This window comes from Salvelinus alpinus, chromosome 10, assembly GCF_045679555.1.
Source record: "Salvelinus alpinus chromosome 10, SLU_Salpinus.1, whole genome shotgun sequence".
Lineage (NCBI taxonomy): Eukaryota > Metazoa > Chordata > Actinopteri > Salmoniformes > Salmonidae > Salvelinus > Salvelinus alpinus.
In genome coordinates, this window is record NC_092095.1 from 54,615,275 (window position 1) to 54,716,279 (window position 101,005).

At 43.4% G+C, this 101,005-nt stretch overlaps 4 protein-coding genes, 1 non-coding gene and 2 pseudogenes across 9 annotated transcripts; 4 read left to right on the plus strand and 3 right to left on the minus strand.

The window, feature by feature from the left end:
- Positions 1-948: 948 nt before the first annotated feature.
- On the plus strand, positions 949-11,984 carry LOC139532261 (26S proteasome non-ATPase regulatory subunit 14). Its single transcript, XM_071329655.1, has 11 exons — positions 949-1,212; positions 1,941-1,990; positions 5,474-5,545; positions 5,647-5,766; positions 5,882-5,952; positions 6,182-6,332; positions 10,353-10,460; positions 10,558-10,632; positions 10,916-11,041; positions 11,628-11,690; positions 11,808-11,984. The coding sequence occupies exons 2-11, from the start codon at positions 1,943-1,945 to the stop codon at positions 11,904-11,906; spliced, it is 933 nt and encodes a 310-aa protein (XP_071185756.1). The 5' UTR covers positions 949-1,212; positions 1,941-1,942; the 3' UTR covers positions 11,907-11,984.
- A 147-nt stretch (positions 11,985-12,131) lies between these two features.
- LOC139532260 (T-box brain protein 1-like) lies at positions 12,132-19,169 on the plus strand. 2 transcript variants are annotated; one of them, XR_011666528.1, is made up of 7 exons: positions 12,132-13,382; positions 13,640-13,794; positions 13,890-14,011; positions 14,314-14,466; positions 14,601-14,662; positions 15,251-18,147; positions 18,271-19,169. XR_011666528.1 is itself a non-coding variant. In XM_071329654.1 (6 exons), exons 1-6 carry the CDS (start codon positions 12,859-12,861, stop codon positions 15,858-15,860), a joined length of 1,626 nt encoding a protein of 541 aa, XP_071185755.1. In that variant the 5' UTR covers positions 12,132-12,858; the 3' UTR covers positions 15,861-19,169. The 2 variants fall into 2 exon arrangements, 1 of the variants encoding a protein (XP_071185755.1); XM_071329654.1 differs by having other exon boundaries at positions 15,251-19,169.
- A 1,256-nt stretch (positions 19,170-20,425) lies between these two features.
- On the plus strand, positions 20,426-66,320 carry LOC139532258 (sodium-driven chloride bicarbonate exchanger-like). Of its 4 annotated transcripts, XM_071329648.1 has the most exons (26): positions 20,427-20,831; positions 22,646-22,693; positions 35,777-35,858; positions 37,266-37,421; positions 45,524-45,665; positions 45,750-45,910; positions 46,109-46,297; positions 49,310-49,398; positions 49,841-49,998; positions 50,192-50,279; positions 50,410-50,556; positions 50,979-51,073; positions 52,414-52,588; positions 52,943-53,076; positions 55,965-56,210; positions 58,088-58,193; positions 60,109-60,270; positions 60,807-60,920; positions 61,048-61,209; positions 61,591-61,842; positions 61,992-62,234; positions 62,491-62,616; positions 62,756-62,823; positions 63,121-63,234; positions 63,515-63,552; positions 64,154-66,320. In XM_071329648.1, exons 1-25 carry the CDS (start codon positions 20,784-20,786, stop codon positions 63,525-63,527), a joined length of 3,318 nt encoding a protein of 1,105 aa, XP_071185749.1. In that variant the 5' UTR covers positions 20,427-20,783; the 3' UTR covers positions 63,528-63,552; positions 64,154-66,320. The 4 variants fall into 4 exon arrangements, with proteins under 4 accessions (XP_071185748.1, XP_071185749.1, XP_071185747.1 ...); XM_071329647.1 differs by lacking the exon at positions 63,515-63,552 and having other exon boundaries at positions 20,426-20,831; positions 45,527-45,665; XM_071329646.1 differs by lacking the exon at positions 63,515-63,552.
- LOC139533104 (U2 spliceosomal RNA) lies at positions 41,465-41,656 on the plus strand. Its single transcript, XR_011666702.1, has one exon. It is a non-coding gene; the product is annotated as a U2 spliceosomal RNA (small nuclear RNA).
- A 192-nt stretch (positions 66,321-66,512) lies between the features above and the next one.
- On the minus strand, positions 66,513-77,837 carry LOC139532942 (adenylate cyclase type 10-like; annotated as a pseudogene).
- On the minus strand, positions 77,706-80,680 carry LOC139531371 (glucagon-1). The gene is made up of 6 exons (XM_071327831.1): positions 80,577-80,680; positions 80,280-80,380; positions 79,866-80,021; positions 79,179-79,295; positions 78,399-78,542; positions 77,706-78,142 (listed from the first exon to the last, which is right to left on the minus strand). The coding sequence occupies exons 2-6, from the start codon at positions 80,372-80,374 to the stop codon at positions 78,118-78,120; spliced, it is 537 nt and encodes a 178-aa protein (XP_071183932.1). The 5' UTR covers positions 80,375-80,380; positions 80,577-80,680; the 3' UTR covers positions 77,706-78,117.
- Positions 80,681-83,478: 2,798 nt separating this feature from the next.
- LOC139532943 (dipeptidyl peptidase 4-like) lies at positions 83,479-93,320 on the minus strand (annotated as a pseudogene).
- Positions 93,321-101,005: the final 7,685 nt, after the last annotated feature.

Below are 101,005 nucleotides of genomic sequence, written 5' to 3' on the forward strand. Positions count from 1 at the left end.
GCTGGGGTGACCTTTCACCTCCGCTGATGTGACAGGCGTTCTGGAGGGAGGTGTAGATGGAGAGAGAAACAAACGTTCTCTTCCCAACACCTCCACTGATTAGCTGGGGACATGGTGGCTAGGTGATACACCTCAGACAGAGATAGACAATTTAATGGCTGACACGCATTCCGACCGACAGATGTGATCACTAGGTGTTTTTTTTCTCTCCCTGGTAGTTTGCTTGTGTAATTATCTTGACTGTTATTATACTAATTGAGTGTGATTCACTATTTGACTCCCTCTTTGATGCTGAGGTACAGCCTTCCAAGAATAGATGTAGATAGATGTACAGCAACTGGCACATTAGATAAAGTATGTGTGATTGTTAAGTGGTGATCATATTGTCCCCATCTTCTTTGTAATTGTTGACAATGGTTCTGTAGCCTAAACCAATTTCTTATTACATCTATTGGACACTTTGGTAATATCTGTAATATCAGCTATTGGTCGGTCTTGACTTGATACCAAAGAACATGTTCCACAACTGTGGATCATCCTTGACTGTTTTGGGACGTGTCCTCATTCTGTGGAGGCTACGTCTGCCTGCCACCCAAATGTTGGTTATACTAGAAATCCATAAAGAGAAGAGAATGGGAGCCATTGTGGGGGTGTAGTAAGAAGCTAATTACAAGGTGTCAAATCCCCAGGGATGCCCCATCCCCAGTTATATATTATGTGAGACGGGAAGCAGAACAAAAACAGCTTTTAGTCATTGCACGACAAACAAGCTACAGATCTCATGGGAATATAATCGTATGATGTGACAATTATAGCAGGCTGCACTAGGATGCCCACATTGGTAGCTAGGGACAATGGTAATAATGCATTCTCCTAAAGGTTGGAACAGGTTTGTTAGCCTAGTTTGTATCACACTAATATTTGGGGCTTTGAGCATCAATTTGGGTCTGTACTAAATGCATAAACTGCTTTACTGGCTGGTGCAGCTTAAGGGACAGTGATTCAGCTGCATTCAGCTCCCCCTTGCTTCTAGAAAGCGACCTACAGCAGAATGTAGCGGAGAGAGGAAGTGGTCATCAAGGCGCCGGAAGTACCCAATGGTCCGACGAATTTGTTTTGAATGAGGAATTCTGGCTGATTCATTGTAGCAAGCGAGACTTGAATAGTTAGCACACACGACTATTCTTTTCAACATTTGTACATCTTGAACAGGTAAGATCCCACTCCCACAAATGTTTGTATCACTACCCTAGCAAAAATATATCCATGCCGAAGAAGTTGCTATGTAGTCAGTTTGGTTTTTCGACTGTCGCGTGTAATGAAAGAGCTAACGTTAGCTAGCTAACTGTCGCTAACGTTACCGCTAGCAAGCGAGCTAAGGCAGTTTATCTGGTTAACGTTAACAAACTTAGTCAAACATGTTGGTTAGTTGACAGAGACCACTTTTTATTAAGAATTTGATGTTATCCTGCGTTTAACATTATTTTCTTTGTTCTGGCGGATAACATTAACTAAGACAGCTAGATGATTAACGTTAGCCCACTACCTATAATATGTAGCTAACTGTCAACGTCGTTAGTTAGCGTAGTCACTTTACTGTCATTATCAATCATTTGTGATGAGACAATTTAATATATCTAGTTATATAATAGTCAGGAAAAATAGCTAGATGATACTGTATGAAAGCAGACATTCCAGATTAATCATGAAAATCAGCTAACTACATGTGAAACAGATGGTCACAATCATATCGTCTGACAGTTAACGTTAACTGGCAAATTATGCCATGTCATTCCATCCTGCTCTTTTGACTGCCTTTTGGTTAAAGGGATTAACAGCTGTTTTGTAGTTTACTATCTAACAACAATGCATATTGTTAAGAAAGTAATAGGGTTGAAGATGATAGAGTTGACATTCATTGCTGTGTTTTCCCTCAACAGAAATGGATAGGCTGCTGAGGCTTGGAGGAGGAATGCCCGGACTGGGTCAGGTGTGTTTTCAGCAATGCCTTATCTCGCACGCTGTTGCTATGGAATGCCTTTAGACCTTGTCTCATTAACTCATTAATGAATCAGAGCCCTAATATTGGGCTGTAACTATCCTAGCTATATATCTACAACACCTATCTTATCCCTGATCACCAAACAGGGAGTGATTCTGACTTGAGTTGGGTGGAATAGACAGAAGCCACTGAAAATTAAAAGTGAGTGGCTGTAGCCAGGGTAGACCTCGTTGCTCTTATCCACAGACTGAAAAGGACCTGGCACAGCTCAGCTGTCTTAAATATCGTGCATTTTAGTATGTTGTGTGTTCTATAGTCTGTATACTTCTGGCCCTTCTTTGGACACTGTGTTAACAACCCTCCAGACAAGCTTCAATGCCATACAACTCTCCTTCCGTGGCCTCCAATTGCTCTTAAATACAAGTAAAACTAAATGCATGCTCTTCAACCGATCGCTACCTGCCCGCCCGTCCAACATCACTACTCTGGACGTTTCTGATTTAGAATATGTGGACAACTACAAATACCTAGGTGTCTGGTTAGACTGTGAACTCTCCTTCCAGACTCGCATCAAACATCTCCAATCCAAAGTTAAATCTAGAATTGGCTTCCTATTTCGCAACAAAGCATCTTTCACTCATGCTGCCAAACATACTCTTGTAAAACAGACCATCCTACCGATCCTCGACTTCAGCGATGTCATTTACAAAATAGCCTCAAATACCCTACTCAATAAATTGGATGCAGTCTATCACAGTGCCATCCGTTTTGTCACCAAAGCCCCATATACTACCCACCACTGCGACCTGTACACTCTCGTTGGCTGGCCCTCGCTTCATACTCACCAAACCCACTGGCTCCAGGTCATCTACAAGACCCTGCTAGGTAAAGTCCCCCCTTATCTCAGCTCGCTGGTCACCATAGCAGCACCCACCTGTAGCACGCGCTCCAGCAGGTATATCTCTCTGGTCACCCCCAAAACCAATTCTTCCTTTGGCCGCCTCTCCTTCCAGTTCTCTGCTGCCAATGACTGGAATGAACTACAAAAATCTCTGAAACTGGAAACACTTATCTCCCTCACTAGCTTTAAGCACCAGCTGTCAGAGCAGCTCACAGATTACTGCACCTGTACATAGCCCATCTATAATTTAGCCCAAACAACTACCTCTCCCCCACTGTATTTATTTATTTATTTATTATTATTTATATTTTTTGTTTGTTTTTTTTATCCCATTTTCTCCCCCCTTTTTGTGGTATCCAATCGCTAGTAATTACTATCTTGTCTCATCGCTACAACTCCCGTACGGGCTCGGGAGAGACGAAGGTCGAAAGCCATGCGTCCTCCGAAGCACAACCCAACCAAGCCGCACTGCTTCTTAACACAGCGCGCCTCCAACCCGGAAGCCAGCCGCACCAATGTGTCGGAGGAAACACCGTGTACCTGGCCCCCTTGGTTAGCGCGCACTGCGCCCGGCCCGCCACAGGAGTCGCTGGAGCGCGATGAGACAAGGATATCCCTACCGGCCAAACCCTCCCTAACCCGGACGACGCTAGCCCAATTGTGCGTCGCCCCACGGACCTCCCGGTCGCGGCCGGCTGCGACAGAGCCTGGGCACGAACCCAGAGACTCTGGTTGCGCAGTTAGCACTGCGATGCAGTGCCCTAGACCACTGCGCCACCCGGGAGGCCCGTATTTATTTATTTATTTTGCTCCTTTGCACCCCATTATTTCGATCTCTACTTTGCACATTCTTCCACTGCAAATCTACCATTCCAGTGTTTTACTTGCTATATTGTATTTACTTCGCCACCATGGCCTTTTTTTTTTTTTTTACCTCCCTTATCTCACCTCATTTGCTCACATTGTATATACTTATTTTTCTACTGTATTATTGACTGTATGTTTGTTTTACTCCATGTGTAACTCTGTGTTGTTGTATGTGTCGAACTGCTTTGCTTTATCTTGGCCAGGTCGCAATTGTAAATGAGAACTTGTTCTCAACTTGCCTACCTGGTTAAATAAAGGTGAAAAAAATAGTCCACACAATCAGGTTAAGGGTTATTGTTATAAAAATGTATTTTTTTTAATTGAACCTTTATTGAACTAGGCAAGTCAGTTAAGAACAAAATCTTATTTACAATGACGGCCAACTCTGAACGACCCTGGGTCAATTGTGCGCCGCCCTATGGGACTCCCAATCATGGCCGGCTGTGATACAGCCTGGATTCGAACCAGGTGCTGTAGTGACACCTCTTGCACTGAGATGCAGAGAGGTTGCCTCCCTCAATAACCTCTCTGCAAAGTTGAATAGTTTTCTTAGCTATAGCCTATTTGCTCTCCAGTCTTTGTCATGTGAAATGGATAATGAGAATAGATTAAGGCATTCTGTTCAATATGTATTAACAAATTCTAAGTAGCCTAATCGAAAGTAAAGAATTATGGTGTAGGCCACCTAACCACTGTAGTGTCTCCCTTGCGCTATTATCGAGCATGCTTTGTTAGAACATGTTTTTAGTGTAGCCCTGCCCAATCACAAGGACCCGGGGCGCTCTTTGGTGAGAGAAATGAAAAGAGCCCACGTTGTTGTGTTCGTAGTGGCCAGGCCTTGCAAGGCGAGGCCAATGAGGAGCTTGCTCCCGACTGGCGTTGGATTTGCCAATTAACACCTCCAGTAAGTGGCTGCCTTGGCACCCTACAGAGGTGTTAAAAAGAGGGGGGTGTCTACTTTTAACTTCTCCCTCTCTGACATGCAGGGCTTCAGAGCACCATTTAAATTACAATATTACTTTCGGGATATTGAACATACACTGAGTGTACAAAACATTAGAAACACCTGCCCTTTCCATGACAGACTGACCAGGTGAAAGCTATGATCCCTTATTGATGTGACTTGCTAAATCCACTTCAATCAGTGTAGATGAAGGAGATGAGACAGGTTAAAGAAGGATTTTTAAGTCTTGAGACATGGATTGTGAATGTGTGCCATTGAGGGTGTAGTGCTTTTGAATGGGGTATAGTAGTAGGTGCCAGATGCAGTTCTTGACACTCAAACTGGTGTGATGCTGCTGGGTTTTTCACTGGCTAGTGGCTAGGCTAATGTCAAATTGCAGGTGGTGTTTATTGTCCACAAAATGTTAAAGGTAGACTCAACGATATGACGTAGAAGCAGAAAGTAAACAGCATACTGGCTCAATTTCCGCAACAACTAAGAGCATTGAAGCACAAGGCTCAACATCTCCGTGGACATGCGCAGACACTGAGAGCGCCGTCTTGCATCTCGCTCATCTCAATATCTGCGGTGCCGCTCGTGGCAACGTTATTTTGCTGAGTCTCCCTTTAAACAACGATCATCAGTTTGTCAATAATATAATACTAATATATTATAAACTGCAGTGAAGCTGTATTTTGTCATCCCAATCAGCTCTGTGTGATAGTAAACTATAGCCTAAAATCTGTTATTTCCCCCCCAGGGCCCACCTACAGACGCCCCCGCCGTAGACACTGCAGAGCAGGTGTACATCTCCTCACTGGCACTGCTCAAGGTAAGAAGGAAATCAACAGTTGCCATTTTATACCGACTAGTTACATGATGTGTGTCCATGGCAGTCGTCTACGTCGCACCATGTATTTCCATCTCCTTCAGATGCTGAAGCACGGGCGTGCCGGTGTGCCCATGGAGGTCATGGGTTTGATGCTGGGCGAGTTTGTGGACGACTACACTGTGCGAGTGATTGATGTGTTCGCCATGCCGCAGTCCGGAACTGTACGTTTTCCCAGTCATTTCCCCTAACAGACCTCGCAGGACAGTGTTGAGTAACTCTATGCGTGTGATGTTTTCTCCACCCGTGTTTGCGTAATAGCACTTCTCTCTCCGACAGGGTGTCAGTGTGGAGGCTGTGGACCCCGTCTTCCAAGCTAAAATGTTGGATATGCTTAAGCAGACTGGCAGGTAAATACATATGGACGACTTACTAATATAAAATATATTTGTTAGAACACCACTGTCGATTTGGCATAGCTTCTCCAGGACAAAGTCACACTGTAAATGCTCTACACTCCAGGATACACTAAAAACAGAAACATTTCATTTGTAACAATAAAATAAAAAATAAATGTGTAAAATAGACACAAAGAAAGGCATCTGTGCAGTAATAGTGTTGAACTATTCCTCCAACTAGACCAGAGATGGTGGTTGGCTGGTACCACAGTCACCCCGGGTTTGGCTGCTGGCTGTCCGGAGTTGACATCAACACCCAGCAGAGTTTCGAGGCTCTGTCGGAGAGAGCCGTGGCTGTGGTGGTGGACCCCATCCAGAGCGTCAAAGGAAAGGTATGTCCAACAACCATAGGGATGCAAACTTGTCACTTTTGGGCGATATTCGCCGCTGTTTCTTCTCAAAATAGGTCATCCACGTGAACTGTGTAGATACATTTTAAAAAACTGTCTGTGTGGGGGTGGTCCTGACTGGGCAATTTGGAATGCAACATGGCTGCAAAATAATGCTGTGATTAACGTTGATAAGAAGGATGTATGTTTCAATGGCTCAAATTATTACACAGTTGTTAATGTTAGCTAGCTAGCATCTAAGTTGGCAAGCTAACATTACCACCCGCTTGCCTGGCTAACTTCGTGTTGCTTGGCTTACTTCACTTTAGTGTCTGTGTGTAATAACCTACTGGAACACGTATATGCATTGGAGGAAGCGAGGGAGTAACTTGGATGCTTTATTACTAAACCCAGCATGGTAGCGCAGGCAGGTAGCTGCACAACAGTGTATATTGGAGGCGTGATTTCCCAATACTCTTAACAATGAATAATGGTGTATGCTTCGCTTATGAAATGAATAACTGAGAACAGAATGCATCCATACACGTCCTACAAATAGACTTTCAGTTCAGAGCGTGATGTCAGATATGTCATATCAGAATGAGTGTTTCATGCAATATCACATGTGACTGTTGTGAGCAGCCGGCTTACATTAGCCTACTCAGCTGCTTTTCTCCCGCCATACTTTCTGCGCATCTCCGTCAGTTTTAAAATGTAATTTAGCCGTGATGGAGAGCTGGTGTGTGCAGACAGTGATGGGGTTTCTGTTACATTTGCTTAATTATTGGAGTGGCTCACAGCGTGAGCGAAGTGGATAGTATCTTTTCATTTCACCTATAAGAGCAAGCAGGCCAGTCTGACTAGGCTTCGCTGTCACGCAGCCTCTGAGTGCCACTGCCATAGAGGAAAAAAGAACAGTGACAGCAATGATGCCAACTTCGCAATTTTGTTGCTAGATTTAGCAACTTTTCAGACTACCCTGGCAACTTTTCTTTCAAACAACACCTTGCAACAAATGTAGCTACCTAAAAAAATGTATTTGGAACTTTTAGCAACTTTTGAAAAGTGACTCAAACGCTAAAATGCACGCATTTTCCCTCTAAATGACACAAAAACGATTTTCTCGGTCACAACACACGTGCCTGGCTGCAAAAGTGCATTGTGAGTGACGTCAGCAGCAGGCGCTCAGCTCGTGCACAGGCAGCAGCAATTTCCGCAAATTATTGTCGTACACGTCGATTCAGAGCATCCCAAACATGCTCAATGAATGAAATGTCTGGTGAGTATGCAGACCATGGAAGAACTGGGACATTTTCAGCTTCCAGGAATTGTGTACAGATCCTTGCGACATGGGGATGTGTATTATTATGCTGAAACATGTGATGTTGGAGGATGAATGGCGTGACAGTATAGTTTGATTGTATTGACATTCCCAGCCTTAGTTAGTCGTCTGTTTTTTGTTGAAAGTATTCACTCATTGAAACTGAAACAGTGCATCCCGAATGGGTGGAGGTAACAAACGATGTACCAGGCCAGCTTTGCTTTACAACCTGATAGCAATATTTTCTGGACCACCAAGAAATGTATTATATGAATAATCCATTGAACTGCATCCATCTATTCTGCCAATAATGCCTTACTGTACATCATGGAGTCAAGTATAACCTATTTTTAAAACCTCTTATAAAGTTGGATTTCTAGCATGAACTGGGAATTTTATATTTTTCATATTATGGTTGTCTGTCTGTTTCATATCTGCAAAGTAACTCAAGCACTGTCAGTTTCACTTTAAATTCTGTTTGGTGCATAACATTTGGGAGGGTGTGTGTGTGTGGCAGGTAAGGAGAGTGTGTTGGCTATGCATGTAAAGTTGTCTGAAGAGTAGGCTAAAGATGGTTTCATATAGGCCTAGTGTGTTTTCCTCTTACTGCCACAATGAAAAGGCAGATCATTATGCAGTTTTATTCCTAACTACATTCCTCCTGCCCGATCACAGGTAGGCCTTTGGATATGAGCAAATCAGCTATTTTCTGCAGTAGCCTTATTTATTATACAGTAAAAAAGTGTGAAGCTAAATTCAATGTGTTGTATTGAGTAGAGTGTTGTATTGAGTAGAGGTGTGACTATCAGGTTTCTGTGCAGCACACGTATAGAAAATGGGAACAGGCGTTTACACAGATTTTTTTTCTCAGCGTGTTTCTGCGCGAAAAATATTTCTCACCTTTTTGGGCCTTCATCAGTTTGCGTCTCTGAACCACCATGATTGTGATGGCACCTGCCAATGCTGTGAATGGACTGGTGATTTGATTATCTTTTTTATTTAGCAATGTTCTAATTTAATTTGTATGCTAATTGTGTGACAGGTTGACTTTCTTGTGGGTGCAAACTTCAATCAATCCAATCATAAAATCAGTGGTTGACTGACTGGGTGGAAGCTAAAATCTCTAACGATTTGAGTTAACAGCGCTCTGCCTGTGTAGTCATCTAAGGTTGTTTACTCATAGATCTCCTGGGATTGAGATGTCTTCATCTAGAACTGATCATACACCCCCCCTCCCCATCCCCATCCCCACCACCCTCCCTCCCTTCCTTGTTATGTTTCTTTCTCTCTCTTCCACCCTCACGGGCCCCATATGGCACTTCCTCCATCTGCTCCTGCCTCTGTGCTGCAGGGAGCTGTCTATTATCACCTCCACAGAGCTGTCTGTGAATGTGAGAGCCAATTCCATCTCAATGTGTGATCTCCGCTCAGAGGATAGTGCACCACTAGAAATGAAAGTTAGCTCCCCAATGTTTTACATTAGAAATGGTTCCGAAGCACAGGCGATCTCATAAAGATATTTAATTAGATTGCTATTAAGAGTAGTGTGTTGATGACCGAGGGGATGGTTTAAAACCTTTTTAGTCTTAATAATATTTTGCCGCCCATGCGTGTGAGAGAATATAAAAATATATAAATTACATTTTTACAACCCTACAAATACCAGGGCACGTTTGCCCATCTTCATTTTGACATTTGTGTTTTTAGCAGGTTTCATGCCTCTGCCTTCGAGGAAAAGGTGTCTCTCAGCCAAGTCTTGCTTGTGAAAGATGTAGCCTACTCTTGATGTGCTCAGAACATGGCAGTGTCCTGCTTCCCTGTCACGTTCACTGTCTCTCGTCACTCTGTCTGCCACTCGGAATATTATTGTACACAATCCATTATGGTCCATTCAATGAGCAGCCAATATAACCACAGAACATAACAATAATGCCAGTCGTTTCACGGTGCTCGGCACCTTTCCTTCGTGTGACCAATTTCCATGCAAGACACGATAACCTAGAGTTAATTTGGAGCGACACGGGTATTAAAAGTTGAGTACTTTATCCTTGGCTAACGCAGCCGGGACCAGTGAAAGAAAACAGCTAAATGTGTTTCAACACACTCATTTCCTATGCTTTGTAGTAAAGTGTATGGATGCAGGTCTCAGGGTGACATCCTAGTAAACAAGGCATAAGTCAGGTCCACCATAAATCCATCAATGTTTTAACATGAGTGTAACTGTGAGCTACTCACCTGTCATGCTTTCACACACAACCGCAGTCGGCAGAGCCTCTCCTAGCATGGTTGCATATCTTTGCCTTGCTATGGCTATGCAATGTCTACTCACCTGAAAGGATGCAATGTAGGGCCTAGTAATAGGATGTGACTAGGGACATGTACTGCACTCAGGCAAGGCTGTGGTTTACACACATCTGGAGTGACAGCCTGCTTACAGCAGTTGGTACCGTCCCTGATCTGCTGTTCACTATCTCCCTCCCTCCCCAGTCATCTACTCTCCCTTTCACAGTATTCTCACACACAACGTTACCCTCATGGCTTAGATCCAAAGCAGAGTGTGGTACTTACTTGGCATTCTTTAAAAAATAATAATAATACTTTCTTCTTCTGCTCTGGAATTTAATTGAAATGGAATCGGTACGGACGTCGTTTCTCTGCTCTCTGAGAGATAACACGTGGTTCCTTTTTGTTATTTCGGGCAGGTTGTTATCGATGCGTTCCGGCTGATCAATGCCAACATGATGGTTCTGGGACACGAGCCCAGGCAAACCACCTCCAACCTGGGCCATCTGAACAAGCCATCCATCCAGGTAAGACCATGGAGCCTCTGACCAGCTCTGTGTTTTAACATGGATGTGAATGTAGAGTTTCTGTTCTTATTTGAATCATCTGTTGTCCTCCTCCAAGGCTCTGATCCATGGACTGAACAGGCATTACTACTCCATCACCATCAACTACAGGAAAAATGAACTCGAGCAAAAGGTGTGAAACATTTCTGAAAATCTATTATGACATCTGTTTTAAGGGGAGTATAGAATGATATCAGAAAAAGATGACTGTTGACTGTCGTAGTTTAATGAGTTAATTATGATTTCGCCACAGACTGACATTTCATAATATGCTTACTGTATGTTCTCCTGAATGACAGGTGATGTCATCTTCTGTGCGCCATAACAATACGTACACGGTGCCTCCATCCTCTCTTGGTTGCATGTGATACATTAACATATGATCCTTGAGTGACTTTTGATCCTTGACCTCCCAGATGCTGTTGAACCTGCACAAGAAGAGCTGGATGGAGGGCCTGACCCTGCAGGACTACAGCGAGCACTGCAAGCTCAACGAGAACATCGTCAAGGAGATGCTGGAGCTGGCCAAGAACTACAACAAGGTGAGCAGGCAGGGATCAGAAGGGGAAAGTGGGAGGGCCTGGAAGTATTGAGACTAGGGGTCTGCGTGGGCAAACCGCATGAGTTATCCCGGGTGGTGTTCATTAGTATTCAAATTGAAGAAAATGGACTGAAACAGGGAGGGACTACCTGGACTTGTCCAATCAGAAACACTAATTTCCAAGACATGGGCATGGCGTATGGGGGTGTAGTGAGATACCTGATGGGTTGGACGATTCTATTCTCATCACTCATCTTGAAAAAACGTGTAAATCAATCAATCAATTGAATGATTTATTATTTAAATATTGAAAGTGAGCGGGCTAGGGAGAGAAACAAAATGTTGCAGTTTCAGGCCAAGTTGCGGAAAGTGATGTGGCCGCTGGAGATGTGTGATAGTGTTCTGGGCAAGTGTGATGCAACTGATGTTTGTATGATTTGTGTTGTTTATAAAAGGTCAAATAAAATAAACACACTTTTTCGTATTCTGTTGCAAAATGTTTTTTCCTTTACATGCCATAATGAACAAAACCCAGCTTTAAATGTTAACGTCTGAGTGAGAATCAATGTCTCTGTGTTCTACCCCAGGCGGTCGAAGAAGAGGATAAGATGACCCCTGAGCAGCTGGCCATCAAGAACGTCGGAAAGCAGGTATCCGTCCTCGCTGTAACCTGAACACAACCTCTGTTTTGCGAGCTACATCATAAATGCCCATGTATAATCTTTGCAATGACCCTCCTTGACCTGTTTACCGTGTTCTTCTCGCAGGATCCCAAGAGGCACCTGGAGGAGCACGTTGACGTCCTCATGACGTCCAACATCGTTCAGTGCCTAGCCGCCATGTTGGATACTGTGGTCTTTCAGTGAAGCCCCCCCTCTTGCATTTAACTGTTCATATTTTAACTTTGTTTTGTTTTATAAAAAATAAATGTGTATGAAAGGTGAGCCGTGGACTTGTATCCTTAAAATACAGAACAGCAGCATGGGTGATGTGTTGCGGTTTGACTGGTTGGTCTCAGATGTGTGTCTGAGAGAACGTTTTGGTCCATACATACAGAATGGCTGCATCTGAAATGGCACACTAATCCTTATGTAGTTCCCTGGTCAAATCTAGTACACATATATTGTGAATAGGGTGCCATTTCTGACACACACTGTGCATCTTGCCTAGCTGCCAGCTGTCACTAGCTGTAATTTTTCAATTAGTTATGCCATGGTTGATGGCACTTCTGATACTCCTTGAAGCCTTGTTTTCCAATCACGTTAAAATGACCCTCCCCATTTGATGAGGCATTCAAGATTGAGTAATACTTCCTGATTAAAAAAACGAAATATATGAATGTTGTCATATTTAAACACGTTTATAGTTAATATCTACCTGCCACATGGTACTAGAGGTATAACATTAGCAGTATTTTGTTCCAGTCTAGCAAAACGAACATGATCAGAGAAATGTCTATAACTGTTATAAATATAACTGTTTATATAGGCTACTTATAAACCTTATCCCTATACTGTAATGTAAAGTGTAACAATTATAGACGTTTCATTAGGTTCGTTTCAAGAGTATTTAGAGTTCATATTCCCTACATGTGATACGCGTAACCTTAACCAAATTGGTTTTTGTGTTGCGCGTAATGCTACTTGCGCAGCTCCAGTATCTTCACATCTCAACATCCAACGCCCAATAATATGGATAGCGACTACCACAGCTCAGACAGGTCTGAACTCGCTACCCAGTACCACCCTATGCTCTCCTCCAGTGAGGGGCTGAACTGAATAGGGGAACCTAACACGTTCTAATAAAGAAACCACAGGGATGACAAATCTGTCAGAAGCAGACGACTTTATCGACTCGGAGGACTCATTTGGTGACGGCGACAAGGGAAGCAGTAGGCAGTCTGCTCAAGAGACCGTCTGTGACATTCGTCATACCTTCCATGGATCTACAGAGGGACGGTATCCCTCGTCTCAGCCCAGCCAAGCTCAGCCCGCGTCTGCTACCTCGCCTGGTACCATGTTCCCACACCGGACACTGCACGGAGCCACCTACCCGGCCCTTGCCATCACCAGTTCGGGTCACTACATGGCACACCATCCTGTGGTCACGCAAGGCTCATATAATAGCCTCTTGACCACCACGTCACCTCAAGGCTTCCCAGCGCCCGGATACTTTTACGCCCAGCCATATGGGCATGGCCACCAAGGAGGTGCTTTCCACAAGAGCTCAGCAATGCAAACTGGGATGGTTTTTGGTAAAGCGCAAGTTTATCTCTGCAATAGGGCTCTGTGGCTCACGTTTCACAGGCACCAAACAGAGATGATCATCACTAAACAGGGGCGGTGAGTATTGACCCGTTCCCTTTCTCGCCGCCCTTGCCGTTATGTTGGCTTATGTCAACATAGTGGGCAAACTGCTGTACTTATTTGGACGAAGTAGATTGACGTGTTTATTGAAAGCGCGTGGGGTTTATTAACAAATTATGGCAACAGGAATTGTTCAAATTAGAATTAATTTCGTTCTCTAAGTAAAATTTTAGCGCGATTTGGGAATTTGTAAAGGAAATAAAACTCCTATGAATCTTTTTTTCTACTTCCAGACGAATGTTTCCATTCCTGAGCTTTAATATATCAGGGCTTGATCCGACGGCAAATTACAATATTTTTGTGGACGTCAGTCTCGCGGACCCTAATCACTGGCGGTTCCAAGGAGGACAGTGGGTACCCTGCGGCAAAGCTGACTCAAATGGGACAGGCAAGTGATTTTACTTTTCTTTTCCCCCTTCTATTCTCTCCAAGTGAGGTTTTCTGACAAAAAAGTGAGTAATGTCTTCAATAATTAATTTATAGGGAATAAGGCCTACATGCACCCAGACTCTCCGAACACCGGCGCGCACTGGATGCGTCAAGAAATTTCTTTTGGAAAACTGAAGTTGGCAAATAATAAAGGGGCATTGGAAAGTGCAGGGCAGGTAAGTTTTTAATATGGTCCTAATTTCGCACAGTCCCAAATACATATGTGTATATATATAAGGTGAAAGAGGTCTTGAAAAGATGCTATATTCAAGTCTGGAGACGTTGCATTGAGAGATTTTCTTTACAAAATAATGTTTTATGCATTTATCAACCATATTGTATGAAATAATTCAGTATTTATTGTCATACATTTTTTGTATTTAGTGTAAAAAAAAAACAATCTTCAAGTTGTTATTTTGTCTCTAGAGATGATCACAGATGTCCCAATTAACACCTGTTTTTCATGTCCTCTGTTCAGATGGTTGTCGTTCAGTCCCTCCATAGGTACCAACCCCGTCTTAATGTGGTCGAGGTGCACGAGGATGGGGCCGAGAACGCAAGTCAACCCAGACAATCATTTACGTTCCCCGAGACGCAATTCGTTGCAGTCACAGCATACCAGAACACAGACGTAAGGAAATTCGTTCTTTCAAATATTGATTTGTTTTTTTAATTGGGGCTAGGCAACATTTTTCCTATTGGGGTAAAAGTGGTTCACAGATTTTCAGTAGGCTAGGTCTTTTTAATGTTATTTTCCTCTTTCAGATAACACAGCTGAAAATAGACCACAATCCTTTCGCAAAAGGTTTTCGGGACAATTATGACAAGTAAGTAAAAATATATTAGCCTAGCTCATGTTTTATTTTGTAATAGCCTTACATATTTAAATATTATTCTATTGGAATTATTCGAATCTCAAATTGTGACTCAAATATGAACACATTTAAAGTGGTTTGTTTCGAGATTAGACTGCTTTACGCACGATTTTGCCCCATTTTATTAGTGACGATACTGTCACTCCTAAAACAACCATCGTTAAAAAAAGAGAAAGATTTCTTCATTACCAGCTAAGGACTACATTCTGATGTAAACGATCTTGAAAAGTATTACGGATTTGGATACACGCATGTTTTTGTTCCATTGGAAATTTGAGTTTACGTGTCAGAATTCCTGTGGACAGACATGTTCGATTTTTTTGCAAATATTCTCTTCAAATAGTTCGTTTTTTAAATCGAATGTAAGAAACTATTGGAGATGAATTAGGCTTAATGGTGTAAGACCTCCGGAGTGCTTTATACATGTGTTTAATAATTGCATGCCATTGTTACTTCATACTTGTGGAAACGTTTTATTTTAGGTCTTTCTCATTTGTATTATTTTCCAATTTCCTAATTGATTGTTTTGGATATGTCTAGAATCTACACAGGCTACGATAGTGACCGGTTGACGCCATCACCGAGTGACTCGACCTACGCTCAGTTTGTGCCCGGTGCCAGATATGCACTTGCTAATTCTTTCCTTCAGCACCAATTCGTCAGCACTTATGCCAAGTCATGTTTCCGCCCTAGCGCAGGAGCTACGTCTGGACTAGACTATAACGTCCCCTTAACTAACAGCATGCTGTCACCGCAAACCAGCGAGGAGGACACGATGGCGGCATCCCCGAGATGGTTTGTGACACCGACCAACAACAGACTGGACTATGCCTCCCGCACAAATGACGCGACTGGAAACACGGCCACTTTGCTGTCGTATGCAGCAGCTGGAAAGGCACTACAGCTGTCCGCAACGGACAGTTCGGGCAGAGCCCTTGCTTATTACGCAGAACCAACGGATTTTGCGCGTACCTCACCCCAGTATTGCGGTGCGTCTAGCCCGGCTCTGTCCTGCTGGACTAATGGACACGCTATTGGTACTGCGAACTTTGACGAGGTCCTCTCACTTTCAAAGGAGAGTTTGCCAACGGGTGTCTCTGAAGACGCAAAACCACAAGATATCTCGGAGTCTAGTTGGATAGAGACATAAACTGAATTGAAGAGATATTCCATCCTAGGTTATTGGCATCAACGAGAACAGTCTAAATACCCACCTGGACATCGTTCATTCGTTTTTTCATTAGACTGCATTTTTGGATTAGCCTACAGTGGGCTGTGGATATGACTGAAGTATTCAAATGTTAACGACAAAATAGTCTATTTAAGCTATAATAATGTATATATTTAACATTAGCTGTAGTCCTACTCTAGATGTTTTAATTGAATCCTGTTTTCTAATTTGACTGATTTGATTGGTTGATTTTTGATTTGTTGAATACATTTCTGGAAAGTGTTCATGTCTTAGCCTGCATTGAGTTTCATTGGCATTATGTTTTATTGTGCTGGCTTTAGTAGGCTATATAGGATCCACAATGTCTTTACTAGTGCAAAAAAACAAGGTTCTGAGTTATAACAACTGTACTTAAAGTAAGTAGCCCAATGCTTCAAAACACAAAGGACATATTCATAAATCAATGCCCAACGCAAAAAGGTCAAGAGGGAATTTGTTGTAGTCTTTGATAGGATGTACACTAATTCATTATCTAAAAATATAAATTCGATTAAAAGCAGATGGACAATTCCTTTTCTCTTATACCTGGTATGAAGGTTTATTAGTGCTGTTGCTGCTTTGCTTGCAGATGCGTGAGCAATGGAGCAAACTCAAGATGAAAGATATTCATAAGAGGACCACAATGGATATAAGTAATCTGAACTTGTTTTTTAATCCTTGATAATGTTTAATGTGTGTATTGTTGTACTCACATAGCTGATTCAACATATGTATTTTAAATTTGTCAAATAACTCATTTATTTGGCGACTCTTGAAGTCTTCTTTAAAAAGAAAATATTTAAGTGTTAAAGTAACTGTCCAGTGTTTCCAGATTTCTATGAAATATGACCTATAATTGACAATATGGGTGAAATACTTTTCCTTCCAAAAGATGATAATTAAATATGTTGAAAATAAGCTTTTCGGTGTTTGAATGGTGTGGGCATACCCCAATAACACAATGGTGGGGGCATATTAGTGGGGGTGTATACAGGTCATAAAAAATATTAATAACAAGTCAACCGCTGATTGTCCAACTCCACCAATGAGCCAACTTGACGTCACATTATATGCGGAAATAGTAAGCATTTTTTAAATGTTTTTTTCTCTCAAATGTATGCTTTGGCGTCAAATACGAGTATAGGACGAGTCAACAACATTATTTGAGTATGAGCCAACAAAAACCTTTAAAAGTGACATTTTCACTGGACAGTTACTTTAACCGTCATTGAGGTATTTACACAAAATTAATCTCGGTTAGCCCAGAACAAAAATCTTGCGCAATTTGCTCAACTGTGTTTACATATTTAAATATAACGTACATTATTTGCATAGAGCTTCCTATTGGTTGTTTATGATAATTTCCAAGTGGGAAACTCGGCCAAACTGGAAGTTTACGAGTTGTTTTTCCAGTAGTCTTTCTATGAGAGATTAACAGAAAGTAGTCGTGGCCCAATCCCAAACCAGGGACTGTTTACATAGCAGGTTAGGATAATTAACGTGGCAGGTTAGAATTAAAATAACAGGCTAGGAGAATGAGGTTAAGGTTAGGAAAAGAGAGGTTTAGGCTTAACTACAATGCTACAGTTGTCAACAACTGTTTTCCCCGGACGCTGACCATTAGATGGAGCTGTAGTAGACCTACTCAATCTAGTTACAACGTTAGAAACGTAAACAGACCATCAGTCCTGACATACCATCAATGACAACACGTCAGACATTTTTTTAACTTGAGAAATACTGCACCAAACACACACAACTGGCCGACTAAAACCTGCAAAAACGTCCAAATTAATTACAGATTTAAAAATATATATATATTCTCACTATTTTGAGGAAGTATTGACTTTGTTCCTATGGTGACCCATGGGGGACAAACATCATGAACTGCCACATCGAACCACACCCCCAAGAATGAAATGTATTTATTTATTTATTAATGAGCAGCAGAAACACATTCGGAATCTGAGCGTTCACTTGCTTTTTAGCCTTATCAAAAAGGGGTGAGTATCCAAAAATGTAATGGTATGCTGTCAAACCAGGCTCCAAAAAAAGCTAAAGGGGATCTATAAAGATTTGCTATGTATTCTCCTAAGGCCCATTGCTACTAGAGCAGCCCTTCCCCAAGACCAGCCTTCTGACTGACTTCCTGAAGCAAGGCCGCTGGAGAGGCCCATTGGAAACATCAATCTACCATCCACTGCTCAACCTGTTGTGAAGATATCAGGTGTGAATCAAAACTTGACTGGTTTAGGCTACACTTATACTGTTTAATTGCCTATACAAATAACAAACCATTTTTTGGGAATCATCTTTAATTGCATATCCTACCTTTTGGATTTCTTACCAGGTTATGGCGTAAGTTGTTCAGACATCTTCATATACACATTGTGGCTTCGTTGGAAGAGCATGACGCATACAACGCCAGAGTTGTGGGTTCGATTCCCATGGGGGACCAGTACGAAAATGTATGTACTCACTACTGTTAGTCGCTCTGGATTAGAGCGTCTGCTAAAATGTAAATGTATAAATACTTATCATATACTCATCTTGGTTCCTCTGGCGCTGGACCAAGAGCAGTTTATAGTGCTGGAAGGAGACTATATATGGACTTGATCCTGCCCTTCAAAGGGCTTCTTTATACACTTTTTGTTGACATTCTAGAATGTATCCATGTCAAAAAAATTATTAGTTTCCCCTTCACTGTCTGTCATCTTGAATTTAAATGAATGAGTGCATTTGAATCAGGAAATCTAGATTTCTGGATAGAAAGACAGTACAGTGCATTGTCATCATGGTTATGCGTGTGCCTCTTGGCACAGCAGTCCCCCCAGGGTGTCAGGCATAAGCATCAGACCTCCGAATAAGATTAGATCTGAAGGTACCAGCTCATACATACCTTGAACCCTCTCACTTTGAAGAACTGAAATGGCTCAAGATGGAAACAGGAGTCACTCAGATTAAATTGGGGTTTACCAACAAAATTGTCCATAACTCTGCCTCCAAATATCTAGGGTTGGACTAATATCCACTGTAAGCACTTTGACATGCAAATACAGGCCCAGCCTTACTCAAGACATTTTAAGACCTTTGCACTATCCTGCCGACTTTTTGTAAATATTCTGTAAATATCCGTTGCTTTTTTTTCTGATGTTGTGTTTCACATTTTAAAATGTGATCTTGTCATATTAACTATGACTGCTGCAAAATGGAATTGCTTCTTGAGGACATTAAAGTAGTCTGAATCTGTGTAATTATTTCAGCTCTATAAATGACACATCAGTACTTCACCAGAAGGAGCTCTTACTAACTTTGTTCCCTGCAGATTTAAGCTCTCCATGGGGAAAAACGAATGTGTGTAGTCTGCTGCAGTTCTGTGGAACAGTTTACCAAGCTACCTGAAAACTCATCAGAGAATAGCTTTAAGGTGTCCCAAACAAACCAGAAAATATTTGAGAAATACCATGGTGGTTTGATTAGGGGTATTCTCCCACGAGGTGACTCGTAAACGGCCACCTCTGTGCTGTAGATGATGTTGTTGTAAATGGATTGCTGTAAATTGCATTTGTTGTTTTTAATTGCATTGGGTGCATGTGAAGTGGTGTTGGTCTTTCCCACCTGTCACCTTGCTGAAAAAAGAGGACCACAATGGAAATAAGCCATCGGGGTTTATTTTTGTTTTTATCCTCGATTATTTTTGATGTATGTAATGTTGTTTCCGGCTGGAGCAGCCTACTGCGTTTAATTATCCAACACATTCTATCAATCAATCGATCAACAACTTTATCCTGAGTTGTACCATAGAATTGACCTGAAACGGGTATTCATTGGTTTTAATGGGCATTCATTTAAATCTAATATCTCGATGTGATTGGAGATATATTCGGTTTCTCTGTTGATATTTGTTTTTATTTCTAATATATTCCTGCTTGATTAATGTTGATCATTGAATTTGGAAAGAAATTAGCTGACTACTGAAAATTACGCCAATTTATTCATCAAATATTTCAGTTTGATTTGACAGATCCCATTGAACACCAGGTGGCACCAATGTAACGTTTTTCAAAGGATTTCAGTCAACGACTTCATAAATGGGTGAATGAATCAATGTGCTCTATCTCACTGCGCACACATGTGGGCCATGATAGAAATTGTTCATGGTTATCTTCATGTATTTTACGGTCCCAATTTTCCCTCATGGATTGCAATAGAGCAAATGAATTGCTTTATAGGCTAATTTCATGGGTCAGGCAGCAATCCTAGGATCCTTTGTTAAGGAACAGAACCCGAAATAGGCAACATTAAAATATAGTAGCCTACTTTTGTTTTTTGTGTGTGGTTAATTTAATAACAATAGGTCCTTGGTAGCGTATAATACCCTGCCTAATACCTAATTAAATATTGTCCCAAATGAACATAAATATCTGTCAAGATAGCTACTAGAGCCTACCTCTTGTATCCTGAGCTTATCCGGTGTCGTGCATTCATATCCTGTTCTATTGAGTGCAACCTGTCCTAAACCAATATTCTGTGGGTAATTTTTAAGAATAGGTCCACATGTGTGCAAATTTGGAGCAACGCGCGCCACGGTAGACGCAATCTATATCGTGCTGCGCTTCATTGCCTCACGTGTGCTCCACCTCGTCATGTAGCGCAAATTGCACTCTCCAAGCTTGAGCGAGTGAATGGGAAATCTCTACCCCATGCCTAAATGATGTAGGACTGGACGAGGAGGATGCTTATCTTAATTTGAGAAAATCAACCCAGTTTATATAAGGGTTCACCCTGATTTAGCCCGGCAACACTAGACAGAAGACAGTAGGAGCGTATCAAATCTACAGAGAAAGCGAGGCAAAGGAAAATATGGACATAACGGACCAAGGAGCACAAATGGAGCCGCTACTACCCTTGGTAAGGATGTCCCATAGGCAACATACAATAGGCAACCATTGTGTTTTCACTGAAAAATTGATTTCATATCGTTGATTGAGAATGTCTTGATGTGGGGATTGAACACACCACCATAGATCAGCCTGTGTGTGCAATACATTTGAAATGAATCATAGTATTTGTATGATATTACATTCGAAAATGACAAAACTGTAGTAGGCCTAATATAGGTAAGTAGGTTATAACCTAGTTTTATAGACCGATTTGCCAAGACAACGGTTTTATCCCAAATATCGAGACATCGTAATGTTTGTGACGATTTTTTTAGTCTGGACCATCCTGGATCTTTTTTGTTTGTTGTGCTGGACCAATAGACCTACATTAAATTAATTGTGTCATCAAAGTGGGCTAATAAAATTCCAGAATTTTTGTTGCTTAGTCTGCTACAACATCAAGTACCTCTAGAATACTGTAATTAACCTGATTTTGAAAGATATGGTCATCTTTATTTACCTATTACTAATGCATCATTTTCTTTATATCCACTAATTTCTCCTCTAATGCCACACCGGACACATTTTGTTATTAATAAAGGATGATGTAGGGCCATGTCTTGTTGAGTCTGCAGTTGATGTGTCTGTGGTATGCACTGTGGTTCCAGTTCATTTGGTCTCCTGCTGGATTACCTTATGGTGGAGCTGATTTAGAATGTCTGTCATCTTGTGAACATTCATCAGGACTCCGAGTCAGACACAACCTAAAATCACCACTGATCACCAACGTCTTCATAGGTAGAAGAACTATGGTGAAGTCCTATTCAGTCTGTCAATCACTGGTTATGATGCAAATAAAATAAGCCATTTAAGAGTTTCTGGACAGAGCCAGCTCCTATAATTAAGGACAGCTGTAAATTCACGGCCCCATGCTGTTATGGTAGTTTACTACTAGACATCGGGCTCATCTGATATCTGATTGGACCCATTAGGATCTATAGGTGTATTACTAAGGCAAGCCACAGACAGACACCACTCATCCATAAGAACCAGAGTTTTTTTTCTCTCTCTCACCCTGTAGGACACACTCTTTCTATGGTCAATCCTCGGTCATAGACAAGATTGATGAACCGTAATCTATACATGCTTCTGCATGTTGGACAGAGACCGTATGTTATTAAACGGGTGACGGCACTCAGTGGTGTCCAAAGACTGTGCCTGTTTCAGTGGTCAGGTCCTGTTTAGCATTCCGGTGATGGCGTGTTGAGGGATGGCCGCCGTGCTGGATTCTCGCCTCAAAGCCAGGGAGAGGAGAAATATGACTTTTGTTCAAACGCTGTTGAAAACATTGTTTCCCTTTTTCTGAATAGGTCATTATAAAACAACATTGATAAAGAAAAAGAAAAAAAAACATTGATAAATTACATTGATAAATCAGGCGTCTGTGTGAGCCTACTTAACCAGTGCTGTAGATTGCCCCCAGGTTGACTATGACATGGGATGCTTTTGTTCACTGACTCAATGCAGAGTGCAGTGCCCTGTCATCATAACTCTTGGCTGCCTAGCTGTAGCGTGTTTCCTGAATCCCAATGCGTTGCCATAGTTGCTAAGAGTCGTGTGTGGGTGCGTGAGGTGATAGTATGAGTGAGTGTTCTGTGGAAATCCTCACCGTATGACAAACAAAAAATGTCATGTAACTTGTATTAGAAACCTGGTGACTGGCAGTGATTGCATAGCACTCAATGACTTCCAGTGTGAAGATGCGTAACTAAGCAAGACTGGATTATGCATGGAAACAATGTCCTGTGGATTGATGTTGTACTTTGACCTTGTTATCTACAGGAACCAGGCCCCCAGAGCCCTCAGATACCTCAAGGAGACAAGAATGTGGTGAGTACTTCTGCTTTCATACCAAGCCAAGCATGCAGGATAAGTCCTACTACTTTTGCTCAGTGATACATGAGTCCTTTTGATTTCAACTACAGATAAGCCACTTCATGCAGCAAATGTGCAGGTATCCATTTAAAACTGTCTTGGTTATGAATATCACTGAACATCCATCTGGCATACTTCCAAAGACCTGAGTCAGAGTTGAGATAAGAGCTCCCCAACCACGACTTTCACAGAAATCAGTCATTGACATCAACGGGAGACTAAAGCAAAAACTTGAGTCAAGCGCTCTGATTCCACATCAGAAATATATATGCTGGCATATATTGGGCAGAGAGAGGGTGTTGGGAGTTAGGGCTGGAGACAGGAGATGGAGAGTGTGTGATGTAGTAAAGATGGGACGGATTGTTGAGTCCTAATCCTAGACACAGTCAGCCTGGCTGGTCTTCTGGCTGGAGTGGATCCAGTGTGGACAGACGGGGGAGGTCTGTAGAGCAGGGTGGGTATAGCAGACAGAGGTAGGCCTGTTCTCTTGGACATAATGTTCTTGGATCAGTGGGGCATCTCTGTCTGACTGGGTGATCCGACTGTGCAGAGCCAGCCCCACTGTAGCGAGCTAAGTGCCTAGACCGGCTGTGCGCCCTTGGATGTTTAATTATAGCGGATAGAGGGAGCAAGATGAAGAGAGAGGGGGAGAGAGAGAGAGGGGGGGGGAAGAGAGAGAGAGAGAGGGGGGAGGAAGAGCGAGAGAGAGAGAGAGGGGGGATGAAGAGAGGGAGCGAGAGGGGGGGAGGAAGAGAGAGAGAGCGAGAGGGGGGGAGGAAGAGAGAGAGAGCGAGAGGGGGGGAGGAAGAGAGAGAGAGAGAGAGGGGGGAGGAAGAGAGAGAGAGAGAGGGGGGATGAAGAGAGAGAGAGAGGGGGGATGAAGAGAGAGAGCGAGAGGGGGGGAGGAAGAGAGAGAGAGAGGGGGAGGAAGAGAGAGAGAGGAGCAGGAAGAGAGAGAGAGAGAGAGAAAGGGGGAGGAAGAGAGAGAGGGGGAGAGAAGACACAGCTAAGAGAGATGCTAGTGGTTTTTCGGCACATTTCTGATCGTTTCCCCAACAATCTTATTTATCATACGTGCCTAAATTGTTATTGATCCAGTACTACTACCACTGGGAATGTATGTCATTAGGTAGTGTAGCAGAAGAATTGCTTGAAGCGCTGGATCCATTTCCATTGCAGCATGTTTCTGCCACAGTGTTCCGCTGACCATGCAGCACAGACAGAGTACAGTAATGTCATAGGCAGGACACACACACACACACACACACACACACACACACACACACACACACACGCACACACACACACGCAGGATGACTGCAGAGTAGAACCACCTCATAACATGTCCCTGTGGAGGTGGGATGGATCAGATGTGGCAGGTGCAGCGGTGAGAAGTCCTAGGGATTTTCAGTTCGAACCCCACAGAAGAAGGGTCTGTGTGTGTGTGTGTTTTGCTTACCGTGACTTAGCTACAAGCCTCTCTTAGATAAGAGGGCCACAACACCACACAGCCCAGCATCGGTGATGTCAGAAGCTCGCTAATCTCACAGTGGATTGGTGGATGGATGCTTGTCAGAAAACATCGGAGCCCGTCTGGATCAGAGCTGGGCAGTCTGAGCACTTGTTTGTGTTGCGAAGCTGCTGTCAGGAGGAGGGTGGCTGGCATGGGGAAGAGGAACCGGTGAGAAGAGCCTGGCTCGACCTTACCGCCAATACCTCCAGCCGACAAGCACAGGTTCTGTCCGGGGCTTGGATTCTGAGCTTCCCTCTTGCGGTCTCTCGACCACTGTAAAACCAAGAAGAAATCTCGGGCATCCTTGCCCACACTGACGCGCCATGTTATCGGGGAGCTTGGACCCCAACTCCAATGGATTTAACTGCCAGGTACGCCTCTGGGTTTAGCCTGTGCCACCTGAGGGAGGTTGGCACATAGGGGGTGGCACAAAGAATGGGATGGAAATGCTGATGATGTTGAGGTGGCCTAAACTATTAGTTGTTGTGTCACAACATTGCTTGTGTTCATGTGAGAATATATCCTGATTGGCGTTTTAGCTCATATTTGGGGTTATGAAAATATACCACCGCAGACTTATCATGCACACATTCACGTCATCATTTCTCGACAGTGACATTGGACAGAATCCATATACAACGTTTTTGATGGATCGCAAACGGGCCATTTTACGCTTTCCTGAACGCTTTGGCAGATTAACATTGAAGTCACTACAGGGCAGAGTGAATGGCCTTCAGTTCAGTATTATAGTGTTGGTTAATGCGATGCCTGATCACTGCTGTTGTTCTGCAGTAGAGGCTAGCTGTGCTGCAGATCTCCTGGCATAGGAAAAGGTCCCGAGGAGCTACTGACAGATGGGTCTTGAGCACTCTCATTTTGCGAGTGGTGGGAGATCGAGCTAGAGATTATACCCACTGTCATGAACCCGATTGATCTTTGAGAGAAGCAAATGACCTAAACTGTTTGTGTTTGTCTCTGTCTTTGTCCGTTTATGGCGACTTCAGAAGCCTTGCTGTTTGTTGATGTCTTTTAGGTTTTGGATTAAACTGTGTTGATGTCACTAAGTGAACAGGGAAGCCTGTGATAGAGAGGTATGGCTTCGAGAAGCTCTGCTGTGATGCTGATGCTGAGCACACTGCCGTTGCCACGGTAACCACGGCCATCTGTAGGGATCAGACCTGTGACGACGTCTGCCCTTATCCAATCAGATGTCTCTGGTGTAAGGGGCGCCGCCCATGCTAATCCACTAGCTGTAGCTATATAGAATCCCCTCGGCTTGAAACACATGTACAGTACTCTCATCCACATTAGACTGATCTACAGTCAGTAATCCTCTATCCCGTAGATGAGGCTTTGTGAAAAGTCACATGCTATATATGCTTCTGATTCACATAGGGGTTGTTGGTCAAAATAATGAGTAGAGATGTTCTTTAATGTATACCTCATGGCCTAGATATCCTATGAAGGTAAATGTTGATCATCTCTGCAGGTTCCGTGCGTCACAGAACTCCCTGAGAGACACATGAGGAATGTGGAAATTGGGTCACAAGGCTGGTGTGTGTGTCCTGGAAAGCTGTATTCTAACCTACTTCCTGGAAACGGCTCGTGTGAAAGCTCCGGGGTGAAGTTTCCCCTAGGTACAGATTTAGGATCAGCATCCCCTCCCCCAATCCTAGACTTAACCATTAGTGGGGAAAAAGCATAGCTGACCTCAGGTCAGCGTTGAGGGGCAACTTCACCCTACACCCGTGTGAACAGATAGGTCTGTGATTTTTACTGGCAAGGATATGGGTACATAACCCAGGCACACCTTTTGGTCAACATTAGGAGACATCCTCTGTGTTTATTGTTTCTTAATGAGTTCCATAATAGTTCCCCCTGAAAGATAACATCAGCAGACCACCTCCTCTAGTGCAGCAGTCAATCATATTGTTCTCTCTGCCAGAGGTCAACCTGAAGTCCCAGGATGTAATTTTGATTTGTAGGTGGTTTACATTTTAAACAAAGACTTTGTTCACAACCGGGATGTGCAATCCTGGCCCTGTGGTTGCAGACTGTGTGTTAGCAGGCTTTTGTTCCAGGCCCGGATTAACAGTTCTGATTCAACTGGTTACATTTAGTGCATTATCAAACCAGTTCTTGTTCCAACTCAAAAAAAAAGAATGTATTTCCTGTCTTGAAAATCATAATCTCCTTGAATACGGTCATTCGAAAATAAATGCTCAAGGAAAAGGAAATCGCAAGCGAGGTTCTAGAGTGGTTATCGAAGAAAGGAATGACGTCCAACAGCGTGTTTCTGGGAGTTAAAGACGAGAAAGGAAGTCATTTTAAGCTGACAGTCATTTTTAAGGGAACTGGAAGTGTTGAGTGCAGTTTATTTCGGAACACATCAGTCGCTGGTTGAGAGACCTCGACACGCCATGCTCTGTGTTGAAAGCCATCTGACCATTTGTCTGTTTGATGAGAGCATGTCGTTATCACAAAATTGGACATGAAGAGATTGCTACGGTTCGTACTGGCCTAACATGTGAGGGGAACGCAGGTGCAATCGCTACACACACCGGGACCAGCTGGTGTGTGTGTGTGTGTGTGTGTGTGTGTGTGTGTGTGTGTGTGTGTGTGTGTGTGTGCTCACTCAGGTTCTATACTGAATAAAAATATAAACGAAACATGCAACAATTTCAATTTTTTTACTGAGTTACAGTTCATATAAGGAAATATATTCATTAGGCACTAATCTATAGGTTTCACATGACTGGGCAGGGGTGCAGCCATGAGTGGGCCTGGGAGGGCATAGGCCTAACCAATCAGAATTATTCCCCCCCACGCCTCCTCAGACGATCCCGCAGGTGAAGAAGCCGAATGTGGAGGTCCTGGGCTGGCGTGGTTACACGTGGTCTGCGGTTGTGAAGCCGGTTGGACGTACTGCCAAATTCTCTAAAACGACATTGGAGTCAGATTATTTGTAGAGAAATTAACATTCAATTCTCTGGCAAAAGCTCTGGTGGACATTCCTGCAGTCAGCATGCCAGTTGCACTCTCCCTCCAAACTTGAGACATTTGTGCTGTTGTGTGACAAAACTGTACATTTTAGAGTGGCCTTTTATTGTCCCCAGCACAAGGTGCACCTGTGTAATGATCATGCTGTTTAATCAGCTTCTTGATATGCCACACCTGTCAGGTGGATGTATTATCTTGGCAAAGGATACATCTTCACTAACAGGAATGTAAACAAATGTGTGCCAAAATTTGAGAGAAATAAGCTTTTTGTGCGTATGGAAGATTTCTGGGATTTTTTATATCAGTTTATGAAACATAGGACCAGTGTATATTACCTCATTTGTCATCACCTCCAAGCCTCCAGTGCTCCTTCGTGGGTCGTCCTTGTTACCAGTATCAGTTAGTACAGCTTATCTAGAGTTTTGATTAGATGGTATATACTGTAGCTACGCAGTGAGTTTTTCATAGCAGGTTAGAATTTACGCAGCAGGTTAAGAGAATTACCCTAACCTTAACCCTTATCCTAACCCTAAACTTAACCCTTACTCTAACCATTACGCTAACCCTTATTCTAAACCTAACCATAACCTAAGCAAGCAGTTGCTTATCAACAGATAGTTTGTTGATAGTATGATGCTCTACAGATAGAAAATCTGGATTATCCAAATCTGGACTGAATTAGGTTAGGAAAAGGGTTAAGGTTAGCTAAAATGCTCTCCTAACCTGCTACAAAAAGTAACTTTCGGTGGTAGCTGTACTCCATCTAGTCACAAGCCTTATCTAAGTCAATTAGCTTCCTGGTGGTCTGACCTCTCTCAGGTCTCAGGAAATACTGACTGACTTTGTTGATTCCTAAGGTCACAGTCACACCCACTCCATAATAGTGCATTGATGTCAGAACTCATTAGAGTGAGTGGTGGCTAGTGGGGATACAGACTACTAGGTTTGGCGGCTGATTTGGGTCAGTGGTGTATTGTATTGATAGGCTAGCTGGCTGGGGGAATGAAAGCGCCACCTGTGAAACTGTAATTCTATTCCGGGCCACCTGCTGTTTGTAATCCGTAGAGGGATTTTGGTTTTGGAGGCTTTCGGCTTGATTCTTGTTTTTTGTTGCTTGGTCACTGTCACGGAAAAAAGCGACAAAAAGTACAATTTGACAGACAAAACCGGTAATCAAGTTGCTGGAGTAAATGAAACGATTGTGTTAATATTCACTTTTGTACCTTTTCACTTTATAAAGAACGTGTGTCCTTGATGTTTTTGGATTCAACGCAGGAAACCTGTTCACAGGGTTGTTTATATGAGATGTTTTATTGTCACATACGCCGGATATGCCCTGCAATAGACTAGCGCCCTGTCCAGCGGGAGTACTTGTACATCAATCTGCCTCACGCTACAGAAACAGGAGATAGCCTCCTGCGCTATGGGCCATTCTGGCTCGGACAAAGCTTACTTACTAAATAGACAACCGATACCCCTCCCATCCCACCTCTACCGCCAAATCTGTATATCAGCAAATATAAGTGTATTGGATGCAGTCCAGATTAAAGGGGGACTGTTGTAAACTTCAATTAAATCGTTTGATGAAGCTCTTCCTTGTCCCTGTTCTGTTCAGGGCTCTATTTTCAAGGCTGTGTCCCAAATGGCCCTGTGGACCTACACTGCACAGATGATACATACAGTTAGTCAGCTTGACAGGAAGGAGCAGAGTGCATCAGTGAGCAACACGTGTAGGGAGATGGGGGAGGCTGCTGTAGCTCTGAACTGAATACCAAGCAACTGTACGTGTTTCTCCTCCTCTGTCTCTTTCTGTCTCCCAGAGAGACGCTTTAGGATAAGAATAAGACTACGCTTTCAGTAAATAGTCAAATGACACATAATAAATCATGGATAATTGCTGATGGGAAATGCAGAAAATGCAGCTACATGCCATTTCTAATACATCTATGTGGAGTGCATAGAGTACAGGAGAATGCGCCTTGGAATGGCCTTGGTGTCTAGTAAACAGAGAGGAGAGAAGCCAATGGCAGGCATATTTCCAAGGTCAACCCTGAACTCGCCAAATGTGGAAATCACATAGATGCCAACCTCTTCGTCCTCCTTTGGTTTTCAGTCCAGGGCTACAGCAGCTTCCCCTTCCCCCTACATGATGTCAACTTCCTCGTCCTCCTTTGGTTTTCAGTCCAGGGCTACAGCAGCTTCCCCTTCCACCTACATGATGTCAACTTCCTCGTCCTCCTTTGGTTTTCAGTCCAGGGCTACAGCAGCTTCCCCTTCCCCCTACATGATGTCAACTTCCTCGTCCTCCTTTGGTTTTCAGTCCAGGGCTACAGCAGCTTCCCCTTCCCCCTACATGATGTCAACTTCCTCGTCCTCCTTTGGTTTTCAGTCCAGGGCTACAGCAGCTTCCCCTTCCCCCTACATGATGTCAACTTCCTCGTCCTCCTTTGGTTTTCAGTCTAGGGCTACAGCAACTTCCCCCTACATGTGTTGCTCCGCTCATTCCTATCAAGCTGACTAACTGCCTGCAGAACTAGGCCTGGATATGCGTTTGTTAGCGTGCTCATTTCTCTGTGCATTTATGTGTGTGTGTGTGTGTGTGTGTGTGTGCGCGCACGTCCGGGCATGGAGAGCAACTCCCACCTCACACTGGCTGCTCTGATGTCGTCACCAAGTAGAGAGCATGATAGGAGCGGATTTAATCAGTGCTGTGTATATCTCATCCAGGGTTAGATCCTGGGATTTACACACCTATGGCAAAAGGTTAGCATTTGTGGGGAGATGAAATCTGTGGCGGGGGGGACGCTCTCTCTGCCGCTCTTCCGTCAGTGTTCTGCAGCCTGCAGGAGATCCCGTCCCCAACACCATGCTATTAAGAGATAGAGACAGAAACCTGCTGCAGGCCGGAGATGCTGTCTCGTTTGTCAAACTGAACAGAAGACACGGAGCACCACTCCGTCCTCCTATAGTGGTCCCGGCACAGAGAAAGACAGTTGGCGTTCTAGACGGATTTATTGACCTCTTTTCTCAACGTGTTGATCTAACGAGACTTCAGCATGAGTTCATGAGCAAAGTCTCTGTTAAGATTGTGTTGTGAGCCTCCCGGGTGGCGCAGTGGTCTAAGGCACTGTGCCACCAGAGATTCTGGGTTCGAGTCCAGGCTCTGTCGCAGCCGGCCGCGACCGGGAGGCCCATGGGGCGGCGCACAATTGGCCCAGCATCATCCGGGTTAGGAAGGGTTTAGCCGGCAGGGATATCCTGATATCCTTGTCTCATCACGCACTAGCGACTCCTGTGGCGGGCCGGGCGCAGTGCACGCTGACCGGGTCGCCAGGTGTACGGTGTTTCCCCCGACACATTGGTGCGGCTGGCTTCCGGGTTGGATGGGCATTGTGTCATGATGCATTGGGCTTGGTTGGGTTGTGTTTCGGAGGATGCATGGCTCTCGACCTTCGCCTCTCCCGAGTCCGTACGGGAGTTGCAGCGATGAGACAAGACTGTAACTACTACCAATTGGATACCACGAAATTGGGGAGAAAAAAGGGGTAAAAAAAAAAGAAAAAAGATTGTGTGGTCAGTGGTGGAGTCCTTTCCATTCCAACTCCCTCAGATTAGGAGGTGAATTGAAATTTGATTCATTAATAGAATTAGTATCATGTAAGATGAATGAATTGAACCTACTTATGAATTGAACCGAGATTTATCTCCTGAATTCACTGAATTGAAATTGAATTGGCACTCAATATTTGATCAGACCCAGACTTTATAATAAGACATTCTCATAGGTTATTTCATTGTTGTTATATCAGACCAAACATTTTTCTAATGGGCTAGCAGCCAGGGAGCAGGAGGTGGGGGATTTCATTATGATGTCACTGAGAACGAGGGGATTTCCCAGGGTGCCATGTGTCCTTCTGGGGATAGCAGCAGCAGGGTCTGCCCCTGGTCACCCTTCACATTTCTCCAAGGGTGGTCTCTCGCGCTCCACTCTCTGCTATGACAGCCATGCTGCCTGATAAATCTAATGACATGACAGTTTTGCCCTACATCATTGAATAAACAAAAGCATGCATTTGTGACTTTTTAAATTCCGTGCCCTACACCAAAGGGACTCTGATTATAACATGGCTGATTAGGACCTCTGTCTGTCTTTCTTTCTTTCTTTCTTTCTTTCTTTCTTTCTTTCTTTCTTCCATTCCTCTTTTAATGCTTCTTCCCACAGCCTCTATACTAGAGATCTCAGTCGGACAGTTTCAGCTGTACTTGTGTCCGACTTCTCAGATAATCAGTGAGCACACTGACACTGCCCACATGATGGGTCAGTGGACCATTCCTTGAAGAAAGACGTAAATTAATTGACATCCAATATCACATTCACAAACAAACCAGCCCTGAAAACGTCTGTGTACTTTCTTTTGATAATTCCTTGATCTTCTTCTGAGAAATCACTCTCCTCATTTGAGACGGTCTAATGTGATCCAATTTGTAAGTCGCTCTGGATAAGAGCGTCTGCTAAATGACTTAAATGTAATGTAAATGTGATGTCTAAGCCCACCCGGCCACAACCCACCCAACCCCACCAACATCTGTCCAGAACATTCCCATGATCCTCTAGGCTCAGTCACATGGGCGCCCATGTGTGGGTGCCTCCTCTCTCCAGCAACCTGGCCTGGGTTAGCCTAATCTTCTTCAGCATCCAGGACTGGCTGTGTAGGACCATCTTTGATTGGTCTGTAGCCACAGTCATTCAGTCACCAGATGCGTATGTAATGGATTTTTATTCCCTGTATAGTGCACTGCTTTTGACCAGCATTCTAAATGGAATGCAGAAAATACACAAGCATTTGTAATACTGTCCAGATTGATCTGAACTGCAAAGATGCTTCATATATAATTTCTGTAGTATATTTTTGTTATGTTAATAAGGGGGGGGGGGTAGTAGAGTCCAGGGCCAGAGTCATGGCCAGGGTTACTTCCAGCTGTGGGGTAGAGCCAGTCTAAGCACAGGGTTACTTCCAGCTCTGGGGTAGAGCCAGGGACAGGGCCAGGGTTGCTGTGGGGTAAAGCCAGGGTCAGGGCCAGGGTTAAGGCTAGGGTTGCTCCAGCTGTGGGGTAAAGTTAAGGCCAGGGGGGCTTCCACCTTAACAACCTCTGCCTGGAGCTTAGCAGGCTATAAACAGACAGAGCAGTGTAACAGCAGGACAACAACACATATAGCCAAACTAAACAATAATTTGGGACACAGCTCATTTTGGTCCAAGTATAATGCACCTAAACTGCTTCACATTTGACTTCTGTGGTATAATTTTGTTATGTTAATAGGCTCTGGTGTCTTACAGTTGAAGTCGGAAGTTTACATACACCTTAGCCAAATACATTTAAACTCAGTTTTTCACAATTCCTGACATTTAATCCTAGTAAAAATTCCCTGTCTTAGGTCAGTTAGGATTGCCACTTTATTTTAAGAATGTGAAATGACAGAATAATAGTAGAGAGAATGATTTATTTCAGCTTCTATTTCCTTCATCACATTCCCAGTGGGTCAGAAGTTTACAAACACTCAATTAGTATTTGTTAGCATTGCCTTTAAATTGTTTAACTTGGGTCAAACGTTTCAGGTAGCCTTCCACAAGCTTCCCACAATAAGTTGGGTGAATTTTGTCCCATCCCTCCTGACAGAGTTGGTGTAACTGAGTCAGGTTTGTAGGCCTCCTTGCTTGCAAACACTTCTTCAGTTCTGCCCACAAATGATCTATAGGATTGAAGTCGGGGCTTTGTGATGGCCACTCCAATACGCGTTATGTTCACTAGTTCCAAAACATCCGGTGATTTTGCAGAGAGCCACATCAATTTACAGAAATACTCATAATCAACATTGCTAAAAGATACAACTGTTATGCATGGAATTTTAGATCCACTTCTCCTTAATGCAACTGCTGTGTCAGATTTCAAAAAAACTTCACGGAAAAAGCACACCATGCAATAATCTGAGTACCACGCTCAGAGACCAACTCAAAGAGATATCCGCCATGTTGTGTAGTCAGCAGATGTCAGAATAACATTATAAATATTCACTTACCTTTGATGATCTTCATCAGAATGCACTCCCAGGAATCCCAGTTCCACAATAAATGTTTGTTTTGTTCAATGAAGTCCATCATTTATGTACAAATATATCCTTTTTGTTAGCGCGTTTAGCCCAGTAATTACAATTCATGACGCGCGATCACTAGGTGCAGACGAAAAGTCAAAAAGTTCCGTTACAGTCCGTAGAAACATGTCAAACGATGTATAGAATCAATCTTTAGGATGTTTTTAATGTAAATCTTCAATAATGTTCCAACCGGAGAATTCCTTTGTCTTTGTGAACGCACCTGGTCAGCTCGTGGCTCTCTGGCAGACCTCTGACTCATTCCCCTCTCATTCGCCCCCACTTCACAGTAGAAGCCTCAAACAAGGTTCTAAAGACTGTTGACATCTAGTGGAAGCCTTAGGAAGTGCAATATGACCCCATTTCCACTTTATCTTGGATAAGCAAAGAGTTGAAAAACTACAAACCTCAGATTTCCCACTTCCTGGTTGGATTTTTTCTCAGGTTTTTGCCTGCCATATGAGTTCTGTTATACTCACAGACATCATTCAAACAGTTGTAGAAACTTCAGAGTGTTTTCTATCCAAATCACTAATACTATGCATATCCTAGCATCTGGGCCTGAGTAGCAGGCAGTTTACTCTGGGCACGCTTTTCATCCGGACGTGAAAATACTGCCCCCTACCCAAGAGAGGTTAAAGGCACAGTCAACTTAGTGTATGTGAACTTCTGACCCACTGGAATTGTGATACAGTGAATTATAAGTGAAATAATCTGTCTGTAAACAATTGTTGGAAAATTGACTTGTGTCATGCACAAAGTAGATGTCCTAACCGACTTGCCAAAACTATAGTTTGTTAACAAGAAATTTGTGGATGATTGAAAAACTAGTTTTAATGACTCCAACCTAAGTGTATGTAAACCTCCGACTTCAACTGTACCTTTTGGAAGCTGTGGGGTAGAGCCAGTGTCAGGTTCTGAGGTGCTTCCACCAGCTGCAGGCCTGAACACATCAGAGTTCTATAATTAAGCGACATGATAGGAATAATACAACCACTGTTATCTGTAGCTCATTTCCATGTCTGTTGTATTACTAATACACTGTTGTTATATGGTTCTACACCGTCTAACCAAAGTGCTGGAGATTCACTGTTTACGTTTTCCAATCGCATTAAGTGCTGATTACAATCTAGTCTGATTAGATTGTCAAATGATGCAATATGGAAAAGCTCAGTGGTGTCCAGAGATTATTTGAGTGTAGCATTGACTTGTGCTTAGAGATGATTGTGAATGAAGTGTGGCTGATTACCAAAGGGAATTAACTAGCATTACGCGGCATCTGTGAGTATAGCCCTGACTCTCATGTTTTACCAGCTTTCCACTGGCACCCAGCACCTCCTATGTCACTTCATGGTATTTGGCAAAAAGATTAAGCCTACAACCCCCTGGACAGAAACATGTTATTTTGGGGACACTCACTAGCGAATAGTACGCAGACACACACATATATATATATATATATATATAGATATATATATATATACACACCCCATCAACCCTCTGAGACTCTCGACCCCACAACCAGTATTTCTCCTACAACAATCCTAGCCATTATCAGGATAGTCTTTTGGGTCAAAAACAGTGTTCCTCTCGGCAGCTGTGTGAGAGTCAGTATATATCTGACCACGCGCATGAGGAAGCATCCTTGTAAAAAAAAAAAAATAAAATGTGACTAAAACAATAAAACTATCTGGGTAGTCAGGGAAGGTGAATTCATAAAAATTGTGATTGGCCACATTAGTTGCCATGGTGACTGTCTGATGAAGTTAGCCTCATGAAGCTGCTGTGTGTTTATTTAAGGACTCATCCTCTTACAGCAGGAGGATGGCAGGACGCCAGAGGCCTCTTATATAAGCGTTTTGGCTTTTTTTTAAATTCAAATGTGGCTCCGTGTACTGAATGGTCATTTTGACATGGTGGAATGGTCACTGGGCCAAATTCACCACTCGTGTGCTAGGCCCATTAAAAAAACAGCACTCTGAGCTTTTTCTGTGAAAATCTCTTTATGTGCAAAGGAATGGTTCTCTTTATACTGTACATACTGTAAATATATGTGCGTATTAAGTCGTTTGGACCATGATGTGGACTCCAAGGAACTTGAAACTCTCGACCCGCTCCACTACAGCCCTGTCGATGTTAATGGGGGCCTGTTCGGCCCACCTTCATCTCTCTCTCTCTTTATCTTTATCTATCTCTCTCTCTTTCTTTATCTCTCTCTCTCTCTTTCTCTCTCTCTCCCCTCTCTCTTTATCTCTCTCTCTCTCTTTCTTTATCTCTCTCTCTCTTTCTTTATCTCTCTCTCTTTCTCTTTATCTCTCTCTCTCTTTCTCTTTCCCTATATCTTTCTCTCTCTCTCTCTCTGTGTCTCCTATAGAGGACTGATGAGGAGGCGGTCCTGGACAGAGGGGGCACTCGCTCCATGCTCAACACCAACTTTGAGAAGGAGGAGCTGGAAGGTGAGTCAACATTAACAGTTTAAGGGATGCATCTCAATTAGTCTAAACTGGCTTCCTCCCCTTGTCTCCACCTCTACCTAACCCTATTCTGCTTTTACATAGTCTGTGACTTCATATCACTTATGGGTGGAAGGAGAGGACGCAAGTAGACAAGGACCGGGAGCAGGTTAAGAAAACTGGAATGCACCCAGTGACCTTTCTCAGACACTCTGTGTCGCTGTGACACTGTATTTGCTCAGGAGTAGTATTCCCTGCTACCCCATAAGGAGACCCTATGGATTTGTGAGAGAGGACACTGTAGTGAAGACGAGATACACACACACACACACACACACACACACACACACACACACACACACACACACACACACACACACACACACACACGAATGTCTTAATACGTGTGTCACTTTCATGCCACAGAGAGCAGGATGGGAGAGAACAGACGTTCCATCACATCAGCAAGTTCACAGGCCTGAGAGATGTTGTGATCATTTTATAGAAAACCTCCTGTCTTGACTCACAGACTGTAAGCGGCAGCCAGGGTCCTCAGTGTTTCAACCAGGCATCTCCTAGGCTGCCCTATTGTCTTTCATAATAGTCTCTACGACACATTCAAAGGGAGATATACTCTATTGTACTGTGATATACCATGTTGGATGTTTTGTTGATGTCAGTGTGTTGCCGGCTGACTCAGAGATGCATGTTGTGGTTGTTGTGACTGTAACAGGCCACACGCTAAGGCTGTCACACATGACGTTTCAGGGAGACATATTGCTAGAATCATCCTGTCCTTGACTTACTGCCTTAGTTTCTGGGCATGGTTGTTTTTGTTAAACAGTACTTCCACTGAGTAGTGCTGTTAAAGCAGGCCTGGAGGTGGGGACAGAGATATGACAGAGATATGACAGAGATATGAGTGGCCAGGGTCTTGTCCATGTCACCCTGTGTACCCTGGCTCTCCCACAGCTGGTTTGAGACCTAAAGGGCAGGCCATTTTGGCTGTTTTAGCTCAGCATTGGAGTCAGCATAGATTATGCTCACCCTGGTAGAGAGAGAGAGAGAGAGAGAGAGAGAGTGAGGAACAGGGAAGAGAGTGTGGCATATAACGAGGGAGGGAGAAAGATGGAGGGGGAGTGAGAAAGAGAGAGAGTGAGAAAGTATGTGATATCATTGCAGTGCTTCAGTATTTCATTTCCAGCTGACACCAAATTGTCATTTGTTTTGTATGAATCTGACCCAAGTGATTTTTTCTTCTTCATCAGGGCCTTGCGTTTTAATGAATGCATCACATTTCAAAAGTACATTTTTGTAAATGCACGAATGGTAGGCCCTGTGGTTGTAGGCCCTACATTTCTGGGGTTATAGTGATTGTAGTTTGATGCCACGTTTTCATTGTGTCCCCAGGCCACCGGACCCTTTACATCGGGGTCCACGTTCCCCTGGGGAGGAAGTCCCACCGACGTCACCGTCACCATGGCGGCCACAACAAAAACAGCAGGAAGAGATCCAAAGAGAGGGAATCTGGGGTGGACGGCGATGGCAGAGAATCACCCTCCCACAGTAAGTCTATGGGGGGAGTGTGCTGCAAAGAAGGTTCCCTGTGAAAATGTGACCAAACCACACTATTTGAAAAAAGGGTTCCAAAAGGGTTCTTCAGCTGTCCCCATAGGAATACCCTTTTTGGTTCCATGTAGAACCATTTTGGCTTCCATGCAGAACACACTGTGGAAAGGGTTCTACATGGAACCCAAACAGTTCTATTTGGAACTGAAAGGGTTCTACCTGGAACCAACAAGTGTTCTTCAAAGTAGTTTTTCTTTCTAAGAGTGTAAGTCTATAGGGGCAGTGTACTGACAAAATGTTCCCTGTGAAAATGTGTGACATGTCATTTGTTCTTGTTTCTCTGTCATTGACACTAGTCAGGTCTCAGATCTCTTTGTGGTCTTGCCAACTATCATTAATGAGCCAAAAGAGAACAGAAGTTGTGATCCTGATTCAATAACGCAATGGTAATGCAAATATTGGGTTATGCAAATATTGGAATTCTATCACTTTTTTTGTACCACAGATCCTTTTTTCTCAAGTTGCTAAGCAACCGCTATTTGTCTGTCCTGACGAATAGTTGCTAGCTCATGTCGAATTTCTCAAACTAAATCAGTGACCCCGCACAAAATCTGTCTGCATAGTGAAAGTTGAGATTGCCGTGAGGCCAGACCGTTGGTAAGAGTGCAGAACAGACTGGCACCAAGGCTACATTGATTGACGTCTCTTCACACCTCTTCTCGCTCTCCTGCTCTATCCTTTTTTATCCCTCTCTTTCTTCTTTCTCTCTCTCTCTCTCTCTCTCTCTCTCTCTCTCTCTCTCTCTCTCTCTCTCTCTCTCTCTCTCTCTCTCTCTCTCTCTCTCTCTCTCTCTCTCTCTCTCTCTCTCTCTCTCTCTCTCTCTCTCTCTCTCTCTCTCTCTCTCTCTCTCTCTCTCTCTCTCTCTCTCTCTCTCTGTCTCTCTCTCTCTCTCTCTCTCTCTCACACCATGCTCTCTCTCTCTCTCTCTCGCTCACCATGCTCTCTCTCTCTCTCTGTCTATCTGTCTCTCTTTCAATTCAAGGGGCTTTATTGGCATGGGAACATATGTTAACATTGCCAAAGCAAGTGAAGTAGATAATATACAAAAGTGAAATAAACAATAAAAATGAACAGTAAACATTACACTCACAGAAGTTCAAAAATAATAATCTTGCTGCTGTGATGGCACGCTGCGGTTTGTCACCCAGTAGATATGGGAGTTTATCAAAATCGGATTTGTTTTCGAATTCTTTGTGGATCTGTGTAATCTGAGGGAAATATGTGTCTCTAATATGGTCATACATTGGGCAGGAGGTTAGGAAGTGCAGCTCAGTTTCCACCTCATTTTGTGGGCACATAGCCTGTCTTCTCTTGAGAGCCAGGTCTGCCTACAGCGGCCTTTCTCAATAGCAAGGCTATGCTCACTGAGTCTGTACATAGTCAAAGCTTTCCTTAAGTTTGGGTCAGTCACTGTGGTTAGTTATTCTGCCACTGTGTACTCTCTGTTTAGGGAAAAATAGCATTCTAGTTTGCGCTGTTTTTTTGTTAATTCTTTCCAATGTGTCAAGTAATTATCTTTTTGTTTGGGTCTAATTGTGTTGCTGTTCTGGGCCTCTGTGGGGTGTGTTTGTGTTTGTGAATCGAGGCCCAGGACCAGCTTGCTTAGGGGACTCTTCTCCAGGTTCATCTCTCTGTAGGTGATGGCTTTGTTATGGAAGGTTTGGGAATCGCTTCCTTTTAGGTGGTTGTAGAATATAACGTCTCTTTTCTGGATTTTGATAATTAGCGGGTATCGGCCTAATTCTGCTCCACATGCATTATTTGGTGTTCTACGTTGTACACGGAGGATATTTTTGCAGAATTCTGCATGCAGAGTCTCAATTTGATGTGTGTCCCATTTTGTGAATTCTTGGTTGGTGAGCGGACCCCAGACTTAACAACCATGAAGGGCAATGGGTTCTATAACTGATTCAAGTATTTTTAGCCAGATCATAATTGGTATGTCGAATGTTATGTTCCTTTTGATGGCATAGAATGCCCTTCTTGCCTTGTCTCTCAGATCGTTCACAGCTTTGTGGAAGTTACCTGTGGCACTGATGTTTAGCCCAAGCGGTGTCTAGATGGACTTTGTATTTGTGGTCCTGGTGACTGGACCTTTTTTGGAATACTATTATTATAGTATAGTCCCCGAGATATGCAACTTTTCAGGGAAGTCAGGAACCAATACACACAGTCAGTAAGGAAAGCAAAGGCTAGCTTTTTCAAACAGAAATTTGCATCCTGTAGCTCTAACTCCAAAAAGTTTTGGGACACTGTAAAGTTCATGGAGAATAAGAGCACCTCCTCCCAGCTGCCCACCGCACTGAGGCTAGGAAACACTGTCACCACCGATAAATCCACGATAATCGAGAATTTCAAGAAGCATTTCTCTACGGCTGGCCATGCTTTCCTCCTGGCTACCCCAACCCCGGCCAACAGCTCTGCACCCCCCACAGCTACTTGCCCAAGCCTCCCCAGCGTCTCCTTCACCCAAATCCAGATAGCAGATGTTCTGAAAGAGCTGCAAAACCTGGACCCGTACAAATCAGCTGGGCTAGACAATCTGGACCCTCTCTTTCTAAAATTATCCGCCGCCATGTCGCAACCCCTATTACTAGTCTGTTCATATCATCCGAGATTCCTAAAGATTGAAAAGCTGCCGCGGTCATTCCCCTCTTCAAAGGGGGAGGCACTCTAGACCCAAACTGTTACAGACCTATATCCATCCTGCCCTGCCTTTCTAAAGTCTTCGAAAGCCAAGTTAACAAACAGATCACTGACCATTTCGAATCCCACCGTACCTTCTCCGCTATGCAATCCGGTTTCTGAGCTGGTCACGGGTAAACCTCAGCCACGCTCAAGGTACTAAATTATATCATAACCGCCATCGATAAAAGACAGTACTGTGCAGCCGTATTCATCGATCTGGCCAAGGCTTTCGACTCTGACAATCACCATATTCTTATCGGCAGACTCAACAGCCTTGGTTTCTCAAATGACTGCCTCGCCTGGTTCACCAACTACTTCTCAGATAGAGTTCAGTGTGTCAAATCAGAAGGCCTGTTGTCCGGACCTCTGGCAGTCTCTATGGGGTTACCACAGGGTTCAATTCTTGGGCTGACACCATTCTGTATACATCTGGCCCTTCTTTGGACACTGTGTTAACAAACCTCCAAACGAGCTTCAATGCCATACAACACTCCTTCCATGGCCTCCAACTGCTCTTAAACGCTAGTAAAACTAAATGCATGCTTTTCAACCGATCGTTGCCCGCACCCGCCCGCCCGACTAGCATCACTACTCTGGACGGTTCTGACTTAGAATATGTGGACAACTACAAATACCTAGGTGTCTGGCAAGACTGTAAACTCTCCTTCCAGACTCATATTAAGCATCTCCAATCCAAAATTAAATCTAGAATCGGCTTTCTATTTCGCAACAAAGCCTCCTTCACTCACGCTGCCAAACATACCCTCGTAAAACTGACTATCCTACTGATCCTTCGACTTCGGTGATGTCATTTACAAAATAGCCTCCAACACTCTACTCAGCAAACTGGATGCAGTCTATCACAGTGCCATCCATTTTGTCACCAAAGCCCCTTATACCACCCACCACTGCGACCTGTATGCTCTCGTCGGCTGGCCCTCGCTACATATTCGTTGCCAGACCCACTGGCTCCAGGTCATCTATAAGTCTCTGCTTGGTAAAGCACCGCCTTATCTCAGCTCACTGGTCACGATAACAACACCCACCTGTAGTACGCGCTCCAGCAGGTATATCTCACTGGTCATCCCCAAAGCCAACACCCACTTTGGCCACCTTTCCTTACAGTACTCTGCTGCCAATGACTGGAACGAATTGCAAAAATCGCTGAAGTTGGAGACTTTTATCTCCCTCAACAACTTTAAAAATCAGCTATCCGAGCAGCTTACCGATCGCTGCAGCTGCACATAGCCCATCTGTAAATAGCCAACCCAACTACCTAACTCATCCCCATATTCGCTTCTCGGCCTTTTGGCTCAGATCAAGTGTAGTATCTGTTCTTATCAGTTTAATATCTGATACGTCCCCCATCGGGGGACTACATATTAAATGGATTTTTTGAACAGGGAGTCGGAAATGGGGCTTGCTCCGTCCGCTCCACGCATCGACCCGGTATTGCAGTACCTCCGGGAAGTAGAGCGTTGGACTGTGGTTAGAGTGGTTAGAGCGTTGGACTAGTAACTGAAAGGTTGCAAGTTCGAATCCCCGAGCTGACAAGGTACAGTCTGTCGTTCTGCCCTTGAACAGACAGTTAACCCACTGTTCCTAGGCCGTCATTGAAAATAAGAATTTGTTTTTAACTGACTTGCCTAGTTAAATAAAGGTTAAATAAATAAAATAAAAATATTGTTTTTATTTACTTTTTGCTCTTTTGCACACCAGTACTTCTACTTGCACATCATCATCTGCACATCTATCACTTCAGTGTTAATTTGCTAAATTGTAATTACTTTTCTACTATGGCCTATTTATTGCCTTACCTCCTTACTCCATTTGCACACAGTGCATATAGATTTTTCTATTGTGTTATTGACTGTACTTTTGTTTATCCTATGTGTAACTCTGTGTTGTTTTTTGTCGCACTGCTTTGCTTTATCTTGGCTAGGTCGCAGTTGTAAATGAGAACTTGTTCTCAACTGGCCTACCTGGTTAAATAAAGGTGAAATAAAAATAATAAAACATTTTGGTCTTACTGAGATTTACTGTCAGGGCCCAGGTCTGGCAGAATCTGTGCAGAAGGTGCTGCTGTAGGCCCTCCTTGGTTGGTGACAGAAGCACCAGATCTTCAGCAAACAGTAGACATTTGACTTCAGATTCTGGTAGGGTGAGGCTGGGTGCTGCAGACTTTTCTAGTGCCCTCGCCAATTCGTTGATATATTGTATATATATGTTGAAGAGGGTGGGGCTTACGCTGCATCCCTGTCTCACCCCACGGCCCTGTGGGAAGAAATGTGTGTGTTTTTTGGCTATTTTAACCGCACACTTGTTGTTTGTGTACATGGATTTTATGATGTCGTATGTTTTTCCCCCAACACCACTTTCCATCAATGTATATAGCAGACTCTCATGCCAAATTGTGTCGAAGGCTTTTTTGAAATCAACAAAGCATGAGAAAACTTTGTCTTTGTTTTGGTTTGTTTGTTTGTCAATCAGGGTGTGCAGGGTGAATACATGGTCTGTCGTATGATAATTTAGTAAAAAGCCCATTTGACATTTGCTCAGTACATTGTTTTCACTGAGGAAATGTACGAGTCTGCTGTTAATGATAATGCAGGGGATTTCCCCAAGGTTGCTGTTGACGCATATCCCACGGTAGTAATTTGGGTCAAATTTGTCTCCACTTTTGTGGATTGGGGTGATCAGTCCTTGGTTCCAAATATTGGGGAAGATGCCAGAGCTAAGGATGATGTTAAAGAGTTTTAGTATAGCCAATTGGAATTTGTTGTCTGTATATTTGATCATTTCATTGAGGATACCATCAACACCACAGGCCTTTTTGGGTTGGAGGGTTTTTATTTTGTCCTGTAGTTCATTCAAGGTAATTGGAGAATCCAGTGCGTTCTGGTAGTCTTTAATAGTTGATTCTAAGATTTGTATTTGATTATTTATATGTTTTTGCTGTTTGGTCTTTGTTATAGAGTCAAAAAGATTGGAGAAGTGGTTTACCCATACATCTCCATTTTGGATAGATAATTCTTCATGTTGTTGTTTGTTTAGTGTTTTCCAATTTTCCCAGAAGTGGTTAGAGTCTATGGATTCTTCAATTACATTGAGCTGATTTCTGACGTGCTGTTCCTTCTTTTTCCGTGGTGTATTTCTGTATTGTTTTAGTGATTCACCATAGTGAAGGCGTAGTCTCAGGTTTTCCGGGTCTCTATGTTTTTGGTTGGACAGGTTTCTCAATTTATTTCTTAGATTTTTGCATTCTTCATCAAAACATTTGTCATTGTTGTTCATTTTCTATTTGAGATTTTTAGATTTGGTAGGGAAGCTGAGAGGTCAAATATACTGTTGAGATGTTCTACTGCCAAGTTTACACCTTCACTATTACAGTGGAACGTTTTGTCCAGGAAGTTGTCTAAAAGGGATTGAATTTGTTGTTGCCTAATTGTTTTTTGGTAGGTTTCCAAACTACATTCCTTCCATCTATAGCATTTCTTAATATTACTCAGTTCCTTTGGCTTTGATGCCTCATGATTGAGTATTGCTCTGTTCAAGTAGACTGTGACTTGCTGTGCTGTGGTCTGATAGGGGTGTCAGTGGGCTGACTGTGAACGCTCTGAGAGACTCTGGGTTGAGGTCAGTGATAAAGTAGTCTACAGTACTAGTGCCAAGAGATGAGCTATAGGTGTACCTACCATAGGAGTCCCCTTGAAGCCTACCATTGACTATGTACATACCTAGTGTGCGACAGAGCTGCAGGAGTTGTGACCCATTTTTGTTGGTTATGTTGTCATAGTTGTGCCTAGGGGGGCATATGGGGGAGGGAATGTTGTCACCTCCAGGCAGGTGTTTGTCCCCCTGTGTGCTGAGGGTGTCAGGTTCTTGTCCGTTTCTGGCATTTAGGTCGCCACGGTCTAGTCCCTGGGTCTGGAAATGATTGATTTCCCCCTCCAGGATGGAGAAGCTGTCTTCATTAAAGTATGGGGATTTTAGTGGGGGGATATAGGTAGCACACAGAAGGACATTTTTCTAAGGTAATTTCCTTTTGAATTTCTAGCCAAATGTAAAATGTTTCTGTTTTGATTAATTTAATGGAGTGAGTTAGGTCTGCTCTATACCAAATTAGCATACCCCCTGAGTCCCTTCCATGTTTCACACCTGTTAGTTTGTTGGATGGGACTACCAGCTCTCCGTCACCTAGAAGGGCAACCAGTGTGTCTGTCTCCTCTATACCAGGTTTCTTGTAGGATGACAATGTCTGCATTTCCGATTTCTTTGATGAAGTCCAGGTTCCTGATCTTTAGGCCAAAGGCAGATGACTTCAGGCCTTGGATATTCCAGGATGAGATAGTGAAGGCTTTGTGTTCCATAAAGTGTCTAATGTTGTTGGTCGTGTGGTTTGGCCTCAGGCCAGGAAGTGTGAGCAGAGCCTGCTGAGCATCTGGTACATGCTATTGGCTTGGGCTAGTGTAAGAGTGGGGGTTGGGCCTGTTTGCCCGCTCACTGCCTGGGCGTATGTGTGACTTCCATGTTGAGGTCCTCTTTGTGGGGGTGGGGTGCATGGGGTGGGCAGGAGGGGCATAGGTCTGATCTGAGGGGGCCTAAATGGGGTGTGTGCATGGTTGACTTGGGGGGGGTGTTGATCGGTTGGGGTGGGGGTGTGTATGTGTCTGGTGGTGTTGTGGTCTGGATGTAGGTCCTCTTGGTGTGGGTTTTCTATGTGGGGGTCAGGGGGGGGGGGGGGTCCCGCAGGTCTGGGAGTGTGTCTCGCTGGTCTGGGTGGGGTGTCTATTGATCAGTTGCTCCTGTGTGAAGTGTTGGGGCTGCATTTAAGAGCGATGTCCTTTAGAGTCCGGGCGAAGGTGGGCTGTGCTGCCCACCAGGTGGACCTGGTCATAGAGGCTGTTCAAGTCCAGGGTGGAGTGGAGGGCTAGGAAAACATTTGGTTTTGAGGCACAGTCACAGGAAATACTTGCGTTTACCAGCTGTATTGTAGCAGGGAAGTCTTTTCGTGGTAGCAGGGTGGAGATAACCACTTGTGCATTGGGGAAAGTAGAAGAAGCTTTTTCAATCACTCCCGTCAGTGCTGTGGCCACCCTTTCCTGCTGTGGTCTCAGGTCGTTTGTGCCTGTGTGTATTATTATGTGGCTAGGTGACCCTAGTTGGTCCTCAGACAGAAGGTCTAGGGCACGCTGGGTGGACACCAGAGTTTAGACACACTGTGTTTGGGAAAAAAGTTTTTTTTCTTTCTCTCACCCCCCTTTCTCTCTTACTCATCTTCCCCCTTCTCCCTTTCTTCCCCCCTCTCCACACCCCCAACCCTCTCCTTCGCCTCCTCTACCCCTCTACAGCAGACACTCCTGCCCAGAGGGTGCAGTTCCTTCTGGGGACAGAGGATGGTGATGAGGAGCACATACCTCATGCCCTCTTCACTGAGCTGGATGAGATCTGCCTGAGAGAGGGCGAGGATGCAGAGTGGAAGGAGACCGCCAGGTAACCAATCGCACGACCCGCTCCAGCTTCACAGCCAATCAGGTGTCCGTTTTTCTGCTTATGCGTATCTGTGTGTGTGTGTAGGTGGCTGAAGTTTGAGGAGGACGTGGAGGATGGAGGCGAGCGTTGGAGCAAGCCCTACGTGGCCACCCTGTCTCTTCATAGCCTATTTGAGCTGAGGAGCTGCATCCTCAACGGCACTGTGCTGCTGGACATGAGGGCCAACTCACTGGAGGAGATCGCCGGTACGTAGAGTGGTGCTGGATTGGAGGGTGGCCAGAAGGTTGCTGGTTCAAATCTGAGGGTCGACGGGGAAAGTCTGGCGGGTGTGAGTCTGCAACTGGAGAGTTACCGGAGTTAGAATATGAGGTGCCAACTACTGCCGTTGTGCCCTTGAGCAAGGCACTCAAACCCCTAACCAATCTATATGTGTGTTCTCTCAGATATGGTCCTGGACCAGCATGAGGTGTCGGCCGCGGTGGGGGAGGACGTGAGGAGGAGGATCCGTGAGGCGCTCCTGAAGCAGCACCACCACCAGAACCACAAGAAGCTGGCCAACCGCATCCCCATCGTACGCTCCTTCGCCGACATTGGCAAAAAGCATTCCGAGCCCCACTCCATGGACAAGAACGGTGAGCTCACCAACCAACCAACCAACCAACCAACCAACCAACCACACACAAATCACAGTTTTGTGGCTTTTCTGATTGTTCTCCTGTATTGTGTTTCTATGTGACTTGATGCGTTGTTTGATTAATATCTCAACTACTATCTACATTCTCTCCTTTTGTTTGTGTGTATGTGTCTATGTCTGTATGTGTCTGTGTGTGTCATATGTCATATGTGTGTGTGTGTGTGTGTCATATGTCATATGTGTGTGTGTGTGTGTGTGTGTGTGTGTGTGTGTGTGTGTGTGTGTGTGTGTGTGTGTGTGTGTATATATATATATATTGTGTATATATATATATATATATATTGTGTATATATATATATATGTACATATATATGTACATATATGTACACAGTTGAAGTCTGAAGTTTACATACACTTAGGTTGGAGTCATTAAAACTCGTTTTTCAACCACTCCACACATTTCTTGTTAACAAACTATAGTTTTGGCAAGTAGGTTAGGACATCTACTTTGTGCATGACACAAGTAATTCTTCCAACAATTGTTTACAGACAGATTGTTTCACTTATAATTCACTGTATCACAATTCCAGTGGGTCAGAAGTTTACGTACACTAAGTTGACTGTGACTTTAAACAGCTTGGAAAATTCCAGAAAATTATGTCATGGCTTTAGAAGCTTCTGATAGGCTAATTGACATGATTTGAGTCAATTGGAGGTGTACCTGTGGATATATTTCAAGGCCTACCTTCAAACTCAGTGCCTCTTTGCTTGACATGGGAAAATCAAAAGAAATCAGCCAAGCCCCCAGAAAAAAATTGTAGACCTCCACAAGTCTGGTTCATCCTTGGGAGCAATTTCCAAATGCGTGAAGGTACCACGTTCATCTGTATAAACAATAGTACGCAAGTATAAACACCATGGGACCACGCAGCTGTCTTACCGCTCAGGAAGGAGATGCGTTCTGTCTCCTAGAGATGAACGTACTTTGGTGCGAAAAGTGAAAATCAATCCCAGAATAACAGCAAAGCACCTTGTGAAGATGCTGGAGGAAACGGGTACAAAAGTATCTATATCCACAGTAAAATGAGTCCTATATCGACATAACCTGAAAGGCCGCTCAGCAAGGAAGAAGCCACTGCTCCAAAACCACCATAAAAAACCAGACTACGGTTTGCAACTGCACATGGAGACAAAGATTGTATTTTTTGTAGAAATGTCCTCTGGTCTGAAGAAACAAAAATAGAACTGTTTGGCCATAATGACCATCGTTATGTTTGGAGGAAAAAGGGGGAGGCTTGCAAGCTGAGGAACACCATCCCAACCGTGAAGCACGGGGGTGGCAGCATCATGTTGTGGGGGTGCTTTGCTGCAGGGGGAACTGGTGTACTTCACAAAATAGATGGCATCCTGAGGAAGAAAAATTATGTGGATATATTGAAGCAACATCTCAAGACATCAGTCAGGAAGTTAAAACTTGGTCACAAAGGGGTCTTCCAAATGAACATTGACCCCAAGCATACTTCCAAAGTTGTAGCAAAATGGCTTAAGGACAACAAAGTCAAGGTATTGGAGGGGCCATCACAAAGCCCAAACCTCAATCCTATAGAAAATATGTGGGCAGAACTGAAAAAGCGTGTGTGAGCAAGGAGGCCTACAAACCTGACTCAGTTACACCAGCTCTGTCAGGAGGAATGGGCCAAAATTCACCCAACTTATTGTGGGAAGCTTGTGGAAGGCTACCCAAAACGTTTGACCCAAGTTAAACAATTTAAAGGCAATGCTAGCAAATAGTAATTGAGTGTACGTAAACTTCTGACCCACTGGGAATGTGAAATACAAGCTGAAATAAATGATTCTCTCTACTATTATTCTGACATTTCACATTCTTAAAATAAAGTGGTGATCCTAACTGACCTAAGACAGGGAATTTCTACTAGGATTAAATGTCAGGAATTGTGAAACTGAGTTGAAATTTATTCGGCTAAGTTGTATGTAAACTTCCGACTTCAACTGTGTATATACATATACAGTGGGGAGAACAAGTATTTGATACACTGCCGATTTTGCAGGTTTTCCTACTTACAAAGCATGTAGAGGTCTGTAATTTTTTATCATAGGTACACTTCAACTGTGAGAGAAGGAATCTAAAACAAAAATCCAGAAAATCACATTGTATGATTTTTAAGTAATTAATTTGCATTTTATTGCATGACATAAGTATTTGTATACTGTATACACGTCTGCTTGTGTCTGCTTGTGTCTGTGTGCATGTATGTGTGTTCGTTTACAAATCCAGTCGACAGCTCCCCCCTCTTTTGCACCTTTAAGACGAAGGCACCCCCCAAGACTGACACAAACACACGCAGACAGGCCTTCAGACAGGCCTTCTCCTGCAGGCCATGCTCTCTGTGTGTGTCCACCTCCACCATCACCTCTTCCCCATCTTTAAGCCCCACCCCGTCAAAGCACTCCTGCCGTGGCTACCTCCCCTCAGATCCAGACAGCCAATCCCTGCCTTGCTCTATTCGCTTCAGCTTCCACCAGGCTGTTGGCCAGGGTTACTGCCCTATCCCAACAATGGACCCAGATGAGGAGATCTATACAGGCAACTAGCCAGGACGCCTATAATCTAGTCTGAGACTAACACTGGGCCTTTCTCAAATGGAACTCATTTAGATGTTGCAAGCACAGAAACCAGTCATAACCACTTCATTACCTCCAGTACGCCATAGATAATCTCCCTGTGTTTTCTCTAATCTCTTGGGCAGTCCCAAACCTTCAAAAGTAAAATACTACTACTTGCAAATTCAATTTAGGAAGTGCAACGTTTTGATCACAAAGACAATCGTCAAGGCCACATTCCTTCTTTAATCTAGGTAGGATTAATCAATTGATGAATTTCATCTAGATTATAATGTTACACTAAAAGTCTTAATCTGAATACAGTGCAGTATGTTGTCCAGTGAGAGTGACTAACAGGCTGGCTCTCTCCTGTCCTGATGTCTCCCAGGTCAGACAGTCTCTCCCCAGTCCCAGCCAGCCACCACAGAGGGCAAGGAACATGTCAGCCGGGAGAACAGCCATGTGGACTTCAGCAAGGTAAGTCTCCACTCATCTAGCCTGGTCGCACCATTATTTGTATGTTCTGTATAGCCAACTCGTATGGTTGTTGTCATACTAAGGTTGGCTACCAGGCTACCCAAAAGTTTCCACTAAGCACAATTCTACTTTTTTATTGACATGCAGTACATTAGCTAGTAGCTACATTACTGTGACTATGCTAACCACCAGTTAGTATGTGTTAGACCAGTGCCTATGCTGTGTGACCCACTCAAAGCGTTTAGCCATTTCTCTGTAGCTCAATGAATAATAAACCCACTGATTCTAGTCACAACCCAGTATCTAGCCAGACATCTGCGGTAGCCTATTTATGACAGATTTCTCAGTGGGCCTATCCATGATCCCTTGGCCCTCATTTCAGTCGACCCTATTTAGCATATTTTCCTATCTCCTATTAGCTAAATAGGATTATTGTCTGTAGATTGACCTCCACTTCATGAAGAAGATTCCCCCCGGTGCAGAGGCATCCAACGTCCTGGTGGGGGAGCTAGAGTTCTTGGAGCAGCCCGTGGTGGCCTTTGTCCGCCTGTGTCCCGCCGTGCTGCTCAACGGCCTAGCTGAGGTCCCCATCACCACCAGGTCAGACACGCACACTCTCATTTTATTATAATATTGTTGTTAATGATGATTACGGTTAATACTATGAATTGTATGTGTTCGGAACTAAAGTGGGATAGGTGTTTTTGCATTGGGTAAGTTCCTGAGTGGATGCACTCTATTTAAGGTAAAAAAAATAAAATGGTTAAAACCTTATCTCTCTGTTCTCCCTCAGGTTCCTGTTCATTCTGCTGGGGCCTCTGGGAAAAGGACCACAGTACCATGAGATTGGCCGATCCATCGCAACTCTGATGACAGACGAGGTAAGTAGCCACGTTGCATTAGTCCTGTGTGCACTTTTCCCTGTGTGGCCTTTGGTTATGTTAGCCAAGTTTAAGAACAGCTCATGATGACGCATACAGGTTAACCCCATTCCCTCTCTGCTCCTCCCAGGTGTTCCATGACGTGGCGTATAAAGCCAAGGACAGGAACGACCTGGTGGCCGGCATCGATGAGTTCCTGGACCAGGTGACTGTGTTGCCACCTGGGGAGTGGGACCCCTCCATCAGGATAGAGCCGCCCAAAAACGTGCCCTCTCAGGTGAGCCTCTTCCTGGTGGTGTCTATGCCATCACCCCTAACCAGAGACTTATTTTGAGATGCATATATATTTGACTCTGACCCTATGCCATCATCTCTTAGTTTGTTTCCGACTTCATCACTGACTAAACCCTATCTGAATTTGACTCGGATTTAACTGCTGGTGTACCCCAAGGACACACTCTAAATCCCTTCTGAATCCATTTGTTTTGTTTTTCTATCATCAGCTGTTTTTGGAACGTGCCAGACTGCTTGTCCTTAAAAAAGCAGTCCTGTGTTGTTGGAAGGAATGTTTTTCCTGACAGGCTATTTTAGGACAATCCCTACTAGTGGAGATGCATTGAAAATAAATGATATAGCTATTTTTGGCAAATAAATATTTATTTTCCATCCGACCTCTGACCTCTATTCTTTACCACACAGGAAAAGCGCAAGGTCCCTCCTCTACCCAACGGAGATCTGGGAGAAGCAGAGGAACCTGGTGGCCATGGAGGCCCAGAGCTACAGCGCACAGGAAGGTAGGTTTGAGTGTGTGTGTGGTGGTTGTGAGTTGAAGGGAAGTGGTGTGCATGTTTGGGCTGAGATTAGGCTGGCTAGAACTGTGAGTATGATCTACAGCACTGTGGACCATCTAAGGTCCTCTTTGTCTTTCAGTCCCCGGTTTGTCTCCTCTCCGGCTCTCCCTGTCCCCAGCAGTACATCTAGCCATCCTTTAAAAAACACACATCCTTATGGGTCTCTCTCGTTCCTCAAGCTCTGCGTTCACAAAAAGAGCTGTGATTGATTCAGTGTGATACATGCATTTAGAATCATCCATGCATACTTTTCTACATAAGACCAGCATCACTTATTAAAATGTGGCTCGACAACACTGGGGAAAAAACTCTAGCTATTTTGGTAACGCTTCATTGTACAATTTGACGTCCACATACAAATGACTAACTGCATTAACTAAGGGCTGATTTGAATCTTTTATTAAGCCATTATTAGTTTGTCATGTAATCATGTCCACTTATAATACGAGCACTAAGTGTGCATTAACTAAGTGCTGACCTGAATCTGTTTAATAGGCGATAATTAGTTCAATAGTTAATAGCCTACAGCATTCGCTCATAAGCATTTTGATCCTGTAAATAAAGTGTTACTTAATCTTTTAAAATGCCTAATAAATACTTAACAGTGCAAAATAATGTATATGAATTATTAGTAGCTTATAAGTACTTATGGACACTCACATTACAGTGTTACAACTTTATTAACAATACTTTATTGCAGGTGTCATGTGTTCTGGGTATCTACAGTAGTGTAGTAGAGGGTATCTAGAGCGAGGAGGAAGCTGCAGTAGTGTGATACAGTATATTTAGAGGGAGGCAGTAGGCTATGTGCAGTTGTAGTAAGTGGTACTGTATGTCGTGGGATTTTAAGTGATGTAGTTGTAAGGGATGCTCCCTGCTACAGTAGGTCTCTGAGGAACTCATCCTGACGTGTAAAGTAGATTGGCCTGCAGCCCAGTTCTGCTATGAGCCATGATCTCCCGGAGGGCCACAGCATAGCATCCATCCCCGCTCGGCTGAAATACCACTCAAAGTCACCCCCCCCGTTACCACGGCAACCGCCTCTGGCTAGGTCGCCATGTGCTTCCTCTAACATCAGAATGTTTCCTCTCTCCTCCTAGTGTGTGGCCTGTGAGGGGGAAAAAATATTTAAAAACACACTATGGTGCATACTTTTTAATTGAAACTGAAAAATGAAAGGGAACACATATGACTCCTTTTACTTCATATGGTATTTGATGCTGGTTCACTAAGGTGGTGTGTGTGTGCTCGTGTACATCCGCTAATGTGTGTGTGATTTCCAGGTTCTTTGGAGGGTTCTTCATGGACATCAAGCGCAAGGCGCCCCACTACCTATCTGACTACACGGACGCTTTGAGCCTGCAGTGTCTGGCCTCCTTCCTTTTCCTCTACTGTGCCTGCATGTCTCCTGTCATCACCTTCGGAGGACTGCTGGGGGAAGCCACCGAGGGACGCATAGTAAGACACACCGCTCATACCACATGACACGCGTTGGCTTTGCTGCGTTAACAACATGTTATCACGAATGGCAGGAGAACAGTCTGGCTTTCTGAAGGCCTACTTCACGTGTTCGCTGGGATTTCTGATGGAGTAATGCACAACAATAAAGCACTTTTATATTCACACGTTAGGTAAGCACGATGGTGTCCTGATGAAGCTGAACTAAACGAATAGCTAGGTTTTGGTTGCCGTATCCCTTAGTAGACACCCATGTTCAACAAATAAAGACTGCACAGACAGTGTAGTTATTATGAAAGTGCTATGTAACCTGTCGTCCATTAACCCATTACTGTCACTTCCCCTTTTGGCCAGAGTGCAATTGAGTCGCTGTTCGGAGCCTCCATGACGGGGATAGCCTACTCCCTGTTCGCTGGGCAGCCTCTCACCATCCTAGGCAGCACAGGCCCTGTTCTAGTCTTTGAGAAGATTCTCTTCAAATTCTGCAAGTGAGTTTGCCCCATTTCAGATACATTGTCACATTGTCTTAGGTGCTCTCATCACTGTGACATGGCTACAGTACATTGTTCCTGGCATTCAGGAAGACTTTAAGTATATGGGGTTTTCTAAGGCTGTCTGTGTTTGTGTGTGCGTGTGTGCGTGTGTGCGTGTGTGTGTGTGTGTGTGTGTGTGTGTGTGTGTGTGTGTGTGTGTGTGTGTGTGTGTGTGTGTGTGTGTGTGTGTGTCCGTGTGTGTGTCGCTCGTGTGAAAATCGGTGACAACCTCGGCCCAAGAAGAAATTTCCTTTTGGTCTAATAGTTAAGACGTTGGTCTTCCGAGTGGGAGATGAGGGTTCACATCCCACCAGTTACACGTGTGTGTTTGTCCACAGGGACTATAACTATGGCTACAGTTGAAGTCGGAAGTTTACATACACTTAGGTTGGAGTCATTAAAACTCGTTTTTCAACCCGTTTTTCAACCACTCCACAAATTTCTTGTTAACAAACTATAGTTTTGGCAAGTAGGTTAGGACATCTACTTTGTGCATGACACAAGTCATTTTACCAACAATTGTTTACAGACAGATTATTTCACTTATAATTCACTGTACCACAATTCCAGTGGGTCAGAAGTTTACTTACACTAAGTGGACTGTGCCTTTAAACAGCTTGGAAAATTCCAGAAAATGATGTCATGGCTTTAGAAGCTTCTGATAGGCTAATTGACATAATTTGAGTCAATTGGAGGTGTACCTGTGGATGTATTTCAAGGCCTACCTTCAAACTCAGTGCCTCTTTGCTTGACATCATGGGAAAATCAAAAGAAATCAGCCAAGACCTCAGAAAAACAATTGTAGACCTCCACAAGTCTGGTTCATCCTTGGGAGCAATTTCCAAATGCCTGAAGGTACCACGTTCATCTGTACAAACAATAGTATGCAAGTATAAACACCATGGGACCACGCAGCCGTCATACCGCTCAGGAAGGAGACACGTTCTGTCTCCTAGACATGAACGTACTTTGGTGCGAAAAGTGAAAATCAATCCCAGAACAACAGCAAAGGACCTTGTGAAGATGCTGGAGGAAACAGGTACAAAGTATCTATATCCACAGTAAAACGAGTCCTATATCGACATAACCTGAAAGGCCGCTCAGCAAGGAAGAAGCCACTGCTCCAAAACCGCCATATAAAAGCCAGACTACTGTTTGCAACTGCACATGGAGACAAAGATCGTACTTTTTGTAGAAATGTCCTCTTGTCACGTTCCTGACTTGTTTTCTGTTGTTTTGTATGTGTTTAGTCGGTCAGGGCGTGAGTTGGGGTGGGCATTATATGTTATGTGTATCTATGTTGGTTAATGGGTTACCTGATATGGTTCTCAATTAGAGGCAGGTGGTTTACGTTTCCTCTGATTGAGAACCATATTAAGGTAGGTTGTTTCACATTGTTTGTTGTGGGTGGTTGTCTTCCGTGTCTGTGTCTGTTTGCACCACATGGGACTGTTTCGTTTGTTCGTTCGGTTTTTGTGTAGTCTATTTTCCTGTTCGTGCGTTCTTCGTGTTATGTAAGTTCGTTTGTTCAGGTCTGTTGACTCCGTTTTTTATTTTGTAAATTCTCAAGTGTTTTTCGTGTTCGTCTTTATTCTTTAATAAACATCGTTATGTCAAATTACCACGCTGCATATTGGTCATCTGATCCTTCTCGCCTCTCCTCGTCTGAGGAGGAGGACGAAGTAGACGTTCGTTACACCTCTGGTCTGATGAAACAAAAATAGAACTGTTTGGCCATAATGACCATCGTTATGTTTGGAGGAAAAAGGGGGAAGCTTGCAAGCCGAAGAACACCATCCCAACCGTGAAGCACGGGGGTGGCAGCATCATGTTGTGGGCGTGCTTTGCTGCAGGAGGGACTGGTGCACTGCACAAAATAGATGGCATCCTGAGGAAGGAAAATTATGTGGATATATTGAAGCAACATCTCAAGACATCAGTCAGGAAGTTAAAGCTTGGTCGCAAATGGGTCTTCCAAATGGACAATGACCCCAAGCATACTTCCAAAGTTGTGGCAAAATGGCTTAAGGACAACAAAGTTAAGGTATTGGAGGGGCCATCACAAAGCCTTGACCTCAGTCCTATAGAAAATATGTGGGCAGAACTGAAAAAGTGTGTGCGATCAAGGAGGCCTACAATCCTGACTCAGTTACACCAGCTCTGTCAGGAGGAATGGGCCAAAATTCACCCAACTTATTGTGGGAAGCTTGTGGAAGGCTACCTGAAATGTTTGACCCAAGTTAAACGATTTAAAGGCAATGCTATCAAATACTCAAATAGGTGTTGATCCTAACTGACCTAACACAGGGAATTTTTACTCTGATTAAATGTCAGGAATTGTGAAAAACTGAGTTTAAATGTATTTGGCTAAGGTGTATGTAAACTTCCGACTTCAACTGTATATATGCGAACAAATCTGGGACCAGGCTAATTGGAAATATATTGGCAGATAATGTTAAGTAGTACTGTATCACTGACATATTGACTGCTCCACTATAAATATATTTAATTTTAGTGACTCCATTTCCACTATGCAAAGATTTGGACAGAATCAAAGTGCGTGCATGAGTGACTGGCTTATGCTGAATCATGTCTCTCTGAACCAAGTCATTCATGCACGCTCGCACTTTGCATTGCAGTCACATATTGTGTGTGTGTGTGCGCATGCATGTGTGTGTGTGTCCGTGTATGTGTGCGCTCATGTAAAAATCGGTGACAACCTCGGCCCAAGAAGGAATGTCCTTTTGGTCTAATGGTTAAGACGTTGGCCTCCCGAGTGGGAGATGGGGGTTCGCATCCCACCAGTTACACGTGTGTGTGTGTGTGCATGTTTTTGTCCACAGGGACTATGACCTGTCCTACCTCTCCCTGAGGGCCTGTATCGGCCTGTGGACGGCGTTCCTCTGCCTGGTCCTGGTGGCTACAGACGCTAGCTCCCTGGTCTGTTACATCACCCGCTTCACAGAGGAGGCCTTCGCTTCGCTCATCTGCATCATCTTCATCTACGAGGCCCTGGAGAAACTCATCCACCTGGGGGAACACTACCCCATCAACATGAACAACAACCTGCAGAAACTCACCCAGTACTCGTAAGTCATGGAAATAGTATTAGTTAGTGGAACTAATACTCGTAAGTGGATCAAATAGTCATAAGTGGACCTGGTATTCCTCTAACTACCAGTACTTGCAAGTGCAACTAGTAAACTTAACTGTAGTACTCATAGGGGGAAGTAGTACTCCTTTAACTGCCAACAAATTAAACTAGTATTCTTAACTTGTAGTATACTCTTAGAAAAAAAGGTGCTATCTAGAACCTAAAAGGGTTCTTCGGGTGTCCCAATGGGAGAACCCTTTGAAGAACCGTTGTTTGTTCCAGGTTGAACCCTGTTGTTTCCAGGTAGAACTATTTTGGGTTCCATGTAGAACCCTTCCCACAGAGTGCTTTGATGATGTAGCTAGCTAACACTAAAACTATGTGTACAGGACTCTGGTATACTGTCTGTGTTTTGGTTTCAAAAAACTGTTTTCCAAAAATGAGTACACCCTTTTTTCTAAGAGTGTACTCGTTAATGGAACCAGTACTCCACTAACTACCGCTACTCTTAAGTGGAACTAGTAGGAGTGGTAGGAGTAAATCTGACCTCTTTGTTTAAGCAGCATTCTTAAGTGTAAGTAGTAGTCCACTTACAATACTGCAGGTGGAAAACAGTTTTTTGGGGCCAAAACACAGACAGTATACCAGAGTCCTGTACACATAGTTTTAGTGTTAGCTAGCTACATCATCAAAGCACAGATGGGCAATATGGGAAGTTTATCCAGTTTTTCGGTAATGCTCCAAGATTATTGCAGTATGCTGAATAATCCCATGTGTAAACTCAGGGACGTACATTAATACATTATGTAATCGTTCCAAGTCGATGTAATGTACGGTCAAGTTAATGTTTTCCGTACATTGGTGACGTCATCGAGATGAATCTTTATGGGTCATTCTATGTCATTTCGTGAAGCCATGTCACCCGCCATCTCAGATTGTTCTGAAATCCTTTCTGTAGTTAGAAACAGATAAGATTAGGACCCTGAAACGTTATTTTGTTGAAATATAATTTGATCTCTGAGAAATTAAATTGATGTCACCCAAATTGGCTGTTTTAATTTATAGGGTTCATATAATCTTAAACAAATATAGTACCTAACATCCGATTTGGACCATCATTTTTCATAACAATGAGTAAGACTTGAGGAATCCGATGAAAACCACCCACTGAACCACCACATCCCACCCCAACAACCAGTATACAGTATCAGTTCTCTATGTCTGGCACGTAGTACGGAGCTGCTGCTTGGAGTATTGCATCTTCATCCTTTGTAATGTATTCCCTGTGAATCTTGTGATGTTTTTTCCCCCCCTGTTCAGAGAAATTAGCCATCGAAGTCACTTGTATTCTGTATCATAAATTAATGTGAAGGTACCAAGTTTTGGCCACTAGATGCCGCTGTTCCTGCTACTGCCACCACACCCTTTTATCCATTTTGCTGGTCTCTTGTGTTTATTAAATGGATCACAACATTTTCTTTGCTACTTTAGGTAGACAACCAATTGCTTTTGCTCATATAAATCCTAAAAATTAAAATGGCCAATTTGGGTGCAATCCTTTAATTTCTCAGAAATCTATATTTCAACAAAATATATTTTTCAGGAACTCTAATCTTATCCGTTTCTAACTACAGAAAGGATTTCAGAACAATCCAAATCCTCTTTCTTGCGCTTTTTGCGGTGGAACAACTCATATAGTAGAGGACACAGATGTGTTGACATGTTTAGACTAAGGCTGGAACATGACGAGTGTGTGTGTATGTGTTTACTCGTGCACGTGTGTGTGTACTTGTGTGTGACTATTTATGTGTGTGTGTGTTTACTCGTGTGTGTGTGTGTGTACCCATGCATATGTGTGTTGTGCTCTGGCAGGTGTGCGTGTGTGGAGCCAAAGGATCCCAGCAACTCCACTCTGAGGTACTGGGAGGACAGGAACATCACTGCATCAGAGGTCAACTGGACCAGCATGGAGGTCAAGGTAAAGAGGGGTTTGAAGCCTAAAAGCCCTGATCTTGGGTTCAGGGGGATTAAGCCATGCTCTGTAAGGACTACCTCCTTCTGTAGCGGAGCACCAGCCGCACTGTGCAATCATCACATGAACTTCTAGAGGTCAGGAGTATTACAGTGCAGGGTCAGGCACCATGGGGGACTATTGACCAATAACCACCCCCTGAAGTAATATTGAGACATGATTGTTGTCTCTACCTTCTTGCCCTTTGTGCTGTTGTCTGTGCCCAATAATGTTTGTACCATGTTTTGTGCTGCTACCATGTTGTGTTGCTACCATGTTGTTGTCATGTTGTGTTGCTACCATGCTGTGTTGTCATGTGTTGCTGCCATGCTATGTTGTTGACCTAGGTCTCTATGTAGTGTTGTGGTGTCTCTCTTGTCGGGATGTGTGTTTTGTCCTATATTTTAATTCAATTTTTTATTTGTAATTCCAGTGCCCGCAGGAGGTCTTTTGCCTTTTGATAGGCTGTCATTGTAAATAAGAATTTGTTCTTAACTGACTTGCCTAGTTAAATAAAGGTTACATAAATAAAAAACTAACAATCTTTACTCAATTACTTCTAAAACATCACTCATCAGCAAATTGCTACAAATATTATATTGTATAAATATAGTGTATTTTTCATGGTGGCTATAGGGATAGACATTGTCTCTTGGTGGTACAATGTGTTTCCCCAGAGGGAACAGAACAGTGTCAGGATTAAAGACACGTAGGCAGGATTTCAACAGGATTTAACCACGCACAGTCACCATAGAGCGTTCTTTAAGTGTTCACTGTGACTCTGTCACACTTCTGAAGGCTTAGTGTGTCAATCTCACTCCCACGTATGCACACACACATGCATGCACATACTGTATGCACACCTGCATGGAGCCTGTCACGCACACATGCACGCACACACACACACACACACACACACACACACACACACACACACACACACACACACACACACACACACACACACACACACACACACACACACACACACTATGTGACTGCAATCCAAAGTGCATGCGTGCATGTATGAATGACTGGGTTCACACAGACATGGTTCAGCATTGGCCAGTCACTCATGCCCTTTGATTCTGTCCAAATCAGTGCATAGAGGACATGAAATGTATTTATAGTGGAGCCATTCCTATGAAATGTCAGTGGTAGAGTACTACAGATTATATGTACAAACATTTGATCTAACGTTGAGTGTGCCAATGCATTTCCAAATAGCCTGGTTCCAGATCTGTTAAGTGTGTAAAGCCTATGGTTGTGGCAACCATACAGTAAGAGTTGGCTGTACAAAGTGCAAACAGATCTGGGACCAGAGGCTAACTTCGACTGGGTCTTATTATCTTTCCTATCTAGGTAACTCGTGCCTTACAGTGGCCGTGTCCAAATACTCATACTTGCTTTCTAAATAGCAGGCTTTTTGGGTATGCGAAAATATAAAGTTTTATTGTATGTGAAATGTAAAAAAAAAAAGAAAGGTGTATGCTTTAAATGCCAGGATGTCATACTCAGTTTGCTGCAACACTATTGAGGAAGAGAATCGTCTTTTCACACCCACGTGTGTTTGACAACAGCTGATAATCAGAATAGGTGATGCGCTCTGCAAACATAAACAAATAGTGGGGAACAAGTGCGATTGTGCATTAGATGACGCTTTCTCAGTGTGGATGAGTAGTATGTTGATATTTGTTGCTTACTGAATAGCCTACATTTTTACTAAACAGCACGTTCTAAATCGTATGTAGTACTGTTAGTACACAGTAGGTAGCTTTAGTATGTAGTAGGCAAGATGGCCAGTCTATCCTGTTTAACTTCATAGGAAATATATGGGGTACGGGGTTCCACTCAGGTCTCTCTCTGTATCTTCCTGTTGTAGGAGTGCTCTGTGTTCCGGGGGGAGTTTGAGGGCAGTGCCTGTGGCCCCCACGGACCCTACATTCCTGACGTCCTCTTCTGGTCCGTGGTCCTCTTCTTCTCTACTGTCTTCATGTCCGCTTTCCTCAAGGAGTTCAAGACCAGCCGCTACTTCCCCACCAAGGCACGTCCATCTACACCTCATGCTTCCTGAGTGCAAGGAATGTGGACCGGTAGCCACATGCGCAGGGATTTCAATTATATTTGATTGATTGACGCTTGTCCCTTAATCTCTCCGACTTTGGTGGATGTATCAGTGTTCAACCGCCTACTGGTGCCTCATTGTATGAAATAATATGATAATCTACCCATTCTGTTTCAATCATATGGCAATGAGTGCTGTTGTGTGCTGCGGGAGTAAGAATGGATTTTCCGGTATACTGATGCCCCCTTGTGGCGTCTGAGATCCCTACACTTATTGCACTTTATTATTATTGTTATTATTATGATTATTTGCCTTTATTTAACCAGGTAAGTCATTGAGAACACATTGTCTTTTACAACAACGACCTGAACAAGATGGATGTGATACACCGTGCCGCCAAGCAGACAAGTGAAGACGTTGCAGACAATTCACTTGTATTCAAATGACACCGAGCACTAGGAGATTCACCATAAGCTCAGTTCCTAGTTTGACTGTGAGTTTCTCTTGCTCTTCAGGTGAGGGCCCAGATCAGCGACTTTGCTGTTTTCATCACCATCCTCACCATGGTCCTAGTGGACTATGCCCTGGGAATCCCCTCACCCAAACTGCAGGTCCCCAACAAGTTCAAGGTGAGTACACATACACACACACACACACACACACACACACACACACACACACACACACACACACACACACACACACACATACACATACACATACACACACACGGATCATGTTCACTCCCTCCCACAGCCAACCAGAGACGACCGTGGTTGGATAGTGAACCCAATAGGACGCAACCCGTGGTGGACCACTATAATCGCGGTCCTCCCTGCGCTGCTCTGCACCATCCTCATCTTCATGGACCAACAGATCACTGCTGTTATCATCAACAGGAAGGAGCACAAACTGAAGGTAATGGCTGCCAATTCATGTCATTCTACTGTGTCAGATTCTACTGCTATATGATGTTAAAAATGATCACAGCTAAAGTGTGAAATTGAAAATGTAACAGATCATTATTACAATATAATTAACAGTCTAAGCCCTAAAAGCTGATTTCTATTTTTGGGTTTTGACCAAACATTTTTTGGGGACTATATAATTTCTGTCCCATTTGGCTATGGCTGCCATTTCAACTAAAGCCTTGCATACTGTTCCTCATTTCTCCATAACTAAAGATCTGAACAGTATACAGTATATCTCCTTGTTGTTAATGTATCATAGACTATGTATACTGCCTGTATCTCTGCTGTATGGATGCTATAACCCCACATCTCTGGATCCCATCAACAGAAGGGCTGTGGCTACCACCTGGACCTGTTTGTGGTGGGGGTGATGCTGGGGGTGTGTTCTGTGATGGGCCTGCCCTGGTTCGTGGCAGCCACCGTGCTCTCCATCTCCCACGTCAACAGCCTGAAGCTGGAGTCAGAGTGCTCGGCCCCCGGGGAACAGCCCAAGTTCCTGGGGATCAGAGAGCAGCGCTTCACCGGCCTCATGATCTTCCTACTCATGGGCTGCTCCGTGTTCATGACCTCTGTCCTCAAGGTGAGGGAGGTCCGAGGTCAGACCTCAGATATACATGAGATCAATTACAACAAACACACACTTTAGCACAGTCACACACACAAGTGCATGTGCATAGTCCCACGCATACATAACTGTTGAAGACTAAATAGAGCGCTGTCTGTTTCCAGTTTATCCCCATGCCTGTACTGTATGGAGTGTTCTTGTACATGGGAGCGTCCTCACTGAGAGGTATCCAGTTCTTTGACCGTCTCAAGCTGTTTGGCATGCCGGCCAAGCACCAGCCAGACTTCATCTACCTGAGACACGTCCCCCTGAGGAAGGTCCACCTCTTCACCATCATCCAGCTCAGCTGCCTGGTCCTGCTGTGGGTCATCAAGACCTCAAATTATGCCATCGTCTTCCCCATGATGGTAACGTGTGTGGAGGGTGGGGTTGTGTTTGGGTGTGTAGGGTGGGCGTGTTGCTGGGGGGGGTCTGTGTGCGTGCACGAGAGAGAGATTGAGAAAGAGATGTCATGTCTGAGTAAGTTGGCATTTATTTCGCTTTTATATTTAATTCGGTGTTCACCTTAAGCTTTACGTACGGTAGGTACAGCACGTGTCGATGTCATTCACCACACTTAGTTGACAGGAGGAGAATGTGAGGAGGATTGCTTCTCTCCTCTAGGTGTTGGCTCTGGTGTTCATCCGTAAGCTTCTGGACTTCATGTTCACCAAGAAGGAGCTGAGCTGGCTGGACGACCTGATGCCTGAGTGGAAGAAGAAGAAACTAGAGGAAGGAGAAGAAGAAGAGGTATACAGTACTTGGGTCTCTTAAACATATTGAAGCCATACAGCTATGTTAGCACAGTATGACTCTATCAGTCATCTGGGCTTGTGGTGCAATAGTGTGTGATTTTTAACAGTCACTTTCTTGATTTCTCTCTCTCCAGGAGGAGCCCAGTATTATAGTGGATGAGGAGGAGGGGATAGTCACTTTGCCACTGGAAGGAAATTACAAGTAAGTCCAACTAACAAAACATCCAGAGACTGTGGGCACTAAAAGGTTAGTTAAAAAAGAAAAACCAACCGGTACAGGTTTTGGTGACTAACTATAGAGGGCCATGTTGCGCATGAGTTGTGTCAATTGTTCTGCCAATACCGCGGCACAACCACACTTTCTTTAGTGGCAGCAACAGAAAACATGATTTCAGCTAATTCAAGATCGGGGCCTAATCATCAAAACATGTCAGAGGATGTCTTGACCATGAGAACATGCAGTGACTGACAGAGCGTACTTGGTTTTGTGTTATTGTAGGAGCGATCCCGCGACGGTGAACATTTCTGACGAGATGTCCAAAGGCTCCTTCGGGAACGTGTGGAATAGTATTAGTCCCAGTGACAGCTCCAAGAAGGATCCAAGCTCCAAAAGGTTGGAATGTCCACCAACCAATCAATACAAACCTTTCAGCAAAAATGCCATTTAATCTATTTATTAGACCTGTATATTAGCCGCAAGCCATTTACCTGTCCAATCAACTGCTTTCCTGTTTTCTATTGTTCATGGTGTGAATACTGTAAAACATATTTCATGTGGATATTAATGTAGAGATCAGAAGGTGGATTTTGTCCTGCCCTTCGTTGTAGAGATATAGATGTTCATTAACTTCTATCTTGACTCCTATCCTTTCTCATTCCATTCCCATCATAAGCTCCCCTTCCTAACCTCTCAGAAGCTCATATCCTAAAGGCAAGTGACTCCCAATCCTCAGTGGCATGGTGTTACATATCTTGTTACAAACCCCGTTGCAGTTTTCTAGAACCAACGTGCAGTTTATGATGTGGAGGTGACAACATGAACGTGAATGGTCTTTGTCGTGCAAGTGTTCCCTTACTTTGAGTGTGGGACTTCAGTCTTAAGTGCCCTGGAGCGACCTGTTATCTCTTGACCCATAAAGATACACAGTAAAAAAAACACCAACTCAAAGCTGGCACTCAGTTGTCAACAAATGTCCCAAGGTGTCTCTTTGTTTTGAATGTTTCATGCTCACTGGTTTGGGGAATGTGAATGCATGCGTATGGTGGAGACACGCACGCACGCACGCACGCACGCACGCACGCACGCACGCACACACACACACAGCATGCTCTGGTGTGGTTTGCCTCTGGACAACTGCATGTTTAGGGTGGTTATGCATGATGGTAATATCACCCCAAGTCAATGGATTGCGTGACACTTCTGCCATGCAGGGCTCCAATACACAATGCCATCCAGCTGGTCAGTTCAGTGGTATACTGTATGTAGTGTCTCCTCTAATGTTGTTTGTGACACGTGGCCTTTTGTTTTCCAGCGGTTGCGAGAGAAGACATAAGAGGAAGGACTCAAAGTTGGACAGGGAGACGAGTTTGTGATCCATACCGGCTTCGTCACCGTTCTGTGGAAAATAACTCCTGACGTGCCACACTCGACCACCTCTGAACTGTGCTGCACCATGCGTTCTCGTCATGTAAGACTGTGTGTGTGTGTGTGTGTGTGCAACTCATGTAAATCTTTTAGAAACAGTGTTACCCTATGGAGGAACCAACAAACATTTACTGTGATTATTTTCTATGTATGTCAATGTATGGTGATACCAGCAACAGAGGAAGCAAGGAATTCATATTATTATGTGTATCTACCCGTGGGCCAATTTATTACAGATGTAGGATCTTAATTTGAGCAAGTTTTCTACAGCAGGAATATTATCCTGAAGTAACATGAAATGTGTGGATTATAATTAATGGACATTTTTGTAAGGGCTGAACATATTTTCATAAGGTAAAATCAAGTCTGAAATTTTTTGGTGAAAATTACAAAACTTCAGAAGCCTTTTTAAACTGTAAATACACTACATGTTTTACAAGTATTTCTGCAACAGGGTGATCAAATTAAGATCCTACATCTGTATCAACCAAATGGTTTTTAAAGAAACTTTACTTTTTAACGGAATCGTTTGTATTTTGTATGTTTTTTTCTATTTTTTCAACATAGTAATCCTTAAAAAAAAAATCTATTACAATATACAATGAAAATCTTGTTCATGGAATAAGCAATGTGTGTTTTGTTTTGTCATTTGACATCATTATCGGGTCTGTGCACTTAACGATACGAAAACAGTGTACTGTATATGTATCAAATTAAAGTGTTAAATGTACAATTTTTTTTCTTGAAAGCTCATTTGTAAAATTTTCGCTGACATTTCCCTTTAGATTTGTTGATAGTATGTTTTTCTCCAGTACAGTGTGGAGGTAGGTCAGTGTTATATTTCAGGCATTGGGGACCATTACATTCCAGTTAGCATAGCAGCATAGCCCTGCCATTCTATACCTATTGGGAATGTGATTCCTATAGGGTTTTAACCATAGACTTACAAAGAACATCATGTAGTAATTTATAGGATCTCTGGTTTTAACTATCAAATTGTCTTTGAAGTCTTTAGATGACCGTGTAGAGATACAGTGCCTTCAGAAAGTATTCACACTGCTTGACTTTTCCCACATTTTGTTGTTTCAGCCCGAATTTAAAATTAATAAAATTTCGATTTTTTTGTCACTGGCCTACACACAATACCCCATAATGTTAGTGGAATTATGTTTTTTTAAATTAACAAATTCATTCAAATGAAAAGCTCAAATGTATTGACTCAGGGAGTTGAATACTTATCTAATCAAGATATATTCGTTTTCTTTTCATTTTTACAGATGTTAGAATTTTATTTTGTGTAGCTCTTTGACAAAAAAAAATATAATTGAATCAATTTTAATCCCACTTTGTAACACAAAATGTGGAAAAAGTCAAGGGGTGTGAATACTTTCTGAAGGCACTGTACGTGTACATGTGTGTTCCACGGGCATACAAATGTGTTTTACCGGCATAATGTTCCAGTCACCCTGTCGGTACGTTACGTGATATCTTCTCCTGCATTCCAGTTTGTTTGACACCTACAAAGTGATGTTGTGTTCGGATTCTGAACTACCAGTAACTGTATTTAAACACCTGCACAAAGGTGACTCAAACTTAGCGGTGTCTTTCTACAGGATGTTGTGGTTAATTGATAGAAATGCAATAATAGCTTTGTGAGAAAGGGCAAAATGTAATAAAGTGAAGACTCTTAACGATGTTTAATACATAGTATATTTTATTCATGTGTAAAATGTTACTAATATGTTACTAAAAACGTTGAATTGGGGTAACCGAAAACTTGTGATTTTTATGTTGTCGACGTCTATCCCATTGTACTGTGTTGTGATGGACTTTACTTATTAGAGAAATAATAACGAGTCAATATCAAATTTTGGCCACTTGTAGAAATCTGCCTTAAAATGTAGTATTGATAGCTGAAGACAAGTTGATGTTTAAGAATTTATCGACTCATCTGTGTAAAATGACCAATTCAGATATTTGTTGTTCTATTATAAATGTGATTTGTTATACGAGCGAAAGAGAAATGTACGAAACAATAAAGTGACTGAAACATCCTTTCATTTGGTGAACGTTCATCTCTTGGCCATCAACTTCTGTTCCGAGATGAAATGATACCAACACTCATTAACCCCTAACACATCACAGTTCAAAACCAAATCGCCAATGACATTACCTCCTTTTAATCTGCTCCAATAACTTGCCTCATATACAGTGCTCTCCACAGTCTAAATAAAGGAACCGGGCCCCTATCCTTGGCCTTTGAGGAGCTGGGTGTCCTCTGCCTTTGGGGCGAGGTACAGGCTGGAGTTGTCAGCCCAGATCTCACCCCCCCCCCGCACCCACTGGGGTGTAGCGGGTGTGGGTCAGCTCCTCTGGGTCTCCCAGTCACTGGTACTCTGCCTGAACACGCCAAACCACCAAATCTGAAGAGGATTTCACAACATATTTATTCGAAATGTCCTTAATTAAATAATACATTCACTAAGCACCTAGCTAAGCGTTACGCTCTACTTATTTAGGTTATCAAGGAGCAAATACATGTACTACAGTGGAGGCTGGTGAGGGGAGGACGGCTCATAATAATAGCTAGAATGGAGTAAATGGAATGGTGTCATACACATGAAAACCATGTGTTTGATACCATTCCAATTACTCCATTCCGGGCATTATTAAGAGCTGTCCTACCCTCACCAGCCTCCACTGACTTGTACCACATGGTGTACAACGTGTAACTGCAGTCTTTTTTTAAATGCATGTGATTGAGGTTTCTGTTCTGTGTGTGTGTGTAATGACTGCATACACATCACAAGAGGTTGGTGGCACCTTAATTGGGGAGGACGGGCTCGTGGTAATGGTTGGATCGGAATCAGTGGAATGGTATCAAACACATTGGTTCCCATGTGTTTGAAGCCATTCCATTTACCCCATTCCGGTCATTATTATGAGCCGTCCTCCCCTCAGCAACCTCCTGTGAATACTCGTTACACGGTATGTGAGATTGTGTGTGAGACTGTGAGACTCTCTTGCCCGCATGCATTTGTGCATGCTATCCCATGCCATGCATCCAGTACTTCCTTCTGCCTGATTTTGTGTGTGTGTGCGTTTGTCATCTCAGGCCCTTCCTCCAGTACTGTACCTGATTCTGTGTGATCCAGCTCTCCTCCAGCTTGTTGCCGTGCTGCTGACACAGCATTATAGCCTTGTTGAGGATGGCGTTAGCCAGGGCCTCGTGGCCCGCCAGCACGTACATGTAAGCTCTGAGGTGCAGCACCCGGGGCGCGTACATCTTGTTGGTCGAGTACTTCCGGTTGAACTCTGTGAAGTGCTACATAAGAAATACTATGGCTGTTAGGACAGTTTCAGGGAAAACATTTATAATATGGCTGTGACTTTTCTAAAGGTACATCATACACAGCTGTGTGTGTGTGGGTATGTGAAGGCACGTCCGAATGTGAGCGTGTACATGAACCTATTCATGCATACATTTTAGTCATTTAGCAGACGCTCTTATCTAGAGCAATTAGTGTTAAGTGCCTTGATCAAGGGCACATCGGCAGATTTTCAACTAGTTGACCCAGGGATTCGAACCAGCAACCTTTCGGTTTCTGGCCCAACACTCTTAACCGCTAGGCTACCTGTCGCTAGGCTACCTGTCGCTAGGCTACCTGTCGCTAGGCTACCTGTCGCTAGGCTACCTGTCGCTAGGCTACCTGTCGCTAGGCTACCTTCTGTGTGCTCTGATAGATGGCTTTGATGTGTTGGTTGTGCTCCACCAGGGCCTTTCTGAACAGCAGCACACGACACTCCAGGAACATGACCATGCCGTGGATGGAGTGGATGGATGAGGGAGCCTGTCGGGTCACTCCACAGGCCTTGGTGTAGAAGAAACAGGCCTTTTCCCACTCACACAGACGGGCATACCTAGGCCGAACCCCCCCCCCCTCCCCCCCTGGAACACACACCATGAGACCCAACCTATGGTAGTGGTCCTCTGTAGTTCAGTTAGTAGATCATGGAGCTTGCAATGTCGGTTCGATTCCCGGGACCAACTATACGTAAAATGTATGCGCACATGACTAAGTCACTTTGGATAAAAGCGTAAACTAAATGGCAATTATAATTATTATCCATTAGTTCCTTAACTAAGATATGTCACGTGGAGATTGTGTCCCACAGGGATGGAATATCCAACTTGCCTGAGTAGAGCAGGAAGTCAAAGCAGGCTGCATAGAGCCAGCCTTTAGCCGTGCTGATGCGGGTCCTGTTTCCCAGGTACTCCAGACTCTGCATCAGCTGGACACACTCCTCATACCTGGGTATCATAGTACTCAACAGTAGATAAGGTACACATCCCAGTAAAAGAAACAAGTAGAAGTAGTGCTTCACCTCAGTGTGAGGAGGGGTGTGTGAAGGACAGAGATCAGCAACATGTTCAGGCCCCGGCGGTTCGTCAGCTTGCTGATTTGCTCTGCTCGGAGACCTGAGAAGTAGAACTTCTTTCAATACTGAAACATTTTTGATATTTATTTTTTCTCTCTCCGTCTTGTCTCGCTTGCTTACACACTTATTTGTTTCAACCGAACACACACTACCTCACCAATGCAACACACACATCCACTCCTCTCCTCACTGGACGGAGCCGTGCAGGGCTCTGGAGTAGAGCTTGACGTTGGAGAGGGAGCGCATAAAGTAGCTGGTGAGGATCAGGCCCTCCATGCAGTCAGGCATCTCAACACAGGTTCCACACAGCATCCTCTCATAGATCTTACACTGGTCGTCCAGACCACTCAGCTGACAGTACTGGAGGTAGTCAATGCACGAGAAGATGGTCTAGAGACAGAGTAGGTGTGTCTGTGAGTGAGAGGGATGTTGAAGAGTGTATGGGTGACTGTATACCAGGGTTCCCCAACTGGCGCCCCCCAAGTTTTCGGAGCAAAAAAATGTTTTATTGTTTGACAGACTAAAAACGCCAGGAAATCAGCAGCAAGTGATTTTAATTTAAGAAATCTTTTCCCAAGTATTCCCACTCATTATAGAGAGAAATGTGATTGTATACAAATGTAAGGAAGGTTTGAAATGATTATGTTTTGGTCAAACATTATATTGTATCTGTTTGGGCTTCTTGCGGTCATTTTGCAGTCTACAAATTATTTGTAATTACTGTATGTTTCCGGCCCCCGACCATCCGCTCAAGAAAATAATTGTTCCGCGGCTGAATCTAGTTCATGATCCCTGCTGTATACTCCCTCTCTCTTAAGGATGGAAGACAGAAAATAATGTCAGAAAATCTATATTTCCTGAATGGTGTCTCTTTTTTCCTCTCTCCACCCTCAACACACTGAACCGTGTTGTGTTCGAGATTTCTACTCACCGACCAAACCCATTTTCCCCGTTTCTCTGTAAAAAACAGAGAAGCAGAGTAAACAACCGCCTTGTTCCCCTCTGCAGTCTTCTGGGCTGAGTTCATCTCCATAGTGACGGCCAGCGATGCTCTCCTCATGCAGCCGATCTGTCACATGTATGACAGACAGCAGATCTGCTCGTGGAGGAACGCCAGCTTCTTCTCTCTTTGGACACCATGACAACAACAATAACATCTAAACAAAAAAAAAACTTTAAAAAGTGGAGCATGCACACGATTGTAAGATCCATTCAATTGTTTGTGGAGCGCCTACATCACCACTGTGCTAGAGTTTATTTTTATAAAACGTTTTACTGTTTGAGTTGAATGCAGATAAATGATGAAATTGTCGTTTGTGGTATGTTTTGTCGTCAATAAATGGAAAATAGTTGATATTATAGTGCTTGCTATATATAAAATATATATATATTAATTTGTTTAATCTTTATAGGGGCTTGTTGAACATAGAAGACACCCAGGGTTGTCAACGTTCTTGGATCTGTAGCACAGACTCTTCATCTTCTCACAGACGTACTTCAGGGACTTGGCCACGCGGTTCGTAGGGAGACGTCTGTTCAGGAGCCGTAGGGCGCTGGCAAACATGCTCTCAGCCTCCTCGATTTGGCCTGTGTTGTACAACACCTAAATGTACAATAAACTGTACACTTCACTTTGAGAAAAGCGTTATTTTGTATAAATGCAAATCATTATTATTATCCTTTTAGATTATAAATAACATTTCAGTGAACTCTTACCTCCCCTCTGAGACGGAAAACACAGGCTGTCTCAAAGTTGTTGATTTTCACTTTGACTTTCGGGTCGGCAGTCTTAAAAGCTGGATTGCCCACTTTCAGATTATCAAGTATGATCTTGGCTCTGTTTAAATAGGATAGGGCCTGTGAGAGAGTACTTCTGTACGAGCGTGAACAGATCAGAAAAAAGTGCAAAGGACACACACACCTTGAGGTTGTTGGACAGGTAGGCCGAAACTGCGGCGGTCTCTAGCAGGTAATAAAAGTTTTTGGGAACGTCGCCCACGCCCGTGCAGTGGCGCACCATGTGGCACAGCACACACTCCGTCACCTGGGCACACCTATACTTCCTGGTTCTGTCCACTGTGGTGTACTCATCTACCACAGAATCTAGTTCAACAAGAACTCGTCCTCCTCACTGAGGCACGCAAACACACAAATACATTTGTAATGGAATCAGCCCACTTGTCTTACTGGCCAGCTGATCTGGGACCAGGGGTAGAGTATAAAACCTTACTTGTTGGGACGCAAAGGGCTGACCTGGTTCAGTTGTATAGACTCTGAGAGGTGGAGAGGAGAACAACACCAACAGCACACGTCAAATCAACCCTCAATGGTTACTTAGATCAGCTGGTTATAGCGTCACTATTATCAATCTGCATGAGCGTGTGTGTGAAGTGTTTGTGTGTGTGTGTTTGGGCGAGCATGAGTGTTTGTGTCTGTCTCTCAGGGAGTGTTTGTGTGTGTTTCTCAGCTTGCGTGTGCTTCTCTAGCGGAGAGGTCAGTGGGCCCATCACTCACCCTTGGGGAGCCCCAGTGTACTTTGGCCTAGGAACAGGGCCTCCCCAGACTCTTGTATGTTGAGCAAACTCGGTTGGATCTCGATGAGGTTGTTCCCTATAGCCGCCTTGTGGCCGAAGATGAACTCGGCGATGCCGCAGTCCCTGCAGCGGTGGGCATGTTTGAGGAAGTAGCTGGGACAGAGTGAAAGTTTTCCTTGTCTGCGCTAGCCTCAGCTCCACTACCGACCTTCACGGACGTCTTCTTGGCTGTCCTGGACACAGTAGCAGTTGAGCGCGCCCCAGCACTCTGACTCCTTGGTGAGTTGCTGGGTGAACTGCTTGGGCTTGGAGTCGCACTCAAACGTGCCCGACTTGAACAGGGAGGCGAGCGACAGGTTGAGCTTGTCAGGGTTTTCTGACTCTGGCAGGATGTTGATGAGCATTTGCGTGGTGATGGTTTGGCCGATGATGGCAGCACACTTCACCACCATCTGTTATGCTGGCTGCAGGTGGTCTAGGTGGGCCAGGGCCATACCTGAATAGAATTCACTTTTATTAGTAGCTCAGTTGGTAGAGCATGGCGCTTACAACGCCAGGATAGTGGGTTCGATTCCTGGGTCCACCCATATGTAAAATATATGCATGCATGACTAAGTCGCTTTGGATAAAAGCGTCCTCTAAATGGCACTTATTATTATATTATTAGTAGGCCTATAGATATGCCTGGACAGAAAACATCCTTAATGATTTTAGTGTTTTATTTATGAGTCATTTCTATCAAATAAGACTAATGAGATGAGGTTGTAGTGTTTGTGGGCAGAATACAGGAACCCTGTACTACACCTTTCAATGTCAGAGAGATGGAAACTTTGTGGAATTTGGCAGCTTCTCCGACAAAACAGACCAAAGCACGGTCGACAAAATGGTCCAGGGCTGTGATCTTGCGAGATTTCAACACGGATGCCTTGGGTGGCCCTGCAACCTTACAGTGTTCCACAAACTGGGAAACCTGCCACTCATATATTCTCAGCCAATAGGTCTGTCTGTTTCACAGACAAGGGTGTTAATAGGCCGGAAGACCTGCCACTCAGACATTTTCAGCCAACAGATCCATCTTCCTACCCAGCGCTCCGGCCCTGGCGTCGTCCTCTTGCCACACCTGGCTGGGTTTGGAGCAGTGTACCACCAGGGTGGGCTCAGGGAACAGGATGTCTACGTCTTTAGCCTCATCCTCCTCCTCCACCTCCTCGATCATGATCAGATTGCCCAGATTACAGACTCTTCCAAGAGCTCCTCGCAGTAGTATGGAACTCCATGGCTTCTCTCCACCAGGAGCCTATAAAACAGATTACATTTTTAATTTATACATATGTTTTTAAAAGGTAACTCCGGCTTCTTCTGTGAGATATTCATGTAATGAGACAATGACAGCCTTAGAATTAGTCTTCATAAAATAGCTATACAGTCGACAAGCCAATTCAAAAGTGTACATTTAAGTAAATTACTTTTTACTTCCTCTGGATAACGGTGTTTCGGTTTAGTTTAAGTATTCACAACAGTCCCAATTAATTCCCAAGCTATTGTCTTTGAGGAGTCTATGGTCAAATGCTTGTATTTGTCCTGTTTCACTACATGTACAAGTGGGTAACCTGAACGTGTGTGAGGTGTGAAACTCCCAACTCCCCCTGAGACACCCTCGGAGAGTCGATATGTGTAATGTATGGGTATTCACACAGTGTGTGTGTGCGTGTTTGTGTACACGTACAGCTACACCTTGCTAGGGATGCGGACCACCCCCAGGATCTGGCAGGCTAGCTGGGCGATGACGGGGGGGCTCCAGCCCAGGCAGGTTAAGTCATGTTTTTACATCATCCACGTTATTATCTTCCACAGTACATTGCAAAACAACTCCAGAAAGTAGTTGCTCATCTTCTTGTTCTTCTTGACTGTCCATGAGTGACATCCTTAGACACAGGAAACTAAAAGCATAGAACAGATCTTACAGAAAAGATCCATCTACCCTCGTTAGCTACTACGAAACAGAATAACTTTCAGAAAAGGAACGTTCAGAGATCTCACCTACCTTGACTAGCAGGATACCATTGAGAAGGCAGAGGTTCTTCCTCATCTTTGGGTCTAGGATCTTGGTGAGGAGGACACTCTCTCGTTCGGCGTAGCTCTTACAGTTCTGCACTGACCTGACTCCATCCTTTGCTGTTCTGTATACCACCTCAGCCAGCAGGCGGCACTTGCCATAGCCGATAGGCCCCTCGTAGATCAAAACATTGTTGTAGTTCTTGTGACCGGGCAGCCATGGCCTCCAAGAAGCCCTTCAGCATGCCGGAGTACACTTCAATTTCTTTCTCTCGGCCTCGGGAGCATTTGAGCGCAACATATCATTCAAATCAACGTGATCTTCCACGATGAATGCATGTCCTTCATAATCGTCAATAGTTGAGAAAACTCATCCAAAAGAGGATACCCCTCCTCTCTCTCAACGGACATAGGTGCTTTACCAACAGTTCTGGAGATGACATTTTGTTTAATAAGTATGTATGTTCTTATTACAATTGCAATATGTCTCACTATGTAGCATTTCAATAGAAGAAAGCCACAACAATACACAGAATAGTACAGTGCTCAATATGAAAGTGAGTAGGAGTCACGAGTTAATGGACTATAAATGATGTTGGTCACATCAGATGGTCGTACATCTGATGTTTATTGGTCATGAACTGATATTGGACTCCAGTGTTCTTGACTCCCCTTCATGGCTTTCTTGGGCAGCTCGTTCAAATAAAACGCGGGCAGTTCTGAGTAGTAGCAAGTCTCGCTGTCGCGTGACACCACCCCGGGGTTGTGCATCATCAGCCGTGACGCCAGGTTCACCTTATGACCAATCACTAACAGCAAAGGACACAGAAGGTAGAGTTCAAAGTTCGTAGGTCAAACTGGTCAAATTTGTACAAAATCTGAACACAATAGTATGCGAGTTCAAATAATATAAAAGGTGCTACAATAAGTTATAGTAAGGTGGCAGTGGCAAAGCACAGTTCCACCTGAGAGTTCAAGAGGATGTCAAGGGGATTGTACCTGTGTATTCATGCCTCACTGGATGTCCTACTACACCACAGAATATTGGACCTGTGGTTACTCCAACAGAGACAGTCCTGTTGGACAACATTGGACCTTTTGTTAACTACCTATACAACATATTGCACTCAAGTGTAATACAGATGTAGGATCTTAATTTGAGCCAGTTTGCTAGAGCAGGAAAATAGTCCTGTAGCAACAGGAAATGTGAATTATTATGTGGATTGTAATTCATAGACATTTTTGTAGGAGTTGATACATTTTTCATAAGGGAAAATCAAGTCTGAAATTTCAAAGTGGAAATTACACACTTCAGAAGCCTTTTTAAATCTCAAATACACTACAAGTTTAAAATGTCCTGCAACAGGGTGATCAAATTAAAATCCTACAACTGTAGCTTGATGAAAAGTAAAGTCATGTGGTCCTAGAATATTAGGCTGAAATGGGCCTTACTTGAGGTTTCGGATCTCTTTCTGGCAAAGGTCATGTACTCCATAGGCAGCCTGTAAGGCGTGGGCACTCTCATCCTCCCGCTTGTCCCCAGGGAGCCCAAACAGACAGAGGAAAGTACAGCCCTGCAACATACTCCTTGTTATTTAAAAACATACAGTGGGTTTGACTGAAGAAGAAAGAATTGGTGAGTGCCCCCATTGTTTCTGTTTCTTGTTAATTGTGTTTGTCGTTTTTCTCATTGCCACCGGGAACAGAGAACTGCTGGGGTGTATTCATTAGTTCACACCGTACCAAAACGTTTTGCAACAAAGTGTTTCTTATTGCACAAGTTCAGGTTAGTCCCTCCCAGTTTCATCCCGTTTGCTTTCATTTGGTTCCTAGTGAATAAACCCCCAGGATTCCACCTTGAATAAACCACTAACTGACCTTGTCAAACATGAACACTTTGTTGACCCTCCTGTGGTGCTTGACTATCTGCTGACCGATGCCAATGGCAGCCTGGTGGATGGTCATACACTGCTCCTGGTCACTCTCTCCTCCCTTGAACTGCATGTTGACAAACACTATGGTGGCCGGACGCATCTCAGACAGATACCCCAGAGGCTAGTCGTCATCTATCTAATGAGGGAGGAGAGGTCCGAATAGAAAACCATGGTTACGTTCCAGTGACCATACTAGCATACTTATTAGAATCTTTGCTCAATACATTTCTTAATTCTAGGTAAGTAGTAGTGTGGATGTTAAAACCGCGCCTACATTTATACATTCACAAATACATGATTCTGATTTTGAAAAACAAAATTGTTTTTGTAAATAAAGAGGACGGTAGTAGGCAGGTTCTTACGTTCTGCAAAACCGTTTCCATGATGTACTTCCGTAAAGTTTTCTCGAGCTCGGCGTTTGGCATCAGTCGAGATGCTCTCCTCACACAATCTGTAGACCAAAAAAAGGACTGGTTAGGCTGTTACAACACAACCATGCAAGTAGAAATATCACAGGCTGATATCTAGCTACTCTCTTTACTGTACCTCTTGTCACTTTTTCATGCTCTACAGACGTTCCTATTGAATCCTGGTACTTCTCAACAGAGAAACTGGGCTCTCGCTTGATGTATCGCACCTGCATTGAATGACACTATTTACATACAGTCATCTTGCGACCACCCGCCTACTTGAAACTGCATTTGTCATAGCTGTATCCATCTATCCATCCATCTATCCCCCACACACACCTTCACGGCTCTCTCGTTCTCTATGGGGTCAATGGCGATGTTGTCCCTCTCACATCTCACATAGTTCCCAGGCGTTAGGTGACAAGATGATTGTGCTGGCCACCGCCAACCCCTCTGCCAGCCGCACCTCGTACCACCGCCCGGCCAATCACCACAAAGTACTGACTGATCTCGTCTCCTACGATCACCTTGGAGAGCTTCCCAGCAGATATATATTGGGACAGCAGAGGATAAAGGGTATCATATTTGAGGTTCTAGTTGCCTATGAAGTCAAGTGTAGCCGGATAATCAGGGCACAAATTCGCAATGCGTAGAGTACTGATCTAGGATCAGGTCCCCCTTATTCAAATCAAAATGAAATCAAATTCTATTCATACACATATTTAGCAGATGTTATTGCAGGTGCAGTGAAATGCAAGTGATTGATTTCAAAGGAAAAACTGATCCTAGATCTGCACTCTGTGAATACAGGCCCTGGTGTTATAGCACAAACATGTCTCTCAGCCTGTATGAGACTCAGACAACGACCTATTTTAACTTTCAGCTGACAGCCCACATCCGTCTCCTGGACTCCACACTGGTCCTAGATGTTGAGGCTGCCTTTGACCACCAGGGAGATTACTTCACTGAGCTGGACCCTCTCCACCGTCCATAGAGCCAAGATGGCATCGCCTGTGATTAAAAGTTGTTTGGCCATGACGAGTAGAATAGTACTGTAGCTAGGAATTGTGATCATGGTGAATCTTTGTCTTACAGCTGAGAGGGAAGCCTATTGTTACCTGCATAATTCATAATATCTCCCCCAGCATCAAGGATACCTGAATTACAGGCAACAAACATTGCTTGGTAATATTTTTTTTAGACTAACTTAGTCTAAGTTATAGTTAACTAACGGTACATCAGGTTAGATTGATATTGTAATGAAACCACAGCTAATTTACGACTGACTGTTTCCCCAATGTAGCTGTTGAGTGTGCGTGTCAACTCGTCTTCTCCATAGTCTTTCTTGCTACTCAAACTGAATTTCTCAGTCAGATTAGTGAAGCCTAAAAAATATACAAAATGGATTAGTTGACTTTTAGCTAGTGGGTTAGCAAACGTTAGCTAGCTAGCTTCTAAATGTAGATCGAAACGGGATTCCAGCTCATGTTAGCTAGCGAGATAGCTAATGTAGCTAGCTAAATTACTGAGATTAGTTTGCCTGATACATCCGCGAAGAGAAGGACTCCATGAAAGTTCTCTGCGTAGAGGTTATCGTTAATGAGGGTGCTGTAGACAACAAGATCAGGTACATGGGCAGCTATTTTGCTCATTTTGTACGAGTCCTCTATCTCACCCTCTCCCTTTATCCAACCAATTTTAGCTGTAGTTTAGGGGCATCATGTTTTTCCGTTGAGCTAATCTGAACAGTCGTTTTTTTCCGTGAACGTTCTAGAATTCAGCTGTTCACTAAAAACTCTGGTTCACCAATTCAAAAAGAAGAAGCTATTATAAGTATTTTTTATAACTAAAAAGGACGTTACTTGAATGCCATGCATTTAGGTTTCAGAACCATGGACTGAGCTTCTTTGAGACGCAAACTACAGTTTCTCAACTCTAGTCTAGTACATAAACTACTATCATTGGCACAACAGTTGAATGTTGTGATGTTTTCAGCACCATGACTGAAATAGTTTGGGATTCCATTGGTATGGATGCATGGCTAGTCAAAAACATAGTACAGCAAACACAATGAAAGAGTTTAATTTTGCAGAGCAGGTTTTGATACATATGGGATAAAAACCAAATTCACACAAATGTTACCAGATAGTTTTGCACATTATATCTGAGTTTTTACCATGTTCCCTTTCTTTCAACATTACAAATATAGAAAATAATGTTAATTTATAGAAAAATATTTGTATAATTTAACAACTGACCTGATGCATTATGCACCACAAAGTTAAGGAAGAATAGATGATCTGGGTTTTTTTATCACATAATGTAGAGTAAACAATCTAAGTATTTCCAACATTGTATCAACATTACAACAATGCTAAGCAGTATGGCTTTTTAGTATGGCTTTTAGTTTTTGTCAAGGCTTATCATTTGTAGCACAGTATCCACGTTTCTCTTGAACAAGGAAGCGTTTGTCTTCTTTCAATGATCTTCTTGACGTTTGTTACTGAAATAAACAATAAACCAAATGATCAATCTGTGACACCATACAGTAACATCGTTTAGTGGGAGAGAGAAAGATACAGAGAAAAAGAGTGTGACAACAAAAAACTATTGATCAAATATTGATGTAGGCAAGACACTCCATTTACAAACGTGTCTAAAATGGCACCATATGCACTCGTTTTAATCAGAGCCTTGGTACACTATATAGGGAATATGGTACCCTTTCATACAGGTTCTGGTTGTGTTCTGATGTTTACCTTTTCCCTGACGTTTGGGAGGTCATGACCCAGAGTAAATACTCTTTGGCAGCCAAGCTGTCTAGCACCTTGTTCACGTCGCTGGTGAAGCTCCCATCTACATGTCTTCTGCTCATTGGACCATTCCTGCTCTCCTCTGCAGATCTAGGTACAGTACACAAGATAACACACACTTGTCAGTGGTTCCAAACACAATGCTTCCACACACAATACTTCCACACACAATACTTCCACACACAATACTACCACACACAAAATACTTCCACACTCAATACTTCCACACACAAAATACTTCCACACTCAATACTTCTGTACACAATTACCAACCACGTTGGGTTCAACTTTTAGTCGGCTGAAGCAAGAATACACATTTTCTTCAGGAAATGTACCCTTTTCTAGTTGCGCCTTATGACTATTGGATGATTTCGGAAGTAGTGATCTGTAGCTGTAGTCATTCATTGTGCATTAGAGGACACCTTTGTTCCCTGAACAGGTGTTTATGCACACAGCAACTGTGTGATACGCTCTCTTCCAACCCAGTCAACACAGTCATCCGAGGGGCAAATATCAATAAATGTATCAATAAATGCAGAGCATAGTTTAATGGGATTTATTGGGCACGACCACATGAAATGTCAACACAGGCCTTAAGAAAGCAGAAAGCAACGGTGCGGCAATGGATAAATTAACTAAGTTGTTGATTATCTTTTCTCTCTCTCTTCTTCTCGCGTCAGACATGACACACAAGATGTTGGTACTGTAGGGTGAAGGAAAGCCTACTCTCGTCTGGCCCGTCCTGATTTGAGCCAGGAAACAAAGTCCTTGGCCGCCTGGTCCTGTAGGTAGGTGCTCACGTCGCTGGTGTAGGTCCCATCGGCATGTCGTTTGGATGGACCACTAGATGGAGGTAGAGAGGAAATGGTGTGATGGATACAAAACTCCACTCAACCAATTATAGTACTGTGAAATCATTCTGGCTCAGCTAAAATAGCCTCTGAGTTCTTATAACTGTTTTTCACTAACTTTGCTAGTAAAACCCTCAAATATTGTATTTTAAGTGTATGTATTGATATAGAAGTTGAGGATAATTTGATAATGAAAATGGATGGGTGGTATTAGTTTCAAAGTGATGAGTAGTGTTAATAACATCAAGATACTTTGTTTGACTTGGAAGTACTGTGTATATGAATATGTTGCTCAGTACATTACTATCCTTTCTCTGTATGTACAAACAATGCCATAATATACATGGTGCTTTAGACAAACATTTTTGGGACAAAACATATCTCCATCCAAATCTTTGATTGTTCAACTCAAGATATACAGTATTCATCACAGTAATAGTTTCCAAAAGACTGAACTGTCCTGGTTCTCATTAAAAAAAATATATTATTATTTCTACACCCCGCAGTATAATATCAGTCATAAGCCTAAAAATATATAATATTAATCTGTTGAAACACTCACCCCCTCCTCTTGGAGTTCATAAGCCATTGAACAAAGTCCTGAGCCATCGTTTCTTCCTGGTATTTACTGTAGTCGTTAGAGAAGGTTCCCTCGGCATGTCTATTCATGTTAGATACGCCCATCAAATCCTCCAATAGTGGGCCTGCTGTCTCTAAGCTACAGGAGAAGAAGAATCTTTAATGCTGAAATTATGCTGCTAGATGCCTCATTATAGTCTAATTTTGATTGACAGTTGCTGTTGGATACGTGTACATTATGTGTTAAACACTAGTCATTCCGTCTGTAGTCTACGTTGATACTGTGCATTGTGCGCTTTTTTCCCCTATGATATGTTCTGAAAATATTTGTTAAAATATCCCATGGAAAATTGGGATCATTTCCCCCCATGGAAAATATAACATTTTTGAGCTGTACCTTGAGTTGTCCTCAGCCTCTTGTAGAGGGACTTGCCAACTGCTCTGTACAATGACCATGAGGAGAACACCAGCCAGGGAGTGGATGCCAAACATTGTGACCTGCAGACAGAACCACAATTGAGTAACTTAGCCGAAGACAGTCATGTCCATTTTACATTGACAAGCAAAAGGTTCCATATCAATCATACATCCATTGACAAAATCAAAGGTTTTGTTCACAATGGAAAAACAAATCCAGTTATGAAACAGATTTTTCTAAATCAATTAAGACGTGTCCTGGCTGCAAGAAACTCACCTGTTCCTGTTAATGTGCGGGTAGAAGAGATGAAATGTGTGTCTGAAAGGGAGTGATCCTCTGCTTCAGTCCTGGTTCCTTGTGGTTGTATCTTGGTGATCTGACTGGCTGTGGGGGTCTTATATAGCATGGCCATGAGGCCGGGTCTGCTCCGGTGGCCCAATCCTCCCGCTCTCCCACTCTGTTACACCCATTTGTTACTCTCAATCCATTACACATAGGGCCCCGTTTGGTTGCAGTGGATTAACTCGCAAGGAAACGTCTGTTTAAAATGGAAGATGTGGCATTATCCATGCGAGAAAACAGCTGTCACTTAGGTGTAGAAATCAAACAAGATGACATCCTGTCAAATAGTGTGTGTGTGTGTGTGTGTGTGTGTGTGTGTGTGTGTGTGTGTGTGTGTGTGTGTGTGTGTGTGTGTGTGTGTGTGTGTGTGTGTGTGTGTGTGTGTGTGTGTGTGTGTGTGTGTGTGTGTGTGTGTGTGTGTGTGTGTGTGTGTGTGTGTGTATGTGTGTGTGTGTTTACTGTAAATGGGAAGCTGAGTCAGGGTTTGTGGATTATATTAACTATGATAGAATCAGAGATGGAAACTATTTTTGGGGTGTTTTTCCTTTGGTCACCCATTTAAGACAAGAACATTTCCATTGTGGGTCCTGTTGATCATCCCCTTTTAGATAACATGAATTCATGTGTTATTCAAAGCCTATACCTGCATTACCACTTACTGAATGTACTTATAAACCATTTACAGATGATATCAAATGATTATGTCAAACCAAAGTCATTTTGATTTTGATTATAAAGTACCAGTCATGTTTGGATACACCTACTCGTTTAAGGGTTTTTCTTTATTTTTTAAAATGTTCTACATTGTAGAATAGTAGTGAAGACATCAAAACTATGAAATGACACATATGGAATCATGTCGTAACCAAAAAAAGTGTTAAACAAATCAACATTTTAATTCTTCAAAGTAGCCACCCTTTGCCTTGATGACAGCTTTGCACACTCTTGGCATTGTCTCAACCAGTTTAGCTTCATGAGGTAGTCATCTGGAATGCATTTCAATTAAAAGGTGTGCCTTGTTAAAAGTTAATTTGTGGAATTTCTTTCCTTCTTAATGTGTTTGAGCCAATCAGTTGTATCGTGACAAGGTAGGGGTGGTATACCGAAGATAGCCCTATTTTGTAAAAGACCGAGTCCATATTATGGCAAGAACAGCTCAAATAAGAAAAGAGAAACAACAGTCCATCATTACTTTAAGACATGAAGGTCAGTCAATCCGGAAAATGTCAAGAACTTTTAAAGTTTCTTCAAGTGCAGTCACAAAAACCATCAAGCGCAATGATGAAACTGGTTCTCATGAGGACCGCCACAGGAAAGGAAGACCCAGAGTTACCTCTGCTGCAGAGGATAAGTTCATTAGAGTTACCATCCTCAGAAATAAATGCTTCACATAATTCAAATAACAGACACATCTCAACATCAACTGTTCAGAGGAAACTGTGTGAATCAGGCCTCATGGTTGAATTGCTGCAAAGAAACCACTACTAAAGGACACCAATAAGAATAAGAGACTTTCTTGGGCCAAGAACCACGAGCAATGGACATTAGACTGGTGGAAATCTGTCCTTTGGTCTGATGAGTCCAAATTTGAGATTGTTGGTTCCAACCACCGTGTCTTTGTGATATGCAGAGTAGGCAAACGGATGATCTCCGCATGTGTGGTTCCCACCGTGAAGCATGGAGGAGGAGGTGTGATGGTGCTTTGCTGGTGACACTGTCAGTGATTTATTTAGAATTCAAGGCACACTTAACCAGCATGGCTACCACAGCATTCTGCAGCGATACGCCATCCCATCTGGTCGGCACTTAGTGGGGCTATCATTTGTTTTCAACAGGACAATGACTCAAAACACATCTCCAGGCTGTGTAAGGGCTAAGAAGGAGAGTGATGGAGTGCTGCAGCAGATGACCTGACCTCGAAATCACCTAACCTCAAACCAATTGAGATGGTTTGGGATGAGTTGGACCGCAGAGTGAAGGAAAAGCAGCCAACAAGTGCTCAGCATATGTGGGAACTCCTTTAAGACTGTTGGATAAGCATTCCTCATGAAGCTGGTTGAGAGAATGCCAAGAGTGTGCAAAGCTGTCATCAAGGCAAAGGGTGGCTACTTTGAAGAATCTAAAATATAATTTGATTTGTTTAACACTTTTTTGGTTACAACATGATTCCATATGTGTTATTTCATAGTTTTTGATGTCTTCACTATTATGTAGAAAATAGTACACCATTAAGAGAAACCCTTGAATGAGTAGGTGTGTCCAAACTTTTGACTGGTACTGTATGTACTGTCGATCCCCTACAGTAAGAATCCACAATCTAGATTTAAACAATTTTATTGAAACAGAATACACACACAATGTAGGTACAAAGGTCTTCCAAGATTCCCTCTATAAAAACATGCAGTATGTTTGTACAATAAAATGCAAAGCAATATAATGTATCGACATTAATGTTGATACCGCGAGGATAAAACAGTGCAATCAAGGCCCCTTAATGGATACAAGTCAGACATGCTTAGTCACTGGCTGATCAGTTCTCACAAAGCTCTTTTGTATTTCAATATAATCACATTCTTCATTTCAAATGTAACCTCATAACTCGCGGTGAGGCTCAGAACGAACAGTGATAGATCAATCCTGCTGCCGTCATTGTTTCATAACTGCATAGAGAGAGGATCGTCTTTTGGAGTGTATGTTTGGGTACTGGCTCAAACAACTTAATTTATCAAAAAATAGGACAACTTTCAATTACATTTACATAATTTAGTAGACGTTCTTATGCAGCGCCTCTAACATGAGCAATTATGGTTAAGTGCCTTGCTCAAGGGCACATCGACAGATTTTTCACCTAGTCGACTTGGGGATTCAAACCAGCGACCTTTTGGTAACTGGCCAAATGGTCTTAACCGCTAGGCAACCTGCTGTCCAAGTGAATTACACATGAATTTGGGGCAGTTTGGTTATCGTTCGGCAAGCATCAGGTTGGGCATCATTCATTCGAATGGCATCAGGCGAAGCAACTCTGGAGGAAGTGACTCATGTGGGTATAGACATGCTGATTGGCTGAACCATCATGACCATGGTCCTTGTGCGTGTACCACTGTAGTAAAGTGATAGAAAGAAGGAATAAGCACAGATCATTTGTTTATTGGAGAAGTGTTTTCATGGAGGAGGTTCATTGAGGTATAAAGCTCTACAACCACTGATTGTGTAGATAACTCATCTATCTAAAATCGAAATATTTACCATAGCCTCAAAGTCCACTTGTTCCTCAACCAGAGCTTCAGAGATCTGAGCAGCTTGCTGAAAATGGACGTTGTCTGAAACAAATAGAGAGATTTAAATAACAATTTAACAGTATCCGATGTGCAGTGTTTTCCTATTCTCATATGATATGGGAAAGCCTCAGGAAAAGTATGTACACTGCTTAGTTAACACTTTTAGCTTCATCAACTAATGGGTTTACAGAGTCAAATGAATAGTCTAGACTCTAAACATTGTACGGTTGTTAATTGCACAGGTGGTGTGTTTTTAAAGAACATTCCAGAAATACTAGAGGAGGCTTCACCGTCTGCTGTCCCATGGACCAGAAGGCATTGCACTGATTTGAAGTTCTTAGCTCTGGCTGTCACTGTGGAGTTCTGTAAAACACATTTACATGTAGTTATGTCCGTGGAGATTAATACCAGTTGGCTAATACAGGCCATAGTATAAAATAGTATGTATAAATGGCCATTTAAAATGTTGGCGTTGGTAAACTTACGTTGTAGAATTCAAGATTTTCTGAAGGTTGATTCATGTAACGTAATGTAGATTGTATCTGAAATATTGAAAGTAGGGGAAATGTATGGATAATTTCAATGATTTACACTTATATATTTAACTAACATGTAGATTATTGTAAATATATTAATAACATATCAATAACAGAATGGCATACCATAATACTCCCACTTGGAAACTGGGGCCACTGCCATTCCACATTTGAAAACTCCACTCCCAGCTCCCAGAACCATTGACGTGACATAACCTCCATAGGACTACAAAACACAATAACAGCTGATCATTTTGGCCTTGAATTCAGATAATATTGGATTACTCAAGGCACAAAGACAAGATGATTGTACACATTTCATTACGCTGCACTTGATGGTTCCAACGAATCATATTTTCAAACCCTATGCTTTAACTTACCCAACCCCAAGTTGCTCTTCTGCCTTTGTCGACAAAGCCCATATTGGTGAATTCCCTGAAAGAGAAAAGTGACTTGCTGTGATTGGGAACCACCAGTACAAACACTAATTCATTTAAACGTGAGGGTCAGTTAAAAGGGGTTCTAATGGACCATGCCCACTGATGGTCCGTGGTCTAACTCGAATCTCTACTGTCCTCAGTCTCTCTGACGTGAAATAAGGGAGAGGTAAGTAATGTGGCATTCCAGCTGACCCCATGTGACATCTGATCAGTCATCTGATCATTAGCCTGGTGGTCAGATCTGTATGTGCTTTAACCAACACCTCTGTCACGTCCGTTGTCCTACCAGACAGGATATATTTAGCATGAAAGTGGAGAGGAAGAGGAGTTGGATAAAGATCTGTCAACCAGGCTATTGCATCATAAAGCTCAAACCAAAAAAGCCTTGGAATCTCTAAATATCCATGTATTGTGTTACATAATGTTTATTTATTATGTATGGGGAACCCGTCCCATGGGTTTCCCGGTCGCGGCCGGCTGCAACAGACCCTGGATTCGAATCCAGAATCTCTATATATTATGTTATCTTAATGTCACTTTTGCAGTGTGACACAGTATAATACAAAGCAACCTGTTTGAGTCAGTTGGGCATAGCTATCGACTTGGCTACTGTTCAACCACAGTTCAACCTTACTTTGCGGCCATTATCTGATCTTCCACCTCATAGGTTCCCAGACGTCGGTAGATGGAGTGCATTAGCTTGTCGCCTTGGTAACCACTTCCCCTACCATCGAAGCTGGCAACGATGACCTTCTCCGTGCTCGCCAGGTATGCGGCCCAGCCTAACCTATAGCGGAAGTCTGCTTTCTGACTGCAAGGCCCTGCATACCTGGAACACAAAAGAGAAAGACAAACATTATTGTTAGTGCCCAGAGTTTTCCCTGACCACTTGAGCTCACCAGAAAACACTGCAGACTTCTGAATTTAACTAGGGCCAAGAGTATTTCCTGCTCAAGTCATGGGGTCAGGATTAACTCCAGGCCCTCCTTATTGGTACAACGATTCATCATAAGACAAAGCAGATCATGTATTCACAGAGGTTAATTAATTCGTACACATCAATAAGTAAGGGGTATTTCTTGGATTTGTCAAATCCAGGAGGCAAGGTCATCTGGTACCAAAGATCTGTCGGGAAAAACAGAAGCATCCAAAAATGGATATCAAGTTAGAGATGTCCCATGGTTTTAATATCAGATGAAAGATTCAAATAAAGTCTTTAATAGATGAAAGCCTTACTAAAATCTCCTTGCTTGATAAAAATCTCCTTGCTTGATAAAGTCGCGTCGCACGGTGGGCATGTGGATCTCAGACAGAAGGCCTTCCAAAGCCGTGTTGTCCTCAAGAACCTGAATCTCTAAACGATGAGAAGATGCACTGTGAAATGTAACTGGCTTACCTGAACCAGCATCCCTGTTGTCCCTGAGAGTATACAGAGGTAGTCCAGGACCTGTGGAGACGAACACATATTTAATATAACGTGTGTGTGTGTGTCCTCCCAAATGATCTAGAAGCACTACTACTACAGAAACTATTATTTCAAAGTGAATATACCGGCTGGGATATTGTTTAGGGATGTCACAGCTACAGTATTGTGATGACTTGACTGCACAAACACTGTTGGAGTAGTGGGCTGTGTAGTGTGTGTGTGTAGTGTGTGTGTGTGTGTGTGTGTGTGTGTGTGTGTGTGTGTGTGTGTGTGTGTGTGTGTGTGTGTGTGTGTGTGTGTGTGTGTGTGTGTGTGCGTGTGCGCGTGTGCGTGTGCGTGTGTGCGTGTGTGTGTGTGCGTGTGTGTGTGTGCGTGTGTGTGTGTGTGCGTGTGTGTGTGGGTGTTGTGTGTGTGCGTGTTGTGTGGCTGACGGACCTGAGCAGTCCATGCGGAAGAAAGAGGCATCATGGCTGAAGTAAGCTGAGTTGTATTTCCAACAGTTGTTAACAGACAGATTATTTCTCTTATAATTTACTGTATCACAATTCCAGTGCGTCAGAAGTTTACATACACTAAGTTGACTGTGTCTTTAAACAGCTTGGAAAATTCCAGAAAATTATGTCATGGCTTTAGAAGCTTCTGATAGGCTAATTGACATCATTTGAGTCATTTGGAGGTGTACCTGTGGATGTATTTCAAGGCCAACCTTCAAACTCAGCGCCTCTTTGCTTGAAATTATTGGAAAATCAAAAGAAATCAGCCAAGACCTCAGAAAAACAATTGTAGACCTACACAAGTCTGGTTCATCCTTGGGAGCAATTTCCAAACGCCTGAAGGTACCACGTTCATCTGTACAAACAATATTACGCAAGTATAAACACCATGGGACCACGCAGCCGTCATACCGCTCAGGAAGGAGACGTGTTCTGTCTCCTAGACATGAACGTACTTTGGTGCGAAAAGTGCAAATCAATCCCAGAACAACAGCAAAGGACCTTGTGAAGATGCTGGAGGAAACAGGTACAAATGTATCTATATCCACAGTAAAACAAGTCCTATATCGACATAACCTGAAAGGCCGCTCAGCAAGGAAGAAGCCACTGCTCCAAAACCGCCATATAAAAGCCAGACTACTGTTTGCAACTGCACATGGGGACAAAGATCGTACTTTTTGTCCTCTTGTCTGATGAAACAAAAATAGAACTGTTTGGCCATAATGACCATCGTCATGTTTGGAGGAAAAATGGGGAAGCTTGCAAGCCGAAGAACACCATCCCAACCGTGAAGCACGGGGGTGGCAGCATCATGTTGTGGGGGTGCTTTGCTGCAGGAGGGACTGGTGCACTTCACAAAATAGATGGCATCATGAGGCAGGAAAATGATGTGGATATATTGAAGCAACATCTCAAGACATCAGTCAGGAAGTTAAAGCTTGGTCGCAAATGGGTCTTCCAAATGGACAATGACACCACGCATACTTCCAAAGTTGTGGCAAAATGGCTTAAGGACAACAAAGTCAAGGTATTGGAGTGGCCATCACAAAGCCCTGACCTCAAACCTATAGAAAACTAGTGGGCAGAACTGAAAAAGCGTGTGTGAGCAAGGAGGCCTACAAACCTGATTCAGTTACACCAGCTCTGCCAAGAGGAATGGGCCAAAATTCACCCAACTTATTGTGGGAAGCTTGTGGAAGGCTACCCAAAAAGTTTGACCCAAGTTAAACAATTTAAAGTCAATGCTACCAAATACTAATTGAGTGAATGTAAACTTCTGACCCGCTGGGAATGTGATGAAATAAATAAAAGCTGAAATAAATCATTCTCTCTACTATTATTCTGACATTTCACATTCTTAAAATAAAGTGGTGATCCTAACTGACCTAAGACATGGAATTTTTACTAGAATTAAATGTCAGGAATTGTGAAAAACTGAGTTTAAATGTATTTGGCTAACTAAGGTGTATGTAAACTTCTGACTTCAACTGTATTAGGACCAACAAGTTATCTGAGGAGAGGAGAGGAGAGGGGAGAGGTGTGGAGGGGAGGGGAGGGGAGAGGAGAGGAGGGGAGGGGAATGCAGTAGAGGGGAGAGGAGGGGAGGGCGGCGGGAAAGCGGGTGGGGGGGGTCGTTATGACGTACCTCTAACGCTTTCTGGATCCAGGTGTTTCCGACTGTGTTGAAGTCGTAGATCTGAAAGCGGAGCTCATTCTGTTTCCTCTTCTGCCACTGGACATCAATGCGTTCATCAGTTACCCAGGTGACTGTGGCCAAATAGTGATCACTGTAAAAAACACGGAAACAACACCACTTGTCTCACAGCTTATGCCTAAAATAGATTTTAAAATTCCAATGCAATGCGTTTCTCTCCTACTGAATACATTGTATAATGTATTGTGTACTACAGAGTTTCATTACCCTGCTCCAACTGAAGCTGGCACAACAACTTCTGTGATGTTTGATATGTTTGTAGTATCATACACACACAGCTTCACCACTGGCTTGGGAGTACCAGGCTAGAAGATGGAGAAAAAAATACATTTATGCAAAACAATTACAATTAAATAAAAAGAAACTTTGGGTCTTATAGGTTTCTTTCTGACAAGCAACCACATCTTTAAAATGTATTTTTTTACGTCTTGCTTTATAATGACTATACACACAGTATCAATGCATTAATATGTGACGATACAGAGTATATGACTGTATTCAAATACATAGTCGTCATGAGAGGTTTCAGAATTGGGAAATCATGGACCAATATAATTTTATTGGGACAGCTTAGACCTGAATGCACCCTGAGTTGTGATAAAACAACATGCTTTTAACCCAGAGGCCTTATGGTCCAGAGTCCAGTTCCCTTATCAACTGCCTCAGAACCTCATGCCAGTAATGACCTACTCCAGCACACTTTTTAGATACACATCAAACATCAAACATGTTATCTTACCGTAGGATAGGGGAAAATGACAGTGTCGGGATACTGTTCCTTCCCATACCAGGAATACTCTATGTTTTGGACCAGAGTGTCGTTAAACTCAGCATAGGCCAGATACTTCCCTCCAGGTAACCACATTGCCTCGTAAGAAGAGAACATTTCCTCTTACAAACAATCAAAAAACACCGTTAGGCCTACATCAGGATGGCACATCTATTTTGTGTGTTGTGGCTTAAGCTGTTCACAGACTCCCGTGGTGTCGAAAGAGAAACTTGTTCATGTATGATCACATTTGACACAATTCACATCACAGTGCTGACTAATATGTACTAGTTATAGTAAGAGGTATGTAAGATTCACAGCTGCCTTCTTGTATGTATTGCTTACCCTCATACACCCAATCTGGGATGCCATTTAAGATTTTGTTGTGTTTTCCGTTTGAGGTCACCTGTATGGCCTTAGCAGTAGGGCTGGTCTTCACATAGACATCATTTTCCCACACAAAGGCCTGTATGTGAGAGGAACAGAGATATGGAGATAAGTCTTAATGACTCGAGTTCCTCTTTAACCGTGGTATAACACTGCAATATGCACAATAGTGTGCAATGTCTTTTGGTTGTCCTAGTAACCTGCAATATTATGGTTAGAGTAACAGCAACCTATTATTACATGTTGTGAATAAGTTATTTATTTGGAGCGTGATGAAAATGTGATCTTTGAGCGTTCCAGCTTTGAACTGAAGACAAACAAAAGTGCATGTTGTGTTGTTGGGTCAGTCCTATTGATGATGAGTGTTTGGAAGACATGTCATCGGTCAGCCACCAGAAAAGCATAGTACAGTATATAAACGAATCCAATGGTTTCTCTCAAGTGTCCTTTTAACCTACCATTTTGTTCCCTGTTGGCGCCCATGCAAACAAATGGACTTGGTGAGGAATGTCTGGTGTACTGAGAAATGTCCTACAATGAGAATAAATAAAAAATGAACAGTATTAATGTCTTTGAGTTTGACAAAACACCATATACAGTTCATTCGGAAAGTATTCAGACCCCTTGACTTTTTCCACATTTTGTTACGTTACAGGCTTATTCTAAAATGTATTAAATAGTTTGCACCTAAGCTCAATTTCGAGTCTCAGCAAAGGCTCTGAATATTTATGTAAATAAGGTATTTCTGTTTTTTATTTGTAATAAATTTGCAAAGATTTCTAAACCGGTTTTCATTTTGTCATTATGGGGTATTGTGTGTAGTTTGATGAGGAAGTGTTTTTATTTAATCAGTTTTGAAATAAGGCTGTATTGTAACATAATGTGGAAAAAGGGAAGGGGTCTGAATACTTTCCGAATGCACTGTAAATGCGTCCCTATAAATAATTTGCAGTAAACATTACCATTTATGGCCCTCTTCAGTTTCTCTATTTGTTGAGTATTGTTGACCATTTCCCGTCACTAGTCCCATTAATAAAATAAAATGTCCTATATTCTCTACACTGCATATGTAATTCTCAAAGTCAAAGGGATATTGAAGATGTGTGTATAGTACACATTTGCAGATAAGATAAATTAAAAGAGACTTACGAGCCTGCAAAATCATAGAGAGAATATGAAGCTGTGAAGGAGTGTCTCCATATCTGTTGAAACAAATGAAGCAAATTATAATTAGGAATTTGATTAGTAGCACAGATCAATTACTTATATTAATTAATGAATACATTAATTCAATTAAATGTATTTATTTGTTTTAGTTTATTTATCCCTGCAGGGCAATTACTTTGGGCACATAAGTCTGATTCTTCAACTACAACAACAACCCCCACACCACAATGACATACCACACATAGCTACTTCACAGCAGGATAGTACAACAGCAACAAATGATTAAATATCACAAGACATTACCTTAGTCCAATTGCTCTTGAAAGCAACATATTTTTGATCAGCAGACACTACATAGTCATAGGCAGCCACTTGATCCTGGTTTTCAACAAAAAAAAGGAGCTGTGTTATACATGACACAAACACTCCTTCCTTCACCATACTTGCTTCCAAATATGCACAGACAGACAGACAGACAGACAGACAGACAGACAGACAGACAGACAGACAGACAGACAGACAGACAGACAGACAGACAGACAGACAGACAGACACAGACAGACAGACAGACAGACAGACAGACAGACAGACAGACAGACAGACAGACAGACAGACAGACAGACAGACAGACAGACAGACAGACAGACAGACAGACAGACAGACAGACAGACGCACACACACACCCATGAGGGGTATCTTACAAATGTGATGCTGCTCAGGAATTCTGAGTTGTTTCCTGTGATCAGGTTGTGAAGGAAGATGGAGCCGTCTTTTTCATGCAGATACTCAGGGTCTATGGGGGAGGGGAAAGAAGAGAGGAGTTTAATAATAACGAACTAACTGATGTTTAAGTTGAAATATCAGCACTGTTGCTACTCAGGTCTCTGCCGAGCACTGATGATTTAACAAAAAGACAAAGTGTGCCATTTAAATAGAGACAGTATATAGGCCTACTATCGTTTTTTTTTATTGTTTCTTATCATTTTCTAAAGGGAACATTGTGTTGTTGGCTTACATCTAAACGTGCATCCTTCCAGGGTTAGAGTGTTGCGTAATACATTCCAGGCACACCATTACTGACTGGATTAAACATAACAGCCATCCACTCATTTACATACAGTTGATTGATTAGGCTTCTAGGGTGTTTTACCTGAGATCCAGCGCATGTTGTAGGATCTGGCCCTGATGGAGCTATTGAAGACGTCACTGAGCGTGAACGTCCTCTGAGCCTTCACCTTTTCCTCTGAAACATGGGGCTCAAAGTTAGCGTTCGCTGATTTCTTGTACTGCCTATACTAGGAGGAATGTACCAGTGAAAACGACAACAAGTCATAGGCTACTGTAATGACTCATAAGACTACAATGCATTTACACCTGATTAAACAGGTCTTGATAAAAAATAGATACGGCTCACGGGAGGACTATAAGATTGTAACAGATAACAATGTAAGATCAATATACATTTGACTGGGTTTGTAGAGCTGCGATAACTGAGGTAAATGTGCTAGTAGGCTACACAAATGTGGTACCTCCACAGAAGATGTGATATTGCAACAAGGTGCTGCATTTCTGAAGCATTAAAGCACTAGGCCTACATATGTGTATGTCACATGGATTATGTAAAAGTGTTTATTTTATGCAGTGTTCTTTTACAATAATACAATAGTATTATCCAGTGTATGCAGTGTTCTATTGTAGTAATAAAATACTTATTCTGAACAGAGTTTTTTTTTTACAGTTATGGTAGGCTACAATTTAATGTGTCATTGAAAGCAACTGAAAGTGGTACCACTCACCGTTCAGATATATTGCTGTGGGCACTGCTATCAAGATGATGACGACAGCAAGCCCCAAAAGTCCCAACACCACCACCAGAATGACGGGAAAAAAAGTTATGAAATAAATAGTTGTTTGAGGTATCTAGATTTGCGACACTTATTCATCAAAGAAATGCTATGTTGTATTATAAACAAATTCTTATCATTGAGTTTTGAAGTTTACCATCCTGCCGACTTGAAGGTGGTGAATCCGTTTATATACAAAATCACATTGAGCGTAAACACGTTACCCACTGTCACGACTCCTACTGAAGGTGGCTCCTCTTCCTGTTCGGGTGGCGCTCGGCGGTCATCGTCACCGGCCTACTAGCTGCCACCGATCCCTTTTCCCTTTTCTGTTGGTTTTGTCTGATTTGTTTCACCTGTTTCTTGTTTAGATTTAAGGCCGTGCGTAATTGGCCGACTCCAACCACGGTGAAGGAAGTGCAGCGGTTTTTAGGGTTTGCCAATTACTACCGGAGGTTTATCCGGGGTTTTGGTCAGGTAGCGGCCCCCATTACCTCACTGCTGAAGGGGGGGCTGGTGCGTTTGCGGTGGTCGGCAGAGGCTGACAGAGCCTTCAATCGTTTGAAGGCGCTGTTCACAGATGCGCCCGTGTTGGCGCACTCCGACCACTCTTTAGCGTTCATGGTGGAGGTGGACGCATCCGAGGCTGGGTTGGGTGCCGTGCTATTACAGCGTTCGGGTACGCCACCGAAACTCCGCCCCTGCGCTTTCTTTTCGAAGAAGCTCGGTCCGGCGGAGCATAACTATGATGTGGGGGACCGGGAGTTGTTGGCTGTGGTAAAGGCTCTGAAGATGTGGAGACACTGGCTTGAGGGGTGTAAGCACCCTTTTCTCATCTGGACTGACCACCGGAATCTGGAGTATATCCAGGCAGCTAGGAGACTGAATCCGTGTCAGGCAAGGTGGGCCATGTTCTTCACCCGATTTAGGTTCACCATCTCGTATAGACCAGGCTCCCTGAACATTAAGGCCGACGCGCTGTCCCGTCTCTATGACACGGAGGTTCGGCCCATCGATCCTACTCCCATCCTTCCAGCCTCTAGGCTGGTGGCACCGGTGGTATGGGAGGTGGACACGGACATTGAGCGGGCGTTACAGGTGGAACCTGCGCCTCCACAATGTCCTACTGGTCGTACGTACGTGCCGCTTGGTGTTCGTGATCAATTGATTCGGTGGGTGCACACACTACCCTCTTCGGGTCATCCTGGTGTGGCGAGGACAGTGCGGGGTCTTAGGGGGAAGTACTGGTGGCCCACCTTGGCTAGGGACGGGAGGTTCTATGTCTCTTCCTGTTCAGTGTGCGCCCAGAGTAAGGCTCCTAGGCACCTTCCTAGAGGGAAGTTACAGCCCCTCCCCGTTCCACAACGGCCGTGGTCTCACCTGTCGGTGTACTTCCTTACCGATCTTCCCCCATCCCAGGGGAACACCACGGTTCTGGTTGTTGTGGATCGGTTTTCTAAGTCCTGCCATCTCCTCCCGTTGCCCGGTCTCCCTACGGCCCTACAGACTGCGGAGGCTCTATTTACCCACGTTTTCCGGCACTACGGGGTGCCGGAGGACATCATCTCTGATCGGGGTCCCCAATTCACGTCCCGAGTGTGGAGGGCGTTTATGGAGCGTCTGGGGGTCTCGGTCAGCTTGACCTCTGGTTATCACCCCGAGAGTAATGGGCAGGTGGAGAGAGTGAACCAGGAGGTGGGTAGGTTTCTGCGGTCGTATTGCCAGGACCGGCCAGGGGAGTGGTCAAGGTACGTACCATGGGCGGAGTTGGCCCAGAACTCACTCCGCCACTCCTCCACGAACATGTCTCCATTTCAATGCGTGTTGGGCTACCAGCCGGTCCTGGCGCCGTGGCATCAGAGTCAGACCGAAGCTCCTGCGGTGGAGGAATGGGTACAGCGCTCCAAGGAGACCTGGAGGGCCGTCCAGGAATCCCTCAAGCAAGCAGGTGGATGGCAGAAGAGGAGCGCTGACCGCCACCACAGTGAGGCCCCCGTGTTCGTACCGGGGGACAGGGTCTGGCTCTCGACCCAAAACCACCCCTCCACTTGCCCTGCCGGAAGCTGGGGCCGCAGTGTGTGGGGCCATTCAATGTCCTGAGGAGGATAAACGAGGTGTGTTATAGATTACAACTCCCTTCCTATTATCGTATTAACCCCTCGTTTCATGTGTCTCTCCTCAGGCCGGTGGTAGCTGGTCCCCTGCAAGAAGGTGAGGTGCTGGACATCGAGGGGTCCCCGGCGTACACAGTACGTGCTATTCTGGACTCGAGACGCCGGGTGAGGGGCCTGCAGTACCTCGTGGACTGGGAGGGGTACGGTCCGGAGGAGAGGTGCTGGGTACCGGTGGGGGACATCTTGGATCCGTCACAGTTGAGGGATTTCCATCGCCTCCATCCGGATCGCCCTGTCACGACTCCTACCGAAGGTGGCTCCTCTTCCTGTTCGGGTGGCGCTCGGCGGTCGTCGTCACCGGCCTACTAGCTGCCACCGATCCCTTTTCCCTTTTCTGTTGGTTTTGTCTGATTTGTTTCACCTGTTTCTTGTTTAGATTTTGAGTTGGGCTATTTAAGCCGGTAGGCCCGCCTGCTCTTTGTGCGGGCTTGATTATTTTTCCCACTGTGTTGACGTGTGGTAGTGTGTGTTGTTTAGTTACCTGTTTCGGGCATTTGTTTGATTACGCCCAGTTTCGTGGAGAGTACTACTTTTCCCTGTGCGTAATAAAGCGCTAATCTGAACTTTCTGCCTCCTGCACCTGACTCCGCACCCACTACGCCTAGTGTGTTACACCCACTAAACTGTTGAAGTTTAAATGGTGCAAAATAAAGTTCTGCGCAAGATAATTTCCGTTAAATATTAGATCAACGTCGGTTATAAAGGTGGGGCAATACAATTCCGAAGTCCAAAGTAAAGCTCGTAAAGTTTGAACGTGTCTTATTTTCCCCAGAGCCTGTTTTAGTGGAGAAGTTTATGCTTACTTACTGTCTAATCTATTGACGGATTGCATCCATATACAACTTTCATACACAATGAAACCATCCACTTTGTAGTTGAACCGTTGTCAGAACAAGAATAGCCTTCACCACGCAAATTCAATAGGCATCCAAATTTTTACTTGGAAATCCAGACACTGAATTTACAGTACTTAATTTATTTTATAAATCCATTCAATCTCAATTAGGCCTAAATGTTTTCTCTCCCTTTTTGAAGGAATTGTTTGGGCATTTTGTAAGGCATTGTCACGACTTCCACCGAAGTCGTTTCCTCTCCTTGTTCGGGCGGTGTTCTAGCCATCGTAGATCCACTTTTAATTTTCCATTTGTTTTGTCTTGTTTTCCTACACACCTGGTTTCCATTTCCCTCATTAAGTGTTTTGTATTTAACCCTCTGTTCCCCCCATGTCCTTTTGTGGAATTGTAAGTGCTTGTGCACTATGTTACTGGTGCGCGTCGGGTTTTGTACCCATGTAGGTTCTTTTTTATTTGCGTTGGTTTTGAAATTAAACTGCTCCGGCTATTACCTATTTCTGCTCTCCTGCGTCTGACTTCACTGCCACCAGTTCCGCAACCCTTACAGGCATATGTCCTTGTGAGGGCAGGGTAGTCACGTATGACTCTTGAGTAAATATCAACATTAAGCTGTTGTTTCATGTCTCACTGCTAATGGTATAAAAACAATGTAGCCTAATTCACAGCTGCATTGGATGACACTGAAGTCACAGTTGTGCTCCATCTACTGCACTAGCATCTCCCCGCACATTGGGTCAAAGGTTATCACTACTCTACACTACTCATGGCCATAAATTATATTTACAGACTTCATTAATGAACTTCCTACTTGGGTTTCAGGTCAGGTTCCTCTCTTTAAGCCGCGTGGGATCTCAACAGACGTGTGAAAACAAATACCGGCCTACATTCAGCTACAGTATATGTGAGAACCATATGAGTGCACATATTAAGTGTAATTTAGTGACTTTTTTTTATTGGTTGCCTTCCTATTAGCATTTTTCTTTAGATGAAATGCATTGTCACAGTAAACTGTAACTCAACCAAAGGTGGCGCAATGATTCTCAAAGCTTAATTCCAACTTCTGTGGTGATATAAGGCCTTTACTTTAAGGTCAACAACAAAGCCCCCTCTATTTCATTCTCAAGGGTTTTATGACATTGTCATCACAACTGCTTTTTACATGACTCACAATTATCATCATGATGTCAGAGGCCCCAGCTTGTGAACCTATGCTTCTGGTTAACGACGGATTCAACCAGTTTCTCTGCCTAGGACTTACTCCATCTCATGGACTTTGTATACAAGGCTACAAAAATAGATAGGGAATACATGAACTTTTACAACATGTCAACAGACAAACAGGCAATTGGACAAGGGAAATGAAGCAAAAAAATGCTTTTGTTTTTCACACTGCAAAAGCACTTTATTGAGAGAGAGAGAGAGAGAGGCGTACTTATATAGCTGTCTTGATGAGTAAGGATACAGTAACATGGGCTGAAAAAGTTCCACAACTAGTGGAAGGGTCACTGATGAATCCATAAGTGATGCGCATCGGAAGATAAAGACTAAAAGCCAGTTAAAAGCTTAACAAATATCAGTTTCTTTTTTTTTTATTGACCTGAGCACTAGCAGCCTATGCTGCTCTCGTTCTCTCAGACCGTGCTTCCTATGCAAACAAATAGATCACTCTCTTTTTGCCTGACGCAGTATAGTTTGAGGAGCATTTCACCGGGGATCTTTCCGTTTATCTGCTCTCAGATTCATGGTTAAGGCTAATGAAATTGTTTCCAGGTGTCACTTTGAACACGTTTGAGGCTTTATTGGCGTTCCTGGAATGAGAGAGGGGGAGGAGGGGTTAATAGTGGAGTACAGTGAGCACTATGGTGCAACATCATACCATAAAGCCATGGTTGATACTGGTGCTTTTTCCTCTCTGGCTGTTCTGTCCTTGGTTTTTACAACACATCGTCCCTGTTTTCTATAGCTTCCTATTGTCCCCTGAATAGAAGGAAATCTGTGGCATTCGAAGGTACACCTTGATCACAGGAGGTTGGTGACACTTTAATTGGGGAGGACGGGCTCGTGGTAATGGCTGGAGCGGTATAAGTGGAATGGTATCGAATACATCAAACATATGGTTTCCAGGTGTTTGATGCCATTCCATTAGTGCCGTTTCAGTCATTATTATGAGTCGTCCTCCCCTCAGCAGCATTCACTGACTGTGATAGGTTATCAGTAAGCTAGGATTGAAAGAATGAAAAAGTATAGTAACTACCGACAGACAGTTGTAAAATGTCTACTGGTGGTGTCTACTGTCTAATCAATGTCTACTGGTGGTGTCTACTGTCTAATCAATGTCTACTGGTGGTGTCTACTGTCTAATCAATGTCTACTGGTGGTGTCTACTATCTAATCAATGTCTACTGGTGGTGTCTACTGTCTAATCAATGTCTACTGGTGGTGTCTACTGTCTAATCAATGTCTACTGGTGGTGTCTACTGTCTAATCAATGTCTACTGGTGGTGTCTACTGTCTAATCAATGTCTACTGGTGGTGTCTACTGTCTAATCAATGTCTACTGGTGGTGTCTACTGTCTAATCAATGTCTACTGGTGGTGTCTACTGTCTAATCAATGTCTACTGGTGGTGTCTACTGTCTAATCAATGTCTACTGGTGGTGTCTACTGTCTAATCAAAGTCTACTGGTGGTGTCTACTGTCTAATCAATGTCTATTGGTGGTGTCTACTGTCTAATCAATGTATACTGGTGGTGCCTACTGTCTAATCAATGTCTACTGGTGGTGTCTACTGTCTAATCGATGTCTACTGTCTAATCAATGTCTACTGGTGGTGCCTACTGTCTAATCAATGTATACTGGTGGTGCCTACTGTCTAACCAATGTCTACTGGGGGTGTCTACTGTCTAATCAATGTATACTGGTGGTGTCTACTGTCTAATCAATGTCTACTGTCTAATCAATGTCTACTGGTGGTGTCTACTGTCTAATCGATGTCTACTGGTGGTGTCTACTGTCTAATAAATGTATATTGGTGGTGTCTACTGTCTAATAAATGTCTACTGGTGGTGTCTACTGTCTAATCAATGTCTACTGGTGGTGTCTACTGTCTAATAAATGTCTACTGATGGTGTCTACTTTCTAATAAATGTCTACTGGTGGTGTCTACTGTCTAATCAATGTCTACTGGTGGTGTCTACTGTCTAATCAATGTCTACTGGTGGTGTCTACTGTCTAATCAATGTCTACTGGTGGTGTCTACTGTCTAATCAATGTCTACTGGTGGTGTCTACTGTCTAATCGATGTCTACTGTCTAATCAATGTCTACTGGTGGTGCCTACTGTCTAATCAATGTATACTGGTGGTGCCTACTGTCTAACCAATGTCTACTGGTGGTGTCTACTGTCTAATCAATGTATACTGGTGGTGTCTACTGTCTAATCAATGTCTACTGTCTAATCAATGTCTACTGGTGGTGTCTACTGTCTAATCGATGTCTACTGGTGGTGTCTACTGTCTAATAAATGTATATTGGTGGTGTCTACTGTCTAATAAATGTCTACTGGTGGTGTCTACTGTCTAATCAATGTCTACTGGTGGTGTCTACTGTCTAATAAATGTCTACTGATGGTGTCTACTTTCTAATAAATGTCTACTGGTGGTGTCTACTGTCTAATCAATGTCTACTGGTGGTGTCTACTGTCTAATCAATGTCTACTGGTGGTGTCTACTGTCTAATCAATGTCTACTGGTGGTGTCTACTGTCTAATCAATGTCTACTGGTGGTGTCTACTGTCTAATCAATGTCTATTGGTGGTGTCTACTGTCTAATCAATGTATACTGGTGGTGCCTACTGTCTAATCAATGTCTACTGGTGGTGTCTACTGTCTAATCGATGTCTACTGTCTAATCAATGTCTACTGGTGGTGCCTACTGTCTAATCAATGTATACTGGTGGTGCCTACTGTCTAACCAATGTCTACTGGTGGTGTCTACTGTCTAATCAATGTATACTGGTGGTGTCTACTGTCTAATCAATGTCTACTGTCTAATCAATGTCTACTGGTGGTGTCTACTGTCTAATCGATGTCTACTGGTGGTGTCTACTGTCTAATAAATGTATATTGGTGGTGTCTACTGTCTAATAAATGTCTACTGGTGGTGTCTACTGTCTAATCAATGTCTACTGGTGGTGTCTACTGTCTAATAAATGTCTACTGATGGTGTCTACTTTCTAATAAATGTCACCTGGTGGTGTCTACTGTCCAATCAATGTCTACTGGTGGTGTCTACTGTCTAGTGCATTCGGAAAGTATTCAGACCCCTTGACTTTTTTCACATCTTGTTATGTTACAGCCTTATTTTAAAATTGATTAAATGTTTTTCCCCCTCATCAATCTACACACAATCCCCCTCAATGACAAAGCAAAAACAGGTTTTTTATCACATTTACATAAGTATTCAGACCCTTTACTCAGTACTTTGTTAAAGCCCCTTTGGCAGTGATTACAGACTTGACTCTTCTTGAGTATGTCTTGGCACACCTGTATTTGAGGAGTTTCTCCCATTCTTCTCTGCATATCCTCTCAAGTTCTGTCAGGTTGGACGGGAAGCGTCGCTGCACAGCTATTTTCAGGTCACTCCAGAGATGTTCAAGTCCGGGCTCTGGCTGGGCCACTCAAGGAAATTCAGAGACTTCTCCCTTAGCCACTCCTGCGTTTTCTTGGCTGTGTGCTAAGGGTTGTTGTCCTGTTGGAAGGTGAACCTTTGCCCCAGCCTGAGATCCTGAACGCTCTGGAGCAGGTTTTCATCAAGGATCTCTCTGTACTTTGCTCCGTTCATCTTTGCCTCAATCCTGACTAGTCTCCCATTCCCTGCCACTGAAAAACATCTCCACAGCATGATGCTGCCACCACCATGCTTCACCGCAGGGATGGTGCCAGGTTTCCTCCAGACGTGACGCTTGGCTTTCAGGCCAAAGAGTTGAATCTTGGTTTCATCATCCCAGAGAATCTTGTTTCTCATGGTCTGAGAATCATTTAGGTGCCTTTTGGCATACTCCAAGCGGGCTTTCGTGTGCCTTTTACTGAGGAGTGGTTTCCGTCTGGCCACTCTACCATAAAGGCCTGATTAGTGGAGTGCTGCAGAGATGGTTGTCCTTCTGGAAGGTTCTCCCATCTCCACCAAGGAACTCTGGAGCTCTGTCAGTGACTGTTGGGTTCTTGGTTGGGTTCTCTGACTAAGGCCCTTCACCCCCGATTGCTCAGTTTGGCCGGGCGGCC

Excerpts from the sequence above, each read along its gene's own strand:
- LOC139532258 (XM_071329646.1), top strand. The coding sequence starts at position 20,784 with ATGGACATAACGGACCAAGGAGCACAAATGGAGCCGCTACTACCCTTG. Across the intron at positions 62,617-62,755 it reads AGGAAGGAGAAGAAGAAGAG|GAGGAGCCCAGTATTATAGT; the intron begins GTATACAGTACT and ends CTCTCTCTCCAG. Across the intron at positions 63,235-64,153 it reads AAGGATCCAAGCTCCAAAAG|CGGTTGCGAGAGAAGACATA; the intron begins GTTGGAATGTCC and ends TTTGTTTTCCAG.
- LOC139532260 (XM_071329654.1), top strand. The coding sequence starts at position 12,859 with ATGACAAATCTGTCAGAAGCAGACGACTTTATCGACTCGGAGGACTCA. Across the intron at positions 13,795-13,889 it reads AGCTGACTCAAATGGGACAG|GGAATAAGGCCTACATGCAC; the intron begins GCAAGTGATTTT and ends ATTAATTTATAG. Across the intron at positions 14,467-14,600 it reads CAGCATACCAGAACACAGAC|ATAACACAGCTGAAAATAGA; the intron begins GTAAGGAAATTC and ends TTCCTCTTTCAG.
- LOC139531371 (XM_071327831.1), bottom strand. The coding sequence starts at position 80,374 with ATGTTTGGCATCCACTCCCTGGCTGGTGTTCTCCTCATGGTCATTGTA. Across the intron at positions 80,022-80,279 it reads GAGGCTGAGGACAACTCAAG|CTTAGAGACAGCAGGCCCAC; the intron begins GTACAGCTCAAA and ends CTTCTCCTGTAG. Across the intron at positions 78,543-79,178 it reads TCAGGACGGGCCAGACGAGA|ATCTGCAGAGGAGAGCAGGA; the intron begins GTAGGCTTTCCT and ends TACTGTACCTAG.
- LOC139532261 (XM_071329655.1), top strand. The coding sequence starts at position 1,943 with ATGGATAGGCTGCTGAGGCTTGGAGGAGGAATGCCCGGACTGGGTCAG. Across the intron at positions 6,333-10,352 it reads TCCAGAGCGTCAAAGGAAAG|GTTGTTATCGATGCGTTCCG; the intron begins GTATGTCCAACA and ends TATTTCGGGCAG. Across the intron at positions 11,042-11,627 it reads TGGCCAAGAACTACAACAAG|GCGGTCGAAGAAGAGGATAA; the intron begins GTGAGCAGGCAG and ends GTTCTACCCCAG.